The sequence below is a fragment of the Halichoerus grypus genome, chromosome 1 (assembly GCF_964656455.1).
Source record: "Halichoerus grypus chromosome 1, mHalGry1.hap1.1, whole genome shotgun sequence".
NCBI classification, from domain to species: domain Eukaryota; kingdom Metazoa; phylum Chordata; class Mammalia; order Carnivora; family Phocidae; genus Halichoerus; species Halichoerus grypus.
The window spans coordinates 139,491,603-139,635,781 of record NC_135712.1 but is presented as its reverse complement, the minus strand read 5'-3'; the positions used below and the strand labels follow the sequence as shown (position 1 = coordinate 139,635,781).

At 36.4% G+C, this 144,179-nt stretch overlaps 1 protein-coding gene across 7 annotated transcripts; it reads left to right on the top strand.

The window, feature by feature from the left end:
• The first annotated feature begins 38,466 nt into the window (after positions 1-38,466).
• On the top strand, positions 38,467-143,890 carry SLC4A7 (solute carrier family 4 member 7). Of its 7 annotated transcripts, XM_078072571.1 has the most exons (26): positions 38,467-38,775; positions 75,990-76,071; positions 79,770-79,916; positions 87,228-87,366; positions 87,930-88,090; positions 89,705-89,893; positions 92,376-92,744; positions 98,266-98,381; positions 100,307-100,464; positions 101,615-101,702; positions 102,284-102,430; positions 106,474-106,580; positions 108,788-108,962; positions 112,451-112,584; positions 113,773-114,018; positions 116,679-116,784; positions 118,873-119,034; positions 119,382-119,495; positions 121,913-122,074; positions 122,261-122,512; positions 126,032-126,100; positions 127,395-127,568; positions 132,321-132,452; positions 134,712-134,809; positions 137,615-137,722; positions 139,684-143,890. In XM_078072571.1, exons 1-26 carry the CDS (start codon positions 38,716-38,718, stop codon positions 139,763-139,765), a joined length of 3,777 nt encoding a protein of 1,258 aa, XP_077928697.1. In that variant the 5' UTR covers positions 38,467-38,715; the 3' UTR covers positions 139,766-143,890. The 7 variants fall into 7 exon arrangements, with proteins under 7 accessions (XP_077928697.1, XP_077928687.1, XP_077928691.1 ...); XM_078072561.1 differs by lacking the exon at positions 92,376-92,744 and having other exon boundaries at positions 38,467-38,763; XM_078072565.1 differs by lacking the exon at positions 92,376-92,744 and having other exon boundaries at positions 89,705-89,854.
• The last annotated feature ends 289 nt before the right edge of the window (positions 143,891-144,179 follow it).

Below are 144,179 nucleotides of genomic sequence, written 5' to 3'. Positions count from 1 at the left end.
GACCCTGAGATCATGACCTGAACAGAAACCGAGAGTCCAATGCTCAACCGTCTGAGCCGCCCCCCAGGCTCCCCTCCAAATTGTTAAATTTAAAAATAGTTCTCTTTTGATCTTTAAGGTTGCTTTTTGTTCCAAGTATCTTAGAGTCTATCTTCCCTCTTTTCAATTTTATTATTCCTTCTGTCTCTAAGCCTAGCACCCTTGAAGAGCTAACCTACCTAACACGGTGTGGACATAGACAAAGGTTAGCTCATTCACTTAGTAAATCTTTCTTGAGAGCCTACTGTATACAAAGTCCTGTTCTGGGTGCTGGATACATCAGTGAACAAAACCAATATCCCTGCCTTGTATAGCTCCTGTTGGGGGGTTTGGGGAGGGCAGGAATATACAGTAAACAAGAAACAGTAATTCCCATGGAAACAAAGCTAATTATGTCAGACAAGTCTTCTAGCTCCTAGAAGGGTGGAGATGCTATCCCCTGGTCTCACAGCCTATAAGGGTGGCACATCCTACAATGTGTGCTGTCCAGACACTTGAAAGATTCTTAACAACATAAATAAATATCTCTGTGGAGTTCCTTGGATCTTTAGTTAAAGATTTATTTATTTTTCACAATCAAATGGATTACTATATTTAATAGGACTCTTTTTTGGTGGGTTAGAAACCTAAGTAGCTTGGGGTGGGGGTGGGAAGGGTAGCAGAGATCATTTTTTAAAGGATTCTGGGATATCATATGCTTGAAGACAAGCTGAATGATCTTAGGGACAAATGGAACCAAAAGCTCAAATGTAGCCAGCACTTTCTGTCTCACCTCTCTAGGTGTGAGCTCATTTTTTTTTCCTCTGAAAAAAATTGCACATCTCATGCTCTCATCAAGAGTATGGGATTCTTTGCCACATTGGTTTTTTTTTTTTTTTTTGAAGATTTTCTTTATTCATTTGACAGAGAGAGTCACAGCGAGAGAGGGAACACAAGCAGGGGGAGTGGGAGAGGGAGAAGCAGGCTTCCCGCTGAGCAGAGAGCCCGATGCAGGGCTTGATCCCAGGACCCTGGGATCATGACCCAAGCAGAAGGCAGATGCTTAACGACTGAGCCACCCAGGCGCCCCTGCCACATTGCAGTTTGACAAAATTCCAAGGCAGCACTCTCATTGGCCTGAGTTGGGTCAGGTATGGAACCTACATTGATATCTACAGCTAAAGAATCAGGGTAACAGAAAAGACATGATCCCTATGGGCCTACTTAAGATATTCTCAGCTGGGCAGCAAGCTCAGTTTGGATATGGAAGCTATATGATGGGTTGCCGTAAGATTGGAGAACATCAGTCACTTTTCCAAGAAGTGGTACACAAGACTGAGCAGGTTAGGAGAATTATTCGAGAAAAGTGAGTAACTCCGGAGTCAAATCCCAGGTCTTCACTTTTTTTCGAGAATTTTTAAAGCTGTCATGAATAATGACTTAAACAGAATGTCACAATCAAGAGTGTGTTTTAATTTGTGTTTTGCTGTGCTTTGTTTTGTTTTGGAACAGGCCTCAGGGATATTTCAAATGTTATGTGTCCACAGAAAATGGGTAGTTCAGGAAGTTCTGTAATATCCACAGATAATTATCTTGAAGAACAAGAAACTGAGACATTAATGTGAAAAGTATTCTGTAAACAATGAAGGGTTTTATTTTAAAATGCCAAGGTCCCAGGAAAATAGCTCCTGAGTTTACAACCTTTGTTTTTCATTTGGTGGTGATGTGCATTATAATAGATCTCCCCCAAATAAGAATGTTTTGAATCAAATAGTACTTCTTCCTTCCTTTGTGACTCAGTCTAGAGTGACAGCAGAGTTCATTTTCATTGTGTCAACTTTTCTGCCAAGGATTTGTGTAGGTTGACTAACATTTGGAAGGCTGGTAGGGCAGGAGGGAGCTCTGTTTTTCTGAGCTTCATCAAGTCCCTAATGTAGCAAGAGTGTGTGGGCCTCCAGATATCTTTTAATTATATATACTTGAGATAAAACATAGTATCCAGCCCCCAACTGCATACAACAGGTCCAGTTTTGAGTTCCACACTCACACCAGTTGAAAAGTTGAACCTCTTTTCACTTGCAGTCTCTCTGCTTTCTGAAAGGGAAACTGGAAGGCCTGTGGTCAGATGCCTTCCCTGGGTCAGATCTGGCTGAGCTGTCCAGGAGCTCAAAACCTGATTTTTTTTTTTTTTTTTTTTGGTTTGTTTTGTGTTTACATTTTTATGATCACCTTTATTTTTTCCAACCATCTTCCATGGTCAGTGTCAGTGAAGTAAAAACCAGCTGTTAGGGCAGCCCAGACGGTCAGATCACTTGTTTTCAAGCTGGTGGTTTTTGGCACCTGGTCCCAGCATGGCACTGGGACCTTGTAGAACACTCCCGTTGTAGAATTCTGGGTGGTCTTGAGGTCCTTTCCAGGAATCAATGGTGCCAGGCATAGCACTGAAGGGAGGGAATATCAGGAAGATAGCCTTTCAAAGCCAGGGTGGTCTTTCTGATTCCAGAATTGTCCGGGAATATTGGCAGCCCCACCTACACACACCACCCCCTCCTCGGCCACACTGCCAGGGCCATGAGGATTGGTGCCAGAGAGCTACACCCCTAGTTTGATCAACACCAGCAGCCCCATCCCTCCATTAGCTGACAAACAGGCAGTTGCCTATTTTTACTTTGACTAGACTCTACTTCCGCTTAGCTCAATCACATCCTTTATAGACTTATTTCTCTTCCTTCCTCCCCCTTCCTCTTTCCCACTGTTATTTATAAATGTTAGACACTTGTTTACGGAGAGAAGAGTGATCTTTACAAGGAGCTGCTGATACAACGGCCCAGCCGACCCACTTTCGGGTGCCCGCTTTTGCCATCACCCACATTTCTGCTTCTCTCTTTTCGACTGCTCCCCCTGGATGGAGGAGCCCGACAGCAGGAAGGGTGGTGACTCAAACCCAGAACCCCAAACACAAACACCCACTAATGACTCACATGCTGGAACTGGGGAGATTCGGAGACTTTCCTTTGCTGAAAAATGCAGATGCAAACATTTCCACGCACAGGAAGCCAAGCTGGCTCGTCCCGCACTGGGACTCCGCTGAGGTGGCAGCGAGTCAGGGATGTGTCACCCACCCAGACACGGGGTTTACTGGGTCAGGAGATGGAGGGCGGCCTGGACTCGAATTTCTCTCCTCTCCAAATGCCTGCTGGAGAAAATCTGATGTATCCTGTGTGAGTCAAGCTGACTGTTTGTTTCTGGGGAAGGGCGTCGTAGTCCCGGCCCTCCATCTTCCCTGCTGGTTTTAATTGTGATTTTAATTAGCAAGCGTGTCATCCGAGCGGAGGCGTGGCCTTTCTTCAGAACGGGAGGTTTGTGGCTGTGTGGACCCTGGTTGGCCACTCGGCTCTTCTAATGATAAAAAATAATTTTTTTTCTTTAATGCTTTTCCTTTCCACAGTTCAAAGGGCTTTACCGAACTTTAACCCTTAGGGCCCTCCGTTTATATTTAGATTTAAAAAGGAGTGAAGATGGAGATCTTTTGTGGCAAAGTGCTTTGAAACCCTGAGATGAAAGGGAACCCGTAAAGAGAAATTAACCTCATTTATTTTTTAAGCAACATTTCGCATGCGTGTGTGGACAGATGTAATTTGAGGCAACTCGAACGGAGCCTCCTCTTCACTCTGCTGGTGACCCTCCCTCCCTGTCTCCAGACCAATCGAAGGACCTCTTTTTTTCTTTTCCCTTCTCTATTATCCCAAGCCAGGGCCTGTCTGGTGGCAAGGCTGATTCAGGTTTATAACTAATGCCGGGCCCTGTCTCTAGGCACGGCACCCCTTGGTGGCTGGATCGCCCCAGGTGGAGGACTCCAAGGTTCACAACAGAAAGGAGAAAGTGAGGGGTGTGGGGCGGGAGGCTCCAGCTTGGCTTTGCTTCCATACCTTTAGCATTCCTCAGTGCATTCCTGAATTCATTAATGCACACGCTGCATTGCACGCATAAGCGCTTTGGGGCAAGGCTAATATTTAGTTGGACCACACTGGGATTACCGTGCATACTGCTAATATATTGAAATCCTCTTATATTGACTTGTAAATAATCATTGCCTAAACCTCTGCCCATGTGAAATATTTTGAGTTTCACCCCTGCTTCGTGAGCTAGGGGTCTTTCTTCTTGGTTTCCTACAGTGCTCAGCATAATTCCCCGCTCTGTATTTGAAACGCTTATACTACTTGATCGGGGAGAAGAATGGAAAACATCAGCTGCTTCTTTGGGCCATCAGGGCAGTGGAGGACCAGCTCGGCATTTCCCTATAAAATCTATAATGAGTGCTTCTAGTAAAGTATTCAGAAGTTAAATTTTCCCATTCACTCTCTGAGGTGTTTGAACTGAGGAAGAGCACACGCAAAGATCGATGGCTGGGTGGGTTTTAAAAATACCCTTCCAGGTACTGAGATTTAGTCAAAAGCTTGGTAACCCCTGGAAGACTGTGCTGGAGGCAAGGGCCAGGCCAGAGGCCCAACACATCTGTTAAGAACTAAATATTTGTGCCTCCCTCCCCCCATTCATATGTTAAAGCCCTAACTCCCAATTTGATGGTATTTGGAGGTGAGGCCTCTGGGAGGTAATTAGATTTAGGTGAGGTCATAAGGGTGGGGCCCTTCTGATGGGATTAGAGAGCCCTCCCTGTCGTCTCTCTCTGTCGGTTTCTGTCTGTGTCTGACTCTCTGCCCCCCCATCCTCCCTCTTATTTGTGCACAAAGAAGAGATCATGTGAGGACACAACAAGAAGGTAGCATTCTGTAAGAAGAGAGTTGTCACCAGAACCAACCCTGCTGACACCCTGACCTCAGACTTCCAGCCTCCAGAAGTGGAGGTCACGCTAGAGGTAGGTGCCTGTTGTTTTCAAGCCACCAATCTATGGTATTCTGTTGTGGCATCCCGAGTAGCCCGAGTCAGTGTCCTGTTCCCCATTCACTGAATTCTCAGGAAACAGGAGGCCAGTGTGCCTCAGCCCACCCTGTGACGGCCGGTGGCCTGGAAACAGAAAAAAAAATGGTCCACTTTGCTGGTCACTAGGGATAAAGGGGAAAGAATAGAGCCTGGTCTCTGCCTTCAAGGCCCACTCCCCATAGGTGCCTTAGATTTTGACCAATCAGAGCTCTTCTGGCGAGTGAGGGAGGGGAAGATGACACCCTGTTTTGTTTTGTTTTTTTAATAATTCTTTTTTGGGGGGGCCTTCGTGGCTCAGTCGGTTAAGCATCTGCCTTCGGCTAAGGTCATGATCTCAGGGTCCTGGGATTGAGCCTCGCATCAGTCTCCCTGCTCAGTGGGGAGTCTGCTTCTCCCTCTTCCTCTCCCCCCTGCTCATGCTCTCTCTCTCAAAAAAATAAAATCTTAAAAAAAAAAAATTCTTTTTTAAAGATTTCATTTATTCATTTGCCAGAGAGTGCGCGAGAGCACAAGCAGGGGGAGCAACAGGTAGGGAGCCCGATGCAGGACTCGATCCCAGGACCTGAGCCGAAGGCAGACGCTTACCTCGCTGAGCCACCCAGGCGCCCCAGATCACACCCTGTTGAGAGTACATTCCCTACAATGACCCAGAAGACATATTCATATAACTGTGCCAATTGAGAGTGGGAATGGGTAAGAAGTGCAGGTTGGACCTGGTACAGGGAACGATACCCAACTTCTCTCCCCACTGAGCATGTGTCTCTCTACCTTATCCCGGGCTCTGATGGCTTTGGGAAATGGCAGATAGCCAGTCTCAGGAACTCATGCCTTAGGGTCATGTTTTCTACCTTCACTACACATTGGAATCATTGAAGGTCCTTTGAAGAAGATCCTGACTTGATTGGTCTAGGATGCTGTGGGCATCAAGAGTTTTTTTAAAACTCCCCAAATGAATCCAATATGCAATTAAGGTTGAGAACCACACCAGATAAGCTCTGAGAGTGAGAACTTGATCCATTTCATGGAGCTGTCTCATAAACTTGTCTCATAATTCTGACCTAACTCATACTTCTCTTTGGGCCAAGTGAATGCATTTTAGTACACATGCATGCATGGAAGGTCTTTGCTCAAATTGCTTCATTGATTTGTGTTTCAACAGACTTGCTATGCCAATAAGGAAAAATATATCATTGTTTTTTTTACAGGTTTTAATTTTTATCAAAGTTGTATATATATATACATTGTTTTCAAAAGTTAAATGACGCTTACTATGGAAAATAGCAATCCTTGACTTTTATCCCTTCCCCTTCCCAATTCCCACTCCCCAAAAGCAACCATATTTACCCTTTCAGCTGTCCTTCTAATATTTTCCAATATGTCCAGATAACAAACTTACCCTGCTATTTCTTTTTTTTTTTTTAAGATTTTTTTAATTAATTTATTTGACAGAGAGAGAGCGAGCGAGAGAGGGAACACAAGCCGGGGGAGTGGGAGAGGGAGAAGCAGGCTTCCCGCGGAGCAGGGAGCCCGATGCGGGCCTCGATCCCAGGACCCCCGGATCATGACCCGAGCCGAAGGCAGACGCTTAACGACTGAGCCACCCAGGCGCCCATTACCCTGCTATTTCTTGATTTTACACACTTAGAGATAATCTGTTGACTTCCTAATGTAAAAGATATGGAGTTAACTGTCGGATTCTGCATCTGCTACGCTACACACAGATATTTCCTCTCTGACATCCCAATTAAGGCATAGATTTTGGTTATGTCAATATTCAGTTAATCATGTATTATTTTTGGGGTGCCTGGGTGGCTCAGTCTGTTAAGTGTCTGCCTTCGGCTCGGGTCATGATCCTGGGGTCCAGCCCCGTGTCAGGTTCCCTGATCAGCGAGGAGTCTGCTTCTCCCTCTCCCTCTCCCCCCGGCTCATGCTCTCTCTCTCTCAAATGAATAAATAAAAATCTTTAAAAAAAATCATGTATTATTTTCATGGCTGAGCTATGGAGTGTGCTGATTAGATTTCTTTGTTTGAGTAACTTCTTGCTTTTTTTTGGATTTAATAATTATTTCATTTTTTATTTGCTTAATTTTGTATGTACCTTATATTAATTTATCTTCAAATTGTCTTCCATCTTCTGAGACCATGTTCACGTGTATCAGATTATCTGTCAAATTCAACTGTTTCGGGTTTTTGTTTGTCTGTCTTAGAATGATTGCTAGTAGTGACCTTCTTATATATGCTCCAGTCTAAACTGATTGTGCTCTAGAATTGAGAGATCTGGTATTCTAGGATCTCCGTTCATCATCATCTCAGAGATTACCTTCACCTGTCTCCTGTGTTGGATCTCTGGTTTCTTGAATCTTGTGTATTCCTCTTTCTTGGTTTACTCTCTCATTGTAATGGAGCCTATCCTCCAGTAGCATTCTTAGCCAAGTTGTATGGGAGTAAAATCATTTGGGGCTTTGCATATTCAGAAATGTATATATTCCAGCTTCATAGTTGATTAATAATTTGCTTGAGTATGGAATTCTAGATTAGAACTAAGAAAATTTCAGAATTTTGAAGACATTGATCCATTATCTTCTAGGTTTTAGGATTCTGGGGAAATCCAATGCCATTCTGAAAACCAACTCTTTATATTATTTATTTTTACATTCTGAAAGATTTTGGGATCTTCTGTTTGCTCTCACTATTATGAAATTTCACAATAATAGGTCTTGGCATGAGTTTGTTTTCATTTATTGTCCTGGCTTTTGGTGGGATTTCTCTATTGGGAAGTTAGTGTCCTTTACTTTGGGATATATTCTGGAATGATTTCTTTGCCAAGTTCCTCTCATCATTTCTTACATTCTCTCTTTCTGCAACTCCTATTAATTAGTTGTTGGATGTCTGTGACTTATCCTCTCTTTTTATTATATTTTATTTTCTATTTTCTATCTTTGTATTTTAGTTCCACTTTCTGGGAGTTTTTCTTAATTTTGCTTTTTAACCTTATATTGGGTTTTTCATTTCTGCTCTTAATGTTACTATTTTCCAAAAGCTTTTTTAATTTTGTTTGTTTTCTTTCTTAAATAGCATCTCATTTATGTTTCATGGATGTAATATATTTTCTTATCTGTCTAAGGATATTAATGATATTAATTTGAAGTTTTCTCCTTCCTTCACAGTGTGTTTCCTCTGAGTGGTTTTCCCGCCCCCCATGTGCTGTTGTTATTTTCTGTGTTTTTTTATATGAGAGATTTGCCTTGGATGTTGGTAGTCAGTGATTTTTCCATTCACGTTAAATAATGGAAGACTCCAAAACTGATTGGAAGCTCTGAGTGTGTGTGATGCTCTAAATTAGAGAACCACTGATATCAGTATATTTGGGTCTTTCTATTAAGTTGGTCAAATTTCTCCAAGGAAGACTCCTTCAGTCTCCTGCTCAGAGGATGGTCCAGGTCTGATTGCCAATGTTCCTGGCATAGAGAGTTGGGTAGGTGAGTGGTGAATGTCTTAGAATACTGTGAATTCTTTCACTTTATCTTCTTGGGTTTTGTTATGGGCCCTGTCTGCTCATCTGTTTGTGATATTACCCAAATGAAGCGATCCTGTGCTTTACTCTTTCCAGAGAATAAACTTCCAGACATCTGCCAGCGTAGGGGATGGGCAGCTTGCCCAAGCACATGGAGTGGGAGAGGGATACAGAGACCCAATTGCATCATCTTTCAACCAGTTCTCCTTTATCAATATTATCTACACACACACACACCTTCAGAAGGTTTCATCAATTCCTGAACCTTTTAATAAATCTTAAGCTAGATTTCCCCACTGTTGGTTTAAGATTCAGCTTTCTTGGGTTTGCCAGTTTGATTGCCACTTGTCTATCTTCTTGTCTCCAAAATTTTGTTTCTATAATTTCTTTCCCTGCTCCACCATTGTGGATTTATGCCTTATAAAATTATTTGTATTGATGTTGCATTTGGGTTTTAGGAAGAATGTGTTTAATCCACCATCTTTATATAGACGCCATTAGATTCTCATTACCTTCACCATGTCACAAAAAGTAAGAAGATACTCCTATTTTACAGATGCGAAAATGAGACCTGATATCACATTTACTGTAAGATCCAAACCTATACCTTCTATGTTCAAATCCCATTGTTCTTTCCATTATCCCGTTCTACCTATCTCTTACTTAGAACTAAAACAACAAAAAAAGTTGGTCGTGATATTTGAGTTTCATCAGAGCAAAGTATGTGGCAAGATGATAATTGCTGGGGGGTGCCTGGCTGGCTCAGTCAGTAGAGCATGTGACTCTTGATCCTGGGGTTGTGAGTTTGAGCCTCACACTGGGCGTAGAGATTACTTAAAAATAAAATCTTAAAAAGAGATAATTGCTGGGCAATTTGAAAAGATAATGATTTGAAATTTAACAGTTACTAAATGCAAATAAAGTGTTAGTGCTGTATAGGCCTGGTTTCCTGTCTAGATCAACAGGAAAACCATTTTCAAAATATCTCCTTTCTGTGTATAAGTATCTTTATGGAAACTCAGTGCAGAATTTAGCATAGCTCACTGGTTTTAACCAAGGTGGGTTACTGATTTTCATTGCTGGATGTTTTGTTTTTATTTATTTATTTTAATCTGCAGGTTACATGATTTTCTCTAAAAGAAAAGTCTTATGTATGTTTTCTGCCTCTGAAATATGGTTTTGTAACCACTAAACAAATATTTCTTTACCTACTGATTCCGCTCAGCACCCCTTCACAAGCATGCATATTTTAAATGGCATTCTTTATAGCAGAGTCACTGAGAGAACTATGAGGGGTTTAATGAATGTATTAAATATGTTTCCAAAAATAATTTCCAATTCTTATCCATTTTCAGCACTGACAGTTATTTGAATGTTTACAAGGTACGTAGGTCAAATGTTGAGACTTATCATTTGGTATTATCTCTTGGGTAGCTTTAATCTATACTGGTAAGGACATATCAGTCTTTATCAACTGATATTCCATCCTTGTCTAAGAACTAAGTTTAGATTGAATAACCTTTTGAGAAACGTGGATTTGTTCTTCTTCTTGATTTTGTCCCTGGAAAACCCTTTCAGTTGTTTTCAGGTCTGGCTTTCATCTGGGGTTGGCATTTCAGATTTGGTTCCAATCTGTGAATAACTCTAACCAAACCAAAGTAATGGGCTGCTTTGAGCATCATTTTTAACTGGAGAGACAAAAATTCCATCATGCTTCAGGTCATAAGTCTTGCTGCCAAAATGTTTCCCAAGTGACAGTAATTATGTATGTATGATTTATTGGAGAATTTGGGTGTTCCAGAATAATAAGAGTAGGAAAATGAACACTTTAGGGCAAATGGTGAATTGACTCAGAGAGGCTCTTCCAACAATCTTTTTAGGTTACTTGTCCTCTTAGGAAGTGTGTGTGTGTGTGTGTGTGTGTGTGTGTGTGTGTGTGTGTGTGTGTTTTCTGGAATTAGAGAAACTATAATCATTGGTCTGTCAGCTTCAGTGTTGAACTTCTGGTCCCAAGTGAAATGGCCAACATTGCTGTGCTCGGGAGAGTTAAAGCTCCTAAACAATTTTCAAAGTCTTTGATCTGAGACATTTTTATGAGTAGGCACAGGGCTTCTGAATGCATCATACAATTGGATTGAAGCCTGGAAATTCACCCCGGTGTGTTTGAACAAACTGTAGCCCATGAATACCATATTTTTTATATTGGAACATTCCTTTCCTTTTTTAAAGGGACCCAGCATCTATCTTATCCCTTTTCCACATTCTTGAGTAGTTGGAATATCAGTCTCAAAGTCTTTTCAAAAACTTACTTTCATCCTTTTACAAGGGTAGAAAAAAAATAAAAGAAGAAGGTATCTGAACTTCAGATTGGATTTAAAAATTATTTTCAACTTACAGATTCCTTTTTCTCTGTCTCAGTCTCTCCCTCTCTCACACACGTACATGCACAAGCACATGAATGCATACAGACACTGTATATATAATATGAGTAATATTATTAATGGAGTTAATACTGTCAAATAATCACACTGCAATCTATTACACAAGTAGTATCTGAGTACACATCTTTTCTGCTTTAATTGATCATATAGTGAGATGAACTATGTTGATATGAGAGGACAGAATCCAATAAAATAAATTAATCTGATGATTTCACATGTTTCCAGAACAGCTGCAATTATTCATTCATCAAACTTTTGAATATTTCTTAGATGTCCCAGACTCTGTTCCAGGCTTTCAGAATATAAAGATGAAAAACATGGGATACTTGCTTATGTAAGAGACTGAGGTATAAACATAAATTACAGTTCATGAGAAAGCATAGAGATTTTTGAGCAATGTTCTAGGGGAGGGCTATAGACTGAATGTTTGTGTCCCCCAAAATTCATATGTTGAAATCTAATCCCCCAATGGGGATTTGATATTTGGATGTGGGGTGTTTGGGAGGTGATTAGGTCATGAAGGTGGAGTCCTCATGAATGGAATTAGTGCCTTTTTAAAAAAGAGGCCCTACAGAGCTTCCCTGCTCCTTCTCCCATATGAGGACATAGCAAGAAGACAACTATCTATGAACCAGACACCACATCTGCCAGTGCCTTGACCTTGGAGTTCTGAGCCTCTAGAACTGTGAGAAATAAATATCTGTTGTTGATGAGCCACCCAGTCTATGGAATTCTGTTATAGTAGCCCAAACTGACTAAGATAGGGAACAAAAATTTAGGCAACTATCTTGCCTGATGGGTAGAAGTATGGGTATCTTGAAGTAGGGTTAGAACTAGCCTGGCTTAGAAAAGGGTCAAGTACTTTCCTGGAAGAGCTGCTACAGCATGTCAACAGGGATTGACCAGATTTTATTTATAAGATGGGCAAAATATAAATCGATTCATTTTTATAAGCTGGGTATTTGTAGTTATGGAGCCATTTTTGGAGTCATCTTGGATTTCTCTTTCTCACACATGCCATATCCAAGCTATTGTCAAATGTTATTGGCAGAATGTATAGACTCTATGTTCAAAACACATGTCAAATCAGACCACTTCTCCCTATCTCCATGACTACTAGCCAGGTCCAAGTCACCATAATTTCTTGCCTGGACTACTACAAAAACATCTTAGTTTGTTGTGTTAGTTTTCAGTTGCTGTGTAACACATTACCACAAACTGGGTGGTTTAAAACCACACACAGTTGTATCTCACAGTTTCCATGGGTCAGGAGTCTGGAAATAGCTTAACTGGATACTCTGTTCAGGGTCTAACAGTCTGTAATCAAGGTGTTGCTTGCATTCTCATCTGGAGGTTCGACTAAGGAAGAATCCACCTCCAGGTTCACACAGATTGTTGGCAAAATTCAGTTCCTTGTGGTTATAGAACTGAGGGCTGGCTTCTTACTGGCTCCTGGCTGGGGACTGCCTATAGGTTCTAGAGGTCTCTCATAGTTCCCTGACACAAGGCCCACTCCATAGGCCAGAGGTGGTTTGCTTCCTAAATATAACCAAGAGAATTTCTCACATTCCAGTCTGCTAAAATGAAGTCTTATGTAACGTAACATAATCAAGAGAGTGGCATCATATTTGCCATATTTTGTTCATTGGAAATAAGTCATAGTTTCTGCCTACATTCAGGGGAGATTCCCATACAAGAGCATGATTCATTAGAGGTCAACTTAAGGTGTGTCCACCACAGTGGTCTTACAAATTCCATACATGTCCTCCTACAACTTACTCTCCATACAGAAGCCAGAGTGATCCTTTTAAAATGTAAAACTAACAATGTCGTTCTCTTGCTTACAATCCTCTACTGGCTTAGAATAAGGCCTATAAGATAAAGCATATATAATCGCCGGCTACCTCACCTGCTTCATTTTTCACCAGTCTTCCCTCGCTTATTCCTCTTCAGCACATGGGAATCTTTGTGGCTCCTCAATCACGCCAAGCACACTTCTGCCTGATTTTTGCGTTTGCTGTTTTCTCCACCTCAAACACTACCCTAGCAGATCATTATGACTTGAACTCTCTTTTCGCCTAGGTATCTGCTCAAATGTTACTTCCTCAGAGAGCACTTCTCAGATTCCCCCAATCTAAAATAGCCCTTGCACTATGTATCTCTATATCTTTTCCCCTACCTTATTTTTTCCTAGCCCTTACCTCTCTATATATTTTAGAATATACTTATTCACTTATTCATTGACTCTCTCTCCCACTAGAACTCAAGCTTCATGAGGGTAAGGACCTTGTCTATCTCATTCTCTGTTGTTTTCCCATGCCTAAATCATTGCTTAGTGTAAAGTTGGCTCTTGTGTGTGAATGAATAATGAAAGGATTTAAGACACAAAATAAAACTTTTCAAAAATATTTTATTGTTATTGATAATATGTTGAATTTTTCAAGTAAGCAGTGACTAAACTCTAGACCATGAGACGAAATTTTTCTCATGATTTGGTTTTATCAGAATAGTGAAGAACAATCAGTATCTCAAATGAGATTTAAAGTCACTTGAGTGACCTCAGAGTAGTTGATATTTCTTACTTGTCAATGATCAAGACTAGCATTACTAATAGTGGAAAAATGTGACATTAACACAAAAAAGGCAGTGACAGAGTAAAAGAAATAAAAAAGACATAAGACATTTAGAAAACAAATAGAAAAATGGCAAATGTAAATCCTACCTTAACATTAATTACGTTAAATGTGAACTCCAATTAAGTCAGAGATTGGTAGAATGGATTTTTTATTTTTAGAGAGAGAGAGAGAGAGAGAGAGAGTGTGTGTGTGTGTGTGTGTGTGTAGGCGTAGGGGGAGGGGCAACAGGAGAGGGAGAGAATCTTAAGCAGGCTCCATGCTCAGCACAGAGGCTGATGCAGGACTCAATTTCAGGACCCTGAGATCATGACCTGAGCCGAAATCAGAAGTCGGACACTTAACCGACTGACCCATTCAGGTGCCCCAGTAGGATGGATTTTTTTTTTTTTAAAGATTTTATTTATTTATTCATGAGAGACAGAGAGAGAGAGAGAGGCAGAGGGAGAAGCAAGCTCCCAAGGAGCAGAGAGCCCGAAGCGGGACTCGATCCCAGGACCCTGGGATCATGACCCGAGCCGAAGGCAGATGCTTAACCATCTGAGCCACCCAGGCGCCCTAGAATGGATTTTTAAAAATGCTCCAAGTATATTCTGTCTACAAGCAACAAACTTCAGATTCAAGATACAAATAAGATAAAAGTAAAATGATAAAGATATACCATTCAAAGAGTAACCGAAAGAAAGCTAGAGTTGCTATGCTAATATCAGACAAAATAGACTCTAAAATAAAATTGTTACTAGAGACAATAAAAAGCATTTTATAATGATAAAAGGGTCAGTGCATCAAGAAGTTATAATAATTAGAAACTTATATGTACCTAACAAGAGAGTCCCCAAATTCATGAAGCAAAAAAGTAAGAATTTAAGTGAGAAATAGAAAATTCAACAGTAATAATGGGAGACATCAAAATCCTACTTTGAATAACGGGTAGAACAACTGGACAGAAGATCACCATGGAAAGAGAAGATTTAAACAATACTGTAAACCAGCTTGACATAACAGACATCTATAGAACACCCAAAAAATGCTGAAAACACATTCTTCTCAAGTGAACATGGAATATTCTCCAGGATAGTTCCATATATTAAGTCATAAAAGGAGTCTCAAAACATTAGAAAGGATTGAAATTATACAAAGTATGTTTCCTGAATACAGTGAAATGAAGTTAGAAATCAGTAACTGAAGGAATTTTGGAAATTCCCATTTATAAATTAGTGTGTTAGAAATTAATATGCTCATAAATAATGGGTAGAAAGAGAAACCACATGGGCAATTGGGAATAATTTTAGATGAATGAAAACAAAAATACAACATACCATGATTTATGGTATGCTTAGAGGGGAACTTAAAGGTTTAAATGCTTATATTAAAAAAGAGTAAAGCTATTAAATCAATAACCTACCCTTCTACCTTAAGAAACTAGAAAAAGAACGGTCTAAACGCAAAGCAAGCAGAAGGAGGAAAATGATAAAGACTACAGCAGAAATAAAAGAAATAGAGAATAGCAGAACAATGAAGAAGATTTTAAAAACCCAAAATTTGGTTTATTGAAAACATCAACAAAATTTTAAAAATTTACCTAGGCTGACACAGAAAAAAGGGAAAGGACTCAGAGTACTAAGATTTTACTTATTTATTTGACAGAGAGACACAGCCAGAGAGGGAACACAAGCAGGGGGAGTGGGAGCGGGAGAAGCAGGCTTCCTGCAGAGCAGGGAGCCTGATGCGGGGCTCAATCCCAGTACCCTGGGATCATGACCTGAGCCGAAGGCAGACGCTTAACGACTGAGCCACCCAGGCGCCCCAGGACTCAGAGTACTAAAACCAAGAATGAAAGAGGTGATGTTATAACCAACTTTACAGAAATAAAAAAAGATTTGAGGGAATACTGTGAACAATTGTCAACAAATGAGATAACCTAGATGAAATGAATGAATCTCTATGGTGCCAAGAAAATTCAATGGGGAAAGAATAGTCCAGTTCAACATATGGTGCTAGATCTACTGGTATCCACATGCAAAAGAATGAATGTGGTCATCTACCTCATATCATATACAAAAATTAACTCAAAATAGATCAAAGCCCTAAGTGTAAGAGCTAAGTCTATAAAACTCTTAGAGGAAGCATAGATGTAAGTCTTCATGCCCTTGGATTAGGCAACAATTTCTTAAATATGACACATAAAGCATAATCCAACAAAGAAAACATGAATAAATTGGACTTAATAAAAATAAAAAACTTTTATGTATCAAGAAATGAAAAGACAACCCACAGAATGGGAGAAAATATTTGCAAATCATATTATCTGACAAGGATCTGGTAACCAAAATATTTGAAGAACACTTAAACTCAATCATAAAAAGACAACCTAATTAAAAAATGAGCAAAGGCTGTGTTAGAAATTTCTTCAAAGAAGATATACAAATGACCATTAAGCACATGAAAAGATGCTCAACTCATTAGTCATTAGAGAAATGCAAATCAACACCACAGTGAGAACTACTTCACACCCACCAGGATGACTATACTCAAAAAGTTGGACGTTAACAACTGTTGATGAGGTTGTGGAGAATTTGGAACACTTATAGATTGCTGGTTTGAATAAAATGGTGCAGCCGCTTTGGAAAACAGTTTGGTAATTCCTCAAAAGGTTAACTGTAGCATTACTATGTCACATAGCAATTCCACTCCCATGCATATACTCGAGAAAATTGAAAACAGATAGTCGCACAAAAATGTTCAGAGCAGCATTATCATAATAGCAAAGAAATGGAAATAATTCAAATGTCCATCAACTGATAAATGGACAAAGAGATGTGATATACCCATACAATGGAATATTATTTCCCTATAAAAAGGAATGAAGTACTATAGATGCTATGACATGAATGAACCTTAAACACATGCTAAATGAAGGCAACACACACAAATGGCTACATATTATACGATTCCATTTATATGAAATTTCCAGAATATGCAAATTAATAAAGAGGCAAAGGAGATTTTTAGTTTCCGGAGGCTGGCAGAGGGAGGGTGTGGGGAATTAGTTCTAATGTGTATGAAGTTTCTTTTAGGGGTGATGAAAAATTCTTGAATTAAGTAGTGGTGATGATCGTATAAACTTGTAAATTTATCAAAAGCCTTGAACTGTATACTTTAAAAAGGTAATTTGATGGTATATAAATTATATGTCAATAAAAAAAAAGAATCTATGAGGTGCCTGGCTGCCTCAGTCAGTAGAGCATGTGACTTTCGATCTTGGGGTCATGAGTTCAAGCCCCATGTTGGGTATAGATCTCACTTTAAAAATAAATTTAAAAATATTTAAAAATTTTTTAAAGAATCTGAAATTCATGAAGAAAGTAAATTATGAAAAATCACTTAAAAATTTTTTAAAGAATCTGAAATTCATGAAGAAAGTGAATTATGAAAAATCACTTAAGTAAGAATATCTTTCTGATTGGAGAGATGTGGCTCTTCACAAAGTCTACAGTAAGAAACCAACACCCCCAGCCAGACCTACCTTGGACTTGATTTCATTCAACCTTGAGTTGCTCTGATCATAATGGCTACAACATGGGAGAGAACTTTCCCCAATTCTCTTCCCTCATAGGTAGGTTCTGTTCTTTACTTTGTCCAAATGTCCCCCATCCCTCTCAAGAAAACATTCTGCTACTCCTTGTTTTCTCCGTTTTTCTTTCTCATTCTCTCCTCTGCCTTTTCCCCCTAATTTCCCTCCATGATCATTCAAATTTTCCTTTCTTTTTTTGCCTGCTCACCTCTCTGTCTCTCTGTCTCTGTCTCTCACCCCTTGCTTCCACCTCTTTCTTCTCTTCCTTGTTCCCTTTCCTCTTACCTGGCTACAGTATATACTTTAAAGTTTTTATTTATTTATTTATTTATTTATTTATTTATTTATTTCAGAGAGAGAGAGAATCTAAGCAGGCTCCATGGTCAGTGCAGAGCTGGAAGCGGGGCTTGATCTCACAACCCTGAGGTCATGACCTGAGCTGAAATCAAGAATGGGATGCTTAACCGACTGAGCCACCCAGGTGCCCCAAAGTATTTTTGTCAGAATTATGTACTTTTTTGCTTTCTTTGCTTAGCTGAAAAGAAAGTGATTTTGATGCTTAATATTTCCTTAAGGAAAACTAACTCTAAATTAATTACAAGGTTGATTTTGCTTTAGGGGATATAACTGGTAATTAAAAAAAAAGATTATCCACCCATGCTATATGAGTAGTTATAAATAATTGAGGTAAGATACTTTCGTGAACATTAAAAAGTGATTTGTAAATATGAGCAGACACTACTGGTAAACACTGATAACATCTAGTGTGGTGGTGTTCACTGAAGGTTCTTAATTATAATTTGGCTCTTGTATGTGTAGACACGCCTGAGTTAACCATTTACGCTACAAAGCATAAGCCTCCTACACAGATAGTTTCATTTGACTCCTATAAACCTGATCACATTTTCCCTCAGGAATGTCCTTTCTGAACTAAAAAAATACAATATCGGTTGTAAGCTCTTCTCTTGTGAAGCCATCTTCAGAATGACCAATTATTCTCTGTCGTTCATCTGGAAGAGTGAGTAAGTACAAAAAGAATACCATTAGCCACAAAGTTGTCATCTTCTTCAAATAAAATTCTGATCTCTGGCTTAAATGTTGAAACGGAAGAGTCACTGTTTTCTCCTGTTGTGGGTCAAGAGCCATGATTTTGTAACTGTCATTTTATGAAACAACTTGATTCCGTTTGTTGACAAAATGTTAAGAAAATGAACTGGTTAAGTTTCACAGGACTTGGTGATTGAAATTCTAGTGCCCAGAGTAGTGGTGTCAGAATGATGAGGCATCCAGATAATGATCTCAGAAACCTTCCCAAACAATGTGACCACTTCATTAGAAGGGGAAGGGGGAGGGAGGAAAGACAGACACAATTCTTCAGTCAATTCCTAAGAGGCCATCTAACCTGTCTTGGAGAGACAGAGTGCTTTACTGTGGGGCCTACTTTGGTGTATCAGTATAACTATTACTGAAAAATTAGAATTACTATGAGATATTAAGTATTAGGGGCTCCAAGGAAAGCTGAAGAAGGTGGACTTCCATTGCCTGGCTCTAGCAGTCAGCCAGGTGGCACCTTTAAGATCCCCCCCCAGCACGGTTTGAGAAGCTTGGTATTTGCTTATCTTCCTGAAGCTGCACAAAGGCTCTGTGTCTGGGTATGTTAGCTGTTCAGCAAAAATAAACTGCCCCCTGCTCCTGAGCATATAGTTGGACCATATTTCCCAGGCTTCTTCGTAGTTTGTTGTGGTCGTGAATTCTAACCAACAGATGTGTGCAGGAAATCGTTTATGCCATGGCTGAGCCAAGCCTTTTAGGAAACATAGATGTCTCCTCCTTGTTTTGTTTCTTCCTTTATTGATTGGATGCTGATGAAGGTGAGGCCTTGGGGGAGGGGGAAGTTACCTAGTAAAACAGAACACAATACAAAGGGGCCTGAGCATGTCCAAGAGCCACCCACCACCCAGAAACAGTTTAGGTGAGCAAGAAATAAGCTTTTATGAGGCTTGAGGATTATATATTTTGAGGTCTATTTATTATAGCTGCTAGCATGACCCTCACTAACAAGGGATTTGAGTGGCTAGCAATTGCAGGACTGCAATTAAAGGAAGCAACACCAACAAATGCCTTCAACAAATGCCCAGGAAATACCATTTCAGAAACGTAACTCTTTTACCTTTTCTTCCTTCTGTTTCTCATTTTTAGTTTGTCATTGGCTTACTTCCCCGTTTTTTTGTTGTTGCTGTAATTAATTAATCGGTAGCAAAATCTCCTCTTTATTTTTATTTTTTTTAAAGACTTTTATTTATTTATTTGACAGAGAGAGAGCACAAGTAGGGGGAGCAGCAGAGGGAGAAGGAGAAGCAGGCTCCCCGCTGAGCAGGGAGCCTGACGCGGGGCTCCATCCCAGGACCTTGAGATCATGACCTGAGCCGAAGGCAGCCGTTTAACTGACTGAGCCACCCAGGCGCCCCCAAAATCTCCTCTTTAAACCTTGTCCCTCACTACCCCCACCCCCAAATATGACTGAGCTTGGAAAAAGTTACCAGGAAAGACTTTTCATAAATCCTCCAAGAATGAGAATGGGGGTGATATGGGAGGTGGGTGAGGAGAAGACGCTGCGTCATGATTAATGGAGGAGAGTCTATGGAGCATTTGGATATCTGAATTATTTTCATTACGAGGATGATGAGAAGAAGACTGCCCGTTAGGGACAATGATGGGTTATTTTTAGGTATGTTAAGTTTTGAAGTTCTTATTCAACAAAATGAACATTGTTTACATTCCATCTACCTTTTCAGTTGTGATAAAGTAGATGTAGGTATAGTATGAACAGCCAGCCAGGTAGCATGAGCCACCTTATTCTGCAGTTAAAGAAATAATTTTATTTATTTATTTATTTATTTGATTTTATTTTTAAGTCATTTCTGCACCCAACATGGGGCTCAAACTTACAACCCCAAGATCAAGAGTCATATGCTTTACTGACTGAGCCAGCCAGATGCCCCAAGAAATAATTTGTTTTATTTACCTGTATACAGATTAAAATGTGAATATTTTATAGTGATTCGAAGGGGTACCTGCACCCCAATGTTTATAGCAGCAATGTCCACAATAGCCAAACTATGAGAAAAGCCCAAATGTCCATCAACAGATGAATGGATAAAGAAGATGTGGTGTGTATATATATACAATGGAATATTACTCAGCCATCACAAAGAATGAAATCTTCCCATTTGCAACGACATAGATGGAACTAAAGGGTATTATGCTAAGTGAAATAAGTCAGTCAGAGAAAGACAAGTATCATATGATCTCGTATGTGGAACTGAAGAAACAACAGATGAACAAAGAGGAAGGGAAGGAAAAATAAAATAAGATAAAAACAGACAGGGAGGCAAACCATATGAGATTCTTAACTATAGGAAACAAACTGAGGGTTGCTGGAGGGGTGGTGGGTGGGCGAATGAGGTAACTGGGTGATGGACATTGAGGAGGGCATGTGATATAATGAGCACTGGGTGTTACATGCAACTGATGAATCACTAAATTATACCCCTGAAATTAATAATACACTATATGTTAACTAAATTGAATTTAAATAAAAAATTTTAAAAAATAAATGAATAAAATATGAACATTTAAAACATTTCTTTTTAATTTTTTAAAAAGTAATCTCTACTTTCAATATGGGGCTCGAACTCACAACCCCAAGATCAAGAGTCACATACTTGGGGCACCTGGGTGGCTCAGTCAGTAAGCATCTGCCTTTGGCTCAGGTCATGATCCCAGGGTCCTGGGATCAAGTCCCGCATCAGGCTCCTTGTTCAGCGGGAAGCCTGCTCCCCTTCTGCCTGCCGCTCCCCCTGCTTGTGCTCTCTCTCTCTCTGACAAATAAATAAATAAAATCTTAAAGAAAAAAAGTTGCATGCTTTACTGGCAGAACCAGCCAGGCACCCCAAGAATGTGGACATTTTTATTAAAAACACAATTATTTACAATTAAAAATACAATCTTTGAAACACTGAATTATGAGACAAGTGTAAATCATTTTATTCTAAGAGCTGAGTCAAAGATTCAGGAAATATTTGTTGAGCTCCTTTCATATGTCAGGTGCTGTTACATTTGTTTTCTATGGTTCAACCAAATCCACGCATTTTATTTTCCTATACATTTCAAGTAGTAGTATATACAAATATATACTGCACCTTGTAAGTTTTTGTGACACCATCCTATATATACACTAGGCAGAGTACACAAATGATAGTAAACTAAAATGAACACATTTTAACCCCTCTTGATCTTCTAATTTTGTTTGGAAGTGTCAGAGGCCAGGTTCCTGGGAAACAGACTCTTGTGATTCTTACATTTTTGGACGGAAGTTTCATTACGGGGTGCTCTGGAGAACAGCACTTGCAAAGAGTAAGAAAAGCAGAAGGAAAAGCAAAAGGAGAAGGTGAACCACAGTGTAACTGCAAAGAGACCTCAGTTGTCCTACACAGAGCTTTGGAGCTGGAATGATTCTTCAGAATTGTTCCACACTGAGACAAACGGTCTGAGTATTTTTGGATGCTGGTTGTCCCCAGGGAAGAGTATAACCTTCAGCTCAGGACAATTCCTGAAGAGGAACTGAGTTGTGAGCCATTAGCAACCAATATCCCTCAGCCAGAGGAGTGAGTCCCTTGATCCAAGAGGGATCTGTTGGGCACGTAGCATCCACTGTATTACGCGTATCATCTGCAATTGCATCATTTTGTCCTAAAAAGAACAATGACAGGAGGGAGAGATGTGAGTAAAAAGGGAAGAGAAGAAAAATAATAAATCAGTATTTGGGGAAAAGGGAAAATAAAGAATCGTGGAAAATAATTAAATAAGTCTAAAAACTAAAATGTCTGTTGCACCAGGTACGGACTAGATTTCACAACACAGCACATTCTAGTTGAATATAGGGATTAAAATGGCTCAGGTCACTTGGTACATCAGAAATAGTTCCAGCAAACACCTGTGAATCATGATTCAGAGGCTTGTACCGTAACCTTCGAAGCATATTAAACTGATGGCAAATGCATTCTGTTAAACTACTTACCAACAGAGGTCATTCATTCAGAAGAACACTTTTAGAGCATGAAGAAGCAAGTTTGAGGAATATTGATGCTGTGAGTGAAGGAACTTAAGTTTAGCCAATATCAGTCTTGGCTTACTTACGAATTTTCAAGTTTTCACCATCCCGTGGTTGACTTGAAAATTATGGATATTTGGCTTTGGAATCCATTATAAGAATTTTGGGAGGCACCTGCGGACCATCTTGGTTTGGGTGTCCCTGGCAGCTGACCCAAGACAAAGACTCAAGGACTAGTTTATTTGGGAGTGTCGGGAAATGATAGTATGGTAGCGGGGGTATGATGTAGGGATGGTGCATGCAGTTCATCAAAGGTATGTAAGGAGCTCATCCCCACTGTGAAACATAAAGCATACACTTCAGAACTATCTCGACTGAGGGACCAGGAAGCTGGGGTATCAATCACCGGCTGCTATTGGTCGTGGGATTCTCCTGAACTTGAGGCCTGCTTTGTGCCAGGTAGAGCAGCCTCCCCGGGCTTAAGGAAATGGCCTTGGGGACAAAGAGGAAGGTCCTGACCATTGGAAGCCTACAAATAAAGCCTGAGGGTTATGTGCAGAAACCTGTCAGTGTGGCCTCTGCTACATTGACAGTCCCAAATACATTTTTCTTGTTATGATTATTAAAGGTGGTTTCCATCTCCGAGGATGTGCCAAGCTGCGGCCAGAGGGGAGAGAACCCAAATGTGTGCTGAGAAACAAGAAGAAATCATGCTGAGATCAAACATTTGGGCATGGGCTAGGCACAGGGGAGAAAATGAGAGTTGACATAACCAGGCAGCCCATGCTGTAGGAAATGTCCTGTGTGTGAGAGCCCACAAAGGCAGCTTCCTTCATTCATCCATTTGGACCCTAAGACTCCTGAGCTGGAGAATAATAGCAGAGTGGAAAGTTTTCAGGTGGCAGTTACCTTGGTCCTGTGCCAGGTATGTTACTCACTGCTCACAAAGCTCCAGCTGGTATTTACCCCCCGACAAAAGGGGAAAGAAAAAAGTTTTCTGGTTTTAACGTCACATTGTGCCTAAAGCATGAAGGATAAGACCACGGGATGGGGAAAAGGAGAAAAATTTGCCGTGGTCCTCTCTTTTATCACAGGACCTCAGTTGTTTCTACCCCTTTAGGGAACATAAGAATCTAAAGTGGTTTGATTCTTTAACTAAATTTTGTTTATTAACCTCATATCTGAGGAAATAACATTTAATCGGCTCACTTCCTGAAGGGCTTGTTTCATATCCTTGACTCAGATTACTGTGGTGTGATCAGGGACAGCTTTACTCTTTTCCTCCCACGGGGAGCTGAAGAGCGATTCTGTGGCTCCCAATACACGCAATAAAGACCAGAACAAGAAACATCCTGACCCTGAACATCCTCTCATGTTTTAACTAAGAAAATCCGCCCCTCCCCCCCCCCGCCCAAATTTAATCTGTAAAAAAAATCAGCCAGGATCACATTGCCAAAGAGGAAGACGTTGAGTGATTCATCTATTTAACAAATCTTTATGCAGTTTATGTATAACGTACAGAATGCTGAGAGGGAAGCGAAAAGGAGTAGGCCGTGTTCCCAGTCCTTATGGAACTTAGTGGTATTCTACAGAGAAGGAAGACTTGGAAGCAATTAATTAATAACCCAACACGAAATAGTGGTCTGATATCCTGTGAGAAATTAATGGTGCTGAGAGCCCTTCTTTCATTAAATCTTAGGCCTCTTTCATTTCATACTATGTTATTCAGCAGTTGTTAAAATTCTACCCTCCGTGGTTTCTTATGGCTTTCCCAACTCAAGTGATAACCTTCTCGAAGTCAGGAAGGAGATCTTAAGAGCTGTGCTTTCTAAACTTCATTGGGTCCAGCAAGCTCCTCTGACCATCTCTTGTACTCCTACAGCCCTTGCCAGACTGCTTGGCAAATCAGCTCTGTGGTTGCAAAATGACTTTTGAAGCGATCAATCATTTTTATTGCACCTGACGGACAAGCTGGGGACTCCCGAGAATATGGTAGACACCTCATATACTCAAAAAGTTGTAGGGCAAATTGAATGTGTTAAGATACCGTCTTCCCAACATTAACCAGCCCATGATGCTGTTCCATGCACACAGGCCTAAGGATTAAGCATTGGCACATATCCTGTGTTTTTTTTAAGAAGCCGAAACAGCTTTTATATTTTACCTCTGGCCCATTCATGGGATTGCTCAGATAACATTTTCTCAGGGTTACTATATGTGCTTTGCAGAGTAAGTTCTTTGTAACGAAGGGTGTGGGATGAGTGCTGATCATCGGCTCCAGAACGAGTGTCAGGCCTCAGTGCTGTGTGACAGTTCTAGAACAGTGAGTGGTGAGAGCCTGCTGCTGATCTGGTCTAGGCCTCCCAAAGAGGCACACTGGATGCAGGCTCAGCCTACTGCTCTGTTTGATACCTTTGAATCCCAGTACCAGATGGATATTAAAATGAGTCCTATATGCATCAGTCTTTGTATTCTAGGTCTTTCTCATCCCAGTGTGAGCCCCTGTGGATATCTAGTGCCTCCCACATATCTCCAAACTGCCCTCTGCTGCTTCTCCTTTGACCCTGCCTGACTGCTCTCCCTACCAAACTTCCTGCCCTTTGGAATTTCTCTTCTTCCCGCATGGTCCGTTTCTTCTTCCCATTGCAACTTGAGTGACTTCACATAAGACAGCTCTGATCAAGTCCCTCTCTGTCTTAATCCCTCAGAGTGGCTCCCCATTGTTCTCAGAAAGCCCCCCACTCCCCACTTCCCAGCCCTGAATCGTGTGATCCCACTCTAGCCAACGTCTTTAGGTTCTCGAATGCCTGGTTCATGCTCTCCACCCCTTGTTCTTCAAGTGCTGTTTCCTCTGCACTGCACCTCTGGTTTTGTTCTTTCTATACATTAGGCCTCATTTAGCAGTCTCTGAAACTACCAGTACTCATTCACATCGATGCTCATAGACACCGCAGGGTAATTTCCTCTTTCCTTGTCTGTTCTCTTTGTTAGACAGAAAGGCCCATGGGACAGGCAGTCTCGATCTTGTTCATGCCATATATTCACTGCCCAGAACAGAGTGGGTTCTTAATAGGGCCAGCTTCATGAGCACTTGGGGAAGGAGTTTCGGTTTTAGTACCTGTCAGTTACTGTCTTGAACTTTTCTTTTAAGATTTTATTTTATTTTGTTTTGTTTTTTGTTTTGTTTTGTTTTGTTTTAGGGAGAAAGTGTGTGTGCGCACACACTCTAGTGCACATGCGCAAGTGCTTGAGGGAAGGAGGGGCAGAGGGAGAGGGAGAGAGAGACTCTTAAGCAGGCTCCACACCTAGCTCGGAGCCCATGGGCAGTGTGGGGGTAGAGGGGTTGTGCACAACCATGACATCATGACCTGAGCCAAAATCAAGAACCGAACACTTAACTGACTGAGCCACCCAGGCATCCTTACAGATTTTACTTTTAGGTAATCTATACACCCAAGGTGGGGCTCAAACCCACAACCAGGAGATCAAGAGTCCCACACTCCACTGACTGAGTCAGCCGGGCGTCCCTTGAACTTTTTATTTTTTTTATTTTTTTATTTTTATTTTTATTTTTAGTTTTTTAAAGATTTTATTTTTATTTATTTGATAGAGACACAGTGAGAGAGGGAACACAAACAGGGAGAGTGGGAGAGGGAGAAGCAGGCCTCCCGCCGAACAGGGAGCCCGATGCGGGGCGCGATCCCAGGACCCTGGTATCATGACCTGAGCCAAAAGCAGACACTTAACGACTGAGCCACTCAGGCGCCCCTCCCCTCGAACTTTTTAATTGTCTTTGGACTTATGTTTTGTAAGTGAAGTCCAATGGAACAATGGAGCATACACCAGGGGCTTGGAACCCTGGTCCCATCTCTCTGGGATGCTCCCTACTCCACCCAGTGACCACTGTTGCCCTTCCTCTCCCATTCCCCTCCACCACACCCGCTTTGGTGCAGGAACCAGGAGGGATTGGTTAGATTCTTGTGCCCACACGTGGAGTCAAGCACAGAGTCATACTGCCTGTGTAAGGCTCAGCACTCTCTCTGTGAGTCCCCACTTGTCCAAAGGAACACAACGCTGAGTAGCAAATAAAAAACACAATGACAGGTTGAGAAGGAGGCCACTGAAAAAAGGAAAACACTTTTGTTTCCTGCTTTTTGAACAAGGGATTTTGCATTTCATTTTGCACTGGGTCCCACAGATTATTATGTAGCCACTCCTGGCTCTCAATGAATATTTGTTGAATAGATGAATCAAAGAAATTTGATGAGCCAAATGCATGTTTTGTTTTGTTTTGTTTTTCCAAGCAATTACCCAGAAAGATTTTCCAACAGGGTTGTCATTTCGTAAAACATTTTTGGAACTTCTTTTTGAGAAAGTCACTCATTTGTTCAAAGATTATTTTTTTAGCAGTTACTATGTGCCAGGTTCTGGTGTGTAGCAGTGAACTATTTAGATAAGGTTGTGGAAAATCTTTATCCTTACAATTGATTTGCAGTGAATTTACTTTTCTAAAGAAGGCAAAAGTCACTAGGGCCACATCTAGAGAATAAAGTGGACCATAAAACTAAATAATAATCATAATACTACTTGGGACTAAAATTAACTTTATAACTATGGAACCATAAATTAAAAACATTGGGTTTCTTATGAGTAAACTGATTCTGAAGATAATTTCCAAATGTAAATTTCAAGACCATTTCGCATTACTTTTAATAAATGAAGAGTATCCCAAGGTGACTATCTTGAAGCAGAAATTAGGATTTAAATGTAGAGGTTCTGGGAAAAAAAATAAATGTAGAGGCTCTAGAAGAAATACTTTTTTAAAAAAGAAAGCATTGTTTTAGGTAACTTCTATTTTTTAATTTTCTTAAACATACTTTTTCATCTAATTTCATATGCAAAAGGAATTTGCAAGTGATCTGAATGTGGTTATTAGTGATAACCTGCTTCTATGATCACATTGTTCTTGTAACCTTTACCATGAATTGTTTGCTGCTTTATTCGAGCCTTTAAATTATGATTTTGTTCATCAGTTTTAGAACCCAACGATAACCTATTTATTTTATAATACCTCTCCTATGTAGGTTGGCCCTTATTAGCTGTGTTATCTTAACCTCTTTGTGCCTTAGTTTCCTCATAAAATTGTAGTGAGGTCTAAATAAATTAATATATGCAAAGACCTTAGAATACTACCTAGCGTATGGTAAATGCCACATTAAGATTTTTATTACAATAATTATTATTATCTGGCCCTATGCATCTAGGCCAGGAATAGGCAAACTTTTCCTCTAATGGGCCAGACAGTAGATATTTAAGGCTTTGTGGATCAGATGATCCCCGTCACAACTACTCCAGTCTGTTGTGATGCCAAACTCAGCCTTAGACCATACATAAATGCATGGGCATGACTGTCTTCCAATAAAACTTTAATTACAAAAACAGGTGGCTGGTTAGATCTGGTCCATGGGCAATTCATTTGCTGTCCCTCACTGGGGCCTTTTTGATGGGTTTGAGTGTGAATGGCTGGGGAAGAATGGAGCCACAGTGACCTCAGACATCTGAAGCTCAGGTCACAGGGGTTAATAGGCTTCTATAGATAGGATGGCCCAAAGTGAGGGCAGGGTGGGGGGCATCTCCATGGAAGTGTAGCTGGGGCTGGTGGAGGTTGGGGAGTAGATAGGCTACAACTGGAAAACTCTGTGTATTTCACTCACCAGAATTAGTTTTGTCCTGAAATTGATTCAGTAAGCATTTTCGAAACTCTTGTTCAGTGCTTGGGTATGCAAAGGTTTACTGTACTGCCACAGTGGGCCTGTTGTATACTCTATGTATCTACACAGAAGCCCTATGTCATCCAGTTAATATTCAGGAGCAGATGGAATTTAATCTTTTAAAAACTAGAGAATAGTGTTTTTGAGGGGAGAGTTTGCAGACCCCAGATTTCTGTAACATTTCTTTACCCTTACAGTAGAGCCTAAATATTAGGAGAAAGTGGGACCCCTGACCTGCTTGGCAATCACCTGTCCCTGGAGTGACCTCAAAGGAGCCGGGGAGTTGTTGTTATTGTCTGTTTTTTTTTTTAATTTCCATATCAGATCAGCATGCAATACGCTTGCCTAAGTAATAGATATTAACTAGATAGATAGGGAGAAATGGAGAGGATATTTGTTTTCTTTATGAACTTGATGTCTTAATGTGCCTGGCAGTCAGTATGTCCTCTTTTGCAATATTCTTCCAGTTTTGCATGGACACTCTCCTTAAGGTAACAGAAGGTCCCTGCCAGAGTATCAGACATTCTATATTTACCTTGTGCTTTCCAGGGGCAAGGCTTTTCCTACAATCTTGAGGACTACCCAGACTTAAATTGGGCTCTTATTTGGTACAACAAAAGAAATTTTGATTCGTTGATTGATTGATTCAAGAAATATCTACTCAGCCCCTAATCATGTATGCCAGATACCATACTGGTCCTTGGAGGTGCAGGGATGAATACACATCATCTCTGCTCTCATGGAATTTACTGTTTGGTGATAGATGCAGACATTAAACAAGTCAGTGAACAGGTAAGGACAGCACATTATTAGAACAAGCAAGGAGTGCTAGGAGGGAAACGAAAGTTTTTGGCAATATTTCTCAAATTTGCTGGCCAGAAGAATTATCCAGGGCCTATGGTAAAGTTAGGGAATACTTGGCCCCATCCTGGACCTGCTGAATCTCTAGGGAAATCCACATACTTCACAAATACGCCAGGTAATACTTAGAAACAAGCAAATCTGGGAAGCCCTGGTCTAAAAGAATTTAAAACAAAAACAAAAACCCTAGCTTCCAACCAGGCGGTAATCTTAGAAGCTTTCCTTCTAAAGAAGGATTATTTGACAGGTCTTCGAAGATTTGTTGTAATAATTGGCAGAAAGCTTCCATTTCAAATTTATTTTTGCTGATGCTGATGACCTATGGACCTAAATACCACCTTTATGAAACTCATTAGGTTGCTAGGCAATGGGTGCTCTACCGACCTGGGTTTAGTTTCCTGGACATGAGACTTGCTGAAACTCCTTTGTTTTCTCTCTCTTTGTTGAAATATATGTTTTTTCTTACCCAGAAAAGATGCCATTGAGAATATTTACTCTAAAAACTTAACATATTTCTCTTTTTGGACCCCCACAGCATACTCTGCAGACCTCATGGAAGGCTTTACTTTAATGCATTGAGCTTTTTTCTTTCTAAGATTTTATTTATTTGAGAGAGAGGGAGGGCACGAGCAGGGGGTGGGGCAAAGGGAAAGGGAGAAGCAGACTCCCCACTGAGCAGGGAGCCCCCACTTGGGCTCTACCCCAGGACCCGGAGATCGTGACCTCAGCCAAAGGCAGATGCTTAACGGACTGGCCACCCAGGCGCCCTTAAACCCATTGAGTTTTTGACTTGGCCTCAGTGAAAGAAGTGATCTGTTTTAACAAGTCTTCCTGAGGCACCTGGGTGGCTCAGTCCTTTGAGCATCCCACTCTTGATTTCAGTTCAGGTCGTGGTCTCAGGGTCATGAGATGGAACCCTGCATGGGGCTCCCCATTCTGCGGGGAGTCTGCTTGAGATTCTTTCCCTCTCCCTCTGCCCTTCCCAGTTCCCCCCGCACCATGTGCGTGTATGTGGGCACGTGCTTGCTCTCAAATAAATAAATAAATCTTTAAAATAAATAAAAATCACCTGTATTCCTATCCACTGTCAGCATTTTCATCCATTTCCTGTTAATCATTTTATTGTTAATTTTTAATATATTACTTTCAATTGATCATTCATTGATAGGTAACTATAATTAGGATTATACTTTATGTCAGTTTTGTATATAGATCTTTTAAGAAAACTTGATAGAGTGAGCATTTTTCCATTAAAATTTAGAATGTCTTGATGGGTACATTATATTCCATCATAAAGATATGTAAACATTTATTTAATACTTTCTCATTGCTTCAATTTTAGATGGTTTTTAATTTTTCACTTTCATACGTACATTTCATAACATAACACTGACATAAACCCCATTGTATATAAGTAAATATATGTCCATATCTATGACTCATCTTTTAAGACATTCCTTGTTATATTACTGGGTTGAAGGAAATGCTGTTTTTTGAGATTGTTAATACATGTTGCCAAATTGATTTTCAGGAAGATTGTACCAATTTAGGCCCAGAGGGTGTCTTTAGAGGGAGACGCTAGAAATTACCCCTGACTAGATGGATCCACTGGGACCAATAAGCACTAGGAAATGGATGTGATTTATGGATACACCAATTAGCCTCCTCGTGTTCTGTGATCCCAGACTTGTATTCCTAACTCTGACAACCTAGTTTCACAAATGAGTATCATAGGTAGGGTGTGGAAAGAGCCATATCAACCTACATCTGTTATTGCACCAAAGTCTTACAGAATATATATTACCAATGAGGAGTCATGCCATCTTCATATACAAAGGGCAGCTTATGGGTGGAACCATGGCCAGGATCTCTATTCATATTATAAACATTATTGTAAATTGGCATTTAAAGAGGAGATACAGCTAGGGAGTCATTGGTAAATGATAATGCTAGTATTCTCATTTGCAGGGGATATATTCTCAGTCCTCCAGTGGAAACATTTCCAAATTCTTGGTGCTTTTTCTGGTTAACTGTCTTTAGGAAAAGATAAAATGCTAGTGCTTACAGCTTCATACTTTGTAAAATATCTTTTTCATCTTTCTGTCCCCAGTCTCAGCTTTCAACTGCGTGTAATGTCTCAATGGACCGCAGCTATGAAAAGCAAGTAAAAGGAAAGGTTACCACTTCTCAGTCCTCATTGACCCCAGGTTACAAGAACACAGTTATTATATTTAAGTGGAGTTGTCATGTGGGTTAATGTGCCCAGTGACATGTGATGGACTGGCTATTTCCACCAAACAAATCAGTTTGTATAAGAAAGGAACCATAATTTGACTAGGACCATAATTTATAAGATTAGGGCTTATGTTGCACGTGTGTGTGTGTGTGTGTGTGTGTGTGAGAGAGAGAGAGAGAGAGAGAGAAAGTAGGTGTACTCTTTCACATAACAGGCACAAGTTACCATATACTGGCTTCTGGCTTCAAGCAGTAAAGATTACAGAAGTTCCCAGGATGTCTAGAGAGCACTTGGAAGCACCCTGAGGGCTTAAATTTCCACTTGATCTGATTTCTCTCCACTCTCTTATTGGCAATTCATTAACGGCCTGAGTTTCGCAAAGCAAAGCTACAGAACTACAAGAGATATCCAGACAGACAGGCCCTGGGTGGGAAATGAATCCCGAATCATAGAGAGCTGTTTTTAAGAGAGATCTTTAAGGAGAGGGACAGCATGATTGTGGAACAGGAGAAGCTGTAAGACAGGCAGAAGTTCAAAGCTGTTTCTAGCATAGGAGGAGAGATCATTTGTACGAAGAAGTTACAGAAAGTAGGATCTCCAGGGCTCCCTATAGTTAAAAAAGATACAGCACTCATTCTGTCAAGTATTTTATTATCTATTGCCTTATTTGGCCTTTGCCACACATTTGAAATAAACGGAACAAGTATTGTAGGTGTGCAGTCCTTTATTGGAAACCCTTAGGGCCAGATATTTTAGATTTCAGAATTTTTCAGAATTTAGACAAATCACATAATGCCAATTGTGTATGCTATGAAGTACCCTTAAACAGGCTCTGGGGCATCATCCTGTTTATCAGACACATTATCTGGGTAATGAGACAAATGGATATTCACAATAAGGAGAGAAAGACCATAAACAGCTTCATGTCAGTTTAGGTGAGGTTTTGCAGTCAAATGAGTTACGAAAATCCTTTAGTTTTTCAGAGATTATGGTGTTTGCAACTGAGGATAAAGGACTGTGGCCTCAATTATCCCCATTTTACAGATCAGGAAACAAGTCTAGAGGCGTTAAGTGACGTGCAATGTCATGCAGAACTTAAGTCTCTTTTTTTCCTGCCAGTTTTAGATTGTCATAAAATAGGATGATTATTTCAAGATGATCTAAAGCAACCCAAGTGCTTATTTTAACATTAGTGCATGATATGGGGTGACTGGCTGGCTCAGTCAGTGGAGGGTGCAACTCTAATCTTGGGGATGTAGGTTTGAGCCCCACGTTGGGTGTAGAGATTACTTAAAAATAAAATCTTAAAGAAAAAAAAACATCCCAAACCTATTAATGCATGGCAACCTTTTAAGAAATTTTATTCCATCTCTGCCTCCCTAAAAGTCTTTTAAACCTTTGTTTCTCAAGATGGGACCTTGGGATTTTAGATTTCCCCTTTGGTTCAGATGAGTTCTTTTCCAAAATTCATTGTGGTCTCAGTCGTGGACCTGCTTGAAGGGATTGCTTTCATAAAAGGGGTATGTGTTTACTGGAATTTAACTATATCTAAAGAGTGGTGCTGAGAAGACAAAAAAAAAATGAGCAAGAATCATTCAATGCTTTCCTAGCCCAAGTCCAAAGAGTCCTTGGAAAGCAACCAAAACATAAGCCACACCCAGGTGTACCTAGGTGTTACCAAAATGGACTCTGACTTTTAAAGAACACCGTTTAAATCAAAGTGTGTAATAATCTTTAAAAGAAGTTCGCTGGCACATCTCAAAGTGCCAATGTACACTATTCTGTACTCACTTGCCATCTGTTACTCAATGGTAGATTATAGTATTTCACCTAATGCCTGAGCAAACTAGATGGTGACCAATGACTGAACTGACTTGGAAAAAATCAGCATTGTTAAAGAAACAATGAGCTGAGTGTTAGTCAGTCTAGAATTCAATTCCAGGGCCCTTCCTAACTTGCTGTGTTATTTGATCATGATAGTGCTTACAGTCTTTGACATAATTGTACTTTGTACAATAATCGTAGTTCCTTCTGCATACGTGCATAAAATAATTCAGAAATAGACATACAAATGATTTTGTGTTTCCAGAAGGAAATAGATATAGATATTGATATAAATATATAATTGGGTTTTTTTCTTACAAAAAGCATCATAGTATACCCACTTACTTTGCTTTTTGTTTTTTTGTAACTTAATATTAAGAATATATCTCGAAATACTTTCCTTATTGGCACACTTATATAACTCATTCTTTTGGTGCTAAATTGTATTTCATCATTTGGAGTACCAAAATATATTTAACCAATCCTCCTATTGACATATTATTGCCAGTTTTTCCTACCAAAAATGTATCAATGAACGTACCTAAACATATACTTTACTCACCATTTTTATTAGTGAAAGCAGATTAAAATGCTTTTGTTTCCTGTGGCACTAACTTAAGCTTTTTTCTTTAGGCTTTTTTTTAAAGACTTATTATTATTATTATTTTTTAAAGCTGTTTTAGGTTCAGAGCAAAATTGAGGGGAAGGTACAGAGATTTACCCTGTACCCCCTGCCCCCACACCAGCACAGCCTCCCCTATTATCAACAGTGCCCACCAGAGTGATACATTTGTTACAACTGATGAACCGACATTGACACATCATAATCACCCAAAGTCCATAGATTACATTACGGTTTACTCCGGGTGGTGTACATTCCTTGGGTTTAGACAAATATATAATGGCATGTATCCATCATTATGGGATCAAATGGTATTTTCATTGTCTTATATGTTAGTTGTTGTGCTAAATGTTCTCAGTTAATCTTTGACATTGCAAACCCATGAGGATACTACGATTATCTCCAATTTCCAGTTTCAAAAAGGAGGCTGGTAAGGAAAATCTTGCCCAAAAACATAAGAACAAGCACAAAGGCAATCTGCCCCAGGAAGTTTGCCTGGATGGGGAGGGATGCTTCACCACTGGGCTACCCTGTTTCTTCAGATCAATAACCTTGATCTTTTAAAAAAATTTTTATTATTGAAGTATAGTTGACATACAATGTTATATTAGTTTCAAGTGTACAACATAGTGAGTTGACGATTAAGTGCTCACAATGCTCACTATGATTCAGTGTAGTTAGTTACCTTTTGTCACCTGTTAAAAAGAAAACCACAGGCCCAAAATGGTGTCACTTGGTCCAGGCCAAGTCACTAAACAGGCCAAGTCACCAAACCCAATTGCAGTTTCTTTCTCTTTCTCTTCCTTCCTTCCTTCCTTTCTTCTAAGATTATTTATTTATTTATTTGTCAGAGAGAGAGAGAGAGAGAGAGAGAGAGAGTATAAACAGGGGGAGTGGCAGGCAGAGGGAGAAGCAGGCTCCCACTGAGCAAGGAGCTCAACGCAGGATTCCATTCCAGGACCTTGGGATCATGACCTGAGCCGAAGGCAGATGCTTAGCCACTCAGGAGTCCACCAATTAGCAGTTTCAATATCCCCCAGAAATGTAGTTTTAACTGGTCAGTCAGGAATTTTCTGAGCTGTGTTAATGAGGTAATCTGTCACATGGACCCTCTTCCATTCCTTACAGGAAGATGAGGTAATCCTCATAATAAGACCCTCTGCCATTCCCCGGAAGGGAAGATGATCTTGCCTAAAACATCCTTTCTTTTCTTTTGCTTATTAACTTTCTTCCCACCCTCCTTCCTATAAAAACCTTCCATTTTGTATGACTCCTCAGACCTCCCTTCTACTTACTAGATGGGATGCTGTCAGATGCGTGAGTCCTTTAATAAGGCCAATTAAATCTGCAAATTTACTGTTGGATTTTGTCTTTTTAACAGACCATATTATTACAATATTATTGACTATATTCCCTATGCTGTACTTTTCATCCCCATGACTTATTTATTTTATAACTGGAAGTTTGTATCTCTTAATCCCCTTCACCTGTTTCTCCCATCCCCTCTGGCTACTACCAGTTTGTTCTTTGTATTTATAAGTCTGTTTCTGATTTTTTTTTTCCAGCGCCCTTGATCTTGCTGTTACCTCTGCTTGTAATGTTACCTCTTTCCTCCCCTCCCCTAGCAATTTGATCAAGTAATACCATTATCATTCATAACTCAGTTTAAATCTATTGTATTTCTCTGTAACTTTTCCAAACACCTTCACTTTTGTCCTTTTCCCAAGCTGGCAGCCCTCATTCCTTTTCTCCTCTAGCAAAAGGCATTCCGTTCTTTCTCATTGAGTTTCCCATGACCCTATTAGAGCTGCACTCATTGCATTGTTGTCATTTGTGTGTATATCGATGTCTTCCACTTTGAACTCCATGAAATCAGGGAACAGGTCTGTTTGTTTTGTTTTTTAAATTTATCAAAAGAGCTACATTTTTTTTTCAGTCATCTTCCTTTTGTCTTCCTCCCATTGCAACTGCCCTGGTGCTGTTTTAAACACTATTCCAAGGAGTTTAGTTTTCCTTATGGGATTGGATGATTGGGAACATTTAAATTTCAGCTATGACCAGAAGAGGCAATGAAGAGATACATAATTGTTAAAGGATCTTCTGCTAAAGGTTGGTTCCACGCTTTTCAAAATGACACAGAAGCTGCTTTTTGTTTTTACAAAATATGCCCTGGCACTTAGAGAACTGTTGGGGGATGATTATTCGCTCTTCAGGATGAAGATCTTGCAAGAGGTTGTATCCAGGTCCCTGCTAGTATTACCTACTGTTCCAGAAACCCAGGAAGTGTCTTGGGCTACAGCTAAATGTCATTAATTTTAGGTGCTACAAATTCATTGTTAGTGATGAATTTAGGTTCACGTTCACCTTTGTTTAGCAATTGTTTCCCTGTGCTACATTTTGGATGAATATTTAAAATACTTAAGATAATAATTTGCCTTTGAGCACCTTGGAACATTTCATAGTCATTTACATTTGATGAAAGTGATTTTTAACACATTATCTTCTTTACTCACTACAACATCACCTCAGGATGAACTCTGGCTAAGCCAGAATTAAGTGGGCAATTGAGAATAATAAATTCTGTAATTCAGACCTTTACTACATTATTTTTTTAGTAGTTGGGATCAAGTGAGGAGTAGAAAAAGTGCATGCAACACAAAAGTCACTTAAAAAATAATTGTGGATTAAATAAACTAAGGGCTTATTTTTTTCTTTTGCAAGATGGATGAAGAGAAATTCATTTTTCTAGCATGATCTCCTGAGTATGTATATGTATATATATTTGTTGTTGTTGTTTAAAGATTTTTTTTTTTTTATTGAAAGGGGGGAGGGGCAAAGGGAGAGAGAGAGAATCCCAAGTAGACTCCACACTCAGCATGGAGCCAAGCGGGGCTTGATCTCACAACCCTGAGATCATGACCTGAGTTGAAATCAAAAGTCAGTGGCTTAACTGACTAAGCCACCCAGGAGCCCCTTCTGAGTGTATATTTTTAAGCCCTTCTTGAAGCTGACTACTTAGCTCTTTCACCTCTGACTCCAAGGCTCCTACTTTGTTCCTGTTACTACTTTTGGCCACATCCTCAGCTGTCACCCAGGATGCTCTTAGGTCTTAAAGGATGTCCCCTTGTGCCCCACTTCATTCAGTTAACCCAAGTAGAGCTTACAAGGGCCAAGGACTCTTCTGGGTGCACTAGGAATTTAACAGCAAACAAAGCAGACCAAAAAAAAAAAAAAATCACTGCTTGAATGGAACATACATGGAGCATACATCACTATGCTAATGTATGTGTACAGACAATAAACATAATAAAGCATAACATATAAAATGTTACAAGAGGGTAAGTGCTGTACAGAAAAATAAGACAGAGAAAGGGGATGGAGGGTGTTGTGTATACACTAATTACAGTTATCATGGCTACATTGTAAGAGAGTCCAGAACTAATTCTTCAATATAAATCATACTCACCTTAGAGAGTGATGGTATGGGTACAAATGATGGATGCCTTCAACAACTTTACAAGGTGCTTTTTTTTTTTTTAATTCCAGTTCCCCTCTTTCTCCATATTCTTTCCTTTTCATTCTTCTTTCATCTTTTCTTCCCTTTTTCTTATTGTTGTTCAACTATCTTTAATGAGGCATTGGAATGGTGCACTAGAAAGAGCAGGTATACTAACTAGGACCTAAAGCCAGTTATCTCTATGAGCCTCAGCTTCCTCATCTATAAAGTGGGGATAATAAAACATATTTTATAGTGTTGTGAGCATTAGAGATGAAACATGTTTGCAAAACATCACAGTCTCTAATTGTAGGCCTCTTTAAATGGTGGCTGTTATTAAAAGCACATCTGCTCTTATACAAGTAAGTGAATAATGTGTGCTAGCCTCAAAGTAACTCTCTGGGAAGTTGAGAACAAGAGGAGACTAGGACCCAAACCAGGAATGAATCTTGCAGCATCCTTAATTTTCTGACAAAGGGCTTTGCTAATATCCTATTGGAGATGGATAGGACATGTGCTCTGGATCCGCTGTAACATAAATTTTCCCTCCAAAGCACTGATGCAGCTCTTATCAGCTAACTTTGTTATCTTTTAAAAATACGCATGATAACCCTGTTAACAATAATGCCCATAATAAGCATGCTATGGATCAGGCAAGTTTGCGGATAGAAAGTCACTTAACCTTTCCATCACCCTGTGTGGCAGGTCCCATCATCATCCCCAGTTAGAGCTGTAGATATTTGAGAGCTGCCCTCCAGGTGTGGGTATTTGAGGGTGGACTCAAGAGTGTGGGAGCCACCGTGGTGCCCGGTCAAAGGGACAAGCACACGAGGATACTCGGTCAGGAGGACTCCCTCTTTCAGAGGCCCCGAGCTGGGGTTCACACCTACTGATCTGAGAGGAAAAAAAAACCTTGCAGGAATCAGGAAGACCCGTTAGTTCCTTTGGGGTTCCCGTGAGCGGCCTTGATAAGGGTGGCGTCCTCCTATCCTCCTGCCACTCTAAAGAACGTGGTTAGGAGGTAGGGGCGGTGGTAAACCCCACCGCACTTAGAAACTTCAGGAGAACTTCCCACCCGAAAAAACTTGTTAGACGCTCTGTTTCAGTTAAGATTTTACAGAGAGGGGCGGAGCTTCCTGAGGAGGTGGCGGGGGGTGGTGCATGAGGAACTCTGCCAGCCGCCTATTGGCTGGAACAAATGCCCGTCCCGCTTCCCTCCCTCCCCTTGTTCGGGTGGCCTCCCGGCAGGGCCGGCGAACGCGCAGAGCAGGCTGGCGGTGCCAAACTGGCAGGGGGCGTGACGAGGGAGGCGGGGAGGGGGCGTGTTGGGGCGGGACCCGGGCGCCGCGCGCGTCACGGCCTGCGGCCCCGCCCCCAGGCCCTACGCGGCTTACTCCTCCTTCCCCTCCTAGACCTCCCGCTCGCTCAGTTCTCGCTCCACGTTCCACGCCGCGGCCTCGCTCCCCCGCGAGAGCTAGCTCTGCGGCAGCCGCGCGCACACGCCGCCCGCGTCTACCGCGCACAGCTCTCCCCACGCGCGCGCCTCGCTCACGGACGCACGTTCGTTTTCCCTTGCGCGCCCGGGTCTCGGCGGCGGCGGCGGCGGCGGCGGCGGCGGGCGGACCGCGCGGGGCAGCTCCATAGCGGCCGCCGCGGGCTGGCGGGCGGGCCATGGAGGCGGATGGGGCCGGCGAGCAGATGAGACCGCTACTCACCCGGGTAACGAGCAGGGTGAGGGCGCCGCGGGCGGCGGGGCCCCTCGGCGGGAGGGGGGGGCGGCGCGGAACCAGGGAGACAAAGGCGGGGGCGCGGCGGGCGTCGCGGTCCGGCCACTTCGTCCCGGGCCCGGAGCCCCTCCGCCGCCCCGCAGCCGGCGCTCCTCGCCATCCCCTTTGTGTGGCCGCCCAGAGCGCCGGTGCGAGGGGGCGACGGCGGCGGCGCCCAGGAGGCCCGAGTGGGGGCAGCCGGCCGCGCGCCGCGGGCATCCTAGCCGCCCGCATCCTCGGCGTGGCTCCGGCGAGACCCCGGCACCCCAATGGGACCATCCGTCCGCCCTTGACCCCGACCATCTCTTCCTTTCTCCCCTTAGCGCTCGTCTCCCTTATTCCCGGGTGGTCTCCCCGGCCCGGGTCTTCGTTCCGGATGCCTTGGCGCTGGAGTTCAGATTAGCCCCTCCAAAACCCATCTTTTTTCTCCCTCCAAGCGCGGCTCCACCTGTTTCTAGCCTCAGGCAGTGGTGAAGAGTTGGGGTGAATCTTTTCCCTTCTTTCGCGTCTCCCTATCAGGTCCGGGAGGTGTGCTTTGTTCGGTGAGTTCTCCGGCCGCGTGGACGAGCTGCCTTCGCGGCCAAGGCTGCTTTTCGCTACTGACTCTGCCTGGTCCGCCTCCTCCTCTTTTGGCGAGAACCAGGGGAGTATCCTCCTGCCGCAGGCCAAGTAGAAAGAGGAAAGTGTCTTGAGCCCTCTGAGCTGCTCCTTCTTTCATCAGCCTAGCAAATTCCGTATCCCGGTGGCTTTGGCTTCAGGATTCGAGGAGAGTGGGGTGGGCTTTTAGAAGGCCCGCGTTCCCGTTTAGGATGCTGGACCGGCGGCCCATGCTCGAGAAACTGACTTCCTGCTTTCATGTAGAATGCATGTGTCCCCACAGTTGTGATTCTCTTCTCCCTTCGTAGTTCCTGACTCAAAGGGCATGGAAGTGTTCTAAATTTTCCGACTTCCAATTCTTACTCTGTGACCAGCAAAGGAGGCATGGTTGCAGTGAAAATTTTCCAGTCTTTCACAACTAACAGGAAAATTGCTTTTTGTGTGTTTTTATTCAAGAGTTTTCTTTAACCAGCTCCCCCCTCACCCCCGGCCAATCTTTTTAAAGAGTATTGTTAAGGCCCTGGAGAGTAGTCATTCATTATTACTTCAGTATGTTCACTTACAAATTCTCAAAACATGGAGGAAAACGGAGTCTCCAGACCGTGAAGTCATTTAGCAGTGGTTTTGGGGAAGATCAGGTCGCAGAGATGGTAGTGGAATACTGGAAACTCGTTCTGAGGAATCTTCAGTAATTCTTTGTGTGACATTTGAATAAGCTGCGTTTCGGAGGTTTTTTTTTAGCACTTTCTCTGTTAATGTATATCAAATACAGTGTTGTCCTTAAATTTATTATTTGCAGATTTTCAGTTCAGAGCAGTTAAAGAACATTCTAGTTTTCATAAAGCTGGATGGAAACTGTGTCTTCTCAAATATTGTCTACTTAGCTAGCAAAAGGAGGATGGTAATGCTATTGCCTTCCAGATCAGTGATTCATTCATTCATTGTAATAACACTTAGAACCTATTTTGTAGTATCCAGCAAGACAGAACCAGCTCTGCTTTAATAGAGCTTACATTCAAATGAATGACAAAGGAACTATCAAGCACTTATTAATGGCATGGCGGAGGGACACTTCGGAAGGGTATACCTCCTAAATCTTTGGGAAGATAAGACTTGGCTACAGTAAACGTGTACGAATCAGTAGTAGAAATCAAATATAATAAGCTATCACAGCAGACAGTCTAAAAACAGAATGGGAGAACAGGAAAACTGTTGGTTTAAGTATTACAGAACACTGTAACTTAAAAACTGGGAAGAGAGGAAATGTTTGCATTGATAGTTACTTTTTCTCATCAGTTTTCCCCTGGAAAAGTCATAAAAATGGAAGATTATGATATTCATCAGTCATTTCTTCTTTAACAGGCAACTACTTGGCATAGTCAAAAAAGTAGAATAAAATTAATATTCATAAAATACTATCTTGGGTATGTGATTATGCAAAATTTTTGAATAAATTGGTGGCAGTTTATATTGCTCTGAAACAAGCCCATCTGTTCCATAATTTAGGCTCTGAGGTTTCTTCTGCTTCTAAAATTCCGTTCTTTTCATTGATCATGGTTTTGGGATAGGAGGAAAGTCATTTAAATTTTATAGAAATGCAACTTTGTTAGCTTTGCTACAAAAACTTATTGCAGGCCTCCCTTAGAATTGACTTGAACTGTCAGTCTTATTTTTTGGTATTAAATATTCCGTTACTGTTTAGAAGGTTCCCAAGTTTTGGCAAGTGTTTATTCTTGTAAGCAGTACATTACTTAACACGGTTCTGTTACCACTGAAATTTTTGGGCTGTTTCATGAATTTTGTTGTTTTACAATTTCATTCATTTTATGGGTATTAAATTATCTCCCAGGTGCCAGGCACTGAGGATATGGGCACACAAGGTAGAGTCCTAATCTCATTGAGTTTATTTTGGCATGTGTAGTGAACACAGTGATAGTATTTGCATTCCTGCTAATTCCATTTGTGAGTGCCAGTTGAAACATTTTCCTGAGTCCATTAGAAATACTTTTTAAAAAGTAGTCATTCAATAAATAAAAGATAGTAACAACCTACTGTGAATTCAGTGGTGATTGGCAAGTAGAAGGTTTTTTGGTGGGTCTGTAAGTAAGCATACTCTTTGGGATCTGTGGTTAGGTATTGATAACTCTGGAGATAATATGTACCCAGGCATAGTATCAGAATTTTAGTTACCTTTTTGCCTTTAGTTGGTTTCTCTGCATCACAGTCCATAGAGTTGTAATAAAGGGAGGGACAGAAATCTCATCTGTCCAAATGAAACTGTAGGACAATTGAGTTGGATTGAAGAATTGTTTTATTTGGTAATTGAGACTGAGAAGTACAGAGGTTTTCTTCTAAGAGAGCTTAGGGCATGAAAATTAGAATGTTTTGTTACAGTAGTCTTCTGTTACTTGAGTAGGTTAAAATCGAAAGCCAAAGTAACCTGTTGTTAGAGGAACCTGGTTTATTTTAGTGGTATGTGGTATGCTAACCAATATATTTTAAAGCCTTAGTAGTTAAACTTGTCAACATCCTGTAATGGGTTGTTTTTCTTCCTCTTTCCTTCCCCTTCTTTCTTACTGTATTTTACCCACAAATATGATCTTAAAGTGGATAGACTCTGCAGCTGAAAAATGGGCCATTTACATAAAAGGAGCATACAGATGATTCAGAGGGTTAGTGTTATAGACAATGTGGCTTTTGATTTATATTATAGCTTCCTCTTGCTGACTATAGATTCTTCTATAGTTATCTGCTTTTTATGGATACAGTATTTCCAATTTTGCAGTAAGCATGTATCAGTAATAAAGATCAGTGTTTATCTATGTAAAGGTGCAACAACCTGCCTGGCTGCTTTTAAGCCCACTTTTGAACCAAGAGAATTTTTGGTTCCTGTACAAAGCAGGTACCTATCTCAGTATTTTAGCTTACAATGAAGTTTGCCTCTGTTTTTGTTTAGTAAATTACTTCATGTATTTTGTTGAGTAATATTCATTGAATTTTATAACTTGGGGAGGCTTTTAGGATTATTTGTAATTATGATGATAATAAACCATGAAGGGGTCTATGTTTGGCATGGTGTTAGGATAGTGTTTGGTAGTGTTGCTGTTAACAGTCTTCCTGAGGGCACAGGACTTAGCAGCCTGGAGTAATGCTAGGTTTCTTAAATTAGCGACTCTTCACTTCATGGGCTAGACATTTTTAATGACTTCTGTAAGTTGAGAGTGGCCAAACACTTTTTTTTCTTCAGTGCTTGGTTTAGGAAGATAATGTGATCATGACATAAATATGCACTTTTATCGGGAGCTGATTTGCCAGTACAGAAAGGTTGTAGTTTGGCTTTTATACGCAGATTTTCATATTTACTCCAAAGAAGATACTTTCAAATATTTTAATTTTTATTAAGCCATAGTTTGGATTTTAATAAGTCTAAATAGTTTTTGTTTCAACAATATCCAAGTGAAGCGTAAAGCATAATCTGCCTTTTCATAATGAAATAGAAAAGATACTTTAAGTATTCTTTTTCTTTTGTAGAGAATATATAGATTAGTGTTATTGGTTTTTATTTTGTTTACATGTCGGACAGTATAGAATTGTCCTCTCTTTCTGGAGTTCAGGACTGTGCTGCTTCTTTTTTGTCAGATTGCCTGATTTGGAGAAGCTGTTGAGTTATATGTCATCCCTGACTAGGAACTTGGGAATTGGATATACCTTTGAAAATGGATTCACATGTGCAGCGTGCCTGTACTTTATATTATAGAATGGACTGTGGACTGGTTTCTCAGAAGAGCATGAGAAAGGAAAACATGATACTTATAATCTCTTTTTCTCATAATTTGCCATAGCATATAATTAACACTTGGTGCTTTTATGCTTGGTGCATGTTCTTTTATATACAGATTGTTTTCAGCTTGATACCATTCTTTATTCTGGAAAATACTGAAGATACTTATACAGATCTTACCTTAGAAATTGATGTTTTCAACAAAGATGGGAATAGAGCAAATTTATATGTAGTAGACTCTCTTCCCATCGAGTTCCATGGTAGTATTTGGAGAGGTTTTCATTAAGAAAAAAAAGTTCTCTTAAGAAACAAATTTTTGAGCGGTGCCTGGGTGGTTCAGTCAGTTAAGCATCCGACTCTTGATTTCAGCTCAGGTCATGATCTCAGGGTTGTGAGATCGAGCCCCCCGATCTGGCTCCATGCTGGGTGTGGAACCTGCTTAAGATTCTTTCTTTCCCTCTAAAAAAAAAAAAAAAAAAAAAGAAAGAAGGAAACAAATCTTTTAAAAAAAGGTTTTATTTATTTGAGAGAGTGTGCACACATGGAACGGGCAGGGGGGAGGGGTGGAGGGAGAAGCAGACTCCCCACTGAGTAGGGAACCCCTCTTGGGGCTCCATCCCTGGACCCTGGGATCATGACCTGAGCCAAAGGCCGTCGCTTAACGGACTGAGCCACCCAGGCGCCCCAACAAATTTTTGATAAGAATTTAAATTAGAAATTTCCATTCTATTATAGTTTGGCTACTGGGATGTCGTCATGATCTAGAAAAACATCTTTTCTTTTTTACAATTGTAGCACTTTTTAATATTTGCCATGGGTGGGTGGGGTTTGGGGGGGAATTGTCAGGGAATGGAGGGAAGAAGGGTATTACTGGACTGTGTTTGTCTGAATTACAATAGATGCCCCTTGTAGGCAGATTCAGACTTTAGCACCAGGCTCCATGAGAAGAGCCTGGTCTGCGCTTCAGTCCCCACCGGCCCTCTCTAAATGCCCTTCTGCCTTTCTGTAGGGTACCAATCCCAAATCGGATGTGGTAGCCCCGCATTTGTCACGTTTTCAATTTAATACTTCTGTCCTAATCATTTTGCCTACTGGACTATAATCATGCTTGGGGATTCTTTGCTCTCCATTTTAAATTCCCAGAATTTTTTTTTCTCCTCTGGGCATTCACATTGTCAGTTCAGATTTGCAACAGAATTATATTTCTGGTAGATATTGCTGTCTAATGTGAAATGTATTGCATTCTGAAAATCCTGGATGTTAAGCTCATATTGTACAAAATGAATTAAAGACCAACTTTTTTAATCCTGTAAGAATCTAATTTATTTACTTAAAATGAGAGACATCTGTGTAAAAATCAGACTACAACCCCTCGTGACAGTTCCCACAATTATTTAGTAGAATTTACTTTGCTTGGTACCATTAATTGTTAAACATGATCCCTTTGAGTGTGCCTTGTTTGCTTTGCACCAAGGTACACTGCATGGTGAATTCTCTTGTGTTTTTTCATTAGCTCTGGGTTCTGTCCTAACATTTGGAGTTTTAATGGTGCCACAGATAACATAGCACTTCTATTCAAAGTTGCTTCCAAAATAGATAAGACCATGGGGACTGTGGTCCATGAATCCCCAGAAACTGAAAAATTTTATGCTTGTATCCATTCTTTCTGGGAGAGGGTCAAATGGCTTTACATTCAGATCTCAAAGGGGTTTATAATCCAAAAAGTAGTGAAGGAATGCCTAGTCTGAAAATTAGCTCAGCTGGCTTTCTTAGACGTTCATAGAAGTCTTATATTTTGCTTAAATAGATGACAGTAATGATTATATTATAACCCCGGTATCTGCTAAAGTTTGTTTTGGGGAATATTTCGTCTATAGCAGGTTTTGCCAATTAAGTTTGGGAAATGTCACACACTATACTTTTCAGAGATTCATAATGCATAATGGTGTATTAAAGGCACTGAGAAATCCTATAATAAATACATTAAACTTTGATGGGGAGAGAATATAGTCATGTGAAATGGAAATTTCTGATGGTTCTTACAAAATATGAACAGTAGGTCACTAATCTCCCCTAATACAGGTCTAAGAAAGCAAATCCTGTGATAGTGATAATTCACTTTGTTACAGTAGCAGGAGAGATTTGAAAAGTATCACTTAGGAAGACGCTTTGGAAGCAACCTGATAAGGTCTGGTTGAATAAATTATGGTATAGCCACAGAGTGAGGTACTACTATAAAAAAAGAATAAGATCTCTTTGTGCTGATGTGGACAGATCTCTAGGATAAATTGATTAAAAAAGGCAAAGTGAGTGACAGAGGGCACTATACAGTGCCTTTTCTTTAAGGGGATAATAAGAATGTATATTTGTATTTACTAGTATTTTTATAAATACACGGGAAAGGAAAACGAAAAACCAACAAAAAATGGTTGCCATGAAAGGTATGAGGGAACAGGAATTGAGACAGGAGTGGGAGCAAAACTTTAATACATACCTTTCTATGTAGTTTTGGTTTTTGAACTGTGCAAACACAGTATCTATTCAGTAATATGGAAGGGATGGTTTTTTGTATTACTTTATGTCATGGGTTAACATCTAGCTATTTCATGAGTGACTTGGTATAATTTAATATGATATCGGCTGCTTAATTTTTCATGTTAAAGAGGCACCATATGAATGGCAGAGTTGTCAATACATGCCTATCAGTAAAAGCACATACTACATGCCTAGCTCTGTTACTGAATCCTTTGGCAGCTTTGAGTTTGCGTGGTATTGATCCTCCTCTCACTTTCAACTCCTCTCTCTCCAGGGATTTAGATTGTGGAGGAGTAGGTAGAAGGCATGATGTGGGAAGAAACTGAAGGTGCCTTAGGCATAGGAAAGAACTGCTTGGTTATACATATTCTTAAACTTAGAATTTTCTTTCCATTTTTATACTTACCTTCAATTGAGGATCTTAAGTGTTAAAAATCAAATCATCCAGACTAATTACGATTAATTGTTGAGATTACAGCGGCACAGTTGGAGGGGCGCCACTCACACAGTTTTCCTGGTTTCGCTCTGGAAGGCACCTTTACCTTGAGTGCGGTGTGACCACTTTCCATAGAGCTGTGCAGTGTAGCAGTACTGCGGGAAGACAGCACTCTACCTATGGATTCTTCCTGTCGTCTGGACTCCATGTGAAATGTCAGTCCCTACATTTAAAACTAATTAAAAATAAGACTAAGAAATGATTTCTATTTAGCCGGTTTTTAGAAGCCAGTAATTTGGAAAAGAGAATCATTTTCTTCTCTTGAAAGTATTTTCATATTTATATTTGAGTGCAAACCTCAGTGGTATTCTGAGACTTCCCAGCACCCTCACATGGACTAATGAAACCTCTTCTAACGGGAGCGCTGGGTAAGGAGGAGGAATGCCATGATTCTCATATTGTTGTGAATTGCTAATGTAGGATTAATGATTTTGTCCTTTGCTCTGGGGCAAGTGAAGAACAGGTAACTAACTCTTTAGAGAAAGCTTTCTTTGAGGCATGCATTTTATTAGGTATCTTTTAGTCACTTATTATCCCTGTTACAAATGTGAACTCATAGGCAGAGAGATTTTCTGAAATTTCCCAGGCCATACAATTAGTAGGAGGCTAAGCTGAGATTTGAACTCACGGTTGTTGACAAATCACTGCTTCTCCCTCTTGTTCCATTTCTCATTAGCCTAGAGTAGTCAGTGATCCCTGTTTGTCAGTACCATTTAACATTAATCACATTAGATAATTTTATGTGTATGATACTTGAAAGCTCTATTTGTCTTAGATAATTAACGATTTTTATATTTAAAAGTTTTTATTACTATAACTTTTGTGAATTTGTTGCTGATATTATGGAAACTAAATACTTCAAAGAAATTTGCCTCTTTGTCTCCAGATTCAAGGAATTTAATACATTCTTCTGGATCACTTCTGATTCCTCAATTAGGTCTATTCTGGGGTTTAACACATAGAAAGCATTCAATGACTATTTGTTCAGTGAATGAATATTAGGATAATATCATGAACTCCTAAGATTTGAAGTTGAATATGGTTAATTGTTTATAATCAGTTAGTTAAGAAATCTTATCGCTTTTATCTGGGGTGTTATCATCAAGGAAAAGACTCCTGCTTTGCTTGATGTAACTGCCAGTAGAAGAGAATATTTTTTGCCTTGGATCTATTGAGGGGAAATACTGAAGAAATACACTTTGGATTGATCCCAGAGTAAGAGTACTTAATATTTTTTTAAACTGTGTTACGATTTCAAGCAAGTGAATATTAAGTACATTAAAATGAAAATTTTATGACTCTTAAGATACTTCACAAGTTCTAAATACATTAATACTTGTGTAATATTTGCTTTATGAAAATCTGCGAGTTTTAATGTATACAATTATAAAAGGACCAATGGCAAGAAAAGGGATCTCAAACCCCAGATGTGATGTCAGCTGTTACATATATATTGGTTTGAAATTGTGCTATTTCTCTTAATTCATTAGGATTATTACTTACATAAAAAGTATATTTTTTTTGTTCATTTGCTTTTAATTTTGTGATTTTGAGGCCTGTGGGCCCTCTTCCTTCCTGGACTCTGCCTCCCTAACTTCCAGGTCCATGCACCAGTGTTTGCACGGGTGCCATAATTGGCCGGTGCACTGACTCGGTAGAGCCCTTTCAGTAATATTCTGTGTTTATTTTTGTTTTGCTTGTAATCGTTCCCAGATGACCTTATAATATGTTCAGGAGGAATTTCTTTATCCATTTTTGCACATACCATTAGCAGTATCCTCAGGATAAGGTTCTGTTGTGATCCTGTTTAAATCTGGGCAAGTTGGTCTCCCTTTTGTTAGGAATAAGAGATTCTTTCAGACTAAAAATAGGCCTTCATTTTGTCTTCCATTTTATTTTATTGAACTGTTTTTATTCAGTTAATAGGAAATTCACTAAACAACCACAAGGCCAAAACCTTATTTTCAGGACAAGGTAAAATTTGGAGTAGCCTAACCTTAGCCCCTGGTGTGACAAGTACATGCTTGGGGTTCACACACACCGGGTTCCCATACGTAATCTGCCACCAGGTGGCCTTGGGCAACTAACATCTTTGAATCTCATTTTTCTCATCTATAAAATTGAAATTATAATACTTATAGGGCTTCTTCAGGATCAGGGAAAAGATTATACTGTGCATAAAATGCTGAATATGCCTGTGGAAACATGTAATTAGTAACCAACCTGTATTCTTATGAAATATCTCCTATAACAAAATTCTAAAAGAATTAGTCTACATATTGATTGAAAAGAAATAGATAGAAAATAGAGTCTTGACTATCCTCTGGCATTGAGATATTCTGGATAGCTCTGTGGGAAGGGGTTAGGTATTAGGAAAAACTCTGTCTTCTACCTGTATTTTTCCTTTACTCTCACATGACTGCCACGTTGACTTTCCTTTACTCTCACCACACTTCTGACAACAGCTGTGGGAGGGGGTGTTTCGTCTTACCAAGAAGTTCTGTGACACGAGCTGGGTATCCTGCAATTTAACTCAATTCTGGCACTATTTACCTAGAGATTGCATCTGATCCCCAAGTTAAATACCCCGACTCACACAGCTGCTCCTTCAGATGCCAGTGGCCAGTCCAGGTTGTCACGTGTCTTTCTGACTGACAGCTAGAAAGCGAGGTTCCCCTGTCCCTGCTTGGATTCGATTGATTTGCTAGAGCAGCTCACAGACCTCAGAAAAACAGTTTATTTACTGTTTGCCAGTTTATTCTAAAAGGATATGATAAAGGACATAGATGAACATCCAGATGGATGAGATGCCCAGGGCAAGGGGTTGTGGAGCTTCCATCGATCTCTTAGAGTGCCACTCTCCCACCACTTCCACCCACGTGGTGTGGCCACCTGGAGGCTCTCCAGGCCTTGTACTTGGGGAGTTTTATGGAGGCTTCATAGAGTTGGCATGACAGTCCTTAACTCCATTTCCAGCCCCTCTCCCCTCTCCAGAGAATGGGCTTAGGGCTGAATTCCAAGCTTCTAACCATGACCAGCCCCCATCCAGGAGCCACCAGGAGTCACCTCAGTAGAACAAGAGACCCTGCTGTTATCCAAGAAATGCCAAGGGATTTAAGAGTTCTCTGTCAGGAATCAGGGACAAAATGTTTAGAAGTTTAAAACATAAGATTATTTTCATATTTAACCATTTGACAAAACATTTAAAATGTAATATATGTCTTTCCTTTTAAAAATAGAGTACTGATTACTAGTATTAGACTGTTGTGGTCTTTTTAAATCTTTAATTATTTTCTTTTGACATTGGATTTCTTATGTGTTACGGATTTGTTATAGATAACAAATGAAATCATGTAGTTATTTAAACAGGGAAGGGGAGGAGAAGGGTTTTCTGTTATGTCACTCCGTGACACCAATTTTACCTCCTCGGATGGTCTTCTGATTCTTGGCTTGTTACAGATAGCTGAGATTGCTAGATAGCTTAATTCTGTTCTGATGAGATATTCCTGTATCTTCTTGTCACTGTTAGGCTTTCAGAATTCAGTCTGCAGGGTATTGCAGTATTAGGGGAGTTTAGCACACTGCTTGGCAGAGGAGGTTTAAGATGGTTCCTAATTGTTCTGCTAAGGCTCAATGGCCAGAAATTTTATGAGTTTATAGTTTCATCTTAAATTTAATTATCATTTATATTATTTTTTCTGTAATCTGAAATAACAAGAATTACCATGTATTTAATTGGATAAAGTGAGGCTTCTGAATATATGTACACATACTTTCATTATATATAAATGATTATATATTAATTTGAACCATTGAATCATTAAACAATTCAGAGATATTGAGGAATTTTTAGATTACTTGTAGCATTGAATTTTAATGGGTTATATTAAGTTAACATTCTGTTACAAAAATGACTTCTCAAAAGGTCATTATTGTAGGAATTTTAAGGAGGTCAAATAAAGACTTTATTGTCAGTTGCTTTTTTTTTTTTGAGGTTGATGTTTTCTTCCATTTTTCAAGCTACTTCAAATCTGTTTTATTTTATTTTTAAATATTTATTTATTTTAGAGAGAAAGAGCACAAGGTTGGGGGACTGGGGTGGGGTGAGGAGAGGAGGGAGAGGGAGAAGCAGGATCCCGGCTGAGCAGGAAGCCTGATGCGATGCCAGGCTCGATGCGGGTTTAAATCCCAGAACCCTGAGATCATGACCTGAGCTGAATGCAGATGCTTAACTGAGCTACCCAGTTGCCCCCAGATCTGTTTTAAAAACAATTTTGATAGAGGTCAGATATAAATAAATGTAATTTTACTGATTAAAAATGTATTTTAATATAATTTCATAGCAAAGTATGGGCCCTTCCAGAATTAGAATTCATTTTGGAGACTCGATGAAAGGTAGAAGATAAGGTCATAAAGGGAGTGAGGGAAAGAAGTTTTTTTTTTTAACTTATTTTTCATTTTTTTCCATTTTTAAAATTTAAATTCAGTTAATTAACATATAATGTATTATTGGTTTCAGAGGTAGAGGTCAGTGATTTATCAGTCTTATGTAATACCCAGTGCTCATTACATCATGTGCTCTCCTTAATATCCATCACCCAGTTACCTCAATCCCCCTCCCATCCAGCAACCCTCAGTTTGTTTCCTATGATTAAGGGTCTCTTAACGGTTTGTCTCCCTCTCTGGTTTCATCTTGTTTTACTTTTTCCTCTCTTCCCTTATGATCCTCTGTTTTGTTTCTTAAATTCCACGTATCAGTGAGATCATATGATAATTGTCTTTCTCTGACTTTTTTCGCTTAGCATAATACCCTCTAGTTCTATCCAGTTGTTGCAAATGGCAAGATTTCATTTTTGTTGATGGCTGAGTAGTATTCCATTGTATATATATATATATACACCACATCTTCTTTATCTATTCATCTATTGATGGTCATCTGGGCTCTTTCCACAGTTTGGCTATTGTGGACATTGCTGCTATAAACATTGGAGTGCAGGTGCCCCTTTGGATCACTACATTTGTATTCTTGGGGTAAATACCCAGTAGTGCAATTGCTGGGTCATATGGTACCTCTATTTTCAACTTTTTGAGGAACCTCCATACTGTTTTCTGGAGTGGCTGCACCAGCTTGCGTTCCCACCAACAGTGTAAGATGGTTCCCCTTTCTCTGAGGGAAAGAAGTTTTAGATTAAATTTCATTGTTTCAGATCACAGTTAAAAAATACAAATTGCATGTTTTACATAATTGCATTTATACTCAATTTTTATATGTTAGTTTATTTTGCTATCATCTCCTAATTGGATTAAAAAGGTTAAGTGGTGAATGTTGAGTGGATTGGCCACTAGGGATTGTTTTATACTTAGAGTGCTAGTGCTTCCTCAGTTATGGTTGTGAACTTCAAATAGGGGCAGTTTGAGATTCTAATTTGTTGGCAGTGAATCTCAAGATTATTGAGGGTTGCTGCATCTTCTTGCCTCTACAATAGGTAGAGGTATCTGATTAGAGAAAAATTTTTGTAGAAAGCCCAAATGATACCATTTCAGCTTTATTTTTCAATCTGCCTCAAGAGAATGGCACATACATCATAATAAATGAGCATTGATAGACTAATTTTGGTTGGGCCTGTTGGTTAGTGGTTTTTTAGTGTTTAATGCCTTGAATTACTCCAGAGATAACAGCTTTTGCTATAGTTTGTTGTCTGTCATAAATGAAGTTGATCTTTGTGTTTTAGAGTGTAGGTCTAGGGCCTTTAATCAGAACTTCACTCATGGTGTTGATTGTGATTTTACCCTTTTTCACTTTGTCCCCCATTATTCAAAATAGTTATGAAGCTAAAACCTTGACTAGCCTCTGCTTGTTCAGCTTTTAAAGTAGGTATTGTTAAATAAAATTTAGGAAGGATTACCCCAAATGTTCATTCCCTGCATCTTCTCCTCACTGTTTTCCAGACTGTTGTGATGTATTAGTGATTTGCAAAAACAATTTATTGGGTTATCACAAGCATTAACAAAGTAAAGTAACAGTAGAAAATACCAAACAATACATTTGTGTGAATAATTGTTTTGTGAAGCTTTTGTTACATATACATGCATAGATGTAAACAGATAACTGTGTATATTGTAGTCCCAGGGATTCCTATTAAAAGACAATAGGAAATCCATTTCTATAAGGTTAACATTTGATTACATTCTTTTGGGAATTATATTTACATATATATACATACACATACAATGTTTTTTCATTTAAAATTTTAACAAATCCAAATAAATATCTAGATTAAACACTATTATTTGATGTCTAAGTTAATGCTACATCAAAAGTTTTATATTGGCGAATTTAACTTCTGGTTCCATGTATAATAAATGAGGTATAATGAGGAAGAAGAACATCCAACAGATTTTCCTCTGTTCAATTTGAAACTCTCATCAGCTGTTTAAGCCTTTAGGATCTTGGGCAAAAAAAACCAGAACAAAACATATATATATGTGTATGGGATATGTAAATAAAAAGTTTAGTCCGTTTAGTCAGTCTGACCCACAAGTATCGGAGATATTGTAGTATTTTTAAGGAGATGATCATTTGGAAAGGACTTACATGGAACACTCAAAATCTTACCCTTAATACCTGAGTAATTGAATCAGTTCTCTATTGCTGTACATTAGCTACTTTTGAGATTTTATAAGAAGCAAGATGAGAAGCATGGACTGGTTAATGGTATTAAACTGTAATTCTTCTGTTTTATGTGTAGAGACGGTTTGAAAGAAGACAAGTATTTATTATATAGGATAATCCTTATAGACTTAGGTTTTTTTTGAAGAGAGATCTGAAGGAGATTCTATTTGGTTCAGTAGTTTATTGATGTAGGAAGGAATGAGTCTGATTCTATTTGATAAGCTGTAATCTTTTTCTTAATCTCTACACCAACATGGGGCTTTGAACTCACAACCCTGAGATCAAGAGTTGCATGTGCTACCACCAACTGAGCCAGCCAGGTGCCCCTGATTAACTATAATTTATCATTTATTTATTATATCATACCATTTTATATCATATCATTTATTATAAATGCAGATGAAGTATTAGTGAGAAAAGCAAAGTATGTTCCTTATGATTCCATTTTTTGTATGTATTTATTGGAAGGTGATTTAATGTTGAATATTGAATATTGAAATACATAAAAATTAATATTGAATATCTTGGAGGTGGAATTTAAGGGTAAATAGAAGATTATTAGTTTTTGAAATTTTTACCTAGAGCATGTATTATTTTTGTAATAAAAAATATATATTGTTTTAAGTAAACTGTACCCCCAACGTGGGGCTCGAATTCAGTGACCCCAAGATCAAGAGTTGTGTGCTCTACTGATTGAGCCAGCTAGGTGCCCCTATAATAAAAATATTTTAAAGTATCTGAAGTTACTCTCTTACAGCCACTTCTTACCTAGATTCATTATTCCTAAAAGAGTTAAATTATTTTGTAGGGATTGAACAAAATGATCATTTTTTTCCACTGGATCATCATCTTAGCACCTTAGCAATGGCTTTAATTATTGACAGGTGTCTTGAGTTTTTAACTGTAAAGATGGTTGTAGTGAAAATTATTTTCATATAATTGAGATTTAGGCTCTTGATGAGTTTAAGTGTGTTTAGGCTTGGCTATCATCTTATGAGAGGTCCTCTAAATTACTTACGCCATTCTGGAACTGAGTTCCTTTACCAGGTTTTTAAGCCTCATCAATGTTTGAGCTTTTGATGACTGTGAGAGAAGTCTTCAGTGGACCCAGTGTAGGAATATTTATCCTGTTTTATAGTGTTGTAGATGTGAGCTGGTTAACAGTATACTCCTATAATTCCTATTCTGTGAATCTTGAGGCTCCTCCAGTCACTTAACCTGCCTTCCATTTTTGTTTTTGTCTGTTGCCTGAATTTTCCTGTCCAGTTTAGAATCCATGGCCCATATCTCCCGGCTTTGCCTTGTTGTTTGAGGACATTTATCATCACGTCTCTTGGTATTAAATATTTCAGTAAATTCCTAATTCTCAGTCAGTTTAACTGTGTTGGAGATACGTAGAACAGCAGGAAAATTAAGTTACCCAGCTTTATAGATTGGTACCCCTATACATTGGTGTTTCTTTCCCTCTGGTTCCTCATCAAACAGAAAATACTCCCTTGTCTAATTCTCTCCTAGTCTCTCCAGTGGGCACACCAAACATTCTTGCTCTCTTCAGAATGTATCCTCTCACCCCTCAATCTTAGTAAATATTGCTACTTTCCTCACAGAGACACTGGAGGAAACCAGAAGGATCTTCATCCACTGCTATTTCTACTTGGATAGCTCAGCTGGAACTTGTGGTGTCTTATGTAGGACTTATCAAATCTTTTCTTCCTGTGTTTCTTATCTCAGTGAATGGCACTCTATCTATTTGGCTCAAATTTGAAAATGTGAGCATTGTTAGGACTTTTCTCTCCCTCTGCCCAAACCCCAAATCCACTGGATTCAGCATCCTGACTATCTCTAATTGGTCTCCTTTCTTCATACTTCCTTTGATCTTCTTTTGCCTGGAATAATACAGTATCTTTCCAGTTGGCTTCCAGTGTTAAAAAGTTATTCAATGATACTTGCTAAAGAAGGTAAAGCAGACTTTATTTAAGGGAGACCATCATGATATTAGTGTAGGGACCACTACAGTGGAGGAGAGGGATTGGACCCAGCTCTGACTCTAATGAGGACAAGAGGCATTTATATCCAGGAAGCAGGGATGGGGGTCAGTGGATGGAAAATTACTAAGAGGAAACAGCAGAGGTAAGAGGATTCTTGTTAGACCAACTTGGCAGAATCTGGAAGGCAGGACAGGGTGGTAAGGTATGTATCTAAGGTGGCCAGACACCAAGGGTGAGGGATTTTCATTAACGATTTATCAGGATTCTCACTCAGACTGGATTCTACAAGGACAGAGGGAAACCCCAGTTCTGTTTAGAGAAGCCTGATTAAAGTTCGGTCAAAGGAGAGAGTCTGTCACCAGTTTCTACACGGTTGCCTTGCTAGGGGGATCTTCGTACTAATGAGTATACTCCCCTTTTTAAAGTCCATTGCTCTCAGGGTGAATCTAAAACTTACCTACGTACAAATACAGTGATCCGAAGGGGCACCTGCACTCCAATGTTTATAGCAGCAATGTCCACAATAGCCAAACTATGGAAAGAGCCCAGATGTCCATCGACAGATGAATGGGTAAAGAAGATGTGGTGTGTGTGTGTTTGTGTTTTAAGTAAACTGTACTTATAGTGGAATACTACTGTACTACACACACAATGGAATACTACTCATCCATCAACAAAAATGAGATCTTGCTATTTGCAACGAAGTGGATGGAACTAGAGGGTATTATGCTAAGCGAAATAAGTCAATCAGAGAAAGACAATCATATGATCTCACTCATGTGGAATTTAAGAAACAAAACAGAGGATCATAGGGGAAGGGAGGGAAAAATAAGAGGAAACCAGAGAGGGAGACAAGTGATAAGAGACTCTTAATCATAGGAAACAAACTGAAGGTTGCTGGAGGGGAGGGGGTTAAGGGGATGGGGTAACTGGTTGATGGACATTAAGGAGGGCATGTGATGTAATGAGCACTGGGTATTATATAAGACTGATGAATCACTGACCTCTACCTCTGAAACCAATAATACAGTATATGTTAATTGAATTTAAATTAAAAAAAAGGGAAAGAAAAAAAGATAAAACTTATCTACGCCCTGAAAGGTCTAGCCTTTTCCCCCTTCTCTACCTTTTTCTGTCTTAACTGCTCTTCCTCTTTTCTACATTTCAACCATAGTCAAATTTTTTTTAATTATTTGAAATTACTAGACTTTCTCATCTCTGGGTCAGGGCATATGATATCCCTACTCCTTCCACAGTGCCTGGCACATAGTAGGCACTTGATAAATATTTGTTAGATGATTAAGTGAATAAGAACAAATGAAAGTATCCTGTAGTATAAGGATAGGTATAAAAATTTCTGAAATATATATAGATATCCGAATGATTTAGGTAGTGAAAAGATAGATTTAAAATCTTATATTCAAATGAAGAATTTCTTGATAATGCAAGGGCAACTTGGATATTTATCATAGCGCATACTATATTTTCAGTAAGATGCAAATTTGTATAAAGTGAATGGAAAATCATTTGCATTGAACAGGCCTTGGGTATAAAAGTTGGTACTCAATTTCCTTAGATTCAGGTTTGAATACTGTTTCCTGGCTACATTTATTGATTGCTTACTCTGTCTCCTAGAATTCATAAAGAGGTGACTCAAATGAGTATGAAACCGTTACCACAGTTGGAAAGGCAAGTGACAGTATGTGTCTTACCTATGCTGGGACCAGTTTTTTTGTTTTGTTTTTGTTTTTTGTTTTTACCTTTCAAAATATCCATGTTTTCAAATGAAAGCAAAAATAAAAAAAGCCATATGTGACTTGTATCAAACTTATCTAGCAAGGAATATTTCATTTTTACCACTAAGAATCTGTTTTATGTGTACAGAGTTAATAAAATTCTATGTAAAGAAAATTGTATCTCTGGGGCTCCTGGGTGGCTCAGTTGGTTAAGTGTGCAACTCTTGATTGTGGCTCAGGTTATGATCTCAGGGTTGTGAGATCGAGCCCCACGCTGGGCTCCAAACTGGGCATGGAGCCTGTTTTAAGATTTTCTCTCTCCCTCTTTCCCTCCCCAGCCCCCATGTGTGCTCCCCCTCACCCTTTCTCTCTCTCTAAAAAAAAAAAAAAAATTATATATCCAAGGACATTGAAATTAGTTGGGAAATGGTGATAAATATGTAAAGAATAAATTCAATTTCACTTAAATATAAAATGTGAAATTAATATAGTATGAGCAGTAAAGATGATCATGTAGTAGGATGGTACTAATACTTAATGTTACATTAAGTTACATTGTTTGTGCCAGAAACTTTTCTAAGCTCATTACCTTCATTATCTTGTTAAATTTTTATAATTTATCAGTTGTGATACTGTTATTGTCCAAATTCTACAGATGAGGACACTGAGATCCAGTGAGATTAGGTAATTTGCCCAATTTTGCATAGTAAATAGTAGAACTGGGATTTGAATTCAGGCAATCTGACTCTAGAATCTATACTCATTAAAGTAATGTTTTATCTTTAGCCAAAGTAAACTTGTTGACAGATTGCATTATGTATATGTGTGTGTGTGTGTGTATAGATACATATATACATATAGGCACTATTTTCAGTAGTATTTAGTGTTAATTTTACACTAATGTAATTTATGGAGATAATTTACTGGATTAGGTCAGTAATTAGAAGCTGTTTTAATTAACAAAATTTTATGCAGTGTTCATTATTTAAACATGGTTTTGCTTTCTGAGTCCTACTTTATTTCTTCCTTATTTTAAGGTTGCTGTTTATTTTCCAAATGCACTAACCATTGCAACATGCACTTTATGTCTTCCAAAGATTTTATGATGTTTCTCATTTGTTGTAGTTTCTTCCCTTTTTTTTTTTTAAAGATTTATTTATTTATTTTAGAGAGAGAGAGAGAGAGTGTGCACATGTGAGCAGAGGGGAGGGGCAGAGGGAGAGGGAGAGAGAGAGAGAGAATCTCCAGCAGACTCCCGGCCAACCTTGGAGCCTGGAGCAGGGCTGGATCCTAAGATCCTGAGATCACAACCTGAGTGGAAACCAAGAGTCTGGACGATTACCCAACTGAGCCACCCACGCACCCCTATAGTTTTCTTCTTTCTCTTTGTACTTGTCAGCTTATCCTTTAAAAAATTGCTTTACTGTCATGTTAGTGAATATTGGGAGAGAGAAGAGATAGACCCAAACCCAGTTTTTTGATCTGTCAAGTCCCTTGATGACCTCAAATAGTTTTTCTTTACTTCCCTGCCTTCTGTAAGCATAAAGTGAGTTACTCTTGGAAGGAACCTTTATTTTTAGTCCCATAAAAATTAGAGAACAAATACGGAAAATATTGGGAGAATGCAAAATAAAATGACCATAGTGTTTGCTTGAATTCAGTTGAAGTTGCTTAAAGTACTTAAAGTTAGATGATATGCTTTTGAACTTGATAATTGTCTGATGTATTAATTTTATTCAAATTTGGGCCATTTGAAAGATAAATATTGCTTGAATCTTTAAAAAAGATCTAGTATCAGAGAATTGCAACAACTGTTGTAATTGGTAAAGATCTGCCAGTTTATCTGCATAAAAATTAAATTTGGCAACATTTTAATCTTAATTTTTTAAACTATTGCTGTTTATAATGGAGCTTTTGCCTTGGTAAGTAAAAACAAATAGAATTGTTTTGAGTATTCCAGGCAGGGTCCTTTTGGTTGCCTGGGATCAGAAATCTATTTAAGCTTGTTATAGTTATTAAAGAGATCTTTATTGTAAGTATATGGAGTTTTTGCTGGATCCAGGAAAAGCTGCACACATGCTTCAGAAAGAGGAAAGGGGCTTCCGAGTTCAGCTCTGTCTCATCTTCCTCTTCCTCATTTCCCACATGTGTCTGCTTTGTGAGGTGCTGCTTGATGGCACTCCTAGCTTCTGCATGCATCTGCTTCAGTCTCCCCTAATTTTTGCTGTCAAGCTGATAGGCTCTAGTCTCAATCCTTCTAAGCAAAGTTAAGACTAAGAATTTTAATTTAATAGATTAACCAAATAACTGCCTTGTGGTGAAATACATACCAGGGACAAGTTATGATGATTTTCTAGTATATTCAGTTGATCTGAAGGAGTTACTATGGAGGTGCTCTGTATTTCAAAAACCACTTTGAAATGTGAAGGTTCAGGCGAATAAAAAAGGCCTGAGGGACTTCTTTTGCAGTATCTTAAAAGTATGGGTATGTAGGCGCCTGGGTGGCTCAGTCCTGGGATTGAGCCCTGCATCGGGCTCCCGCTCTGCGGGAAGCCTGTTCGCTCTCCCCCACTCCCCCTGCTTGTGTTCCCTTTCTTGCTGTGTTTCTCTCTGTCAATAAATAAATAAATAAATAACTAAAATCTTAAAAGGTATGCGTATGTAAAAAGATTTTCATCCTGACTTTATTTACTTAAAAGTATTATATCAAAACTACAGTAGGAATACACTGAGAACAGATAGCTTTCAGTAAAACTGTTAATCTTAAATGCAAGTTCAAGATGCATTTCTGCCTGTAGTGTTCATTGCTAAATGCAGCTTTTACAAAAGGATGAGGGCTTTACTATGTGGGCGTTCATGATGACTTTTGAGGAAGAACCTGGTAGATTTTGTTGGTTTGCTTTATAGGATCTTAAAGAAATAAGTAGTAGCTCCCAGTGGAGCTAAAGCAGTGATTCCTCAATGGGTTTGTGTGTTGGGGTGTGTTTTTGCCTCTTAAGGGACATTTGGCATTCCTGGAGACATTTTTGTTTGTCACATCTGGGGAGAGGGCATTTCTATGTTACGGCGTCTAGTAAGTAGAGGCCAGATATGCTACTGAACATTCTGCAATGTATGGGACCTCCCCCTACATAACAAAGAAGTGTCCAGCCCCAAATATCAATGGTGCCCAAGTTGATATATAGAATCTGTTATATAGAATCAAGGATCATAGAGCAAAAAGGTTAAAAGGTTCAAAAGAGAGAAGATTTTGGAGTTAGAGAAGTTACCCTGCACTGGTTTTGAATGCTTGAGGGGGGAGTGAGAGAGGAGTCATTTCTACTGGAAGCCTGTGTTTAAATATATCTGAGTTCACGGGGCGCCTGGGTGGCTCAGTCGTTAAGCGTCTGCCTTCGGCTCAGGTCATGGTCCCAGGGTCCTGGGATCGGGCCCCGCATCGGGCTCCCTGCTCTGCGGGAGGCCTGCTTCTCTCTCTCCCACTCCCCCTGCTTGTGTTCCCTCTCTCTGTGTCTCTCTCTGTCAAATAAAAAAAAAAAAAAAAAATATATATATATATATATATATATATATATATATATCTGAGTTCACTATATTAATCTATATTTTAACTTTGGTAATTTTCCTATATTTAAACCAGTTTTAGTTATATTTTAATTCTGACCAATCAGAATATTTTTTGATTTCTTAGATACATTTTCCTAACTAACAGTAGTCCAAATGAGACCTACAAGAATGAAAAATTCTTTGTAATTAACATTTAGGAGTATTACAACTAAATATTTTCTCAGTGCAGATATAAATTGAACTATACCTCCTTTGTCCCTAGCATTTAAATGTGAAGTATTAATCTTAAGAAAAAGATACTTTCCCTAGAAGAGTTGCTACTTTTTATGATGATGTATTTTTTTCTGGAAAGTTTTTTTTCTTTTCTTTTCTTTTTTTTTTTTTTTTTAAGATTTATTTAAGTAATCTCAACACCCAGCATGGGGCTTGAACTCATGACCCCAAGATCCTGAGTCACATGCTCCACCAACTGGGCCAGCCAGGCACCCCTGGAAAGTTTCTGATAAAACAGTTTTTACCTTATAGGAAACTATATTTGTGAACTAGATTCTTCAACTGTTTAATTCTCATGAAGTTATAGATATACCTCAAAATATGTTTAAAAACAAAACTCCTGAAATGCTGTAGGTATTTGAAATAATTTTTAAAAAATGATTGTAAATCTGTTTCACTGTAACCCATTGATTATTCGGTGGTACATATAAAATGCCCATATGAAAAATATAGCTCTATTATTTCTTAAATATTCTAATATATAAATGGAATATTTACTCAGTAGTTCTTTACCTTCTGATCTGAATGAAATTAATGTTCAGATTTCTTAAAGCAGCTCCAAGGGAAGTTTTTTAAACCCAGAATTTCCTGCGTAGAACATGAATTTAGAGTGGTTCTCTCCATTATCATTAGACATTCCGCATGTCTAATGATCGCCACCAGATGGCGATCTTATATGTTGATGAAGATTGATACTTGGTGAAAACTGAATTGGTTGCCCAAATTAAGCAAGGTGAACTCAGCAATGATATTTAGCAATGGTGAAAGGTGTGGAATGGTTATGCATCTCTCTGAAACATGAGACCTGTTTTTGTCTTATAGGTTTTTTTTCTTTTCTTGGCTCTTTGCTTCAAATTTTTCTGTGGAAACCAAAGTAAAATAATATCCCCATAAATTTATTATAATATTGATGCTGATTTATTGTGTTAAAGTTTTTGCTTTTGATGATGGTTATTTTATGGCCGTTACCAAATTTCTAAAAGATTTAAAGTAGTATTTTAAAATAATTAGGTGAATGTTTTTGTGACTGAGTACTTTATATTTTACTTACAATTCCCTAAATTAGGCATATAGGCAATTAAAATTATATGTAGAACAAATAAAATGATATGTAGTTGAACTTAGGGGAAGATATGTGGCCTAGTGGAAAGAGCATAGGCTTTGAAATCAGATGGCTCTGAATGGGAAAATGATTAGCTATGTTACCTTACAGAGTTCTTGTGAGAATTAAAAATAAGGTTTGTAAGTGGCCCCCTGAAAAGTGCATGGTCCCTGGAGGCAAATGGACATGATTTATTAGCTTCCCTAAGTGCGAACTGTGGGACTTTGGGAAAATTACTTAACCTTTTAGAGCCTAAGTTTCTTCTATATATTTGGGGTAGTAATACCTACCCCTAGAAATGTTTAGGGTAGTAAATGAAAGAATGTATGTAAAGCATATAGAAAGTTTTAATAAATAATACCCGTTACTTTTATCTCTGATACCATAAAAGCTAGTAATGACCACAGTGTATGTCCATGTGTAGTAAGAAAGAAACACAGCTAAATTCCTGTCCATCATTGTTAAAGGAGATTGTTCTTCTCACACCTCTGTTTTTTAAGAGTTTAGGAAAATAAGAGAATGTAGCAATTTTAAATTAAAGAATTTAAAACATGTTTTCTCTTAATTAGGAAAAAATTGCACCCCACCTTTTTCTGGCCAGATAAAGAAACTTTACGGGGTCCTTTGCTTTATGTCTGCAGCATTATCTACATCATTAGCAATTACCCCGGTGTTATGTTCCTCTACATTAGTCCTGCCCATCAACAGTTCCGCTTTCCATGATGGAGGTCTAGAGGCAGATGCTCCTCCTGACTGTTGTCTGTAGGTCAGTAGTAGCCTAACACACATCCCAATGCCTGCGTCATGCGCCTCGCTTCATCTCATCACGTAGGCATTGTATCATCTCACATCATCCCAAGAAGGGCGAATACAGTACAATAAGATTTTCAGAGAAAGACTACATTCATATAACTTATTACAGCATATTGTTATAATTGTTTTGAGTTTTTAATCTCTTACTGTAGCTAATTTATAAATTAAACTTCATCAGTGCTATATATGTATAGGAAAAGCAGAGTATATGTAGGGATTGGCACTATCTGTGGTTTCAGGCATCTATTGGAGGTGTTGGAACGCATCCCCTGCTGATAAGGGGGGGGGGGACTGCTATACTGAAAAGGTGACTGTAAAGGGAACTTAGGTGGATATTACGTGTTTTTAAAACCATTTTGATTCTTGTACAGTTCTCCACCAAACTTAAATTTCTAGATATTTTTTCCCCTCGGGCTGGTTGAAATTCACAATTAGAATTTTTAGTATTATTTTTTTCCTGAATTTATTTATTTATTTATTTATTTAGATTTTATTTATTTGTCAGAGACAGAGAGAGAGAGAGCATAAGCAGGGGGAAGGGCAGGCAGAGGGAGAAGCAGGCTCCCCACTGAGTAAGGAGCCCAATGCGGGACTAGATCCCAGGACCCTGGGATCATGACCTGAGCAGATGGCAGACGCTTAACCAACTGAGCCACCCAGGCTCCCCTACAAATTCATTTTAAAAAAATGGCAATGTGTTGAAAATTTTGAACCATTTTTTGACCTCATGAAATGTACTTTTGAAATGTTACTTGCCTTGTTATCAAAGTTGTATCTATTAAGGGGCGCCTGGGTGGCTTAGTCATTAAACGTCTGCGTTGGGCTCAGGATATGATCCCGGGGTCCTGGGATCGAGCCCCGCATCGGGCTCTCTGCTCTGTGGGAAGCCTCCTTCTCCCTGTCCCATTCCCCCTGCTTGTGTTCCCTCTCTCGCTGTCTCTCTCTCTCTCTCAAATAAATAAAAATTTAAAAATCTTAAAAAAAAAGTTGTATCTATTAAAACATGAATTGATCACAGTTTTTTCTTTTTTTTTTTTTTAGTTGAGAGGGAGAGACAGTGTGAGAGGGTGGGAGGGATAGGGAATCTGAAGCAGACTCCTCACTGAGCACAAAGCCTGATGTGGGGCTCAGTCCCACAACAGGGAGATCATACCCTGAGCTGAAACCAAGATTTGGATGCTTAACGGGCTGAGCCACCCAGGTGCCTTGGAATTGATCACAGTTTTGAAGAATTGACTAAAATGATAATTTTTCACTTTCAGTGACTTTTTAATGATTATCTTTGATATTAAATCTTATACTATATGTTGAATTAATAGATACTTAACATCTTTAGAGAAGCGTGATCTTTGTTGAAACAGACCAACCAATATATCATCCTCCTATACTTTATGTTCATAGAAATAATTACTCACAAATATGTTTTATCCTTTGTAAAACATAAAAATGTGATCATATTAAACATAATTCTACAATTTGCTTTTTTCTTAATATATTAACTGGTATCTATTGAGTGGAACCTTCAGGTTTTGTCTCATTCTTTGTGTCTTATTAATATGTAATGGTAATTAGCTGTTCCTTTTTATTTACTTTCAGGTGGTTTTCTGTTTTTGCCAGTTTGAATAGTAAGCATGCTTGACCTTATCTTTGTATTTTGGTGCTTTTATTTCTGGAGTAGATACTCAGGAGTGATACTGCTGCACGAAGAATATCCTTAAAGATTAAAAAAATGGATTCTTGCTAGCTATGCTCAAAAAAGTTTTGAGAAATTTATATACCACTGGGAATTATGAGAGTGTCTGTGTCTCCCTTTCTTTATCAGTTTAGATGTTAATTATTTTTTTTTCTTTTTGCTAATCTGATGAGTAAAATTTGCTGAACCTCTAGTGAGAGTATTCACCTTATCATATGGTTATTGGTCATTTGTATTTTCTCTTAAGGGAATTACTTGGTTCATATTTTTGGTCCATTTTTCCATTCCTTTTACTTCCTTTTTAAATCAAGAGTTTCTTATAGTATAGATATTTAATGCCATGTCCATCATTCTGCCTATATTTCCTTATGTTCTACCTTATCTCTTTATGATGTTTTTTGCTTTAGAGAAATACTTGTTTTTAGTAGAGTAAAATAAATCTGTATCAGTCTTTTTCTTTATGGCTTCTATATTTCTCATCTTGACTAAGAATATATCCCCACTCCAATAATACAAAATACTATTTTAAATTTTAGATATTATCCTTCTAAGTATCTTTAATCCATCTAGAATTTTTTTTTTACCTGTGGTTTGATGTCGACAACTTTGTTTCATCAAACTGGAAAACCAAAGAAGTCTTTTCATTTAATAAATGAATTACTTTCAGTTTCTTGACTCTATTTTGTCTTACAAAATATTTAGTTATTGTTTCTGTGTTGGTACCATACTATTTTGCTTATCATAGTTTTTTAGTATATTGGAATGTTAGGCAAAATGTCCCCCACCCCCCCTTTTTTTCACGATTTTATTGGGAATAGATTATCGTAGAGATAGTGGAATCTTCAGTATTTTGCATTTTAATATGTTTGCTTTTGGTATCTAGTAAATAATTTATCATTTTTGGGCAAGTTCTTTGTATTCTCATTATACTTAAGTTAATATTGAAAGAGATTTACTTGACTGTAATATTTGAGTTTCCTGAGCAGCAGGGGCTTAGTGACATTTTCTAATAGTCCAATCATAAATCTTGATTCTGAACTAGATAAGTAGTGTTTAAGTAATCCTAGTATTCCAAATGTTTTTTTAACATGGATTTTAAGATTTTGGGATTAACCAGAGGACAAAGCTTACTTAGAAGGCTTCATTATAAATATGGAACAGAATGTAACTGATATAAAATAAATTGATATAAAAATAAAAATCTAATTCAAAACTGAGATGTGGAAAGGAGATTGTAAGTGAAAAAGGTGTGTGTGTCAGGGGGGTAGTGTGTGGAAAATCCTTATTTTTCTTTTTGTAAAGCAAGCAGATACTGCCTAAAATGATATATTATTTAAAGTTATGATGACAACTCTAGCTACCAAGAACAGTTATAAGACAAAAACAATGTAGTTCTGTCTGGTGAGTGGACATTGTATGGAAGGAGTGCTTATTTGGGGAGCTTTGTATAAGTCTTGATTTCTTCTACCATGTACAGGTTTATTTAATTTATTTCCAGATGAAGTTGCCATGTAGTAATAGAGAAAAATCTTTAGGATATATTTTTTATTTGGAACAAATCAAGTTATGTATATAACAGTGAGTTGTAATGTGGCTACCTTTTTTGGTAAGAATATATACATACTTCTGTTTGCATTACAGAAGGGGAGAAAAGGTTGAAAATGGGGCAGAGAGAACAAGGGAATAAAGGAAACTGTTTTGATTCATGTAAATGTATGGCTAAATGAAATAAGGCAGATACAGAATAACAAATACAGTATGATCTCACTTATATCAGAAGCAGAGAGTGGAATGGATGGGTGCCAGGGGCTGTAGGTAGGAGGAAGTGGGGGGGGTGATGGGCAGAGGGTGCAAACTTTCAGATACACAAAGTAATTAAGTTCTAGTGATGTGTTACACAGCATAGTGCCTACAGCTAACAATACTATATTATATACTTAAAGGTTTTTTGACAGCTTAAGTCCAGTTTCTTACCACACACACACACACACACACACACACACACTCAATCAGTATAAGGGGGGGTGGGAGGAAACTTTGGGAGGTGACAGATATGTCTGTGGCCTTGATGGTGGTGATGGTTATGAGTGTGTATCCTCAAACTCATCGAGTTGTATGTATTACATACATATAACTTTCTACATGTCGATCGTACCTCAATAGATCGCCTTAAAAATAAGGATTGCTGAAAAATCTTTAAAGAAATAGCCAGATTAAAATTCTGGAGCTTATATGTTGAGTTAATATCTTTTTATTTTATCAAGAGAATGGTAGAATAAAACTTACTTCACCTTTCTATATAATCTGTGAACTTGATATTTAAAGTTTAATCTGAATATTGGTTTTAGTAGTGCCCAGGATACTGTCACAACAGGTAACATGTTGGAGAAATGGATCTTTTGTAATTTGATGAAGAGTTAATTTTGTTTTGCAATTTGGGAAATTAAAAATTTGTATGTACCTAATTCCTTCTTTCCCCCCTGGGTCCTCTCAACCTTCCTTTCCTCTCCCTTGTCCCCCGACCCCCTTTTCCCACCTTCCTTCTACCTAAATCCCTATGCTCAGGGTTTTTATAATCCAGGCTGGAGACTTATGGCTGACCAGGATGTTAAGCTCTTAAATACTAGTGGGGAGGTACCAAGATTTTCTACAGGAGGTAAATTTCAAGAGGTTATTGTAGGAATTGCTATTGAACCTGATTGCAGACACTTTTCATTTTGGGTGTGATGTATTGAAATTTTTAAAAATTGTTGACTAACATATTTAAATTTTTTAAAAAGATTTTATTTATTTATTTGAGAGAGAGTATGCGCACATGAGCTTGGGGAGGGGCAGAGGGAGAAGCAGACTCCCCACTGAGCAGGGAGCCCAGGACCCTGAGATCATGACCTGAGCCAAAGGCAGACACTTAACCAACTGAGCCGCCCAGGCACCCTAAATTAAGATTACATTTTATATGAATTTGGTAGACATTTTATTTTATTCGTTCATGTTCAGTTAGAATTTTGTTTTAATCATCTATAGTTGGAATTTTTTTTTCTTAAATTTCTTTATATACCGTTAGAGTAGAGGAAAAAGCATGGACTGAAAAAGACTAGGTTTGAATCCTAAACCTACTGCTTACTAGATCTGTGACTTTGGAGAAGTAATTTAACTTCTTTGAGCTTTAGTTAGAGTTGAGAGGATTAAATGAAATATCTGAAGGTTAAATGTACTATATAATAATGCGTATATATCATCATGTTTAGCATAGTTTTAGCACATAATAGGTGGTCAGTAAGTATTTTTATTTTCTAGAAATCCAGAATAATAGAATGATACTTTTTAGTCTTCATTCTTAAAAATGTTTGTTGAACAAACAATATCATAGAGAAACTAAAAAGAATATAATCCACCCACAACTATTTAATTAATTAATTAATTAATTAGTTAAGTAAGTTCTGTGCCCAATGTGGGGCTTAAACTCACAACACCGAGATCAAGAGTCATATGCTCCACTGACTGAGCCAGCCAGGCACCCCTCACCCAGAACTTCTTAATTCTGTATTTTCAACATACAGCCTTTTACAGTAGTTCTAAAAGTGCTATCCCTCGACCTCTGCCAGTCCCTGAGATCAGGGGATCTGTAAGGTCAAAACTATTTTTATAATAGTGCTAAGACATTATTTGCCTTTTCCACAGTTGTGGAATTTGTACTGAGGGTACAGAAGCAATGATGAGTAAAACTGCTGGTCCCCTAGCTCAAAACAAGGCAGAGGCACCACACAGCCCTGGTAGGTGTTCTCAGTTTAAAAAATGAAACATTTTCACTTATGAATGTCCTTGATGAAGAAGTAAAAACTGTTTCAGTAAATCTCAGTCTTTGAGTGCACATGGCTTTAATATTCTGAGTGACAAAATAGGAAGTATGCATGAAAACACTTCTGTTACATACTGAAGTACCAGTAATTGTCTGGAGTAAAAGCACTGGTGTGATTGCTTGAATTATGAGCTGAAGGTAGCTGCTTTTTTACTTGAAAGTAACCGCAGACTAAACTGTGATTATTCAGACTTGACATTTGGCAGATATTTCCTAAGAAAGAAATGAAGTGAACCTACCACTTCAAGAAAAACAACTGGTAGTATTTGTTATCAATGATAATAAATCTAGCTTTCATGATAAAACAAGAAATTTGGAAAACTTGTAATCTGCCAGCCTGACTTTGTCATTTTCTCAGTACTTGAACTACTCTGATGAGATTATTGATGATATTAACAAATGCATTTTTTTTTTATATCGTATAATGAAATGTGAAGTTTGGAAAAGTTCTAGAACCCAGTGAACACATATTTTACAAATGGGTGAGAGAGCCATTCAAAGTGCATGGTAGACCAATGGATTTCAGTATACATGTACAAAAGTATTCATTTGAAATGGTTTTAGATTCTAACTTGCAAACTAACCTTTAAGAAATGACTACTTTTTGGGGTGCCTGGCTGGCTCAGTTGGTAGAGCATGCAACTCTTGATTTCAGGTTCCTGATCTCTACCTTGGGTGTAGAACTTACTTAAAAAAAAATAAATAAAATTAAAAAAAAAATGACTACTTTTTGAATTTGGTGAACTATCAAAGAAGAATATCCACAGTTACCTGAAAAGAGTATTAAAACATTCCTCCCTTTTCCAACAGAGTATTGTGTGGATCAGGAATTTTTTATATAATTCAACCAAATCATATCCTTGATTAGAGAAGTAGATATGAAAATCTAGTTGTCTTCTATTAAGTCAGGTGTTAGAGATGTGCAAAAATGTAAAAGCCTTTTTCTCACTAAATTTTTTATTTTTGAAAAGGATTATTTTTTATTAAAATGCTATTTGTTAACATGTAATGATTTTATTTTAAATTGAATTTAAGTGTTTTAAAGTTTTTTCAGTTTTACTTCCAATATAGTAAATATAGGTGTTAAACTTGTATAAACAAAGACCCTTTGAAGTCTTCCATAATTTTTAAAGAGATCTTGAGTCTGTAAAGTTGGAGGAGTGCTTCTCATTTTCTTTTTTCTCTTTTAGCTGTTATCTATATGAATACTTTTGGTTAAAATAATTGTAAACCATAATGTGATTTATTAATCTTGTTATTAATATAGTTGTGATAAGTTGGTATAAATATTAGAGTAATGATAAGAAGGCAAAACTTTCTTCAGATGAAAACATCTTTGGGTCTTCCTGAAATTAAGTGAAAGGGCTAGATTTAACCAACTATGTTGTTGGCAGTTTATTCTCTAAGTTCCCTCTTTCTACTCTCACTATTCTCTAAGATCTATCTATCTATTGTTTCTCACTCATGTAGTCATCCCCATATATCCTTAGAGTATGCTCTCTTTTGAACTACTGTTACAGAAAGTTTCAGTTGAAAACTGGTAGCTACATTTCTCTTTTGATATTTTCTATTACTACTTCTCTTTTGGTATGTTCTGTTACTACTAAATGTGTGTATTATGCTCCCAGTCTCTTTTGCTGTGACCCTGTATAAGTTGTAGTTATTAGCTTGGAAGATTAGGTAACTTAGAAGACCGTGATTGGCTGTACCATAAAAGCAACTTAGGAGAGTTCATCTGTGCAAAGCACAGTGACCTAAATCAGATATGTACTCACTGTCCCTGGAATCTTCAAGGGACTTAACTGCATTACATTGTCAAACCCAAGGCATTTACATATTACCATGGAAAGATTTCGCCTGGAGAAGAAGTTACCTGTATGTACCTGGTTGTGATCTTGTGTTTTATTTACAAACAGATTTGACTTTTTCAGTTTACTAGTGAAGCTTGAAGAAATGTCAGGCTTATTAGCACTGGCTTAGAATAGTATCATCCTCTGTGTCCTTGGCTGTGGAAGTCATATGCTGAAAAGAGTAAATCCTTGTGTAAAGTTAGCAATGTTTGTAACATCTTTATTATTCTATAAAATTAGGGTTTTTGATTAGTTAATATTACTTGAATGAAGCTTTTAAAAATTCCGTTTGGCCAAGATATTAGGAAAGAAGTCATTTTGTCTTTAATGGTTAAGTATGTTTTGAATATAAACTGAAATATTTGATGAATCTTTGTGGTTATAATCATAATTTATTGGAGGTGTTACTTTTGGGCTGTGGCCATATGTCTTATGTAATGAAGAAATTAATTTGTGATAGGGATCTTCTTATGCTGTTTTATAACAGATTTTGTAAACCTCAGGTGTCCAAAAAGGATATGACTAGATTTATGAATATATTGTTAAATAATCTTTTAACATTCTTTTTTTCCTTAAAATTATGCCTTTGACATGTTAAAGTTTGAGTTTTGGTCTTTTGGCCAAGAAAATACACATCACAGATTTTGCTGTCTCAGGTGGAAAAATGACTTATGGGAAGAATTAGTAAAATGTGTTAACGTAGTTAATAAAGTCTGTTTCAGATAGTTTGATTTTGCAGGGAATTCCCGCTTGTGAATTGAATTTTGGTTTTATCATGTGTTGATGGGCTTTTTTGTTTATAAACTGATTTACTACATTTTCAAAATACTGAGTACCTTTGTATGTTTGAGCTTTAATTGTGTTCATAAGGAGTCTTTAAGTGAATCCAGGGTAGATTTTTAGCTGAGTAGTCTTGTCCTTTGAAACATACTCAACATTCCAGTATTAGAGAGCTTACCAAGAATCCTGCTTGATGCTTAGGATATACTGGTGAGCAAAACAGACATGATTCCCCTCTTCTTGGAACTTATTATTCTACTGGAAGATAGTAGAAAGGTTAAAGAAGTAGTTATATAAGTATGTAAAGAATATCAAAGTAGTAGTTACATAAATATGTGATTATAAGTTTTAACAGATGCGGTAAAGAAAAAGTACTGTGTGTTCTCAGCATATATTATGGTGACCTTGGTCTGTTGTCTTGTGGGTAAAGAACCCATGTAACTGGGACTCTATAGAGACCTGGCTTTTAATTTCAGTTCTTTCACCAGCTCACAGTGTAATCTTATGTCACTTAAGCTTTGTGTGTGTGTGTGTGTGTGTGTGTGTGTGTGTGTGTGTGTGTGTAATGTATATATAAAATCTGGACATTGAACTGAAAAAGTAAAGCCTGTTGATACCTATGAGTCTGTGAGGTCTCATTCATTAAGATTAGGAATGGAAAAGAGAATTCATTTACCTCCAGATTTTTTTTATCATGGGGAGCCATTTAGCTGTAAATTAACTGTTAAGCTGGAAATTTGATTGTATTACAGTTTTTCATTCACTGATCTATCCCTGGTACCTGAATAATGCTTGGCATATAGTATGTACTCAGTAAGTATTTGTTGAAAGAATGGATGACTTCCTTAATTCCTAGTCCTTTAAGGGAATGAAACTTCTTTCATGAGCTATTGGATTTATGGGGAACAAGGGTATTATCCAGGGGAAGAAGAGGCAAACTGACCATATGCTGAGGGATTTTCTGGCTGTCTCCTGTTGGTTTTCACTAGAAAACTGCAATGGAACCCAAGTAATGATAACCTCATGCTGACTGGAGATGCGGAATCTGGACAGAGCACCTACTGGACCTTATTTCAGTAACCATATACTATTTGATAACCCTAAAATAAGTGATTCATACGTGTTTTTTGGTGTGTGTGTGTGTACTGATTTGGAACTTGGAATGATTGTGTCTCCCCATAGAAATAATACAATAAATATTTGTGATTTGTAATTTCAAGTAGAAGCCTGATGAGGCTTTCCATTTGTCCATAACTTGGTATTCCATTGGCATAGCCATTCCTCTATTAAGGGACTTTTGGAGTGTGTCCAGTCTTTTCCTGTTATAAGCTGTAATAAATAACCTTGTACATGTGTCATTTCATACACAGAGAATTTAAACTTTCTTTATGATCTTATATGGCTCATTTTTTGTTGTCTTCTTTGTTATGGAGCACTTATAATCTGATTAGTAACCTTATTTTATAAGTAGAAATGGAACAGAAAATTGAAACCAAGGCAAATAATTTTAAGATTAGAGTGAGTCAGTCTTATACTGACATACTTTAGGTGCTTTTTTATTCTTCCATGTATTTGAATTTTCTCAGTGCCTTGGCATTATTTCATTTTAGGAAGGCTTTATAGGCATTGGCTTACATCACTCATTTGATGTTAAGAATGAAAACATTTTGATGTCAGGGGTTGTTCTTTGCTGACTATTTTTAGTTTTCCACTATATTCTTGGAGTTAAAAAATGAAGTTTTTTCTAGATGCAAATATAAAAATAACTGACATTAACAGATTGAAATTTGAATTTATTCTTTTTAAATTACTAAAGTTAAATGTGTTTGTTGTAACAAAAAAAAAATAAACAGCATTTTGATTGTTTCTATGTTATTGTTTTCCTAATCATCAATGTGAGACAGTGTTAGTTTGAAGGTTAGCCTTCCAAATATTTATTACTGTGTAATACATTTTTTGTATATACTTTAAAGAACACAAATGTACTTTATATAGTATATAAACATCCTCTATATTTAGAAATATGGACTGAGGCATTTTTCTAAAATGATAGGATTTAAAGCACAATATGTTTGTTTCAGAAATGAATTGTCCCCTTGAAACATCGATGGCTTTGTCTAAGGGATTTTCAATATATAGTCATATGCAACCTGCAGACTTTGTTGAATTACTTTAATATGTCAGGATGACCAGTTTGTATGGCCTACTTAATGTTTGCATTTATAGCAGATTGCCTTTTTGATTCATGTTTCACAGTTGTTGAAAAGCTACAAAAAGTTTTTAAGAGAAGGGAGAAATGCCGATGCTCGCCCCCTTCTTTACAGTGCTAATCCTGTAAGTTTCTTGTACTCTTAAAATTTGAACTTTAGTTTGTTCTACCAGTTACACGTGAGAACATTCTTATTGAAAACCTAGTCAGTCACAGTAAAATAATAATCTACTTGGCTTTAAGTTAAGTGACTTAAAGCTTCACGGACACGATTCAATGGGAGCAAGCTGGGTGGGCCATGAGAGGATGTGCTGGTGGACAGCCTTTTTTCGGCATGCCACTTTTTGCACATTTTAGGAGTGTTTTTGTATGGTAGATGTTTAGATGTCCAGCTTAAGCTGTTTTTGAGTGTTAGCTAATAGTGTTGTTAGTATATCTAAACATGTAAATATATCTGTAGAAATAAAAGGGTTTTTTTGGTTAGGGGTAAGAGAAAAATGTATTGTTTTGCTTCCTATCTTAGCGAGCGTTCCTGCTAATGAAAGTTTAGAATGGGAGCAGTTAATTCCTTTTAGAATATACAGTATGCTACCTCTTGGGATAATCGTGTTGTAGGAGACTGCTTGTCTCGTACCTATGCCTGAAATCACTGGAGGAGAGCTAAAGGTTTTAGAGTATGACATGCTTACTAATTTTACTTTCTTGTGGTTTTTTTTGGTGTGTGTGTGTGGGTCTACGTGTATATTTTTGTGTTTCCTACTTTAGCCTTTCCTCATTACTATTGGCGTTTGATTGTTGTGAGGCAGTTTGATGAACCACCCATATTGTTGTCACTTGTCTTTCTTAGTCCTTTATATGAAAATACACAGTCTGTTTCCTACTCCTGTAGATATGGAGCCTTAGCAAGTCATTTGACTTCTCTGCATTTTCTATATTAAATTGAACACCAATCCTTCAAAGTTCTATACAACAACTTCTTGATACTCAACTCTGTTGGATTAAATATTTGGATATCTAACCTTCAGAAAGTAAATTTGGGTATCAAGAGATCTGCATTGCCTTAATGTATTGTGTCTGGTTCTGAATTTTGGGAAGCAAATAGAGTTTGGATAGCAGGGGATTTGTACAAAAAGGTAATCAAATTGATTCAGTTCCTGAATTTAAAGGTTGGAGAATTTAGACACAGAATTTGGATAGCAAGGCACATTTGTATACGAATCTACTTTGTATACATTGAAAAAAGCTATACACAAACGTATGATACTGTAGATCAAAAGTTGGAGGAGACGTTAATAGAGCATCTTAACCAACCTCCTGTTTGGTCCTTTCTTAAATAGTCTTCCAGTTTATGCTTGGACATTGAAATTGGTTAGAAGCTGTGTTCTTTCTGGTTTATTGTTCGAAGTGTTAGAGGAGATCTTGGACAATAAGACCAGCCATAAAATGGGAATGGCTGAAAAGGTGTCTTGCAAAATTTGAAAAGTACTATAATTAGATAGATAAAAAATGTAACTGTATTCTAGAAAAATAATAGTGGGGTATTAATGTTGTAATTAATGTTATTATAATTTTATTATTTAATTCTCTTATCTCCAGTTGTCTATGTTGCCTGCAAAAGTACCAGTTATAGCATGAGGACCTTCAAAGAGATTGAATTAGATTATTTATTTTCTTTTTTGAAAGCTCTTTCCTTTCCTCCTTTGGAAGGTTTGTAGTACTTTGATTCCATCTGAGCCAGAACATTGTCCTATTTCCTGTTGCCCATCCTTTTGCCTGCTTTGAACACTGGTTTCAGGTTATCCACCTCTTTCTTCATCAAGCCCCCCAGCTCCTTCCAGGTCATTTCTAGATGTTTAGCCTCTTCCTGGGCCATCCTTTTCCTTGCATTAATCTTTTGCATTGATTCTTTGACAAAAGCATTATAGGATAGGACCTCTCTGGTGTGACTGATTTGCTGCATGAGCTTCCATATCCTGGGTTCTTCCGCATACTGCACATACAGCATAGACTGTGAGCTGATCTGTGTCACTCTTGAAGTTAGATAGGCTTGTTTAATATTGCCAGCTCTTCTCAGAACCTCTGTATATCTTTCCAAACTCTTGAATGTCTTCTCCAGTATGTCTCCCCAGTCCCTGGCTTCGTTGAACATGGCAGAGTCCTTGTTCACTGTTGCCTGATCATTGTACACTGTTCTCTAGTCTTAGAATGGAATAGACTTTCCTGAGGAATTGGAAGTGGTGATGTCTTCTTTGCCCACCCAATCAGGGTGCACCTGTTGAGACACGTGGTAGTTGTATTGGACAAAGTGCAAGGCCTCCTAACAATGGTGAAGGTTGGCGAGGTTTCCTTGTACAGCTATAGCTGACCCATGCTGGGCAAGGGCTCAGAATGGGCTACAGCTCAAATTGAAGCCTTTTTGAGGGAAGGAATTTGCTCATCTGTTTATATCTGTGCCACAGAATCTTGAGCATACTACTGTTCCTTTCAAAGTTAAGTTAGAAGTTGGGAAGGGAAGGTAAAGCTAAAATTTTATTCTTTTAAAAATAGTCTATGCAGTATTTTACAAAAATATGTTTCTTTTTGTTGAGCTGGAGACGGGAACAAAATTATGAAGGTAGACTTAGACAACTCAAAGTTAGACCTCCTTAAAGGTTAAATTTTGCCATGGCTTTTCCTTTGTAGAAATAAAAGTTCTTATAACTTTGATTGGCTCTTGGTTAATTTACGAGTAGAAGTGATACTACATGTTTAGTCTATAGACTCATTTTTGACCATTTTATGTGGAACCATAATACAATCCAGTATAGCTGAGTTAAGTGTTTCCTTTTAATTAGGGGACCTAAGAGCAAAGAACAACCAAAAAAGCATTCCATATTCATATGTAAGGGTCTCCCTCACCCCTGATTTTCTCTAATTGTCATCTGGATTGTCTTTCTGTTGTAGTGAATACATGTACCAATTATTTAGTAACTTCCATAGAAGACCAATTAAAAATTGTCACCTCAGTTCCTACCATGAAATTTTTGAATAGTCTTTTGTGGATTAAAAAAAGCCCATAAGCCTACTTTAAAAAAGAATGCAGTTAGCAATAATTAGTTAGCTTATAGTTAGCTTCTTTGAGAGGAAGGCAATCTGTTACTTATTTTTTGACTATTTCAAATAATGCCCCTATTAGTAGGTTCTTAGTATATATTTGATGTCATGAGTAAATGAGAATAATTTCTTTTTAGGGTCCTGATGAAGAAGCTGTTGTGGATCTTGGCAAAACCAGCTCAACTGTGAACACAAAGTTTGAAAAAGAAGAACTAGAAAGTAAGTTTAACTTACACTTAACAGGATAAATTACTGATGAAAGTTTGTTAGTGTGCTTTAAATTTTACTGCTGTTTGTGGAAACATTTTGTTGTTATGAGGTAGAGCATACATTTGAAAGAACGTTTAACACTTTTCTAAATATAGTGTAAGGAATAATATAGCAAACACTGATGTAACCATACTCATATCTGCAGTTACAATATTCCTTGATTTCTCTTTGTTGAAAGTACTGATATAACAAAGAATTTAGAATCTGTGTGTTTTTTGTTTTGTTTTTTTTTGGAGAGAGAGAGCATGAGCAAGGAGGGGGGCATGGGGCAGAGGGAGAGGGAGAATCTCAAGGAGGCTCCATGCTCAGTGTGGAGCCTGACGTAGGGCTCAATCTCATGACGCTGAGATCATGACCTGAGCTGAAATCAAGAGTTGGATGCTTACTTAACTGACTGAGCCAACCAGGTGCTCCTAGAATCTATGCTTTTCAGATTTCGTTGGTGGTTACCATTACTTACCTTGGAAATTAAAATACCAAAGTTAAAAAGTCAGTTGATTCTTTTATTTTTTTCATTTCTAGCAGGCTGGGTAATATGTTTTTAGCATTTCAGAATGCCAGACTAATAAGCCACAGTTATTACTAGTCATATAAATGTTCATTTTATAGGTAAGTTACATCAGCCTTTTCAAGTGCTATGATACCTCAGCATAGAATTGTGGAGCAGATGAATTATATATCAGTCTACGAGGAAGAAGTCCTGGCAAATGGTTTCTTCTCTTTTTTTTCTTCTGATTGAAATAATTTTTGATTTACAGAAGAGTTGCAAAGATAGTACACAGAGTGTTCCTGTTATCCTTCACGCAGCTTTTTAAAATTTTAACATTTTACATAACCATCATAAGTTAACGAAAATGAAGAAATTAACATCAGTACAGTTGTATTAACTAGATTAAATTTTGTTCAGATTTCACCGGTTTTCTACTGATGTCTGTGTTATGTTCCAGGATCCAGTTGAACAGTTCGAGATCCAATAGTACATTTAGTTGTCTAATCTCCTTAGTCTCCTCTGTGACAGTTTCTTAGTCTTTCCTTGTTTTTCATGACCTTGACATGTTTGAAGGGTAGTGGTTAGTTACTTTGTAGAATGTCTCTAAGTTTGGGTTTGTTTATGTTATCATATGAACAGACTGAGATTATGGATATTTGGGAAGCATACCACAGAGGTGGTGTGCTCTTTTCAGTGTATCCTATCTGAGGACATGTGATATCAGCGTGACTTATTATTAGTGATTTAACCTTGAACACTTGGTTAGGGTGATGTTCATGGCAAATGTTTTGATAGACTTTTGGGGTCTTCTTGGGAACTACATTTTTAAGTTAAAGCCTTCTGTAAAAGCTGGTACCATATAGGGGCAGTAATCTGTTGCTTTTAAAAAGGTGATGGAAAGAGGCAAATAAGTGTTCTCCATATTTACTTTGTGAGATGGAAGAAAGCCCTGTCTTTTAAAATTGTCTTTAAAAATCTAGGCTTCCTAGGGCTTCTGAAAGGAACCTCAGTTATCTAGAATTTTATGGTTAGATTCTGTGAATTCCAGGTGCTAGGGAAGTTAAAATGTTTAGCAATAATTTCATCAATTCAAATCACTTAGCATATAATGTTACCTCTCAACTGTGTGCAACCTAGAACGTGAAGAGCAGCATTGGGTATGTTTTTTTTGCTTCCCTTTGTTACCCAAGAGCCTTTAGCTTTGCGTACATGGTACATATCTAAATTTCAGTATTGGGTTTGAGGGAAAGATTACGTTTATCTCAGAGTTTGACTGAATAGCTCTTTGACAGCGTAAAGGTTAAAGAAAAAGGAAAGAAAAAATCATAACAAAGAACACTAAGGTTGATAAGAAAAGCTAAATAAACAATAAGGCTTGGATTTTCATATTCCTGTTTATTCTTTCTAAATTGGAAACTCCCATAATTTATTTTTATTTTGGTGCATTGGGGCTATGTGCCAGAACCCATTAGTTCTAATTGGAGTACAACTTTGTAATTCCCAGTGCACAGTGATGAGAATTTGCCTCTTTAATTTCCACTTTTCTGTAGTATTTAGAAGAAGATAGTTTCACTAAAATTAAATAGTAATATCACTGAGTTTTGTTTTAATTTTTTTAGTTTTCTTATTGAAATATAATTTATTTAACATAAACTTCATCATTTTAAAGTGTATAGTTAATTTTTTTAAGGTATATTTACTATGTTGTGCAACCATCACCACTCTAATTCTAGAACATTTCCATCATCCTCCCCCCTGCCATGCTATATAATTGATTTTTAATTTTGGGATTTTCTGGTAAAATTAAAAAAAAATTGGTATTTAATTTCTATAGTTTTTTTTTTAATCTAGTGCCTACTGTATATTAGGCAGAGTGCTAGGTATTGGAAGATGTTAAAGCAAGTAATTTTAGTTCATTGTATATCTGTAGGTCTAGTTCTCTTTTAGTCTAAATGTAATTATTCAGTTTATTGATATTACTATGTTGGTAACTGAAGCAAGAAATCAAGAGTGTCACCTTTTTCAAACTTAGCTGGGTATGTGTGTTTCGGGCAATTCAGATTTTTTTGCTGCCCTGGATATTTGTAAATGACTGCAGAATCGCCATGAGTATTGATTTTGGGGTTACAAATGAATTTTGGCAAGTTGGCAAATTTGAAAATAAAGAATTCACAAAAAGTGAGGATTGAGTCTACTTTCAAATTTCATCTAAAGATGAAGACCTTGAGTTTCTTGAGGTATTTATTTTCTGACCATCTTGTGGAATTTGTTAGGAAAAGAATGCCATTAACTACTCATATTTCAGCATGTTACTTTTTAAAGTACATAAGGGCAAAAAGCAGCTCCGTGCCAGAGGCTTTTGCATAGTTGCAAATTAGTTAAACTTGTAGCCCACCATGCCTTTCACTCCACGTAGCTTAGATAGGAACATTACTTAAACTATTTAAGAAATCAAGTTCATGCCTCAGTATTTGACATAGTGCTGCTGGCTTTCTAGTTCCTTGATTAAGTTTTATTTAGTGGACAAAAGCAGAGAATGCCTTTCATAACCATTTCGTTGGTCACAATACAAATTGAGAATCGTGCAACATCAGCAGTAGCTTTTTAATATTCCAGAAGCATATGATAACCTTATTGTATTGCTTTCCCCAACCAGTCTGACAGTTTATGCCCTTTAATTGGAGTATTTGGATCATTTACATTTAATGTAGCTTTCAGTAATTTGGACCTTGCTGATTTGGGATTTCCAAAACTGTAATTAATAAATATTTACAAATATCTGCTTATGAATATATTTAATTATCATTAAAACATATCTCTTAAGGATCTCTGTTAGCTAGGGTTGACATCAAAATGTAGATGGAATAAATTTATGACTACATAGTATGATTTCAGAAAGGCCAAGCTCTTCTTTCCCAAAATGCCTTTTTAGCCTTGCCAAAGTAATGCTTACATAAGTAACCTGTTTTATCAGTCAGTGGTATTAACCCGTGACATAGCATTCTATTTAGTGTTCTATAAAAGAAAAGAACAGGAAATAACATTGTTAATTACATGAGCCTAAATATAATTCTTTCTTATCAAAGTAAAATTTGGTATACATTTGTATATTCTTTTCTTTTTGGAAAATCAGTAATGTTTCTGAACCTTTGGCTAGGTCATCGAGCTGTCTATATTGGTGTTCACGTCCCATTTAGTAAAGAGAGTCGTCGGCGTCATAGGCATCGTGGACACAAACATCACCACCGAAGAAGAAAAGATAAAGAATCAGATAAAGAAGATGGACGGGAGTCTCCTTCTTATGGTAAGAGAAAACAGTAGTTCTTTGTTAGCACCTTAGAATTCTTTCCTGAAAAGGCTTATTAAAAAAGTAGAATATTTTCTTTCTTAAATTTTATGTCTGCTATAATTTAGACACATTATGAACCTTGAAAAATATACTAATTGAAGTAATATTTTTTCTCCAAGGAATATACTAATTGAAGTAATAATATTTTTTCTCTATTATATATTTCATTATATGTGGAATGAACAATTACCTGGAATCTTCAGGCTCCTGGATGAGATTAATTTTTTTTCCATTTTTAAACACATTTTTTGGCTAGAAAATTTTATCCACTAAGTTGAACTCCTTGGTTATCTGGGCAAAAAAGTGCTCTGATTTGATAGTACTGTCTGTGAAAGGACAGATTTTTGTTTGAAAGCAGAGGAATACAGAAGTGCCCCTAGAAAGAGGAAATCAGAAAGAAAAAAGGCATATTGTAGGGGAAAGAGAATGTTACAATGAATATTGATAGCACTGATTTAAGTGGCCCTGAGACGTGCGAATGGTGAGAGCCAAAAAAAATAGCTGTACAGCCTGAGGAAGACTCTTAGGACATTGCAGTTAGTGGACATGTAAGGCATCATTATTTTTTTTTAGGACATCATGGGCCTATATGGCTATCTCTACACCATGGGTTCTAATGTGTGCATTCTAGCAAAGTTACGTGAGCTGTACTTGTAGGCACTTGTGTGCTATGCTAAAGGAATGTTTTTGTGACAAAGAGAAAAGAATCCTATGGGTCATATAGCTACAACATAAACATAAGAAAATAATAATATATTAAGTGCCAATTCTATGCTAAGCATTCCACCAAGCCCTTAACATATGCTCTTTGATTTAATTCTCTCTGCACTTTTTATTTTTTAAAATTTTAATTTTAATTCCAGTTACTTAACATACAGTGTTATATTAGTTTTAGGTGTATGATATAGTGGTTCAGCAGTTCCATACAATGCCTGGTGCTCATCACACTGAATGCACTCCTTAATCCCCATCACCTATTACCCATCCACTACCCACTTCCCTTTTGGTAACCATCACTCTGTAGTTAAAGAGTCAGTTTCTTGGTTTGTCTTTCACTCTTTTTTTCTCTTTCCTCATTTGTTTTGTTTCTTAAATTCCACAAATGAGTGAAATCATATGGTATTTATTTTTCTCTGACTGACTTATTTTGCTTAGCATTATACTCTAGCTCCATCCATGTCATTGCCAATGGCAAGATCTCATTCTTTTTTGTGGCTGAACAATATCCCATTGTATGTATACCTCATCTTCTTTATCCCTCTCTGCATTATTTAAAAGATGGGTATTTTAATTTTGTAGATGGAGACACTTCAGCTTAGAGAGACTAAATGTGATGGGAATCTCTTAAAAGCCTGTACTAAGAGATAGTACATGGCCTAGTACACGATGGCCTAATACAATATTAAGTGGTCACATAATTAACAAAGGTCCTGTAGGTAGCAAAGGAAAAACCAGTACTAATTTCAGAAAGGATCACTGGTGGACTTTGATGATATTAGGTAATTTAGAACTATTTTGCTCCTCTGTATGATGCATCCATCCAATTTAGGATATTGTCTGCTATTCTGAGTAGATCATTATGTTTCCCAATTGATGTAAATAAAAGGGCACATAATGTTTTTATAGAATGCTATCTACTAAACTAAGTATGGTCACTAGGATAGGTGGTTTGATGTTTCAAGCTACGGTATGACATGTGAAGTCTAAATATAGTGGTTTGAAGAATTTAGTGGAGGAAATATTTGTGACTTTTTAATGGAATAACTATTCTTAGAAAAGTTTTATGCCACTGAAGTAGGTTTATTTTGATTTTAACTGCCAATATGTATCCAAGAAATTGCTATGAATGATGTCTCTTTTTTCTGGTCCCCACTCTCTAAATGTAGATTACATAGGACTTTTGCTTCTGGTATGATGGAATAACATGAATTTTCCCTCTTATTTTAAACAATTAAAAAAGTTGATAAAATATATAAAACAGTAATTTTCAGGCATTGGACAACACATTGTACCATTCTGACCTCTGAAAGAGGGTAGGCAAGTGAGATGAGCCTTATGCTTGCCTGAGCATATTACCTAGAGACAGTTTCCAGGCCACAGCACAGGGAGGGGAATCTGGAACAGAATCTTGCAGGCTCTTAGAGTTGAGACAGAGGTTGGAATTTGGGAAGGCCAAAGAGGCTAGTCAGGTATGGAGTGCCAGAAGAGTAGAGAGCTATACACAAAGAGGCTTCCAAAGGTCTGAAGAGGGATCCTTTTGAATCTTTGAGTACTGGTCTGGGCTAAAGGAAACTTCTTGAGGCCTGGGAAATGACCATCAGAAAACAGTAGGCTAAACAGTTCTTGGATATCGTATAAGACTGGGAATAGGGTTTATTCTCATCAGACAGAGAGGAAAGACCTTGACATACAGGGCATTGTGTAGAGTTCTCAGAAGGTTATTGCCTTAATAGTGGGTCTTAATTTTACACTAAAAGCCACAGTGGATCTGTTCTAAAAATTTTAAATCACGTCTTAAAAGAATTAGATTAAAGGTCGTTTCCAGGGTAAAGTATAATACTACTAAAAGATATGTAGTAAAATCCAGCACCTAAGCATATAAAAGTCACAATATCTGGTATCTGCAAATTACTTGAAATATGAAAAGTAGGAAGATATGAGCCATAACTAGGAGAAAAATAAACCAGTAGAAATGCAGAAATGGCAGAGTTGATAGAATTCGAAAGCAAGCATGTTAAAGCAATTATAACATATCTGCTTTGTATGTTCAAGAAGATAGAAGAGAATGTGACTGATGAGCAGAGAAGTTGAAAATGTAAGAAAACCCAAATGGAACTTCCAGAGATGAAAAATACAGTCTCTGAAATGAAAAAATACACTAGGTAAGATTAATGGAGGATTTGACTCTACAGAAAAAAAAAAAAAAATCAGTGATTTTGAAGACATGGTGATAGACACTACCCAAAGTGAAATAGAAAAGACTGAAATGAATAAATAGAGCATCAGTAATTTGTAGAACAATATCAATTAGTCTAACAAATGTATAATTGTAGTGGCAGAAAGGAGGGTGGCAGAAAAAAATATTTGAAGAAATCAGAGTTTAATTTCTAAATTTAATGAAAACTCTGAACAAATAGGTTCAGGGAGCTCAGCAAAACCCAAGAAGAAACATGAAGATAATCACACAAAAGCACATACAAATTAAATTGCTGAAACCAGGATGTCACAATCCTATATGAATATGCATGTAATAACAGCTTCAAAATACATAAAGCAAAAGTGATAAAATTGAGAAGAGAGATAAATTTACAGTTGTTGGATAAATTTAGAAAAGTTATAGATTTCAACTCTCTTTTCTCAGTTATGGGTAAAACAAGTTAAGAAAAAAATCAATAAGGATATAGAAGACCTGAATAACATTATCAATTAGATTGATATTCACTGAGTCCTCCACCCACCAATAGTGGAATACACATTTTTTTTTAACATGTGTAAATGGAATGTTTCCCACAATAGATTATATTCTAGTCAGTAAGCAAGTCTTAATACACTTAAAAGATTGAAAGTATATTCTCTGAATACAATGGAATTAAACTACAAAGATATCCAGAAAAATCCCCAGATAGTTGGAAATTAAACAAGATGCTTCTCAATAACCTCTGGGTTAAAGAAGCAATCACAACAGAAATTAGGAAATATTTTGAGCTCATAAAAATAAAAACACAGTACTGGCAATGATTGAGATAAAATCTTGCAAAGTGAGGACATGCCTTCTGGTGTGCAGGTTCCTTTAGCATGGTACTGTGCAAAGTTAGGACTGCCTATAAATTGAAATTTGTTAGATGCAGCTAAAGCAGTGCATAGAGGAATTTGTAGCATTTAATCCTTATATTAAAAAAGAATGAAGATCTGGAGTCAATGACTTAAGTTTCTAACTTAAGAATCTAGGAGAAAACATAGAACAAATTAAACCAAAGTATGGAAAAGAAAAGAAAAATAAAACCTGAAGCAGAAATGAATAAAATAAAAACCAGAAAAACAATGGCAAAAATCAATTAGACTGAAATCTGATTCTTTGAAAAGATCAGTGAAATTGATAAACTTACATAGCCAGTGTGATTAGGGAGCACAAAGAGATATAAATTACCAGCATCAGAAAATTTCAGTACAGATCCTTACAGGTATTTAAAAGCCTGATGAAGAGTATTATGAATGGTTTTATGCCAGCAAAATTGGTAATTTAGATGAAATGGGGAAATTCCTTAAGAATACCAAAAAAATTTGATATTACCCTGAATTACCTGATGTGTAATTAGAAATTACATATTTCACGTGTATAAAGAAATTAAATTTGTAGTCTAAAACATTCCCACAATGACAGTTTACTGTCATTAAATTACACGTGTATAAAGAAATTAAATTTGTAGTCTAAAACATTCCCACAATGACAGTTTACTCCCAAATGGCATCATGGATGAATTCAGTCAAACATGTAAGGAAGAAATTATACAGACTGCTAGAAAATTGAAGATGAAGGAACACTTCCCATTTCATTGTTATGAATCCAACATTACCTTGATACCAAAACTAAATGCAGTTGTTACAAGAAAATAAAACTATAGATTAAATATCTCTCATGGATGTAGATTCAGAAATTCTTGACAAACTAAAAACATATTTTATCCTGCAACATCCAAAAAGGATACTATATCATGACTGTGGTAGGCAAAATAATGGTTCCCAAGTTGTCTGTCTTCCCAGTGCCCAGAACCTGTGAATGTTAACCTTATAGCAACTTGAATTTATAGATGTGATTAAGTTAATGATTTTGAGATGGGGAGGTGATAGTGGATTATTGCAAGTGGGCCAGTTGTAATCACAGGGATCCTTAGTAAGAGGGAGTCAGAAGATCAGAGAGGAAGTAAGTTGTGACAACAGAAGCAAATAGTTGTAGTAAGTGGGAGGGGTTCAGACCCAAACAACTTAGGCAGCTTCCAGAAGCTAGAAAAGGTAAGGAAATGGATTTTCCCCTAGAGAAGGAACCAGCCAATGATTTTAGCACTGTAAGACTCATTTTGGACTTCTGATCTCCAGAACTGTATAAGAGAATAAATTTGTGTTTAGGCCACCAAGTTTGTGGTAATTTGTTACAGCAGCAAAAGGATATTAATACAATAATCATGTGGAAAAGCAGGTTTGGTATAAAATTTAACTGTCAGTATAAATAACCACATTAACACTATAAAGGAGAAAACCCATATAATTATCTCAGTAGGTGCAGAAAAAGCCTTGACAAAATTCCACTGCCATTCATGATATAATTCTCAGCAAAGAAGGAATAAAAGAAAACTTTCTCTACCTGATATATAGCATCTACAAAAACACTTTGTCAACATCACACTTAGTGCTGAAAGATAGAATGCTTTCTCCTTACAATTTGGAGAAAGGCAAGGTTGTCCTCTGCCACTTCTATAGAACATGGTACTGGAGCACCTGGCTTGTGTGATAAGGCAAGAAAAATTAAAGGCATACAGATTGCGAAGGAAGAAGTAAAACTGTCTTTATTTATAGATACAAGATCATGTATCTAGTAAATCCTAAGCAATCTGTGAAATTACAGAACTAAGTGAGTTTAGAAAGGTTGCAAGATACACAATTAATTATATTTCTGTATATTTCTCTGGTAGCAATGAACAATCAGAAATTGAAATCAAAGATACCACTCACAGTAGCACCAAAAATATTGCTTGGAGATAAATCTGACAAAAGAATTGCAAGACCTAAATGTTGAAAGGTTCAAAACATCACGAAGTTCAGTCACAGTATGTTTTAGTTTGTCCTGCGTAGGTGTCAGGGTAGTCCTTTAATATGAAGACCTATGTGATATACATACTGGAAAATTGTCAAATTTGCTTTTTATTGCTTTTGCCCCTATTCTGTATTTTCTTCTTTCTGGAGTTTTTCCTGTTTGATATTCTGACTTTGTTCTCTACATTTCTGAACCATTTTTTCTTATTTTCTTATTTGTCATTGATGTAGTCTGATTTCTTCAGATCTGTCTTTTCCTTTATTTTTTTATTATTATTTTTAAACTTCTTTTTAAAAATTTATTTATTTATTTTTAAAAGATTTTATTTATTTATTTTCGAGAGAGAGAGCGTGCTAGCACAAGCAGGGGTGAGGGGCAGAGGCAGAGGGAGAAGCAGGCTCCCTGCTGAGCAAGGAACCCGATGTGGGACTCTATCCCAAGACCCTGGGATCATGATCTGAGCCTAAGGCAGTCGCTTAACCGACTAAGCCACCCAGGCATCCCTGTCTTTTCCTTTATTAGTTGTTCTAATCTACTCTTTAACCTGTTTATTGCATCTGCAGGAGCCTTTAAGTTTGTTTACTTCAGTGTAGATTTTGAGTTTGACTTCATATCTCATATTCAGCAGGATTTGATTTTGTTTTCAATTGATGCTTGTGGTTGTTTGCTTGTCCTAGGGCTATCAACTGTCCTGGACTAGAATTTATACTAATTTTTCAAGGGACCCTATACTGTATAGGTAGGTAGTTTAAATTCAGGTGCCATGAGTGTGGGGATTCTGTTTCATAACAGTGATTTGTCCTGCCTCTCTAACCTTAGCTGACAGAGTTTTGCTTCTCTGTGATAGTATAAAAAGGCAGTTTCTGTATACCCCTTGCATTGCTTTTTCTCATCATTTTTTGGAAGTTGGGAGAATTTCCTTTTTCAGTTTTGAACTTAGCTACATATTAATTACATATTTTTAAAATTTCTGTTTTGTCCAACATTTTCATACATTTTTAGTGAGAAAAAAGTCCTATCTTTGAGTATAGTGTTCCATGTTTTCAGATATTGCATATTTTTATTTGTTTTTACATCAGTTAGTTATAAGATTAGTTTCATTTATTTTTTTAATTTATTTATTTTTTAAAGATTTTATTTTTAAGTAATCTCTGTACCCAGTGTGGGGCTCAAACTTACAGCCCCGAGATCAAGAGTCACATGCTCTACTGACTGAGCCAGCCAGGCACCCCTCACTTGTTTAACATATAATTGTTCTTTTTTGTCTGTGGAGGTGATCTCTCTGTGATACTCTTTGTTTCTGGATTGTTGGTCCTTGTTTTCTTCCAGATTTATAGTATTTTAATAAAAGAGTTTTGATGGAATGTATTTATAACAAAAGCATCTCACTTTCAAACTGAATTTATCTTTGAATGAATTGTGGCAATTTTTGAGTGTATTTAAATTCTTTTGTCAAGACACACCATCCCAAAGAGTTCAGTTCATTCTTGGTACTGAAGATGATGATGAAGAGCACATTCCGCATGATCTCTTTACGGAAATGGATGAACTGTGTTATAGAGATGGAGAAGAGTATGAGTGGAAAGAAACTGCCAGGTAATAATACTGAGTCTCAGTATTTAGTTGGCTTTTCTTGATTTTTTTCTTGTATTGTAAATATAATGAATTTATGAGTTACCGGGTACTTTAAAATAATGAGGAGAGAATTTCCTCTTTTCTGGAAGCCTCAGCTTTAGTTTATCTCTTTATTCTCAAAATTCATTTTCTTAAGTAATCCTTACCACTTTAACATAGCATAGAAGGAATTATGTTAATTATACATTTTAATGTCTTTAGAGAAATAAATTTCAAAAATCAAGGTCCTGCTACGTATTTTCAGTTTAAAAGAGGATTAGCAGTGGAAATCACGAAGTTCCATAGTGTGTCTTTGTAGACTTATTATTATGATAGCTAGAATAGAATGAGGAACTGCGGAGGTGGTAACTTGTGAGTAGAGTGGACCATTAGTTTGATTTGTAAAAATGATTGTAGCCAAATTTTGTGTTGGTAGTGGTGGTCTTTGTTTTTCTTTAAAAGAACAAGTGTATGTTTATCATATTAAAATAAGCAAATGAAATCTTCATTATTTACAAAATATTTTTATGTGTTATACATTTCAGATGGCTGAAATTTGAAGAGGATGTTGAAGATGGCGGTGACCGATGGAGTAAACCTTATGTGGCAACTCTCTCTTTGCACAGTCTTTTTGAACTAAGAAGTTGCATCCTAAATGGAACAGTGATGCTGGACATGAGAGCAAGCACCCTAGATGAAATAGCAGGTTATAGCAGTTTGACTTTTTTAATATTTAATTTGTACTGAAATTAGAGATATTTAAATAAGGAAAATGAGGTGGTTTTTTAGACCATTGACTTAACTGCTCTGTGTTGAACTTCTATCGTCTGTAGGACAGTATGAGGAGTACTTTTTGTCTTTAATAAATTTAAAGTCTAGAAGATTAAGCTAGACAGGCACAACTACAGTACCAAAACGAAAGTGACTAATGCCATAAGCAAGATATGCAGTCTGTTTCTGGAAATGTAGAGAAAAGAGCTTTTTGTTTCTTCAGTTTCTGGACCAAGGTATCTGGGGAAGGTCCACAAGGACATTAAATGTACTGCTTATTTACTACTTATTTATAGACTTTGAACACATGAGAAGAAGGAGCAGGTGGTACAGGGAAAAAGAAAGTATTCTAAGGAGGAGGAAGAGAAGGAAGAAGGGTCTAGAAAGTGTAAACAGTTGTGGATCTCACATGAAAGTCAGTTCCCTGTGAGTATACAGATTTCTTGAAGAGTATTAGGAGACATTTACTCTGGCTTTGCAATTATCACATAACACAATGTAATATTTTAATTATTTACAAATGTAATGTCTTCTAATCCAAGGTCCCTTTGTATGGTAGTCTGTAGTTGTTGTGTTAAGGTTACAGTTTACCTGTTAGGTTGATTCCAGTTTTCTCTCAGAGGAAACTCATAGGTTTGAAAGCTTGACTCTTCTATCTCAAATTAGTGGCACTGTTTTAAAATATTTATATATATTTTATAGGTTAAAAATAGTCCAATCACTACAATAATGTATCATATGGCATTACATCAGTCTCTCCATTCACCATACCCCCTTCACAGCGTGATATCTTCATCTTCCTAGAATTTATTACTTTATGATATTTTATCCTTTCATTTGCTCATTGGTTTTTCTACCTCTGGAAGAGTGAGAGCGGGAATTCTATATTCCCAACATATCATAGGTACTCAGTAAATAGTTAATTATTGAATGAAGGAGTCCAATACTCATCTATAGTTTTGACAAAAAATATGAAGTAAGGCAATAAAATACCTTCAATTCTTAGGAAGCCAATATTATTGAATATTGAGTTTAATAGAATTTATTGTGTCCATATCAGGAAAGCACTTTCAACTATTGGAAGGCTATTAGTGTAGAACTGTGGCCTCTTTATAAATAACAGTACTTATAAAAACTAGGGGTTGCCATGTAACTTATTTATTTTTCTTAGATAATGTTCATATTTATCTTTTTTCCTCTTTCTCTCCCCCCTCCCATTTAAATTCAAGTTAGTTAGCATAGAGAGTATTATTACTTTCAGGGATAGAATTAGTGATTCATCAGTTGCATATAATACCCAGTGCTCGTTATATCAAGTGCCCTCCTTAATGCCCATCACCCAGTTACCCCATCCTCACCCACCTCCCCTCCAGCACATATTTATCTTTATGCATACATTATTCAGTATCAGCGGAGAATAATATTTTCTGGAGAACTATTTAAAGATCTTATTTTTCAGTAAGGTTTCATGTACAATTTATGGTTTATGTTATATTCATCCAAGTATTCGTTTATTTAATAAAAACGGCTGTTATTGTTCTTTCAATAGATATGGTATTGGACAACATGATAGCCTCTGGCCAATTGGATGAGTCTATAAGAGAGAATGTCAGAGAAGCTCTTCTGAAGAGACATCATCATCAGAATGAGAAAAGATTCACCAGTCGGATTCCCCTTGTTCGATCTTTTGCAGATATAGGCAAGAAACATTCTGACCCTCACTTGCTTGAAAGGAATGGTGAGATAAGTTGTGGCATCCAGTTTTGCTAACACTTCTACTCTAACAGCATTCCAGTGTACTACAATTAGTATTTGGGGGCAGAAAGATATTTTTTCCAGATAATTCTGTAGGTCATTTTATTATCGCTTTTATTCTTTTTAAAAAGATAATCATGTTATTTTTGTACTTAAAAATATCATTTCTAAAATATCATTCTTTATAACATGACAGTTAATCTGTAGAAATCATTCAGATGAAAAAATTAAGTATTCACTCTGTTATAATGGCACATTTACCACTATAGCCAATTCTGAATTACTTCTTGCTTTTTTGTTTTTGTCAAGAATACTTGAATAATTGATTAAGGAGGCATAAATTATGATCCGTAAGTTTAATCTTTTTAAAATTCTAAGTCTTGGATTTGAACCTTAGATTTTTCGTAGTGCTTTTTTTTGTTTGTTTTCCTAATATACTTTATTTGCTGGGCATAAATAAATGTTTTGGGGTTGGTTTGATGATTTGACTACCCTTTTTTTGATCACTTTGTGTAAGGTTTTTATGGATGATTTGTTCTTAACCTAGGGATGACCTCCCTGATGTCTTCCAAACCATTGAGAATGGCACAGACCCACATTTTCCAGCTCTGCACTTTCACAGTCTAGCAGTGAATTATGTGGGACCTGGTGGCTTATGTGGGGATACAGTGTTCTTGTAGCCATTCACCTCTGTGACTGTTTTAAGGCTGGCACACCTGGAGGCGCTGCCTTTTCTCTTTTTAAAGCAGAAGAATGCCTCACTGGGGTTCTATTTTGGCTCTCAGAGAGAGCTCTGATGACAGTGGCTCTGCAAAACCTGGGTACAAAGGGGTGGAGTTGGCTTATGAGGGTCCTTCTTGCCCCTAGCTGCTTCCATTACTCAAGGATTGGAGTGAAGAGGGGGGATGATGGGCCACAGTGTCTTTCTGCTCATCTTCTTTGTCCCTGCACTAATAGTATGGCTTTTAAGTATTCTATAAACAAACAGCCATTGGTGATGGGATGGGGTTTAATATATCTAAAGTGGACAGTAATCATCTTTTGCAGCTCAGTGTGACAAGAATTCTTAAGTCCATTTTCTTCTGAATATTTGACCATTAAAACTCTTTTCAATCTCTTTAAAATGATGCCTTTATGTATTTAAGTAACCTTAAGAATAAAGAAATCTCTTATGGACCTATGTTCAATTTAAAATCAAGCCATTGATGTCAAATTTTATGTCTTTTTCACCTTCATGTACTGTATATTCTCAACTTTCCTGAAATGAGTTCATTTACTCAGAGAGATCCTGTTAAATCTTTATTCTTCATGTGGAGTGATTCCTGACTATTCCCTGATTGCTGTTTGTTTCCTTTTAGTCATAAGACAATGGCTGTTTTCTTTTAAATGCCATTTTAGCATGGGCATGTTATTTTTTTGTATTATAGTTGTAATTTAACAGTTTTTCTGCATATAGCTTTAGTTTTAACTAAATGGTAGTTGTTTATGGACTAAGGTTCATCTTTTTAATATTTCTGGAATCTCTTGAGCATGTGGCTTTGATAACTTAGATCATATGGGATTGATTGTCATAGTTCTCATGTTTTTCCTAAAATTATTCCACTAAGCTACACTTCTTAGAATACCAGGTGTTTGAAATATAAGTATGCACAACCTTTTGAAATATGCTAGACTTACTTCATTATTGCCATTGTTGGTGAGAAATATTTTATTATCTAGATAAATTAGATTGTATGTATTTGTTTAATATTATCTGCTGTATTAGAAATGGATGCATATTTTAGGACATTTATTAATATCTTTAGAGAGCTGAAGAATATCCTTTCAAGTTGACACTATGTTTTTCTTTTTTAAAAAAATTCCTATAACTTGCCTTATGTTTTAAAATTTTACTCGAGAGCACTACCAGTAGCTGATGCTGTACTGACTAATAAAAGAGTTGATATCAGTTTTAAGTTAGGAATTAATAGATGATGTAGACTTTTCTTGTGAGAGAGAATTATCTCTAGCGGCTTGGTACAGTATAGGAAAAATACACTAAATATAAGCTATCAGTGCTTGTAAGTTTTGTTTAGGGTTTTATTTCTTAGATTTTTATATTACATTCTCATTTGCTATTTATTGTTTATCAACTTTGCATTTGATTTTTTTCAAAAGCCACATTATTGGATATTCTAATTACTAACAGAATATTGCCCCCCATCATCTATCATTTGCATTGTTTCTTATTTTCTGTTTTGTTTTCTGGATACACCTTCAGGGAACTAAGTATAATTTAAGCAGCTTTTCATTGCCTTTCTAACATTTAAACATCTGATTGCCATGCTAACTCTGATAGCATGAATTTGAAATTAATTTTGGGCTTTAAAGCTTGCAGTTTACATTGTAAATTGATGTTATGTGTGTGTGTCTATTTGCCATCTACAGTGAACTTTATCATTTTTCATTTATTTGTTTTATCTCAGGGGAAGGCCTTTCAGCCTCCCACCACTCTTTGCGAACAGGTCTGTCTGCCTCAAACCTTTCATTGAGAGGAGAATCGCCTTTATCTCTTCTTCTCAGTCATCTTCTTCCTTCTTCAAGAGCTGGAAGCCCTGCAGGCTCAAGGTGTACAACCCCAGTACCCACCCCTCAAAACAGCCCTCCTTCCAGCCCTAGCGTCAGTCGCGTGACCTCCAGAAGTTCCCAACAGAGTCAGCTTCAGGCCCCAGAACTACTGGTTTCACCTGCCAGTGATGATATTCCCACAGTAGTAATTCATCCGCCCGAGGAAGATTTAGAAGCACTGAAAGGCCAGGAGCAGAAGAATGAGGAAAATGTTGACATGACTCCAGGCAACTATTCAAATCCTCCATGTGTGGTGCTTTCTGCCTCTGGATCACTTGCACTTGGAATGCCTTTCAGCACAGAGCTTTAGCAGCATATGTAGATAATGCTTATAATTTATTTTGACTTCTGCATGTTTTTTTTTTTTCCCTTTTTTAGTATATTGTAGAAAAGAAGTATTAAACATTTTTAAGTTATAAAAAGACTACAAAGAGAACTTTAAAGCCCTTTCAAAAATTTTCAGAGATTTTACAGGTCAAAGGCATTTGAATGGTTCAGAAAAACAGAAATTTTTATAAGTAATATTTTAATTTTCCATGATTTTTAAAAAATAGTGGCTTTTCTTCTTGTGCATTTCATTCATGGTATGAATGAACACATACTGGACATAAATTACAATGAGGTGATGTGTCTTTCAGCTACTGTTTGGTGCTTTTGTCCAAATAATGCAGTATATTTTAACCTTCCTAACACAAATAGGATTGAATGTTCTTTTCCTCCTTTTGTCTCTGAGAAGATCAAAGTTCTCTAATGGCTATCTGGAATCATCATTATTTTAAGACTAGTATATTTTGGGATAGACTTTAGTTTGTCCTCTGTTTAATGCCATATCTACCTTTAATCCAAATTGACCTTGAAATTTTCAAGACCAGAGATCCTGGAGTTGTGGCTAGGATATATTTTTGTCTGTGAATTAGAAAAATTGTTTCTTAGTGCATAAAAGGTTTAATAATTCCTCTAAGTGTTATATGTTATGGTAATTTTGTTTCTTCATAATATATTAATTATATGTACATTTAAACATGTATATCTTTCCACTCAATTCATATAAAGAAGTATTTAGTGACTATTTTACTGACAGCTAAGCGTCAGTGTGACATATAAATGCTAGTTAGTGGTTTTAATCATGTAAGTATTATTACATTTCTTCATAATACTGATAACATGTAACACTTCATTGGCAGCTTATGTTTATTACCCTATTAGCCTATTTAATGTGTATAAAAATTTGTGTGAGTTAGGTGGATACACCCATTTTCAGAAACTCAGAAAAGTGAAGGTAACTTCTCCCTGGATCATACAACTAGTAAGTGATAGCCTAAGTCCTCTGACAAAATCCTCAAGGTCCTACCACTATATGACAAACTTCTTCTCTGTATTGAATTTCTCCAAACATACCAAGTATATTCCAGGCTCATTGTAGTTGCCAAAGAAATACATACTTTTGGAAGTAAAAAATGAAAATATGGTGGCTAAATCATTGTAACATTAATTATGACCATATCTATAGCTTCCATTGTTTTATAGTTTGTTCTACATGCAGTGTTTTGTTTATTCATGAGAGACGGGGGGGGGGCAGAGGGAGAAGCAGGCTCCCAAGGAGCAGGGAGCCCGATGCAGGACTCGATCCCAGGACCCTGGGATCATGACCTGAGCCAAAGGCAGATGCTTAACCATCTGAGCCACCCAGGCGCTCTACACACAGTGTTATTACTTTTCAAATATATTTATAATTTTCCTAAGAATTTGATGAGGTTCATGTTAATCCCTATTTTACAAATGAAGAAAACTAAGATTTATTAAGATCATGCCATAAATGACCAGAGCAAGGAATTGAACTCAGATCTATCCACAGCAAAATCTACAGTATATTTCACTGTAGATTTTAGTACCTCGTGGAAAATGTATAGTATAGTAATGAGGTAACTGGACAAAAAGGAAGAAATACCTAGAATTATTTACTCAGAAGTAATCAACAGTCTTAATTAAAAAGAACCAGCAAGACTTACTATTTTTCCTTGAACAGATGTGATTTTAAAGTTAATTCCTTGCATTTGTTTTTACTTATATCATAGCAGTAATACTGAACATTTCTTGTTTTACCAGCTTCCATGAGGGATTATAAATTTTATATAGGAACTAGGAGATGACATATGGGTTCACAGTAGCTTGTTAGGCCATGTTGTTAAGGAGTTAAAAGTAGCAATTAACTGAAAATTGAAGAACAGTATTAAGCTTTTTTTCTCCTCTGCCATAAGTATGCTATGAGATTTAAAGAAAAGAAATTAGAATGGAGGGAAGAGAGGGACTTTCTAAAGACAAGAAAAAGCCCATAATTACTGTTTAAGAAGACATCTATAGAAGGTATGTAATTAAAATAAGAGGAATAGCTATATGTTATTCCTGGTTTAATTACCTTTGGTGCTTAAAGCACCTAGAAACCCTGGTTGAGGTGTTTTTTTGTTTTTTTGTTTTTTTTTCCTGGTTGAGTTTTCTTGAAGTCTGATGTTATGTTACAGGAGGAAAGTGGCCTTAGCATCATTTTGGAGAGACTAATGTTACAGATTTTGTGTCATGGGATCATGATTTGTGCATAGCCATAGTAAAAAAGAAAGTGGTGTTTCCTATTATGTTATGGAGAATAATTACATGTAAAAGAGTTAAGCTTAGTTTTAGTATTTGTAACTATCTCCTGACTCCCTGTTTTTCAACCTTGGCACTGTTGACATTTTGGGCTGGACACCCAAAGTCATAAGGGGCTATTGTCATAAGGGGCTATCCTGTGCATTGTGGATGTTTGACAGCATCCCTGGCCTCTGTTCACTAGCTGCCAGTAGCACTCCCTAGTTGTGGCAACTAAAAATGTCCCTCCATATTGCCAGAATGTTCTCTTTGTGCACCACTGCTCCAACTACTATTTTCAAACTTAGAGTGGTGGAAGACTCTGGTATCTTTGATTTATCTTTCTCTAGATAACGCTATTGTGAGAAAAATTGTAAGGGTAAAACAATAGATTTACCAAAGTATGATTTTTAAATCCTAGTATTGATTTTATATATACAGACATTGTTTTTTCTTAAAGCAAAGAAGTACAGTCTTTCTGAGTTATCTGTGCTAGTGATAGTTTTAATTTTGGGGAATTTACTCATTTAATTCTGAGCACCAGGATTTATTGTACAAGCAGGGAGACTTCCTTTACTGATTGAGATACAGCTTTAACTTAGCTGAGATTGGGAAGGACTACATAGAGAAGATAATGATGAAAAACTCTAACGTACACTTCGCATGCCAGTTCTAATAGGTTTAGGATGACCAGTTAGCCAAATGACTTCAGATCCTACTCTAACTTTATCAGTTTTGAGTTTCCACATCATTTCTTCTTCCCACTCCCACTATATCCTTATATTCCCCCCAGAGTCTTCATTCTACTCTTCTCTCCAAAATCTGGGGGCTGAGGCTGTTCTAGGAAATTGCATATGTATTCTTTTGATTATACATCTGCGGATTGAATACATTTAGTAGTTATAAGTATATGTATTGATGGTCACTTGCACTTGACACGAAGACCTTAATGATACTCTTCATTTTCTTGTGTGGAGGTCAGTGGAAGCTGCTGAAAAATACTGGTTAGCCTTTTTTTTTTTTACCCCCTACTTGGGCATGTATTTTAATAAAGGAATGGACTCCATTCTGGAAGTTTAGAGACAAAGATCAAAGAAGAGGCTCATAGTAACTGCTCTGCTTAAGCTAAGGTGGTGAGAAATGAGATAAGTTTTAGCACATAGTTTTTATTTCAGAATTGTTTAACACTTCCAGAACATCTAGCTAAATAGTTTGCATATCCTTTTTTTTTAAAGATTTTATTTTTAAGTAATCCTACACCCAGTGTGGTGGAGCTTGAACCCACAGCTCCAAGATCAGGAGTTGCACGCTCCACCGACCAAGGCAGCCAGCCACCCCAACAGTTTACATACGCTTTTTATACTTAGGTTTTTGGATCATGGTAACATCCTCTGTTAGATATTTAACAAGAGAAGGGACTATCACAAAGGTCTTCGGTCATTGAGTTTAAGCAGTAAACCCAAATGACTTAGTTTCAGTTATTAGTTATATTGTGTTCTAGAAAAGTGAAAATTCCCTCTGATGCATCAGATATATCTGATGTGCTTAAAATTCAGGAACTTTACCAATATTAACTTTAAAGTTTATAGGATTTAGGCACAAACTGCTTAATTGAATTTCTTTCTTTTTTTTTTTTTAAAGATTTATTTATTTATTTGACAGAAAGAGACATAGCGAGAGAGGGAACACAAGCAGGGGGACTGGGAGAGGGAGAAGCAGGCTTCCCACGGAGCAGGGAGCCTGATGCAGGGCTCGATCCCAGGACCCTGGGATCATGACCTGGGCCAAAGGCAGACGCTTAACGACTGAGCCATCCAGGCATCCCTTGAATTTCTGTGGGTAGCTAGATCATTGTGAGTGGCAGAGTTAAAATGTCGAGTGTGTTGTAGTTCAGCCTAGCATCTTTTCTCTTGTGCTCAGTGTTTGGGGCAATAGTAATCTATATTCTTGAACTAGAGTATCCTGCATGTTTTGAAAAAATGAGATACATTTAATGGTAGAAATCTGTGTTACGTACATTATAAATGTTGAGACTTGAACTTTTTGCAAACTTGGTAGTGATAACCGTTGGTCACAGGCTACAGGTTATTTTTAGGTTATTTTATTGTTGTGAAATATTGCTGCTGAATGTCACTTGAAATGAGCATACTAATGATAGAACGTGTATTATTTGTAATCTAAACAAGCTAATTTTACAGGTTTGTCTGAGTCTTTTAGGTTGAATGAGTTAAAGTCATATGGATACAAAGTGGCAGAGAGTGCTTATTTCAACACAGGTGTGTTTGATTATAAAACACTTTATTGTAAAAACATTGCTATTTTTTCTTTTTTTTTTTAAAGATTTTTTATTTATTTATTTGACAGAGAGAGAGACAGGGAGAGAGGGAACACAAGCAGGGGGAGTAGGAGAGGGAAAAGCAGGCTTCCCGCCTGGGCAGGGAGCCCGATGAGGGGCTCGATCCCAGGACCCCGGGATCATGACCTGAGCCGAAGGCAGATACTTAACGACTCAGTCACCCAGGCACCCTGCTATTGTATTTTCAAGTTGTACTTCTTAGGAATAATGGTAGCACATAAATACTACCCAAGAGAAATGAAATTCTTCAGGAAATCATTATGATGGAAGATTATGATAAATTTAACCTACATTTAGTTGATGGAGCTTTGGATTTTCTGAGTTGCATTTAGGGTTTATCAGAAAATAAATGTTGTTACTGATGTAAGTATGCCAAGTATAGTTTGGCATCATTAAACTCTGCAGTTGGCATGTGTGTTATATACATTGAAAGTGCATTCCCTGAGTGTTTGTAGTGGTGTAATCAGACTCAGGTCTTCCATCTTCTGTGTTCTTCACCTACTCACTTTTTTTTCCTTCCTTTTGCAAAAGGCCACTGTTTTTGTAAATTCCAGTTATATTATTTTAAATGTTAAAATATACAGCTTCATTATTGCTTAAAATGTTATTCTAGTCTTGCTGGTATGATACTAACACTTGGCACCTTTTTTTTTTTTTTAACCTTGCACATTTGCTTTTAATAAATGATCACTTTCAGAATATGAGCAGAGTCAGTTTACAAAGTGAATTTTCTCCTTACTAATTTGGAATATTTTGGTTCTTAAATACAGGTATTTTGGCCTCTCCACAGTCTGCACCTGGAAACCTGGACAATAGTAAAAGTGGAGAAATTAAAGGTAATGGAGGTGGAGGAAGCAGAGAAAATAGTACTGTTGACTTCAGCAAGGTAATTCTGTCATACCCTGTAAATTTTCGTAATCATTCTTATGAGAAAATCACTAGCAGTGTGACTTTACTAGCACTGATTATAATAATTTTTCAATAGATTGGTGCTTACAAGCCTGCATGTGATACTTGGGATATGTAATTTAAGGTCAAATATTATGAGAAAGGTAATAGTGTAAGAGCATTTGAATATCTATATATCTTACTAGTTTCAGGAATTTTGACAAAAGACATGTGAATAATACGGTATTTCCATCTATACCTACCCATAGATATCATGAAACGTCAGTACCTTTTGAATTAGTCATTTGTTCTGGAGCTACTACCACCAGAAAGATTAATTCTGGGAATGATGTTACAGCACTGGTGATTCAGCCTTTTCTTGGCTGTAATAAGATCCCAGAGTTACTGTCTTACGGTGTCAGTACTTTCTGGAATGTCCCTGGGAAACATACCGGTGTTTCCCCATGGGTAGGTAAAGGCATGGATTTAGACACAACTCACCTATCTCAACTGTGATTTTTTATTTTGGTACATGAGTATTTAGGTGAAATAAAAATAGAAAACTTTGAAATTTCTAAAGAACTGGGCAAGAGCTCTTAAGTTCAATTGAAATTGAATTTAAAGCGTACTTTATGAGTACTACTTCTGAATAATTGATTCTGTGTGGCTGTTATAACTTTTTGATAGTATTAGTTTGCTGTAAGATACTCTATTTTAACATTGTTGTATCCAATTTAAGACTTTTAATTAAATGTGACTATTTCAAGTAAGATGCATTTTTCTTAAGCCTTTTATGGTATAAAATCTATAAATCACATTTTGCAGAAAAGGAGTGTAAATGATTTGCAGGATAGCTTTGCTTGAGCTTCTTGCTCTAAAATTATAAAAGTATTTTTAATTCTTCTATTCCAACTTTACCATATTTTTACTGGGACTTCTGTTACTTCAGATGAGTGAAAAGTGTTCAGTAACCATACTGCAGCTTATTCTTGTTAAATGGATAAATATAATTTACATTATAGATCTCCTCTAGACATGGCAGATGCCGTTTATTTTTGTTCCTCTGTCACAGTTTTACTTTTTTTTACTTGGCCTATCCTTGTGTACACCTCCTTGTCTCCTGTTGGGCAGGAGTCTGCCTCCTGGCACTGTAGTTGTGGCACACTGGGTGTGGGACTCAAGAGGCCCGCTGTAAGTGCTGGTTTTATTTTTAATAGATAGCCCTGTAAGTGGTTGTTTAGTGACTTGTGTGAAACTGCATATAAATGAAGTTCCCATACTTTGATATTATGTTTAAAACCTTTTCTTTGTAATTATACACAGACTACTAAATTTGATTTTATAGCACTATCTTACATCTGTACCAATGATGGCTATTTACTTTGGTTTTAAATAAAAATAAAAACAATTTTTTGCCACCTAATGAAAATACCAGGGAATACACAGAGCTCTTGAAAATAAAAAAGACTTATAAAAGTATATGTAAAATATAAAGGGGCTAATTCATTTCTAAGATTAAACAAAAATAATCATGAAATGAATGATTTTTAGCACTGTGTATAATTTCATGAACCATTGTTAGTTTGTGAATATATTTTTGTCCTTAATAGTTTTTAATGAATAGTGCTATAATCACTGAAAAATTTCTCTAGTTTGTATGTTTGATAATTTAGATCTCTGAAATAGTAAAGAAAAAACAGTTGGGAGCGTTGTTTGATAGATGTGTTTTGCTTGCTTTTTTTTGTATTTGTCTACTCCATTCTTTATATGTGTGAGAATTTTGGTGTTTTTACATCCATTAGATCACCGGTTTTGATTAGCAAATAGTAGTCTTAAAAGCAGTTTTTTCTTTCCTATTTCCCTCTAAATAGACTTACAAATACCATGCAAATTTGATTTTAATTATTGTTTATTTGTCAATAGGTTGATATGAATTTCATGAGAAAAATTCCTTCGGGAGCCGAGGCATCCAATGTTTTGGTGGGAGAGGTAGACTTTTTGGAAAGACCTATAATTGCATTTGTGAGACTGGCTCCTGCAGTTCTCCTCTCAGGGCTGACTGAGGTCCCTGTTCCTACGAGGTAAAGACTTCGTTCTGATTAACATTCTCAGCAGGCCCAGAATTTAAAAATTTTTGTGTATTGATTAAAAGGAGCATTTTTGCTTCATGTAATAAAAGTGTATTTTAATTGTTAATATTGTCAGTGCACCAAATGCTTTGACTAGTAGAGCGTAAGAGTTATCTTTCTTTCTGGATTAAAAACAAAAAGAAAGCATCCTTTTAAAAAATACTTAGCATTTATACCTTTATAAGAGGTTTGGTGTTTTAGGAGCTTTGGTTTAAAAGACAGCTCATCATTTCAGATCTCTTATGTTCTGTGGAGTCAGAATGGAGTTGAAACTTTGCTGGGCCACTTTTTCTGGGGGGTCAAGCCTCACTTAAATTTTCCAAGCTTCATTTATAAAACGAAGATATGATTACTTCATAGGGTTGATTAAATGTAATAAAATGCCTCTGAATTAGGTAAAATGCTTTGTTCTGACCTGACCAAAATTTTCTGTTCAGTATACATGAATAAAAAAATAAGTGGGGTAATAGCCATAAGAATTAGCAAGTTGTGTTATAAAGGATAATCAGTTTGTTAGCTGTTGACTGTATAAACTTAATTGTAAATAAGAATTTTAAAAATACTAAAAAACTCATTTTTATAATAGTAAAGATGAAGAATTAATTGCAACTTGATTGGAGTATATGTGCCTATTTTTAGTATGCTTTCCTGGGTTACATTAATGGTGTAGTATTAACATAAGTGAGAAAAATAATTCCATAGATTCACACTTAAATTCTCATAAAACAAGAAGATGAATACTTCCAATTTGGGTGTACTGTAGTGTTAATGAGGATATAACTAAGTATGAAGTTAAATACTTTTTATTTAGTCATTTATAAATAAATTTAAAAAACACTCAATTCTTTAATTACTTTTTTACCCTAAAGAAGGTGGGGAGCAATAACTTGGTAGAAAGTTAATTATGAATGCCTTGCTTAGTTTTGTGGTCTGCTTTACTATGAGTAGAGTGTCATCTTTTTCTCAGTGATTGATGTGGGGGGTGGAAAAGAGGCCTGAACGTTGTTTCTGTGTTTACATTTGAATGATTTCTTTATGATTGCCTAGGTCTTTGTGTATATGTTGTTTATATTTAAGTCTGTGTATTTTAATGTTTCTTTAGGTTTTTGTTTCTGTTATTGGGTCCAGCAGGCAAGGCACCACAGTACCATGAAATTGGAAGATCAATAGCCACTCTCATGACAGATGAGGTAATTAAAATACCCCGTGAGGTAGATACTGATTATGAAGTATACAATATATAAAATCCCTTAGAAGTGGAATTTCAAATCCTTTTCAAGCGGACACTGATTGTGAAACATTTATTATAGTTTTTTCTTCATAGTGAAGCTTACAAAATTGTCCTTGCTGTCTGTACTATTTTATCTTATTACCTCTTCAACCATTTGCCTTTAGTAAGATCTTTAAGACCTTTCTGTCAGGATCAGTGGATGCTTTTTGGTCTTTCCCCCCCGCCCCACCCCCCTTATTTGAAATTATTGACCACTTTCTTGAAATTTTGTAATTTTCTCCATCCTGGATTTCAGGGTATCATTTCTTTGGGTTTTCCTCAGGATTTCGTCTTTACTCCTTCTGTTTTTTTCTCCATAATTTCTTTTCCGTTTTTGAACCTTTTCACTGAGCATATTGACCAGGACTGCTGTCTGTCTTTGGAGCAGAGATATGTAATTTAGGTGTTGGACTTATTTATCATATCTAAAGTGGATTTACTATGTGTAGAATTTTCTTTCAGCTTTAAAATCCTTATACTCAGTTTTTTTTTTTTTTGTAGATTTTTCATGATGTAGCCTATAAAGCAAAAGACAGAAATGACCTCTTATCTGGAATTGATGAATTTTTAGATCAAGTAACTGTCCTACCTCCAGGAGAGTGGGATCCTTCTATACGCATAGAGCCACCAAAAAGTGTTCCTTCTCAGGTAAGAATCCACACAATTCTGTGAATTACTTTTTCTTAGTTAAAATATTTTTGAATAGGTTAAACATTTTTATGATTCAAAAATCAAAACTATATATAAAAAGGTACACTCAGAGAAGGTGTACTCCTACCATATTCCATTTACCTTCTTACCCTGTACCCACCTCCTGTGAGAGGATCATTTGTTACTAGTTTTTTGTTTATCCTTCTAATTTTTATTCAGTACAAGGAAATAATGAATATAGTCCTATCTCTTCCTCTTTCTTACCAAAGTTAACATACCACATGTACTGTTCTGCACCTTGCTTTTTTCATATAACAGTATATTCTGGAGATTTGATCATAAGATACCAGAAATAGTTCTTGTTTTCTCACAGCTTTGTTATGTGTCATTTATGGATATCCTGTAGTTTGAGCTATTCCTGGGCTCAGTCTTTCGCTTTAACAAAGCGTATCACAATATTGATATGCCAATTTAGTCTTGTGCAGGTGTATTTGTAGGGTACATTCCTAGAAATTGGATTGTTGGCTCACATGGGAACTTATAATTTTAGTAGATATTACCAGAATCCCTTCTTACTGGGTTGCACTGTTCTGGACTCCCACAGTGATGAATGCCTCTTTCCCTACAGCTTCACTAACAGTGTGTTGTCAGACTTCCAGATATTTGTCAGTCTGATAGGTATCGTTATCCTATGTCAGGTATTATAAAGTGGTTTTAATTTACATTTATGTAATTAGTGAAGTTGAATATTCCTGGTTATCTTTAGTTCATCCCTCCCAGCCCCCCCCCCCAAAAAAAACACCTTTTCTTAACATTGAAATCATTTGTTGATCCTTTGGAGTTTATTATGGTGTATTATGTGGAGTATGCATCCAACTTTATAAATTGCTGCCTTTTTGTTCCAATTTATTAAAAAGTTAAGTGTTACTGCCTTACATTTTCTAAATTTCCATTTGCATTCAGGTCTGTTTCTGGAATTTCTTTTCCATTGGTCTATTTATGGACCAATTCCACACTTTAATTTCTGAGGCTTTTAACATATTTTAATATCCAGTAGGTCTAGATTCCCTCTTGACCTGTCCATTACTCTTGCTTTTCTGAATTTTCTTGGCTGTCTTTGCATGTTTATTTTTCTGTGTAAGCTTTAAAATCAGCTTTTAATTTCCAGAAATAAAACCTGATTTTTCAAAAATTGTGATGGCAATGAAATTTGTAAATGAACTGAGGGAGAACTGACATCTTTATAACATTGAATCATTCAAGAACATGGTATGTTTTCCCCCACTTGTTTTCCTATTTCAAGTCAGTTCTTGTGTCCTTAAGGAATGCAATAAAGTTCTCCTTATCTACGCTTTACACACTTCTTGGTGAGTGTATTCATAAGCATTTTGTCTTTATTGTCTCTATTGTAAATGAGGGTTTTGTTCCATTATATCATCAGTTTGTTACTTTTAAATTTGAAGGCTGTTTGTTGCTGTATATTTCTTTTTTATCCTCCTCCCTTTCTTAGTTTTTTCATTGTATGTAATAGTTTTTTGGTCATAATCTCTGCAGTCAGATATTTTTATCCCTCCTTTTCTCATTCTTCCAGCTCTAATACATTTTCTGTTGTCTAATTGTACTGACTAAAATTCTAGTAGTGTTAAGTGGTAGTTGACTTTATTTTTTTTTTTTTAAGATTTTATTTATTTATTTGACAGAGAGAGACACAGCGAGAGAGGGAACACAAGCAGGGGGAGTGGGAGAGGGAGAAGCAGGCTTCCCGCAGAGCAGGGAGCCCGATGCGGGGCTCGATCCCAGGACCCTGAGATCATGACCTGAGCCGAAGGCAGACGCTTAACGACTGAGCCACCCAGGCGCCCCTGGTAGTTGACTTTAAATGGGCATTTTTCTTTTTTTAAAATTTATTTATTTTAGAGAGAGAGAGTGGGTGCATGTGAGCAGAGTGGGGTCGGGCAGGAGAGGGAGAGAATCTCAAGCAGACTCTGCTCAATCTCATGACACTGAGACCATAACCTGAAGACTGTAACTTGAGCTGAAACTCAGAGTTTGACTGAGCCATCCAGGCGTGCCCCTAAATGGGCATTTCTTAATTTGTTCTGAGTTGTAGTCCGTGTCCTTAAAGTTTCTCTCATTAAGTCACTGACATTGGGGGTCAAAATACATTTTTATCATGCTAAGAAAGTATCCTAATTTTTGTTTCATTGAAATTTTTAATATAAGTGGATGTTAAATTTTTTCAAATGGCTTGTTAGCATCTCTGGAGATGATTGTATAAATTTTATTTATCGATTATTGTGGTGAACCATACTAATGGATTATATAATATGAAAACACTCTTGTGTTGATAGAATAAGCCCAGATTCAGCTTCAGAGTGCTGGTTGTCTCTGTCGAATATTTTATTTGAGTTGTTCGCATCACTGTAAGTAGATTGGAGTGTAGTGTTTCATGATGTCTTCACGCTTTGACATCTTTGTTATATTTGTTTCATAAAAGCAGATTTGTAAATTTTCCTCTCCTTGTGCTTTTAAAACTTTAAATGACTTGGAATGATTTGGTTTGAAAAGTTTGGAAGAATTCCATTGTAAAATGTTCTGAGCCTGAGTCTTTGGTTGTATGGTGGGCTTCAGCAATGTGCTTATTTCTTCTGTGGTGATTGGCTTGTGTAAGCTTTCTCTTTTTTCTGGGGTCAATATTAAGTTTTCTTAGAAAATTACCTATTTCCTGTTTTTCTGGTGTCATTTTTAAATTACATATTGTGTATTACCCATTTCATCAAAGTTTTTTCGTTTATTTGCATAGCGTTGTATAGTATCGTCTGTGTGTGTGTGTGTGTGTGTGTGTGTGTGTAGAAAATTTCTCAGTTTGAAGTTGCCTCCTTGTCATATCTTTTGCTGAGTATTAGCTAATGGTTTATCATATTTTTTCAAATAGAGCAGCTTTTACAACTTATTTCAGTTTTCCCTTTTTAAAAAAGTATTTCATTTTGTGACTCACTTTCTGCTTTTAGCTGTTTTATTTCACTCTGTTCACTTCAGGAATTTTGTTTTCACATTTCCTGAGTTAGATATTTAATTCATTTATTTTTATCCTTTTGTTTTTCTTAATTTTAGAGCTTAATTTTCTTGAATGATGCTTTTGCTGTATCCCATGGATGTGATATATAGTATTTTCCATTATTTTTGCTTTTTAGGAATTCTATAATTTTGTTCTCTTTCCCCTTTGAGCTAAGATATAAGTTAGTTTTAATTTTGACATTTTCAAATGGTAATCTTATAATTAGAGATACGTTTTGCTACTCTATAAATATTGAACATATAAACCAAGTAGTGTAAGTTTGTAGGTCACCCAGAGCTTTTGACCCAGGAGGAACACCCCTCCCCCACCTTTCTCTCTCTCCTTTCTCTTTCTGTCTCCTTTCCTCTTGCTCCCTTTGTCACACACAACCTTTGACCTCTAGATGTAACAAATTAAAAGTTAGCTCCTTTATCTTCAAGTGAGGGGGTGGGGGCATCCTTTTTATCATGAGAATCTTGAATTAGTAGTAACGTTTAATGGGAAATTTATTTTTATGAAAATGTGTTTAATAGCTCTTGTACTGCTTATGTCTTCAGGGAAGTAGTTTGGTAAAAGAAAAATGGCATTTACTTTTTTATTAATGTAAGGTATACTTTTCATTAGTTAGCATGAGCAATATTTTAAATATTCTGGTTGGAGAGATGTTTTATTGGATATTTATTTTCCTATTGCTGATTCATAATTTGAAATGGTGTGTGAATGTGTTTTATAGTATATTTGATATTAGAATACAAAATACAAAAAGCCAATCATAAGCTTAAAATACTAATAGAGACAAATATTAGACACTATTCTAAAGTGCAATTTATTTAAAGTAGAAGTTTATATCAGGAATCATTTTTTCTAGGAACACTGATTAGATATGTAATCAATATAAGGTCTCCTGTTCCCTCTAATTCAAGGGTACCGTCTTAGCTTTTTTAAAACAGAATTCTGAAAATGTGCTTTTTGTGAAATGCAGGAAAAGAGAAAGATTCCTGTATTTCCCAATGGATCTGCCCCCAGCTCTGGTGATACTCCTAAAGAGGCCGATCATCATGCTGGGCCTGAGCTACAGAGGACTGGACGGTGGGTATAAATACTGATTCATTGCGGGAGTCTTTTGGGGGGAATAGGGGTTGATTTGATGAAGGCATAAAAATTCTTTTTTTGGGCAATATATGGAAGTTAATCTTACACAGTGTTTTTTTCATATTTAAAAAAGTGCATTATTTTGTAAGTGTATGATGTTAAGGAAAATTATGCATTTTAAAATAATTTTACTAGTATATACTTGGATTTTGTGTATCAGGCTTTAATTTAAAGTGAAAATATATGGATCATACATTAAGAATATCGAGCAGTTACATAGTATATAGGGTAATTTGCATTACCTATAGAGAAGGTTCTTGAAGAAGTTGTTGAGTGCTATTAAAATTCTTGAAGGTAGAGAATTATGGGAACAGAGAGGAATTGTAACTGATATTTTTTGTGTGTGTGCCTAGACTTAAAACTCTTAAATGAGCATTATATCCTGAGATAATGTAAAATTAGACAGTGAAGCATAATTAAACCATGGTAATGAGCTCTAGAAACCTAGTTAGAAAAACTGTTGAAGATGTTAATTTTTGTAATATAGAAGTATTGCTGGGTGCAAACATTGTCTTAAAATATTTTGTAGAAGTAGAGAAATGTTACGGTATTTCCATACTGTAGCAAAGCACGTAGATATTGACTCTGTTATCCACTGGTGGTTGCTGTGAACAGAAGAGATTTTGAATCTTAAATATTTGTTTAGCAAATCAGGTCATTTTATACACACACATTATTAGGGGTATTGATGACATGCCTAAAGAATACTATATAGAAGAAAAATAACAACTGGCATACTGAAGATAAAATTTAGAGAAACTTAAACTCACATTTTATTCATTCATTGTTTATTCATTATATTATAGTCTCTGTAACTATCATAGAGAATAAGACTGCCCTGGTGCGAAAGGTAGTGGTCTAGTACTAGCTGTTAGTGTTATTTCTTCAGACTTCAGACTGAGATAGGGTTAGTGACTGAGAAATACCAAGTCAGGCTCCCATTGATTTCATGGTCTCTCACGAGAGCCTCCTATTGATCAGTTATTGATTTGATGAGGCCGTTTCATTTTCTAGGTTATCCTTTTTTATTGCAAGTTGATTTCCCTTGCTGTCAGATTATTTATAGAGTAACTTAACACTTGTCAATGTGTGTTTAGTATTTATTTCAGTATTAACTTTATAAAAAGGTAGAATGGTAAACCTTGAAACATCCAAAGCATTTTAAAGCATAAGATTAATTTTTTGGTGTATTTTCTACAGAGTGATTGTATGTTTTATGAGTCACAAAACCTTTTTCAATTACTGATTTGTCACTAGCATTTACTGAGTACCTACTATGTCCTAGGCAGTGTTCTAGACACTGGTGATAAAGGCAGTGAACAAGAAAAAGTCCCTACCCCTCACAGAGCTTATATTAGATGTATCCAAGAGTCTGACTTAAAAAAAAAAAAAGGAAAAAAACCCCAAAAAAACAAAAAAACAAAACACGAACATTGAAATGGTAAGGCTTTGATGTGCAAATACAGATTTTAAACTTCCTAATTAAAGCCTCTTAGTTTTATTAATATGCACATAAGCTTGAGTACATATTCAGCAAATTAAATGCAGTGAAGTAGTTTTTAGGCTTTTCTCCTGGACAAGAAATATTTATGTGATTGAAGTACTAATTTTAAAAGTCATTAAAATTATTTAATTCACTACTGACTGAGTCTAAGCACAACGTAGTATATTCATATTAAAGGGTATTTGGGGACTTATGATTTATATTATAATTGCCTTCCTGATATTTCTGACACTTGCCTTTAAGATTTATAATGTAGATAATAATTGATAGAATTGCTTATGCACATTTTCATGAATGGAGTGTTAGATCTTACTGATTTTTATTGTATATTTTCTTGTACATTTGTGTCTGAAATTACATTTACTCATATAAAATCATTTGCCTGCAGTCTTCTCAATATATAGTCCATAAAATATAGATGTTTATGTGTCTTTTAACTTAATGAGATCTGCCTTTCCTCTATCAGTGGATTAGACTAAATGAGTGTATCTTCTATAATTTATATCATGATTTAAATAGGATATTAATTTTTGTTGACGAAACACTAGGCACCAGCAGTTTTATGTAGCCCATAGTTTTAGTTTGAACTAGCTAGAATCCTCTAGTGTACAGTTTGACGAGTTTCATCTCACCTATTTAGGCTTTTTGGTGGTTTGATACTTGACATCAAAAGGAAAACACCTTTTTTCTTGAGTGACTTCAAGGATGCATTAAGTCTACAGTGCCTGGCCTCGATTCTTTTCCTATACTGTGCCTGTATGTCTCCTGTAATCACTTTTGGAGGGCTGCTTGGAGAAGCTACAGAAGGCAGAATAGTGAGTACAAAGATTGGTAGTGGCCAGGCTCTTAGCTCTTCAGAGGCAAGTGTCTGTATGCATTTGTCTCACTATTCATACTTTCATTTGAAGAGTCTACCCACAGCATGATTAACCTGTCCCAAAGCAGACTTCCCCCAAAGGTAATTGCTATGGAAAACATGGGGAAGCCATTTGAGCAGGAGAAGATGCACAGTTGAGGTAAAAAAAAAAAAAAAGAAAAAGAAAAAAAAAGAAAAAGAAAAGAAAAAAAAGTTTATCCTGGCTTGCTGGATGAATGGTTTTATAAATTGAGTAAAAGGCTTGTATTGTCTCTGTTGTGGGGAGTGGGGAAGGGTTGGCGGTGGGAGACAAATTGAACTGATGCTGGGTGGGTCATGGGTGGGGGAATTTATCAACCGGGCTACTTGATATCCTGTAAGGCAACATAGGATTCGTTAGAGCCATGTAATTAATATTAACTCATCACCCCTGGTGGGTAGGCCCTGACTCGACAACTAGACTTTGGAAGTTGTAGACAAATGGTGGATTTTTAGTGTTGTTTATTTTGCTGTTATTAAATTTGTGTGAAGGTAGATAATGTTTTAAGTATAACTGAAAACTGAATCCATATTTTGATATGACTAAAATGAAAGTGTTTATGAGTTTTTGTTCTTGGTAATGCTGTGTAAGGGGCTGTGGGAGGCATGATAACAGTATCCAGTGCTTTGTAAAATCTTGAAAGACTTTTTGTTTATATACATTTTAATGGCATTTAAATGAGATGATCTGTAATTCTTGAGTGTATTTTATTTGATTGTATTTACTCTTGGGAGGAAATACATTTTTTACAGATAGAAGATTAAAAAAATAGCCAAAAGCTAAGTAATGATAATTATTGAATTAAAATACTTTGTGAGCTGAACATGAGACAAACTTGACAACTGAAATTTCCTTTGAAACTCAATTTATTTTTGATTACTTAGATTCTTGTACCTTATTCTGCAATCATTGTATCAGGGAATCTATTTTTAGTAAGTTGCTTTTATGTGCTGTGCTGTCTCAAACTGTACATGTAACTCTGCTGGTCCTCCTGGAGATGTGTCTTACCTGTTACCATCACGGAAATGCTGCTGCTTGCTCTCGGACTGTCCTGCACTGCCTGCCCTTCTTATCCCACCATTTAATACCACGTGCGTGTGGTAGTGCTTTAGGCATCGGAGGAATATAGACAGGTGTAAGATGGATCCTAGCCGAAGAGAGAAAGATAAGCTAGTGTGCACGTAGGTAATACGTCACGGGGTGCTGTGCCGCACGTGAGTGCAATCAAGGAAGAGCTGTAGCAGCCGAAGTAGCAGGAATAGAGAGACATCAGGAGTGTTACAGAGGAAAGTGATGTGGAGATGATGCGTTTGTTTTCAGGTGCTTTATTGGAACCTCAAGTTCCAGAGTTTGTCGAGTGGTAAGGAGGAAAAATAAAGGTTGGGAATAGATGAGGTTAACAAGGGAGAGAATTTATAGTGACTGGAGAGGGAAAAAGTAGGAAGTTACTCTTTAGGTTGTGGACTAGAGGAAGAATGAGAATGAAGAGGAAAATAGCTGTGCAGATTAGCCACGGGAACCGTCAGAACTTCAAAAGAGGAATCAGGATGATGTAATCTTGCAAAAATCAAAATAGAGGCTTTGAGAAAGAGGAATGAGGAGCATGGCGTGGTCAGTGCCATGCAGTGGAGAGGTGTAGTACGGGGAAGATAACCGGTAGGGCTTCTCATGGGTACAGTGGAAACTTCTGAATGTGGTGAGGGGAAGGCAGGGTGGTGGGGCTATGATTTCTTTAGGGAGAGAGACCATTCAGTTTGGGGATGAACATAAAAACAGTTGAGAAATTAGAAAAAGAATAGATCTGGGTGAAGGAACTAGGAAATGTGCCAATAAGGGGTTGGGAGAGGAGTGGCGGAGTGGTGAAGGGAAGGTCTTCATGTGGCAGGTTCTGCCTTTTCAACATGATGTTGGGAAGGGAAACTAATTTTGTGCCTATTTCCACCCCGCCCAACCCCTGTTAGCATTTCTTTATTTGCCATCTCCCTGCTTCTCTTCTGAATTTTTTGCTTTCTATCTCTAGATACTATTTAGACATTTTTTTCTGCTTAAATTCATTCCTAAATTATACATATTCTAATTGAGTTAAGGATTTTATAATGGCTTAGCAGTTAATATGGACACTTCGTTTTGCCAAAGATATGTGAGTTTGATCCTATTTTTATAGTAATAGTTGAGTAATGCTTTTACTGCATACTATTATTTTTGTGATTTTGATTTTGGAAGATGCTGTTATTGCTGACGATGAGATTTACTGCCGTTTGTTGAGTGCATTCGGTATGGCAGCCTGTAGGCTTGCTAGGTATTTTCACAAACACGGCTTCATTAAGTTCTCCTGGCTATGGTCACTCCTATTTAAAAATGAGAAAGGTTGGGCTTGAAAAGTTTGAGATATGGCTATGGCTTAACGTCTAGTAGTAATGGGTCTCCTGCTCAAATCTGGTTCTGAAGCCCGCTCTTGCCTGCTGCTGTGCTGCCTGCCAGGTCCAGGAGGGGTGTTTCTCACAAGCTTCTTTTCCTTGCTTTACCAATGATGGGCTTTTCCTCTCTCGATCGTGCCTTCCAGTTGACCTTGATGTTTGTAGATGGTAAACTGCTCTTCTCTTTCTGATCCCACCCCTCTGTCTAGTGGCATAGCCTCTACCCCTTACCATCTAATAACCTAATCAGTTAGAAGGTAATATTGGTAGTGCTACAGAATCGACACTAGTTTTGATTTAAACTTTCCTGAGTCTTTCATTTTCTTATTTTATGTTTTTTACCAAGCTTTAATAGTAAGGTACTTCTTCATTTAATGGTTGCTGTGAGTTTTTTAAAGAGATTTTCCATCTGTTTCAGGATAAAAGCATTTTATTTTTGATAATCTGTTGGTTAAGCCCATCATATAAGATGAATTTCTTTAAAATGTGTGGAAAATTGCTCTTATAGAAATCATTTTGAGAACGTTAGCATCACTTGTTAATTTCTGATTTATTTGAAAAAGTTTTTTTGTGCACACCATATGGAGTATTTACTATTTTTTTTTTAAGTGAACTATTTCAGACATAACAAAAATATCATCTTTGTACTCCCCACAAGCTTAAGAAATGAAATACCTATAGATAGAAAATCTCTATGTCTCTCTTCCCTTTACTCCTCCCTCCTGGCCTCCCACAATACTGTTTTGAATAAAGGTTGATTATAAAAGTTTACTTTTAATATGAAAACAAAGCAATATTCCCTATGTATTTAAAGTGTATTTGTAATTTTCCATATTTAAAATTTAAATTTGACTTAAAAGTTGTGTCTGCTTTATATTTTTAACTGCTTGATCAGTATTTTTATTTTCCAGATGTCTTACATGTATTTTAGTAGGTTAGAGATATGTTTATGATGTATTACTTCTATTCATTTCTTTTTTCCTTAAACAGAGTGCAATAGAGTCTCTTTTTGGAGCATCATTAACTGGGATTGCCTATTCGTTGTTTGCTGGGCAACCTCTAACAATATTGGGGAGCACAGGTCCAGTTTTAGTGTTTGAAAAAATTTTATTTAAATTCTGCAGGTACGTAATTGTTATTTACCTATCACATGTGTTTACATATGTGTATAATTATATTGTTTATTAACTTAGTTAAAAGTGCATTATGTATTTAGTAGCTGAAAAGGAAGATCTGATCAATATATATGTATTTTCAGTATTTTGGGGCTACCGTGTGGTTGACCCTACTCTGGTCCCTACCATTATTCCTACCCCAGTCACCTTGAGTATAAAATCAGTGGATTTGAGTCCTGGTCAACAAATCACTTGGACAATAAGAATCCTTTGTTCTAGCAAATTTCAACCCACTAAGAAGGTGTTAATCTAATTGTTGATTAGTAGGTATGTTGGTCTTATAAAGGAATTTAAAAAAGAGGTGGATCTTGGAGGTTCAAGCTGACTTTATCAGTCAGGCCTGTTTACCAGAAGGAACCATAGCTGTCTGTTGAGGTGTCAGTCTCCACTGGCAGGGTTGTTCGCAGTGGGAATCAGAGTAGGGTACTGTAGACTTGGGATTTGACATGGTCAGTACTATTCCTTTTGTGAGACAAATGCAGTTGAATATTTTAGCCTGAAACAACTTGATCCTATTAAATATTTGATGCATCTAACTCATCTTGTTCTGATTCTTTCCTCACTGAACAAGCTGATTCTGATTCCAGTCTGGCATGCTAGCTGCATAGACTAAGAGAGAATGCAATGAAGTGTTCTGGACCCTGTGGTCTTAAAGTAATTTCGTACTTGACATTGAATTTAAAAAATGAAGTCACTTTCTGCGGTGACACTGGTGGTAGGAGGGATGGTATTGGTGGTGGCAGTGAACGGGACAGGGGTGTGGTTATCATGTTGACATAGAGCTTCTGGGTCTTCAGAGAGTCACATCCAGTTGACCTGTAGAAGGTACATCTGTCATTTATTCCTCAGAACTGATTTCAGAGTGAGGTCTTTATTTTTGAAATATTAATTGCCTGGTAGACTTTCACTGTAAATCTTTTATATAAGTAAAATATAACCATTATAATTTTATTATCTTCAGTTATAGCAGAAACATACAGAATGCTTTCTTTAGTCATTATTGTTATCCTGTAATTTGCTCTTTTTAGGAATCTTATGTTTTTATACTCTTTTTATTGCCTGTTAATGAAATTTTAACTAAAGATATACATTGCCGTGTGTGTATATTGATCATGTTCACGTTTTTTCCCTAAACAGAGATTATCAGCTTTCCTATCTGTCTTTAAGAACCAGTATTGGTCTGTGGACTTCTTTCTTGTGCATTGTTTTGGTTGCAACAGATGCGAGCAGCCTTGTGTGTTATATTACTCGATTCACAGAGGAGGCTTTTGCGGCTCTAATTTGCATCATATTCATCTACGAGGCTTTGGAGAAGCTCTTTCATTTAGGAGAAATATATGCATTTAATATGCACAACAATTTAGATGAACTGACCCACTACTCGTAAGTTTTTCTGTTTTCCCCAGTATTAAAATGTATTTTTGGGACGCCTGGGTGGCTCAGTTGGTTAAGCGACTGCCTTCGGCTCAGGTCATGATCCTGGAGTCCCGGGATCGAGTCCCGCATCGGGCTCCCTGCTCGGCGGGGAGTCTGCTTCTCCCTCTGACCCTCCTCCTTCTCATGCTCTCTCTCTCTCATTCTCTCTCTCTCAAATAAATAAATAAAATCTTTAAAAAAAAAAAAAAATAAAATGTATTTTTGCAGAGATGTCTGAGCCAAAAAAAATGCATTTTTTTGCATTGTGATGCTCATTGTATATCTAGCTGTAACTACCCAACTAGCCATATGGAGGTTGACTTGTTTGTTACAGATGAGATTTTACCAGAGCACTCAATGAACATAAATACAGTTGGACAAATTCAATCATTTTTATTCCCTGAAACAGCTTATTCAAATGTATGTATTTTTGGTCTTCTGTTTGAATCAATATAATTTCAGTTGTTTGGTATTTGAATCAGACAGTTATATTAGATCTTGTATTCTTTAGCCAAATCCTGAATGTAGGATGTAATATTTCTTATATATTTCTTTTTCTTTATATATGTGTGTATATAACTGGGATTGCCAATATATACATACCTACATTTAAGATTTTAGTTATTTATTTATTTGAGAGAGAGCAAGAGAGAGCACAAGCCGGAAGGAGAGGGAGAAACAGACTCTCCACTGAACAGGGAGCCCGATGCGCCAGGGCTCGATCCCAGGACCCTGGGATCATGACCTGAGCCGAAGGCGGATGCTTAACTGACTGAGACTCCCAGCGCTCCTGTTTCTTACATTTTTCATGTTTTGCACTTTCATTAACATTTTTGAAGTCTGATAATTTTTATTTGAAGTTATTTTTAAAGTATAATTTCAGTACACTGTCATATGCTATTTGGTGTGCAGTATTTTCTTTGTGATAAAATCATGAATTGAAAATATTTTAAGACTCTAGAATAAAATAAGATTTGAAAAGTAATTATAATAGTTACAAAAGGTTGGCAAATATATTCAATAAAGTCAAATAGGTTATTAAAATTAAATGTATCTAGGTAGATAGAGGCCTGTATTTGCTGTCTTGAGCAGTCATGCTTGGTGTAAATGTGATCCTGCATTTGATCGACTTACATGGAGAAAGTGGTTACCAACAAACAAGGGTACAATTCCCTCTTTCTGCCTACGCAAGTCCCAAATCCCTGTGTTCTCCCCACTTCCCTCCGTTCCTTCCTTGCATACTCAACTTTGATGGACAGAGTAGGGAGGGATATGAAAATTTCTATGAGACATTGACCTATTTGAGGAGACTAGAGACACTCTGATGCCAATTCTGTTTTGTGCTATTTTCTTTGCTCTTAAACTAGTTAATTGTTTAACTGTTATTCTTGGTTTTTTCCTCTTTCCCTACTCCTTTGACCTTCATGAAGCATGGCTTTATAGCTAGTGCTGGCCAATCAGAACAGTGTGGTTAACTGAGTAATTACATGTGATCATGATTCGTTCAGCTGACATCCTGTGAGCATTTGCAGGCACTGTGTTAGCGGTGTTGCATAATTCATATCACGTGTGACTTAATTATTCGTATCATAGCCCCTTTTGTGTATGAAGAAACTGAGCTCATGGAGATTAAAACCTGCCTTGGGTCAAACAGCTAGTAAGTGATAGAGCATGGAATGAATCCAAAGTCCAGCCTCTTGCCTGTTCTCAAAACAGCTCATAATCTAATTGGAAATATTCCTGTGTGTTTCTTCTTTTTATTTTTTATTTTTTAATTATTTTTCTTCTTTTTATTTTTTAAATTCACATTTAGAGATTTCTTTGCTTGTGTGTGCTTCTAGCTTTTCTTTAGGGGAGCTAATTCTGGATATAAACTGAACTCTCTGATCTCCTTATGACCTTCCTAGTCCTGTCCTGATGAAAAACCATGTTTCATTTATTTCTTTAAGATGAATCTTAAGATCAGTAGAGGATGAGCATGAGTAGGTAGGGCTTGTCAGAGTACCAAGCATTAATAGGAGCATTGCTTTTTTTGGGAATCTGTGTGTTTTGCGTATGTGTGGGTGGGGAGGCAGAGCAGCTCCCCTTAGGTAAGATTTAGTGGAGAGTAACCTTGCTAAACATGGTGGTATCTTGTCATATTTTTAAAGAAAATGGTATCCTTCCCCAAGGGATATATCTAACAGGTTTCATTAAGATATTCTGTAAAATATCATTCTGTTGATACTGATTAGTTATGTTTTATTTACATAAGCCAAATCTTGTTCCGTTCCATTGTTTCTGATGTGTTTTCACTTTCTAGTTTCCATGCATTGCAGCATGGGAAAAAGTTTAATTAAAAGCTACCACAGGGGTGCCTGGGTGGCTCAGTCTGTTAAGCATCTGCCTTCGGCTCAGGTCCTGATCTCACAGTCCTGGATCAAACCCCATGTCTGGGTTCCCTGCTTGGCGGGGAGTCTGCTTCTCCCTCTCCTCTTGTGCCTCCCCCAACACGTGCTCTCTCTCTCTCTCTCTCAAATAAATAAATAAGATCTAACAACAACACTACCACACTGTGTGATTGATTTAATAAAATGTAGACATGAAATGCAGGACCCTTAAAATTTTATCCTGTTCTCGTTTCTCAGATGTGTATGTGTTGAACCTCCTAACCCTAGCAATGAAACTCTAAAAATATGGAAGGAAAAGAATTTAACAGCAGATGATATTTTCTGGGGGAATCTCACTGTTCCTGTGAGTACATGATGAAATAAAGGATTTTGCAAATATTAACCTAGTTCTTTAGCTTTTTATGAGTAGACCTACATTTTCTTCTTGATCAGTAGGTATGATATGTTTTCAGAATGTAGTGTTGTGTTGAGCAGACAGGAGTTACCACATGTTTATGTATCATGTAGTAAAAAGTGTAGGCTGAAAAGAATGAACCTGGTAAGGGGGATAAAAATGGACTAAATGTGACTTCCAAGATTTAATTATTAAAAAAGTGAATATACTTCTGGTTTCTAATTCCATGTAGATTGATAAGTTCAAAGGAAGTGTCTGCTGGGACTCTGGTTGCACAAACTGGAGTTGACAGAACAGCCAGCATCCATTTGTCCTGCTCTCCGTGTATCAGTTTATCTGCTCCATGAACATCTTATTTAGAAGATCACGAGTGCTTTCCTAATGTCCTCAATGTCAAACTGAACTTTAACTGTGGTCTAGTAGTCTACTCTGTAGTCTTGTCTGTAGAGGCTAGTGTAACTTAAGCACCTAAGAAAGGAAACAGGACAAAAACACAATGAGCACCTACTGTATATTCCCAGATTGGGCTTTGGGATTAAGACATAAAGTGATTCTGGCAATATCAATTAAAACCTAGATCTCTGGAGCTTCTCTGGTGCTTTTTATATCGTATAAGCAATTACAAGGCATTGTTCTCTCACTAAAGATAATAGTTATATTATTGGAAGGGTATCATGTAATTGGAAGGATATCGATATATCATTGGAAGGGTACCATCTGCAGTTTTATCTCAGTGATAATTTAAGTCTGTATGGTCCAGTACAGTAGCCATTGGCCACATGTGTCCATTTAAATTTAAGTTAAATACAATTAATTAAAAGTTCAGTTCTCAGTCGAATTAGCCATGTTTCAGGAGCTCAGCCAGTTCATCTGGCTGCTACATTGGACAGTGGAGATAATAGAAATTTCCATCAGCACAGAAAGTTCTGTTGGACACTGCTGATTTAAAGCATATTTATTTATCAGTAATCAACTTAGATTAAGGCTTGACTGTTTTATATTTAAAAAGTCAATTTTGCTACGAAAGAGGTAGAGTTAATAGAGGTGCTCAAATGAAAGTGATCTGTTAAAAAAACCTCATTTCAAGTTGAAGAGGAGGTCTTGATATTACAGATACAGGTCTTTTGTGTGTTTTCTTGATATTAAAAAGGCCCAATGTTTTTGTTTTTGTTTTTATACTTATAGCTTTTATTTTTATGATCTGTGTTGTAAATTTGTACCTTTACTAATCTCAGCAGTTAGAAATTGAGAATAGTGGAAGCTTTGACTATTTTTCTCTTGGTAAACCTGAGTTGTGTTTGTTAAAATGAGTCTCCTCAGAATATAAGTAAGAGAAAAATGACATTAGTGGAATGTATCATTGTTAATCTCTGGTTGCCTTTCAGTATTTTTTCCCCGAAAGGAAAATTAGGTCAATAGATTTCTATAATTGCATTATGCCATATAATTAAGATTTTTTTAAAAATAGAAATACTATTTGAATGGTTGCTTTACTGCTTTTAATCCCATGGTTTTGAGTTAAGTCAGAAAAGCCAACCAGTTTTTATTCCTGATTTGAATTTAGCACTATACCATTTTTTATTCAGCATTGTAAATAGACGCAGTAGTAATTTTCTGTCAGTTGCTTTTGTTTTAAGCGACTTGTTTAGAAGTAAAGGAAAGATAGTAAAATTGTGGACCAGCAAGAATGCATACAAAATATTTGGGAATTGCTATTCACTCTGAGGCATTCACTAAAGGGAATATGGAATTGAAAGGAAAGGCCTGTGTGGTGTAACTTGGCAAAATACTGTATTTCAGTTCAGTGACTTAAGATACACATATTTTTCAAACTGTAACATCTCTGAACTCAGGATATGTTTACAGTTGAAGTTGACTAGGCAGTGTTTTTTCTTTCTAAGTGAAATACAAAATAATGGCATGTCTTCAATCACTAGCATCTTTGAGTCAATGGAATTCATTGGTAATTTATTAGATACCTGAGAATCTTCTTCATTCTCTCCTTTTTCTCTTTTTTTTTCTCCTTTTTTTCCCCAGGAATGTAAAACCTTTCATGGTGTATTTGTAGGATCAGCTTGTAGTCTTCATGGACCTTATATTCCAGATGTGCTGTTTTGGTGTGTCATCTTATTTTTCACAACATTTTTTCTGTCTTCATTCCTCAAGCAATTTAAGACCAAGCGGTATTTTCCTACCAAGGTAACTGGGGTGTGATTTTGGAGTCCTGATAATATTCATGTTTTTAGTTTTTCTTACCTTGGCTTATTTCAGAACAGTAATACATTGTTTGGGGTTAATGGTTGATATCAAATAGTTGTAAAGAACTTATTTATAGTGAAAAATGTATATTACGTTTCTGAACTAATACTAGGAAGATAATGGTACCAGGAGGAATGGGATGGTAGTATGTTAGTTGTGAAATGTGTTTCTTTTTAAAAACCTTATTCACACTTTCTAGTGGCATATTTTAATCTGACAGATGAGCATAATATGGAAAGGACACATAGTTTTTCTGTGTTTATTTTAACATAATCCCTTTAATATAGGTGCGATCGACAATCAGTGACTTTGCTGTATTTCTCACAATAGTAATAATGGTTGTAATTGACTACCTTGTAGGAGTTCCATCTCCTAAACTTCACGTTCCTGAAAAATTTGAGGTAAGGATTAAAATATTTGGTTATCTGTTACTTGGGAATACCAAACTATTTTAAAATTAGACACGTTATAGGAATATATACATGTTTTTTCTCACATACATAAAAGATGACAAGATGTAAAGAGACAAGTGAACCTATTTAGGAAGTAAGCAAGAAGGTATCAGAGTTAGTCCCATCAGGGAGAGTGAATGAAAATACTCATGGTAAGTACTTGGGAGTCATTTAAAAAATTTGACCCTGCTGTTGTAGCTGGAGTTCATGATGTATTTTCCAGGCAAAAGAAACATTCTTTATTCCTTTATAAGGAAGTGACTCAAACTTGAATTTAAAATTGTAATGAGGAGATCCTAGTTAAATTTCTAGTAGGGTGGGGTATCTGACAGTAAATGGAATGCTCCATGTCTCATTTTCCAGCAGAATCAGGAGAGAATCAAATATATTCTTCCACAAGAAAAATGATTGTAGCTGTAGCTATGTTGTACATAATATATGTACATTTATATGTACATAATATATGTACATATGTATATACAATTATGCATATGCATAATATAGCATTCAAGAATTGTTTTCCCTTTTAAGTAGGAGTTGGTAGCTTTTGAATAGTTTCTGGAATTTCCTATAGTTGAGTATTTGTGTCACTGGTTATGTTTATCTTTATAGCAAATTATATGACTTCTTTTAAAAACAGAAGGTTTAAAGGGGATTAGAAATAAGGAATAAAATGAATATAATTTTAGTCTGTTTTATTTCTCATGGGACAAAATTGTTTTTAAAACCAGTAGTCTCCAAAGTAGAGTGCATGGGTGGAAAATGATCCACTAAAATTATATAGAAGGTCTACTTAGATTTTTATTTAAAAATAAGAAAAATTTAGCTTTATAATACTTACTATATGAATTTTACTATGGAAAACCATTAGTAACCTAACATAAAAATGCTTATAGAGCCATTGAGTATACTCAATTTTATTAAAAAAATTTTTTTATTGTTTTGCTGCTGGAAGTATGTAATAAAATTTGGATACCTTTGTTTAAAAGCATAGCTATATGAAAGTCTTTTTTTTTTTACCACGTCTTTTACCAAATGAAACTATAAGTTAATATTGGTTCAAAATATTACATCATGATGTAATTTCCCTTAATCCTGGGCCCAGTTCCTTATTTTCATCCCTAAATATATTTTTGTTATTCATTTATTGATCTAGCTTTCAAGTAGCAAACTGATTTCAAGGGGCATAAGATACATTTGGGGAAGTAAACCAAGGAACACTTAAGAACTTGTGCATTGTATAGATAAAAAATTTTAATCATGTACAGTTTTGAATATCAAGCAGCTTAATGTGTATCGGTGTGGGAAAATTGGAATACCTGCATTTGAAAATATTAAATTGTCCTTTTGTATTGACAAATGTTTTTGTGAAGAAAAAACAAGCTTACAATGAAGTTTAGGTAATGAAAACATGTTTAGATTTCAGTATATCCAATGCCCTCCAAGAATATTAAACTCCTAGGATCTTTTACAATTTTTTGTTATAAAACAAATTTTACGTTACAGCTTTGGAATGTATTTGTGTCTGATAAAGTGCCAGATATTTGTCAATAGATGCTTTGGAAAAATATGTCCTGAGGCCCCTGTTCTGATGTAGTACTGACCCTGCCAAGATAACTAGTCTGTAGGATCTTCAAAGCAGTTTAGTTTAGGAGTTGATCTAGTAGGTAGATTGACGTCACTTTATTTAAAGTAGGTTAGGAGCATGTTGAAATGACACTCTGCTTCACTTACCTATTTGTCTATAACAAACCTCCCCAAACATAAAGCCTGTAAAACAGCAACCCCTTACTTGTTCATAAATAGGTGGCAGTTGGTACTAAGCTGGTTTGGGATCTTTGATGTGGCTGCAGTCATCCATTGCTTTGATGGGGGTAATATGTCTTTATTCCCATGTCTGGGAACTCAGATCAGATGGCTGAAGCAGCTGGGGTAACTGGCTCCCTTCTCTCTCTCACCACATTGTACCTCATCCTCAAGAAGGCTTATCCAGGCTTACTCAACAGCTTAATCTCAGGGTTTCAGGAAGGTTAGAGAAGCTGCAAGTTCCCTTGAGATCAAGACTCAGAAGTTGCACAGTGTCACTTTGGCTTTATTTTGTTGGCTGAAGTAAACCATAAGGACATCCTAGGTCCAAGGGGGAGGAAATGGATTCCACCTCTAGTTGGAAAGATTGACTCCATGGCCAAGGGACCTGCGTTGAGGGATGGGAAGCATTCTTGTGCAGATAATTCACCATCCATTCCAAGATTTAATCTAGTTCTTTCTAATCGCTTGGAATTTCTTGGAATAGACACAGCCTATGTTGTAGAAGTTTTGTGCAGTAGGAAGAAACTTCTTTCTTTTTATCTTTAATTTTTTAACAGCCTACTGATCCAAGTAGGGGCTGGATCATAAGCCCATTGGGAGAAAATCCTTGGTGGACTTTATTAATAGCTGCTATCCCAGCTCTGCTTTGTACCATTCTCATCTTTATGGATCAACAAATTACAGCTGTAATCATAAACAGAAAGGAGCACAAATTGAAGGTAATTTTAAAATTGTGTGTCAGGTTTTGTAATTTCTTCAAGAGTTTGAGGTATTTTCATAATGACTGGAACATTAAAAGATGTGAGATCAAAATTAATTTTTTCTCTGTTTATAAAGTGATACAGAATTTTAACCTAAAAGAACAGTTCAGACTTATAAATATTCATGTTCATTTCACTTTTCAGAAAGGAGCTGGCTATCACCTTGATTTGCTCATGGTTGGTGTTATGTTGGGAGTTTGCTCTATCATGGGACTTCCATGGTTTGTGGCTGCAACAGTGTTGTCAATAAGTCATGTCAACAGCTTGAAAGTTGAATCTGAATGTTCTGCTCCAGGGGAACAACCCAAGTTTTTGGGAATTCGTGAACAGCGAGTTACAGGGCTAATGATTTTTATTCTAATGGGCCTGTCTGTATTCATGACTTCAGTACTAAAGGTAAAATCTCTATTGCAATATTTTAAAATCTTTTTTGTCATAAAATTATACTTGGTTGTATGAAAATGAAACATGAAAATATCTAAAATTAGTTTCATTTCCTGGAATTTACTTGGAAAATAATATTCTAGTATATGGTGTTTAGTATGGGAGGCATTTCAGTGTTAGATGTGTCCATCTTAGAAATACCGTAAAAGGATAGTATTAAAGACTATAGAGTTTTGGAAGGAGTTAATCCATGGCTTAGTTATGATCTAAAAGAAGAATATACCCAGAGGATTTTATAGGCATCTTAGAGGAAGTAATAGTGAAATATGTTTGACATAGTTATTTGACCAAAATGTGAAAATAATTGCTATTAATTAAATAAATTATTCTTTCTGATCAACTAAATGAAATAAAGGTAGTAGCGCTCATTAGAAAACAAAAACAGGGCGCCTGGGTGGCTCAGTCGTTAGCGTCTGTCTTCGGCTCAGGTCATGGTCCCAGGGTCCTGGGATTGAGCCCCACATCGGGCTCCCTGCTCGGCGGGAAGCCTGCTTCTCCCTCTCCCGCTGTCCTTGCTTGTGTTCCCTCTCTCGCTGTGTCTCTATCCGTCAAATAAATAAGTAAAATCTTAAAAACAAACGAACAGCTAATATAAATGAAGTATGCAAGAAATTAAACTTTATGTTAAATATCTTTTAGTTACATCTGGTTTTTACTATACATATCCTAATGAATCTAGTGATTAAAAAACATAATAATAGCAAATGTAGCAAAGTATCTAATCTGAAATTTTCTTTTCATTGTGGAAGAGCTCAACTCCATTTTTTCCCTTGGTGTTTTAGTTATTGCAAAGAAAACTATTAAGTAAAGAGTTGTGTACATTTATAAATTGGGGACAATACTTGGAGTGTTGTGTATGTATGTTATTATATTAACTAAAAAAATTAAATACTAGAATTCTTTGGCCTTCATCTTATGAACTTTCTAGCAACTGACTAATTCACCAGATATTTGTTGAGTACTTACTCTGCTATTAAGACTGAGGAAATAATAATAAATAGGATATATTATTGTCTGCTTTTCAGAACTTGGCAGTCTAGTTGGTGAAACAGATAGGTAAAGGGATATTTATTGCATTGTGGTGAGTGTATTGTTAGAAGTACTTGACAAAAGAGGAGAAAGATTTAGTGCACTCTTACAGGGATATTGTCCCTTACTAAGGAAGGTTGCCTTTAAAATTTTTTAAGTATTGACTGTATATAGGCAGAAAAATTCAAATAGAACATCAAGAAAGCCCTAAAATGAAAACTTAGTCTCCCTATTTTCCCTTACTTTCCAAAAACAACTCTCCAGAGGTAAACTCTTTTGAACTTTTTTGTTTTTTTAAGTTATATTGGTGGTTACAACCATTATAGTTTTACATATTTTTATAATTTTATTTTTTGCTTTATTATTTTTACAGAGTCTCTTTGCCTAAGTTTAGTCTAAGGACGACCTCTGGGAGTCCACAAAAGCAAAAGTATTTGGGGAGCGTGTCCTCAGTATACCTTTGAAGAACATAAAGGGGTCCTGAGACTAAATACCTTGGGAGTATGTCATGTAAGGTCGGATGTTTTATGAGGATTTAGCACACTTAAGTGGCCACCAGCCAGTCTTCCTTCCATCACCTGCCTTTGGTTGACTGCGTTTTTAGTTTTATTATAATGATTACCAACATTTGCATTTTGTGCTGTAATTATAATTAAACTGTCCATGCTTTTTCTGTAAGTTAAATTATAAAAATGTAAACCCTCTGGGAACACATAAGCAGTATTATGATGATACACATGTGTTCACTGAGGACTAAGCAGTCCGATCTGCCTGAGTGGAGGCAGAAATATACCCTATTTCCCTAAGCTCCTATTGCTGCTTGAAGAGTAACTGCCCAAGCCTTAGGACCCAATAAGTTTTCTTAGCACCTATTACCTTCCCTTACTTTAAAAAAAGAATTGCATATACTATTTCTTTTTCTTACATCTTTTTTTTTTTTTTGCATTGCTAAAGGAATTCCTAATTTTTTCATATGTGGTGCCATGGGTGGTAAACTTTCAGAGTTCTTTCATGTTTCAAATTATTCTCACATTTGATTGATAGATATACGTATGTTTCAGTGTTCAAATTATTTTTCTTTGAGTCTTAAAGTCATTGTTTCCTATAGACCAGTGGTCCGAATAAAATGTCTGATACCTATTTGGTTTTTGTAATTTCAGAGGCATTTTCTTCCTTTCTAGAAGCTACCAAAACTTCCTTTTTACTCCTGGTGTTCTGCAATTTCACTAGGATATTTAGGTGGATATATGGATAAGGACTTTCATTCACCCTGCCGCTCTCGCTATGGGCCATTGTTCTCTGGAAACTTGTGCCTTTGATTATGGAAATGTTTGGCCAGTGTTTAGTTTCTCTTCTCTCTGTTAGATAGTTCTTCAACTTCAGGTAGACAGATATTTTACCTTCTGGAAATGTTCTCATGTTTCTATCCTGTGCCCTCACTCTTAATGAAAATTTCCTGTTTTTCTTAGGTCTCTTTAGTCTCATCAAAATCATTATTACAAAATTATTTATTTTGATAATTATATCTTTAAATTTCTAGAAGCCTTTTTCATTCTGATTATTTATTTTTCCTAGCATTCTGAAGTTGCTTTATGGATAAAATATTTTCTTGAAATTTCCTGAGGGTGGGTACTTATTAGATTTTTAACATGTTTTCTACTTTTCCTGTAGTACTTTTTCCTCCTAGGTTTCTTAGGAAGGACATACTCAGTTGTTCAGTAGAGCGTGAATGTGGTTTTCCTCTGTAGCTGTTAGGTCTTTTTTCTTTGCAGTTCTCTTTCTTGGTGGTGAGAGTGCTGCTTGTGGTTTTTGAGTAGGTGGATGGAACCTGCTAATGGCTTTCCTGTAGGATGCCTAGGCATGGTAGGTAGGCATTTGGGATCCCTCTAACTGCCAAAGTAATAAGGACTTTCTTTGGGAGTGGAGTTCAATTATTATATCAGTAAATGGTACTATTGTATAGTAGTTACTATATGGTAGGGATAACAATAATAATGGCTAATGCTTTTAAAAATTTTTTATTGTTTTTATTTTAATTCCTGGCTAAAGCTTTTGATTGATAGGCACCATGTGCTTTTCTGAGTAGTTTAGTATTTGAGATCCTTTAATCTTCATGCAATCTGTTACAGAAATTATGGCATAGAGAGGTTAAGGCTCAAGAAGAGGTTAACTTCCATTTTAAACCAAGCAGTCTGATTGTAGTGCTCATATTCTTAACCACTGAACATTCTCCCGTTTCAGGAAGAAACATGTAGGAGAGAGACAGTTTTTCAAGGAGGCTCTCGTTTATTAGCATTTTTCTTATTTATAGAAAAGTTAGATCTCATCACTGAAAGATCTTTTAATTCTGTCTCCATAGGTACTCACTATGTTTTTGTGTATTTTATTACTATGAAAATGTTTTAGTAGCATGGGTTCTAACTGTGGTCCTTTTATTTACAGTTTATTCCAATGCCTGTCCTGTATGGTGTTTTCCTTTATATGGGAGTTTCCTCATTAAAAGGAATCCAGGCAAGTCCTAAGTAGTTAATAATTTTGTAGAAAAACTTAAAACATATTTTAAATTTGCAAAGATTGTTTTTATGATGGTAGTGATGTATTCTCAACTCTGATACTCTGGGAGGCAGGTTAGCTGATGACTTCAAATCCACATTTTCCAAGTGATTATTGCTTACTACACATTTTTCCCTCAATGAGCTCATGAAGGAGATCATCCTTACCTATTTTTAATAGAAGCCAATGAAAGGCCCTGTAACTATTGATAAAGACTAGTATAGTAAGAAGGGGGCATGTTGAGGACTGGAATGGTTAATACTTGCCATTTGTGTGGTGCAATACAGTTTATAAAGCCTAGTACACAGATTATTTTCTGTGATTCTCAAAACATTGTTAAGCAGCAGGCAAGGAAGAAATATTAATTTTGTCACCTGGGAAACAGAAATAGAGGGACTTATGGATGGTTCGTAACCAAGTAAGCAATGGAGCCAGGGTTAGAACCCAGTGATTTCCCTACTCTGTTTGTCTTGTTGATAATAATTCCTGGAAAACAACCTGATAAAATTTACTAAGTTCTTCCTGTTAAACATTGGGCTCCGAAAGCACTGTTAGCACCACGTGGCCACCTCCTATCAGGGAAAGCTGACCGCTGGTGCTGGCAAGGCTTCTCAGAGACAGCATCTTTATTTTTTTCAGTAGTCCTGGATCTCCCCTCCACTGGTCAAGGAGTGATCTCATTAACTCACTTGATTTTCTTTTTTTAATTTTTTCTTTTACAACTTTCATTTACAATTTTGTGAGATCTTACTCCTGGTTTATAAATGAGGGAACTAAAGTTTAAAAAGACCCAGGAGTTTGCTCATTGTTTCCTTTTCATTGGGTGAAAGTTTAGTAATTGTTACTTCAGGCTATTTTATAAAATTGATAATGTTAGAGTTGGAAAGAACCTAGGAAATTGTGGCTCTCTTATTGTACATATTAGAAAACAAGGTCAAAGAAAGTAAATGCCTTGTGCAGTTGATTATAGCAGATAAATTTATTTAAATATTTTAATCCCACAAATTAAGACATTTTCATTTGCGCTTTCTGATTAAATTAATTGCATTAAATTAGAATGATTGCCTTGGTTTTTGCTCCTCTCCTTGGGTCCAGATGTTCTGTATTGAAATATTCTCCTATACTATCAGAACATATCAAGGATTAGAGTTTAAATCACAAAACGCTAAGGTTGTATATAATTTCCTAAGTAGCAGAAATGATACTTTTGTTGAAAACTTTTTCTTGCTTTGTTTTTCCATTCAATACATAGTTTTTTGACCGTATAAAATTATTTGGAATGCCTGCTAAGCATCAGCCCGATCTGATATACCTTCGTTACGTGCCTCTCTGGAAGGTCCATATTTTCACAGTCATTCAGCTCACTTGTCTGGTTCTTTTGTGGGTGATAAAAGCTTCAGCTGCTGCGGTAGTTTTTCCCATGATGGTAAGGCTTTTTTTTTTTTTTCTTCTAACTTTTTCAGACTTTGTCACTAGTTAATAACACTCCTGTGTGTTTCAACAGTGTTTTACTAACGTTTATCTTAGTACTATAATATAGTAATGTATTAGTAATATTTATATTTGAGAAAGGAAATAGCCCATTTTAAGCACCTTAGGTGTTTTGAAATATGAATTGGCCCTTTCATAGCTATTAAACCAGTCGCTTTAGAAACTGAATTTGCTTTTTATTTTCTATATTTTTGTTTGTTTGTTAGTCCTTGGGCTATAGAATGCTGTTTTGTATTTTTAAACAACTTTAGAGTTTAGGACATTTATGGGACAAAGATGATAACCAGATGTAAAAAAGCAAAGCAACTGGAACAGCTTAGTTCTTTAATAGAATGTTTCAATACATCTTTCTCAGAAATTAACAGATCTAGAAGTTAAAAAATAATAAAGATTTTAGATGATATATTAATAAGACAATATGGTTCACTAAATTACCACAGAATATTGCATTTTGCAAACAGAATATTCATCCTTTTGTAAATTCCATGTAAACATTGGCTATGTACTCGACCACAAAGAAAATCTTAAAAATTAAAAAGCTATAAAAATTACGCAGGTAATTACATTTCCTGATCACAAATAAATTAAGTTACAGATGAATAATGAAAAGCACTAGAAAAATCTAAAGTATTTAGACATTAAATGCTGAAATAATCCCTGGGTTGAAAACTGAGTTAAAAAAAACATTGTAGGTATTGCAGCAGAGAATTTTTAACCAAGTCTGTGAGAGACACCTAAATTTCATAAGGAAAATGTATACCCTTCATTACATATATTATTCAAGAAGCCTTAAAAAAAATGCAACCAAATTTTTTATTTGTAAAAATCAATAGTGAATAAACTCCTTCCAAGCTTGAGTAAAGAAGAAAAGAGAGCAAAATATACAAGATTAAGAAAGAGAAAAGATATGCAATCACAGCTGTGAAAGAGATTTGAAGGGCTTTAAGAAAATACTACATGAATCTATAGGAATATTATACATCTAGAGTAGAGGTTGACCAACTTTATTTCTGTAAAGTGTCAAATAGTAAATATTTTCAGCTTTGTAGGTCACAAGATATATAGGCACTTCTATAACAGGAGAGAAATTTCCATAATTTCTTATTGGTGAAATCTAAAAAGTAATTTTACAGTTTTTTAAAATGAAAGACTACTCCGGTTTCATCTTGGGGAGACAAACCATGAGAGACTCTTAATCTCAGGAAACAAACTGAGGGTTGCTGGAGTGGAGGGGGGTGGGAGGGATAGGGTGGCTGGGTGATAGACATTGGGGAGGGTATGTGCTATGATGAGCGCTGTGAATTGTGTAAGACTGATGAATCACAGACCTGTACCCCGGAAACAAATAATACAACAATACAATACAACAAAACAATACAAACAAATAATGTTAATTAAAAAAATTAAAATAAAATGAAAGACTACTAATGAGAAGAATGGAATTCTTTTTCATTTAGGATAGTATTTCACTTGGCTGAGGCTGAGGTTTAAAGTTAGTATTCCCTGTCATCAAATCAATTCCAAATGTGCATCTTTCAAAGCTATTTTAGGTCACAGGCCATACAAAACAGGTAGGGCCAGATTTAATCCAAGGGCTGTGGTTTTCCTGCCACTGATCTAGAGGAGATGGATTATTTCCATTCTATACATACATACATTTCTGAGAATTAACCCAAAGAGAAATATAAAATCTATGGATCTGTATAACTCAGTTGCATACAAGAGACTGGAAAAATGGCCAAAGATCTGCCCTTGGATCACAGGCCCAGCTGAGTTTTAAGAACATTTAATTCCAGTACTTCTTGACTTACTGTAGACCAAGGAAAAGATGGAAATGTCTGCATTTTTTCTCATGAAACACTAGCAAGATCTTAAATACCAAAGCCTAATAAAGTTGTACAAAAGAATGATGGTGACTTCTCACTAATATAAGTGCAAAAAATCTTAAGATATTAACAAATAAATTTACAATGTTTCTATAAGTAATATATCATGATTAAATAGACTGTGATACTTTAGCAGCAAGTAAGAATTACCAACATAAAGATAGAAAGACATAAAATTGCAGTCACTGTGAATAAAAATTTGTAACTGAGTTCTAATATAGGGAAGCACACTATTACTGTTGTTATTTGATATGAAGATTCTAACTGTGATATAAGAATAATACAATATTTGTTATAAGGAAGAGATAACATTATTTGTAGATAATGTGATTGTTTGCCTATTAACTCAAACGACTCAAATGAAAAAAGACTAAAAGCCCCTAATAGAATTAGTAAGAATGCTGTTAGAGTGGGTGGTTACAAGAAAACTCATTGGCTTACCAAAGAAATTTATTATAATGATAGCTTTGGATGCTGGAAGTTTGAAGTCAGGGTGTGGATGGGGCCATGCTCCCTCTGTACCCTGTAAGGGAACCGTTTTTTGCCTTTTCCTAGCTTCTGGTGGTTTGCTGAAAGTCTTTGGCATTGTGTTGCAACTGTATAACTCCACAAACTGCCACCTTGTCATGTAGTGTTCTGTGTATCACTGTATCTTTATATGACCATTTTATAAGGATACTGGACATACTGTTTTAGGAAGCCACCCTACTCCAGTATGACCTCATCTTAATTTTATCTCCAACAACCCTATTTCCAGATAAAGTCATATTCTGAGGTACTGGGGGTTAGGATTTCAGTGTATCTTTCATGGAGACACAATTCAATCCATAATAATGTTGAAGTACATAAAATTAAGACCTGAACAAAGAGGAATATATATCATGTTCTTTGTTTTGCATACTTAGTATTGTAAAGATTCATTTCCAAGTATGAATTTTATGAGTTTTATTTGCATGTGTGTTTGTGTGTATTCGGGGAGGTTGTTGTCAGTGTGAACCAGATAATTTTAAAGCTTATAGAGAAAAATAAATGCCAGAGTCATAGATAACAACATGGATGGTAGAAATGTTCTGTATCTTGTTTGGATGTGGGTTCCATGAATATGTATGTTTGTCAAAAGTGTCAAACTGTATATATGATATTTTTCTATTTTACTATATGTAAATTGCATATTAATGAAAAAAATAAGGATATAATAAATACCAGAGGAATAACAAAACAAAGCTAATTAAGAATTCCTGGTTGGGTCTGGGGTGAGGGACTTGATTGTTCCTGTGCTGATACCATGCTGTTGTGATAACTAAATATTTAAAAATTGCTGTCAAGTCAGTGCAGCTAACACAGTATGGAATTGGCATGGGAACAGACAAAAATCAGAAAAATAGACTAATGAGTCCAGAATTTATCAGAATATATGAGAACTTACCACTTGAATACCATGAACAGGTTATTTCATTAAAGGTGATAATTCATCTATGTGGGAAAATTTAGTATATAGTCTTAGAAGATTTGACTGTGTATGGGAGCTAAGGTTGCTTCTGTAACCAATACCATATTCAGAAAGAAACCATGAATGAATTGAAGATTTAAATGTTAAAATGTAGTAGAAAATTTTGAAAAATATTTATATAGTCCAGTGATTGAGGGTAACTTTTCAAAGAAGATAGGGAAACCCAACTGTAAAGGAAAGATATATTTGACCACATGATAATTAAATGTTTTATATGAACATAGTAAAATTGGATTGTGAACTGGGAGAAGGCATTTGTAACATATAAGGCAGATAAAATGCTTCTGTCTGAACTACACAGAGCTCTTATGAATTCATGAATAAAAGTCATCAAAAGCATTTGAAAACCAGGCAAAACATAGTAATAAGGAAAATGGTAAGAACAGAAGAAACCCAAATGGCCAATGGACATTTGAAAATATCTTCAACCTTAGTAGCAGTTAGAGGAAAACAAATTAATGGTATATCTTTTTCATATATATGATTGGAAAATCTAAGCCTAATATTGGCAAATGGGTTCTCTATTGCATTGCTTAAGAGATTTCTAAATTTATATCTATTTAGGGATGCCTGGGCATCTTAGTCAGTTGAGCGTCCTACTCTTGATTTCCGCTCAGGTCAGGAGGTCGAGCCCTGAATCGGGCTTTGTGCTGGGCGTAGATGGAGCTTGTTTAAGATTCTCTGTCTGTCCCCTCTTCCCCCCTCCCACACACTCTCAAAAAAGAAAAAGTTATATCTACCTATATAATGTATATAATTTAAAGTCATCATAAAAATTAATAATCTTGTACTGTGAAGATACCGTGTTTAATCTGCTTTATAATTTTATGCAGAATGCAAGGGATTTATATAGGAAGAGGTTAAAAATGCCATTTCTTTTATATGTTTGCTTTGAGCAGGAAGCTTGAAAGATAAATATGTGACTCAGTTCCTTTGAAATAAGATGGTGTATGAAGTGATTTTTCTTTTTTAAAAAATTTATTTTATTTGAGAGAGAGAGGGAGAGTGCACGCGTGCACTTAGGGAGGGGCAGAGAGAGACTTTAACAGACTACTTGCTGAGCGTGGAGCCCGAGGTGGGGCTCATTATCATGATCCTAAGATCATGACCTGAGTTGAAACCTAGAATCCCAATGATTAATCAGCTGTACCACCCAGGGGCCCCTGAAGTGATTTTTAAATAAAATACATGAAGTACTTTTTTGTTATTTATGACTTGATACTATTTCTCTTTAGATATAATTTATATATTTTTAGATGTTACTTAATAGTTTCTCCCCCACTTTTTTAAGGTTCTTGCATTAGTCTTTGTACGCAAACTCATGGATCTGTGTTTCACAAAGAGAGAACTTAGTTGGCTTGATGATCTCATGCCAGAAAGTAAGAAAAAGAAAGAAGATGACAAAAAGAAAAAAGAGAAAGAGGTAATTTACGCTATTCACTTGTTGTTTAATATTTCGTACCAAGTAGCAGGCACTCTTGTGGTCACTTTACAGGAATCTGCTCCTTTAATCCTCCTAAGAACCTTATTATTATGAAGTGTAGGTACTTCTTTTATTTCCGGTTTACAAATAAGGAAACTGAGGCAGAGGTTAGTAGGTAACTTGTTCAAAACATCAGCTCTTACCCATTTTACCAACTTAAGTTGCCTCTCCAAAGCCCTGACCCAACAATAACCTTTTAAAAATTACGTAGCACATGAGTACTTATTTTTAACAGTGAGAGAATTTAGCAGTGTTTAAAACATAGATAAAGCATAGGTAACACAAGCACATTAAATACATAAGCACATTGTAGTGTACATTTTAATTTTAACATTTTAATAATCTGACATATACATAATGACAAAAGGGACTTCAATCTTTTTATAAAAAGTACTGTTAAACTCTAGTCTTAATATGTGGTATCATGTACCATTAGTTAATTTGTATACAGAGATTTACATGACTATTTTATTCTGAATTTGATTTTTTTAAATAACCAGCTCAATGCTATTAGTAAGAAGGAAAAGTAGAAACTGAACATATAGGATAGATGATTGTATTGATTTTAGTACCCTACTCAGTTTTCCCATTAAGAATATTGTTTGAAAATCAAAGATAAGAAGAAAGGTACACATTTTGAATATTGTGGTGTGTTTAAATAGAGATCTCACAACTACTTTTTTCCCTCTCATTTTTGAGAGAAAGCAACATAATTTATGCCTTATTATATTGCATAGTATTTATGGAAATGCATTTATTAAAACTTTACAGACAACTGGGTTTAAGCCTTGGGATTTTTTTCATAGTTTGGATTGATTATTCAGTGCTGATTTATGGCAAAATTACTGGTTTTATGTTTACTTTTTGACAAAAATTATGACTCTTTAATTAGTATACTAACTGGAACACTAGTTTGAATTGAGCCTCCAAAATTTTTAAAAGATTATTGTTTTCTTTAAAACTATATTATATATGTAAATGTTTATGAGCTTTTGGTGAATTTTCAAAGAGGATGCAATTCATTTATAAAATACTTAGGTTAAAATTACCTGTTTATTATTTTCTTTTTAAGTTAGAATAAGGTTCAGTGTATATAACTGAAGACAAAAGTAAAGGAGGCTTAAACACAAGAGTTTATGCTCTCCTGTAGATGTCTTGAGTAAGTGATCTAGTGGGATGGTTCCACAGAGTTGTCTGGAGCTCCTGTGCTGCTGTCCTCCCATCCTCGGGACACAGTTTCCATTCTCAGAATCACCTAATAGATCAGGATGAATGCTGAGCTTGAGCTGTCATGTTCGCATTTGAGATGGCAGGAAGGAAGGGGGTGGGGTGAGAAAGCAAAATGGGCTGTCCCCTGCTATCCTGTTTTTTAAGAAGTCTTCCCAGAAATGCCATCCAGGAAGTTCCACTTGTATCTCATGGCCACATGGAGTTGCAGGGAATGCTGGGAAATGTAGCAATGGTTTTATTTTTTTTAAATGATCATTTTTTAAAAGCTGGGCATATTGCCACCTACAAATACTAGGGTTTCTAGTGGTAAGAAAGGAGAGTATAGATGCTCTTCCAGTCCATCCTGTCATGTCCCCAGTAATTATGATACCATGATTTTGCATCATGTCTCCAGTGTAAATTGTTCTCCACCAGGGGTGACACTTCTCCTCAGGGTTCATATTTCCGTGTTTGAGAAATTTTTGATTGTCAGAATTGGATGGGCATCCAGTGGGTAGAGGTCTGGGGTGCTACCGAACATCCTGTATATACAGGACTGCCCCTTACTACAAAGAATTGTTTGGCCCTAAATGTTAGTATTGCTGAGATTGAGAAACCCTGCCTTATCCAAATGAGGTTTTGCTTATATTGTATTGTAATGCAAGCCATCAGATTTCACAAAATTTTATCTCTTATTATATACTAATAATTTGTTAATAAAATTTTATGTAAATTGATTTTAATGTAGTATTCATGATTAACTTAAAGAAATGAAAGTTATAACCATTTAAAATTTAGCCTTTACAAGTGGTTGTTTTCTTTTGTGCTACCAGTATGTATTTATAATAGTAAAAGGAATTTTTCAGTCATGGCAAATATGTTTAAATATATTGTCGGTTTGGGTTTCTAATTCTTGAAGATTTTATATATTAATTGGTCCGCCTGGAAATATTCCGGGAAAAGTAATTTTTTCATGTATGTGCTCTGAAGGAAGCTGAACGAATGCTTCAAGCTGATGATGACACTGTGCACCTTCCATTTGAAGGGGGAAGTCTCTTACAGATTCCAGTTAAGGCCCTAAAATATAGGTGAGATAAAACTATCTTGTAAAATGTATTTTTTTATACGCGTCAAGTACATGAATAAGCCATGTAATGCTTTGTGATCTCTATTTTCAAAAAGCAGTGATCTCTGTTCTTAAAAAGATGACAAAACCGGTATCTGGCATAATGCCAAGAACTAAAGGGGGTCTTCAGGAACTTGAAAGGGAAGTCTCACGGTTCTTCCCCTCGCAGGTTTGTAGGCAGGAGTGAAGAAAAAGCTGGACTTGGACCAGAGCCTGAAACCAACTTCCATGCCAAGCAGACAAGAGTTACTTGTCGTGCATCATTCCTTCTGTTTAAATGATTAAAATCAGTATAGCTTTTTCCTTTCTGTCCTTTATTAGGCCTGCATCGGTGTGTGCTGGAAAATTAACCTTTGTAATCCATTTTCTGATAACCTTCCAAATTGTGACTATGTTTAGAGGCCCTGGAGTTCAAAGGTGTGACTTGACTATTGGCAGTGAGTGCTCATATTAAGAAAAAGTTGAGTTCCATATATAGCTTATTTTGTATGACTTTGGTGATTTACTTATAAATTTAAGAACTAAAGACCGTGGTAAATTCTTCTGTTTACTTTTTTGTAGTTTTAAAAGATTAAAAACCTATATTATTTATGCATGTATCTGATTCCTATTTCCATATTTATTTCTGATTAGCTATTGATAGTAGAAAAGTCAGTTTTAGAATGTATATAGGTTCCTTCCCTGACCAATTAATGGAAAAGGTTTGTTGGTATTTATTAACTTTGGGTTTTTTTTCATTTTTAATTAATCTTTATAGTTTTTACAGAGGTCTTATTTAGACTTGTACATGTTGGTTAGTTTTGATAAATGAATTCATCAAGTAATGTTCCTTTATACTTTTTACTATTAATTTTCATCATTGGTATTACTCTTTGTCACCTTTCATGATTTTCCCTCAAATCTTTCTTAAATACTTTAAGTGCCAAGTATAGACATCTTAATATACCCAGCTATAGTGCTCTGCTTTGCTGGAATGTATTAATGTTTATTAAACAAATTAATATATTAACTTTGTTGTACTTATAAAAAGAGTATAGGAACTACCATGATGGTTATTAGTGACTCATCAATTTGCTGAGATTATTCGCCACTTAGTTTCTGTAGGTCCTGCATTATCACTTTCTCAGTATGATTATACATGGGCCTTGATAAATTTAAGTGGAATGTATACTTATACTGTCTGATGTTTAACAAAAAGAATGATTATCTGTATATTTACTTTTCTTTTTAAGTGATGACATAGGCCAAGATTAATGCTGCTTTGCTTAAAATTTGAACATTAAGAATGCCAGCAATTGGCTGACCTGTTTATCTGTCATAATTTAAAATCTTAAGTAGCTTTGGATTACTTGCCATGAAAATCAAATGAGATAATAAAGAAAAACATTTAGAAACTGTAAAACTCTATAAAATATGAAAATAATTGATTTAATGTAGACAGATTTTTTTTTCCCCATCGTTTCATTTTGGAAAAAAACAAAACATGTACTGTCTTTAAAAAAAGGTCTTAATTTCTACTAATGGGAAAGTGCTTAGAGGGGGACATTTGAAGCTAGAAAGTGCTTCAAGAATGTCTCTCTTCAGTTATTTGCAGTTGGCAACCAGCCACAGAAACATATACTCAGAGTAGGTAGGCTCTGCCCTTGTGAATTTGGGCATTCAAATTTTGTGCACTTTAGAAATTGACCCGGTAAAGCACCTTTCCTAGGGATTCTGCAATGACCATGTCACATTTCTCTGAAGTCTTATATTTTAAATGACATTTGGATTTAAATTGTGAACAAAGCTAGTACTTTCTAAAATGACTGCCATTTAGTTATTTATCACGTAGCTGCCATCACATTGTGAACCTAACGCCTAATTTGACATTTGTATTTGTCACTTGCATGCATGAAATATTACTCTTTTGGTGAAGAAAAAGGACTTGCAGATATATTTCTATTAACTTCATAGTACTTTCATATTACTTGTGGCTGACAACCTTGAGCCCAAAATTATTTATGGATATTATCATGGTTGGATTTTGGGTCTCGAATGAATTTTGCAATATTTTATAGAGACAGGGAATGATTACATTTATCCCTTACAATGAAAGGACAATATTTTGTTCTTTTGATTTTGAATTTTGATAAATTTGATAGAATAACACTTTGACACTAAAAATGTGAATGTCAGCTGAAAGTGATATTTATAAGCCTGTTTTTGTGTTATCTGTTCAAATATTTTCAGAGCTTTATTTTTACTGTTGCCTTTTTCAGAATTCTTTTTAATGATTTTTTTTTAATTATTAAAAACTAGTTTTTTTTTTTTTTTAAGTCATAATCTTAAGTTTTCCTTACATACTTTGGATCTTTAGTTGATGAAACTGAAATTTGTGCCAGTTATAAAAGTTTTCTAATTGACTTGAGGCTGTATTTTTTTTATTACTATTTTTTTTATTAACATAAGAGGCTGTATTTTTTGTATTTAATGTATTCCTTTGTTATTTCAATAATACGCTTATAGCCAAGATGATCATCTTTGGGCTTCATTGCCAATTTAATTAATCTTACCCCTAGTTTTGATTATACAGAAGGATGTAATTCCCCATGAAACCTTTCTAACAGAACTCTAAAATTCTGATATTTGCTAGACCTTGGTTTAAGTGCATGACAAAGAGTTTTCTCAATTTTATGTTGATGAAGACAAATATTATATAGTTAAGAGTGACAGTATTAATGCTTTTGCAAGTACTGAATACTAACCAAAAAGTGTATTTGTTCTTCAGTGTTGATCCCTCAGTTGTTAACATATCAGATGAAATGGCCAAAACTGCACAGTGGAAGGCACTTTCCATGAATACTGAGAATGCCAAAGTAACCAGATCTAGCACGAGGTAGCTGTAACTCTTTACGCATTTTCTAACTGTAGCCAATTTTCAGTTGACTTATGGATAGATAGCTATTTCATAAAACCATTAAATGTAACTCAGTTTGCATAAGTTATATTCTCTTAACAAAGCCAGCCTTTTTCTCTTCTTTCCTTCTTCCTTTTATCTGTCTGTCCATCATTTTACTGAATACTGGAAATAATGATATAAGTGCTGATAGGTTACTTTTTAAATTCATAATTGCCTGTTTCCAAAAAGAATTTGAGCCATTTTATAGTAAAAATGAATATTATACATATGGCAGTATGGAATAAGTATATAAAAGATCAAAACCATATAAGAAAGATAATTACTAGGGGTTACATAAATACTCTTAAGTAAACACTACCGCAGTCATGCTTTCTGATGGTCCAGGAAAAAAGACAGACATGATTGTTTTCCTTGTTTTGTTTTAGCCTGCCGTTTCTTCAGATGAGGTTAAACATTTTACTAGAAGATAGTTGGAAGAAATTTTTAATCCATAGATATAAACGCCATTCGGTGTTATAATGGACCACGTATCCCATAACAATTTTCATAACTCCTTTCTTAGATTTCTTGTTAGGAAGCCATTTTTTCTTTCTTTTACCCTCATTTTAAGGCCTGAGTCTAAGTGATTACTAATTGATAACCATTAGTACTTTAATCCTTTGGGTCTGTGGAGAAATGAGGTATTATATACCTGTAGTGCACTCAGTCATTCATATTCCACAAATACTCTGTGTGCATTTCATGCCAGACACTGTTGGGTGTCCGTATACTCTGCTTGGACATCAGATTGAAACTTCTCTGGGCAAATGGTCACCAGCTGCTTCTGATGGATTAGTTATTGTCTTTCTGGCCACTGTCTTTTGATAATAATTGGTTGGGTTTTATTCATTCCTTCCCCACCTCTTCTTAGAGCTTTGCTCCTACTTAATCTCTATTATGACCCCTGACCTTCTTTTTTTTTTTTAATCATTTCTTGACTTCTGATTCTCTAAACTGGACTGTTTCCTTTCTTCTGTCTTTGATCTTAAAAGTTTTTTAAATTTAACTCTTTGTCATTTTGATTACTCCATGCAGCTAGAATTTAGTTTGATGCTCTTTTTACTCTTAATAATTTTTCACACCTTGTCAGTACTTGTGGCCCAGATTATTAGTATAGTTATAAAGGTAAAGACCTTACAATAATATTATTATATATTATACAGTAATATAAAAGTATCTTTTATACTTCTGCCTTTCATTCAGGTTGCCCCTCAATTCCCAGTCACAGGGGAAGAAAGACAATGTTTGGGTTATGTCATTTAACAGAAAAAATGTTTGGAGGTCCTTCCTTCAATCTTATCTGGAGAAGGCAACAAACCACAGTGTGTTATTCTACATTTGACAGTTTTTTCAAAACACAGATATTCATATGTTACAATTAAATCAGTCACTTAAATCCATGGACATGGACTCATTGTATTTGATATTAACTTGAAAATATAGAATATATGTGTTTTGATTTTGTATTTGTGAACCAAATTTGGGGAAAGTTTGTAAATCTGTTACATTTTGCAGAAAATTATTTGATGCTTATCTATATTAACAAAGATTGCTTTTTTAATGGATTTGTCAGTGAAATGTCACAATGTACAACTATTTTTAAAAATATAATGACTAATTTTAAGAAAATCCTTTTCAGTTGTAAGAAAAACATGAATTTCCGTGGCAAGCATATCCATTAAAAAAAACTAAGAATTTTTAATATTTGTCTTTCCAGTCAAATTTACTGATAGGAAAAGAAAGCAGTAAAATAATAATAGCGAGTCATATGTTTATAGTATTAATAGTCCTTTTAGTCATTTCAAAAGGCTAATTACGGATACTAAGTGTTGGCCATTTTTTGAATGTAATATTTGTCCATTTCAAAATCATTTATTCTCATTTTTTGTTTTAAATAGCCCTGAAAAACCTGTGAGTGTGAAAATAAATTTTGAAGATGAACCAACAAAGAAATACATGGATGCTGAAACTTCGTTATAGAATTGAACCAAGAGGAATTATATATATAGCTATATAGATATATATATATATAATGTGTGTATTTCATGTCACTATATATAACAATATTGTATGTCATGCTGTTTATGTGTGACTCCTGGGTTTTTTGAAGTAGTGTCTGAAGTTTGTTAGGAACACCATGGAGACTGTGTATATCATGAAATGGTCTCTTAGAAATGAGGTACATGGTTCTTACTATTTATTCTGTTGAAAAAAAAAAATTTCTATTCTGCAGCAGAAAGATGTGGGGAAATGCATTCAATCTACTTTTCCTTTAAGTCTATTTGTTCATCAGTGGTAATTCATACCAACTTTAGGTGATGTACTTTGTCCATGTATTTATAATTTTTACTTGAGTTACTGAAAATTTTTACATATTATTTCACTTCTGTTAGTTCCTTATGGGAAGAACAGGGAGTCTTTATGCCAGTGCTGTGGGAGAAATGGTAACATGTCATGGCTTCTCTGTATGTGTGTTTCATTTATGCAGATGTCCATCATGTTTCACAAGCAGTGGAGAGTTTTTGGCTGTAAAGGTAGAACAATAGAAACTTTCTAGATAAGAACTATAGTTTTGACCTAAAAACTATTGTTTTTATCTTAAAACTTCCACATCTAGGTTTCTATTCTGATAGACAAGTGAAATTGCAGGTGATTTTTATAATTTAACCCCATACCAGTCATAACTTTATGGATTTTAGAAGCTGTAAAATGCCAATTGATAATAATTAAATTTTGTTGCCTTTGTAGAAATTAATGTAGAATCCTAATGCTTTATAAGAGCCCCAGAATGCCCACTCTGTTCTCTGCCTTTGCTTTTACTTAAAATGTGGTTAAGTTTATATCAGCTTCAAGTTCTTGATTATTTTTTATTACAAGTAATATGATTAAGTAATCAGGAGTCACAATTCTCTTAATGGGTTTATGATCAGTATTACTTTATTCTAAAGAATTACCTTTCACTTTCTTGTTTACGTTGTTATTCTTTCTATGGTATAGATAATATTTAATAGATTGCTATCTGTGATCTCATTTTAAACTATTTTATTTATTTTAATTGATATGATACTTAAATATTATAAACATTTGAAAAGGTAACAAATAGAGAATAATTTAAATTGTTAATGTAAATAGTTGGTGCTCACTTGCATTTATGGTTTATTATCTTTGAAAGCAGTTGACAGATTTTACATCTTTGATATAAAGCACTGCCATATTTGTATTTTAAAAGGAATTTAGACATTTTATGTATAGCTCAGATTGATGGCATTCTTTCTAGTTTGTGTTGGTATTTGTTACTTAGTTTCTGCTTTTCTGAGCTATCTATCTTTTTAACTTCTAGCAAATCTTTTTAGTCATCTTTTATATACTCTTAGCTCTACATGAAATAAATAAATGTTCTTGTTAAGCCTGTAGGACTGGATGAATGGGGTTGTGAAAGTGATTTGGCAAGAGGATAATTTACAAAAACCAAATGAGTATTGAGAAGCCACAGAAATACCGAAATTGTGACATGAATATTAGGATGAAAATTTTAATGAAATTCCAATGTTCCCTTTAATCATTTGTCATTAAAGTACAAAAGTATGAAATTGATCTTATAGAGGATCATGAGGAATGCCAAAAGCTGATATTTTAGCAATCCTGAAGTGTTTTTAATCCATTCTAAACTACTTGGTAGCTGATATAATTTCCCCATCTGAGACCATATTTTCAGATTCTAGTTAAAATAAAGGATTCGACTTCTGCCTCGAATGAGAAGTTGGAAATGTAGCTACTTTTCTTTAGAAAATAGAGCTGGCATCATTTGGTACTGCCTGAAAAAGAGTTAGACTCTATTGGCAATTGATAATCGAGTATTACCCATGGTGCTTATTATTCTTTATGAGCTTCCATTGAAATGATTTCTCTTATCCATAGCAGCATAATCATTTCCAAAGACCCCAGTATTGGCTGCTAATTTTGTAAACTCCCCTGATGTACCTGAACAAGGAGATTTCCTCACATCATTTCTTTGTGTCTGGACATCTTAGGGTTAACAAATGTGCTTATTTTACAGGAAGGGATTTTAAAATTTAAACTGAAAACTACCTGGGATCATAGTGTTTCTGTGATTTTTTTCAATTATGTATAGTAATTGTCCAGTGCCAGAAAAACCATGACTTGCAAAATACTTTGCACTCAGAATGTTTTTACTGTTTCTGATTGTTAATGGTTTCTGCTTTCTTTTGACTACTTGACTTACAAAATGATCTGATATGACTACTCCATTGAAGAGCAAAGGTAACTCATGTTTATTAAGTAATTAACTGCTTGTTCTACATGTTTATGATATTTTTCCACTATTTTTGAACAATAACAATCATGGATAGTGTTCATTGCGAGACAGTGAAAAATTTACTACATAATATTAATTTTTAAATGTTGCCTTAAATAGGTGTAAATGAGCAGTAGTAATTGCAATGTACTGATTTACCTCAAGGTGCAAAATAATTAAACCTGTACATACTCCATTTACAAAATAAATTAATATAAACAGCCCTGCACTTTCTTAGATGCCTTGGTTTCCAGGATGGAGCTTAGTGCTACTGAATACCCTGGCTACATAGCCACCTCAGGATATTCTTCTCTCCACCCTATTTTATTTATTTATAGATGTCTGTTTACAGAGACTATAATAAATCCTGATGTTGACCATCTGAAATTTACTTTCTTTTGAATGCTATTTCACTCTAAAATAGCAGCTTTTGAGAAAACAATGAACTTCCTTATGATAAAAGGATGATTTTATATATTCTCTTATAATATTAGATATGCTGAAGTGAAGCACACAGTCTTTCTAGTGTGTGTGTGTGTGTGTGTGTGTGAGAGAGAGAGAATGATGTTAAAAATCTTAAATCTCTTCAGTTGTTGAAAAAAGCTGTGGCGTATCAATGTTCATATTTGCCAAGTCTTTGTAAAATGTGGGACAAAATTTATGTGCTAATGCATGGATTTATAAAGCAGGTTTCTTCACCACTCAAAATTACTAATTTTTGTTTTCTCCATCCAAAAAGCATTTGTTTCTTCCTCATACTTCAAGTTTATGTATGTATATAATAGCTTTCTAAGTTTTTCCTTTCACAAAGACAGGTTCAAAGTTCTGTAAAACGTAAAATCGTTTCTGAAACTGAGGTATTACACCAGAGCTTGCTGTTTTTCAAGGATCATATCATGTACATCAGTTCTTTAAATGTGCTCAACATGTGAATCCTGTTTTAAAGTGCTCAGATTTTGGATGTGTAAGCCATTGATACAACATTGTAATTCAAAAATGTTTAAATTAAATAACTTAATGTTTTAAATTTATTTATGTAGATTACATCATTGTTATATATAATACAAATGTGTGAAATGTCTTTTGGTTTAGTCCAACAATTATTTATTTTTTAGAAAGTAAGCTTAAAGATTTTAAGGACATTGAAAATTAAAAATAGTGTTAAAAATTCAAAATTTGGCAATTCTAATGTAAAGTTGGTTCTTTTCTAACATATCAAAAAGTAATATAAGTATCAATAATAGGAAAACATAGTTGGAAATGGAATCATCTAAAGATCATTTTTAAACTTTAATTAGCACATATTGACTTCTACAGTTGACTTATAGTAATTGTTAAACCCTAGTGGTTTTTTAATCAGATTTTGTGCATTGATTGATTTTTGTGTTGTGGCTTTTCTTCTGTTGCTTTAATATTAAAAATCTGGGGGGTTTTTGTTTGTTTTGTAGGGGGGGTATCTTCCAATGTTTACTATGTTTGAATAAATAGAAATTGAATTTTATTGTTCATTTATATAGTATTTGATAGCTTGGTATAATTTCACAGTACAGTTCTAATTTTTATGACTTTTATAATTACAATGATAATATTTTCTTTTGTAATAAAATACAAGGTAAATTAAACATTTAAAACGTGGAACTGGTATTTTTCATTTATATGAAGTACAAGTCTCTTCCAAGTCTATAATGTGAACGATCCTGCCTTTCAAATTTGTTTCATAATTGTTAGAAGAAAACTATTTTTTAGAGATGTTATTGAAGTTGAAAGAGCAATAAAAGTCTACTGAATTAGTTGTTGGATATTGTCTTTACTTTGTACTTTATTAGAATTGCTGCTTATCTTTCTTATGCAGAGGGATGGGGGATGAAGGAAAATAGGTGATTTCTGTTCCCTGCTTCCTAGTATTCATATGCTTCAGTAAGGAGACAGAAAAGAAGGTGAAACAAAGGATTCTGTGTTTCACAATGACTTTTTAATAGTTAAGAGATTTCGAAATTAAAGCCCTTTAAGAGTAGCCTGGTCCATTATTTTGCCTATAATAAGAAACAACTTCTGATATCCCAACAACTCGATAACCTT

Bases quoted from the DNA above. Each gene is read 5' to 3' on its own strand.
- SLC4A7 (XM_078072571.1), top strand. From the start codon at position 38,716: ATGGAGGCGGATGGGGCCGGCGAGCAGATGAGACCGCTACTCACCCGG. The intron at 89,894-92,375 runs GTGAGATAAGTT...GTTTTATCTCAG, and splicing joins TCACTTGCTTGAAAGGAATG to GGGAAGGCCTTTCAGCCTCC. The intron at 102,431-106,473 runs GTAAGAATCCAC...TGTGAAATGCAG, and splicing joins CAAAAAGTGTTCCTTCTCAG to GAAAAGAGAAAGATTCCTGT.